This window comes from Eucalyptus grandis, chromosome 1 (genome assembly GCF_016545825.1).
Source record: "Eucalyptus grandis isolate ANBG69807.140 chromosome 1, ASM1654582v1, whole genome shotgun sequence".
Lineage (NCBI taxonomy): Eukaryota > Viridiplantae > Streptophyta > Magnoliopsida > Myrtales > Myrtaceae > Eucalyptus > Eucalyptus grandis.
The window spans coordinates 4485581-4606707 of record NC_052612.1 but is presented as its reverse complement, the minus strand read 5'-3'; the positions used below and the strand labels follow the sequence as shown (position 1 = coordinate 4606707).

The 121127-nt window shown below is 40.6% G+C and overlaps 8 protein-coding genes, 1 non-coding gene and 2 pseudogenes across 10 annotated transcripts; 5 read left to right on the top strand and 6 right to left on the bottom strand.

Moving 5' to 3' along the window:
* Positions 1-13985: 13985 nt before the first annotated feature.
* On the top strand, positions 13986-18693 carry LOC120291272 (UDP-glycosyltransferase 76F1-like). The gene is made up of 2 exons (XM_039308431.1): positions 13986-14797; positions 17739-18693. Exons 1-2 carry the CDS (start codon positions 14320-14322, stop codon positions 18245-18247), a joined length of 987 nt encoding a protein of 328 aa, XP_039164365.1. The 5' UTR covers positions 13986-14319; the 3' UTR covers positions 18248-18693.
* A 10144-nt stretch (positions 18694-28837) lies between these two features.
* Positions 28838-31616, top strand: LOC104452542 (annotated as a pseudogene).
* A 12233-nt stretch (positions 31617-43849) lies between these two features.
* LOC120294925 lies at positions 43850-45556 on the bottom strand. The gene has a single exon (XM_039315976.1). The coding sequence runs from the start codon at positions 45554-45556 to the stop codon at positions 43850-43852; it is 1707 nt and encodes a 568-aa protein (XP_039171910.1).
* Positions 45557-54459: 8903 nt separating this feature from the next.
* LOC104432076 lies at positions 54460-69372 on the top strand. Its single transcript, XM_039315972.1, has 2 exons — positions 54460-54860; positions 67953-69372. The coding sequence occupies exons 1-2, from the start codon at positions 54460-54462 to the stop codon at positions 69370-69372; spliced, it is 1821 nt and encodes a 606-aa protein (XP_039171906.1).
* Positions 69373-79032: 9660 nt separating this feature from the next.
* LOC104431034 lies at positions 79033-81032 on the bottom strand. The gene is made up of 2 exons (XM_039311354.1): positions 80981-81032; positions 79033-80792 (listed from the first exon to the last, which is right to left on the bottom strand). The coding sequence occupies exons 1-2, from the start codon at positions 81030-81032 to the stop codon at positions 79033-79035; spliced, it is 1812 nt and encodes a 603-aa protein (XP_039167288.1).
* A 6256-nt stretch (positions 81033-87288) lies between these two features.
* On the bottom strand, positions 87289-93092 carry LOC104455418 (outer envelope pore protein 37, chloroplastic). The gene is made up of 7 exons (XM_039311339.1): positions 93066-93092; positions 90322-90696; positions 89990-90079; positions 89277-89447; positions 89014-89108; positions 88212-88332; positions 87289-87757 (listed from the first exon to the last, which is right to left on the bottom strand). Exons 1-7 carry the CDS (start codon positions 93090-93092, stop codon positions 87626-87628), a joined length of 1011 nt encoding a protein of 336 aa, XP_039167273.1. The 3' UTR covers positions 87289-87625.
* TRNAI-AAU lies at positions 92130-92203 on the bottom strand. Its single transcript has one exon. It is a non-coding gene; the product is annotated as a tRNA-Ile (tRNA).
* Positions 93093-93568: 476 nt separating the features above from the next.
* On the bottom strand, positions 93569-101084 carry LOC104431085 (inositol 1,3,4-trisphosphate 5/6-kinase 4-like). Its single transcript, XM_039301453.1, is given in 13 exon segments — positions 93569-93937; positions 94679-94838; positions 94986-95131; positions 95645-95707; positions 96767-96816; positions 96819-96879; positions 97732-97885; positions 98289-98491; positions 98889-98957; positions 99075-99166; positions 99804-100002; positions 100499-100534; positions 100874-101084. Coding segments are annotated over 13 exon segments (1500 nt in total). The 5' UTR covers positions 101003-101084; the 3' UTR covers positions 93569-93799.
* A 2433-nt stretch (positions 101085-103517) lies between these two features.
* LOC120286010 (probable thiol methyltransferase 2) lies at positions 103518-109003 on the top strand. 2 transcript variants are annotated; one of them, XM_039301467.1, is made up of 8 exons: positions 103518-103667; positions 106000-106130; positions 106228-106314; positions 107205-107305; positions 107403-107502; positions 107956-108002; positions 108127-108205; positions 108689-109003. In XM_039301467.1, the coding sequence occupies exons 1-8, from the start codon at positions 103565-103567 to the stop codon at positions 108740-108742; spliced, it is 702 nt and encodes a 233-aa protein (XP_039157401.1). In that variant the 5' UTR covers positions 103518-103564; the 3' UTR covers positions 108743-109003. The 2 variants fall into 2 exon arrangements, with proteins under 2 accessions (XP_039157401.1, XP_039157399.1); XM_039301465.1 differs by lacking the exon at positions 103518-103667 and adding an exon at positions 104799-105081.
* A 238-nt stretch (positions 109004-109241) lies between these two features.
* LOC120292860 lies at positions 109242-117452 on the top strand (annotated as a pseudogene).
* A 326-nt stretch (positions 117453-117778) lies between these two features.
* On the bottom strand, positions 117779-119971 carry LOC104452584 (polygalacturonase). The gene is given in 13 exon segments (XM_039311332.1): positions 117779-117802; positions 118020-118174; positions 118177-118216; positions 118369-118452; positions 118454-118541; positions 118543-118596; positions 118920-118945; positions 118948-118979; positions 118982-119157; positions 119159-119211; positions 119513-119727; positions 119730-119835; positions 119837-119971. Coding segments are annotated over 13 exon segments (1188 nt in total).
* Positions 119972-121127: the final 1156 nt, after the last annotated feature.

The following is a 121127-nucleotide window of genomic DNA, read 5'->3' as shown; positions in this document are numbered from 1 at the left end:
TTTCTCCCATTCTTTAGATTAAATCAATATTATATTAGAGTTGCCATTAACCTATTTCAAACCAATTAGGAGTCTAGTAAGACAGTTGGTCGCCTTACTCTATAAAGTATATATTCAGGTTCATGGCTTGCCGATGCTAGATTAAACTAACCCTAGTCCTTACTCTTCAAATAAGGCAATATACCGTGCAATGTCTAAAATGAGGGAAAACTACCAAAAAAGTCCTAAATCTATTGCAATTGTGCCAATTCAGTCATAAACTTTTTTTTTTCAATTGAATCCTAAACCTTTTACAATTATTCCCGATTAGTCCATCCAGCCAAAATTGGCGGTCGACGCGATGTGGCAACCGGCCTGGCGCCAGCCGAGCTTTTTTATAATAATATTTTATTTTTTGAAATATTTTATTAATTATTTATATATTTCCTTTTCCCTTGTTTTCCCTTCTCCCTCCTCCCTCCTCCCTTCCTCCTTCTTTTGGCTTTGGTGAGACCGAGGTGATTTGGCGGGCTCGCCGCCGCCGACGAGCCGCCCAGCCGACGGCCGGGTGAGCCCTCGCCAGATCTAGCGAGGCGAGGGGGTGTGCCCAATCTCGCAAGGGGGCTCGCCGTGTCACGCCTCGATCCTCGGACGCGTGCACATCCTTCTACTTGGTCGATTTATGAATGCAATATCCCAGACTATGTATCACCGACCCTTTCTATTTATTAAGCACATGCGGAAGCAATTATAAATCCCCAACCAATAAAACAATGGGATAGGAAAAGTAGGCCATATTTTTCATATTGAAATTCACAACCACACTTTCATTAACAACACAACTCATAGTATATTTACAAAACTATTCACATCATACTTGTCTCACACCTATCTACGCTAAGACAGGGTTTACAAAAGGGATGGGATCTCAGTCCACATCCGGGTTATATTCAAGATCCCTCTTTGGATCATCATCTTCTTCAAAAGTCTTTCTCCCCTTCAGGTTCCTCTTCCTTAGTTTCTCCTCAGGTCCCGAAATGGTTATTCAATAACCAATGAGACCACGTCTCGGCCGAGTCCTACTCCCTAAGACTCGATTAGAAAGCCAATACACTATAGACGCCTAAACACGGCACGAGTTGGAGGACTTACCTTAGCCTCGCATTCCATCTCGCATATTAGTACAGCTTCAATAGGCATTCAAACAATCACATCACCGATCGAAGATCGATCAAATCGACTTAGTCGATTTCATGTCGCCGGACCCTTTCTAGGTCGTTCATCCTACTTCAAGCAATTCCTTAGATTTAGTGGCTTTACGGTCCCACCCGACCCTCTCAAGATCTAGTGGCTTTACGGTCCCACCCGACCCTTTCAAGAACTAGTGGCTTTACGGCCCCACCCGACCCTCTCGCATTCAATTTAGGAATAAATCTTAAATTCACTCCTAAATTACTTTAGCACCAAATAAAGCTCAAATAAATAAACGGACTCGGCACCACGACAATCAGCACGAAATTCCGGTCACCGGCCATCCCGGTTGAATTTCCGGAAAAATAAATAATTAAATAATTAATTTCGAAAATTAAATAAATAATTATAAAAATCCAATTTAGGCTCATAATGCCGAATTGATACCGAGACAAGCCCGGAAAATTACCGAGACTCGTTTCATAAATAACATGGCATGTCTACTTGCTAATGTCTATTTCTAACCACCTAACATGCATCATTAAGTCTCTAATTTAATTGATCTAAACTAATCTAACCACCTAATTGCATTTAATTAAATCTAACCAACCTTAAGTATAATTAGCAAACTAAGAAAGCTTTAGTGAGTAAAACTCACTTGACAAAAGCGGAGATCGAATCACCGCGACGGCGGCCGAAATTGGACTTTTGACAACACCGGCGGGCTTGGACCGGGCCTTAAGCTTGACCCAACAAATCTCAGCCCAAATGAGATTTGTCCTTGCACTGGAATGGGCTTGCTCTTGGATTTGGGTCTAGCTGCGATTGGGCTTAATGGAGTTGCTGGATTTTGGGCCTAAAAACTGGGCTTGCGAATTCACTTGGCTTCAATGGCCCAACTGCTGGGCTGTTGGACCGAAGACAGAAGCAGCTTCGGTGGCTGAGCTGGGGAAGACGCGGCCACGGATCTGCTTCGTGGAAGACCTCGCGGACGAAGGTAGCTGGCAGGCGTTCTTCTTCGCTGAACGCTGGCCAAGCTTGGAGACTTGGACCGAATGATGAAGAGAGCCCACGCAGAAGCAGCTTGATGCGTGGACGGTGAAGCAGCTGCGGCAGTTTTGTTGGTCTTCGATGGGTTGCGGTGTTGGCCGAAGAAGAGGCAGCTGTCGCACGTTGGCTGAGCAAGGGTCAACGTTGGTGCTTCAAGGGATTTCGGTGGCAACTCCGTGGGGAAAGAAACGCTGGCAGAGACGTGCGGTTTGGTGGGGGTGTGGAGCTGGCGTGAGTGGCCGACCAAGGTGGATGCAGCAAGGTGGTCTTCTTCGCTGAAGATTGACCGGAGATGAGGATGAACGAACGCGTGGCAGCCTGCCGGGATCTCGGTGGAGAAGAAGTTGACTGGAGGAGCAGCTTCGTGCGGACGTTGGCAGCTGCGGTTTCGGTGGAGAGAAGACGTGGCCTTTCCTTTGGTGCAAACTGACCGAAGATTGAAGAAGCTGGGTTCCTTTCTCTCTGCTGGTGCTGGTGTCGCACGAAGGAATCGGGAGAGAGGGGATGGAGGTGGACGGTGGGTGAGAGAATGCAAGGAGATAGAGATGAAAAAGGGATGGAGGGTCCCTTGGGCTTGATTTTTCCACAAATATCTCCAAGACTTGGTCTTGACTAGGGGTGAGCATGGTCCGGGTTAGTCCAGGCCACCCCCTAACCCTAGGACCAACCCATACGGTGTCTGGCCCTCAATTTTTGGGACCGAGGAACGATCCTATTGAGCCTGGGACCAAGGACCGGACCGACCCAATGGTTCGGTCCGGCCTGTGGTCAACCAGGGACCGATTGATAATTTTTTTCGTCTTATTTTTTATACTTCCAAAAAGCAAACCTACAAATTCAAATTACACATCCATCAACAATACCGTGCAACTAAACTATAAAATACCAATACATATTTAGCAAAATTTAAGATGACACAATAATAGAAATTTCGTATCCGCTAACTCATCGAGATATGGGACAAGATGGAAAGTTCTTGTAATCATCTATCTTTAATATTTATAACATTCCCGATCATGTAGAGTCCACTCAACCAAAAAATGAGTTTCGCACCAATTGACTAGCATTTGATCATGTAGAGTCTACTCAACCAAAAAATGAGCTTTACACCACTTGACTAGCAAATCACCGTAGCAAGCAAAGTACTACTCTACTCTTCAAAACTTCTACCATTTGACACAAATTAAAAAGCAAAGTGCAGCTGAAATTCATTAGTAAAATACAAATTAATCATAAAAAGTTCAAAATACTTAATATAAACCATGAATATATAACTTCACATCTTGTTAATTCACTTGAACTTCTAAACACTTGAAAACAAAACAAACGACACATAATTAATACTTAACAAAAGTTTTAAATTGAAATTACTATTAGTGCTATTGATAGAACATCTCAATATAATATAATATACAGGGTTGGTCCAGGGTTGGACCGACCCAAAACTCTTAGGACTGAGGACCAACCCGCACGGTGTTGGTCCCAAATTTGAGGACCAAGGACCGACCCAGTCCCTTGGGAACCGGACCAGGACCTAAGAAAGGTTGGGCCGGCCCAGATCGGTCCAGTGGTCGACCCTAAACCTGCTCACCCCTAGTCTTGACCATGTATAATCCCTTGGCCTCCAATGAGCCACACCAACACTTCTCACAACACCTCAAATGGTGCATTTTGGCTAGGCATGAGGGGGATTACGAAATTGGCATCATCTCCTCTCAATTGGACACTTGAAAAATCTCAATTCATCCTCATTTGGCTTCATAAAAAAAATCAATCAACGCCTCAATGTTTCACTCGTTATTTTTCTTCACCCATGCATCCAACATGCATCTCAATTTTGCAACTGAAAACCATTTCCGGCATTTTCGCACTAAAAACAACCCAAATGACGACTTTTTCCCAAAAGTGTCGGTTGTCGAAAAATCTTCCGAGACCGAGTCGATGCTCCTAAAATTTATTGTGACATGGCCAAAACTTCAATTTCTGAAATCGGACTCGGAATTGGCGGTTAATTTTCATTCGGCGCGTTTTTAGCGTGACCTAGACTATCGGGTAGTTTTCGGGAACTTTTTAAGGCAAATGACCCGTGGTCGATTTTCTTCGAGCCACTATGAACCCACTCGACTCAATGGCGACTCTTGATTGTCGTGAAAATCTCGATGATTCAATTACGGACACTGGGGTACCAAACAATAAGAAAATCGCCTAGTGTCGTCGACGAGAATTTTCTAATTAGTGGTGTCACCCACGATTAGCCACACATCTCGTCGATCCAGTCTATCTCTGATTTCAAATCGATTTTTAACTGTGCCGTAATGGCCTCTAAAGATGGACACGGTCGAGAAGCCGATTCTTGATCGAGTTTTCAAGTCTATTGCCTTAAAATTCCTTAATAATTTTCCCAGATAGTCTAGTTATCTCGAGAGTGATCGGCTCTGAGAATAACCCTATAGACGCGTCAATGAAATGCCCGATTTATTCGCAGAAGACAGGTTGAAAATTTGGGATGTCACAACTCTTCCCCTCTTATAAAAATTTCGTCCTCGAAATTTAAACCTTACAAGACTTGATTAAAAAGGTGGGGTACAATTCTCTCATTGACTCCTCGGTCTCCCATGTTGCTCCTTCGCACCGTGGTGTTGCTGGACCACTTTGACCAACGGGATGGTCTTTGTACGCAGAACTTGCTCTTTGCGATCGACAACTGGACCGGTCTTTCAACGTATGACACACAGTCATCCACGTCCAATTCCTCGAAATTGAGCACGTGGGTCGGGTCAGGCTCGTACTTCCTTAACATCGACACGTGAAAGATGTCATGCACTTGCGCCAATCTTGGCGGCAACACTAGATGATACGCTAAAGTCCCAATTCTCTCAAGAATCTCAAACGGACCTACGAACCTCGGACTCAATTTGCCTTTCTTACCAAAGCGCGAAGTTCCCCTCATTGGTGACACTTTCAGAAAAACGTGATCACCAACTTGGAATTCCAAAGACCTTCGACGCTTATCTGCATAACTTTTATGTCTGCTCTGCGTTGTCTTTAATCTGTCTCTGATCACTGCCACGGCATCTACTGACTGCTGAACCAACTCTGGGCCTGTTATCTTCCTTTCCTCGACATCATCCCAACATACTGGAGTTTTGCACGCTCTGCCATACAGTGCTTCAAAAGGAGCCATTTGAATACTCTGTTGATAACTGTTGTTGTAGGCGAATTCTATTAGATGAAGTTGATCTTCCCAACTTCCCTTGAAGTCTATTACACAAGCTCTCAGCATGTCCTCGAGAGTCTGTATTGTCCTCTCAGACTGGCCATCTGTTTGGGGATGATATGCTGTACTGTACTGAAGCTTTGTACCAAGGGTACTCTGCAAGCTCTTCCAAAAAGCAGCAGTAAATCTCGGGTCTCTATCAAATGTTATCGTAACCGGCACTCCATGCATTCGAACCACTTGGCGCACATATAGGTCTGCGTGCCTATCCAAACTGAGGTCCTTTCGAACTGCAATAAAGTGAGCCGACTTCGTCAGCCTGTCGACTACCACCCAAATTGAATCATTTCCTCTTTGACTCCTCGGTAGTCTAGTCACAAAGTCCATCGTGATATGTTCCCATTTCCACTGGGATTGCGAGAGGTTGCGAAGTCCTCCCGGCTTGCAATGCGAGCTTTTACCCGTTGACATGTCAAACACTTGGCCACATGTTTGGCGATATCCGCTTCATACTCGACCACCAATAGTGTTGACGCAGATTCTCGATACATCTTAGTGCTTCGGGATGAATGCTGAATCGCTACGATGTGCTTCGATAAAATTTCTTCTCTAAGCTCTACATCGTCAGGTACAACCAAACGTCCTTGGAACCTTAAAGTCCCGTCATCAGCAATCTGAAAATCAGCCTTCATTTTATTTGCATCTTCCTGAAGAATTCTCTGTACATCTGGATCTGTCGGTTGGAGTTGTTTGATTCTAACCTGGACATCCGGTTCAATTCTGAGGGTGGCCATAAAACTCAAGAGGTGGCCCACCTCAAATTTGAATATCGAATCCCGAGCTCTCTCGATTAAGTTCCATTCCTTAATCAGTATATGAGCCACTGAAGACTTTCGACTTAAAGCATCGGCGACCTTGTTCGCCTTTCTGGGGTGATATAAAATATCACGGTCGTAGTCTTTAAGCAATTCTATCCATCTGCGCTGTCTCATGTTCAACTCCTTTTGAGAGAATAAATACTTGAGACTTTGATGGTCCGTGAAGATCTGAAATTTTTCACCACACAAATAATGTCTCCAAATCTTCAAGGCAAAGATAATCGCCGCGAGCTCTAAGTCATGCGTCGGATAATTTTGCTCATGAGGTCTCAATTGACGGGAGGCGTATGCAACAACTCTGCCATGTTGCATCAGCACGCAACCTAACCCTCTAAAAGACGTATCACTATAGATCTCGAATCCTCCAGGACCGGATGTAATTGTCAGCACAGGTGCGGTAGTCAGCTTTTCCTTTAGCTCTTGAAAACTACGCTCGCACTTGTCTGTCCATATGAACTTCTCATCTTTCTTCGTGAGCTTAGTTAGAGGCGATGCTAATGCTGAGAAACCTTCTACAAACCGTCTGTAATAACCCGCCAATCCCAGAAAACTTCTAATTTCTGTCACTGATGTCAGTCTCTGCCAATTGATCACGACTTCTATCTTGCTCGGGTCGACGAAGATTCCTTCTCCGGAAATCACATGACCTAAAAATGCAACACAAGTCAACCAAAACTCGCATTTGCTAAACTTAGCATACAACTGATGCGTCCTTAAAGTCTGGAGCACTAATCTCAGATGATTCTCATGCTCTTCGTCACTTCTTGAATAGACCAAGATATCATCAATGAACACGATCACAAACTGATCTAGATATTCCTTGAATATGCGGTTCATCATATCCATGAAAGCACTGAGCATTCACAACCCGAATGGCATCATTGTAAACTCATAGTGACCATACCGAGTATGAAATGCTAACTTAGGAATATCCTCTTTCTTAATTCTCAGCTGATGATATCCCGTCCTCAAATCAATCTTCGAGAACATTGATGCTCCTTGTAACTGATTGAACATATCAACAATCCTTGGGAGTGGATACTTATTCTTAATGGTCACTTGGTTGAGTTGTCTATAATCGATGCACAAACACAATGAACCATCTTTCTTCTTTACAAACAAAACCGGCGCTTCCCAAGGTGATGCGCTAGGACGAATAAATCCTTTGTCTAATAATTCCTGCATCTGTACTTTCAATTCTTTCAATTCTGTCAATGCCATTATGTATGGTGCCTTTGAGATCGGCTCTGTCCCCGGTGCTAGTTCAATCACAAATTCAATCTCTCTTTCTGGCGGTAGACCTGGCAATTCCTTTGGAAAGACATCTGGAAATTCTTGAACTACTGGAATGTCTTCCACTTTCAGCTCCTCAACTGTCATATCCACGACAGTTGCCAGGTAACCTTGACAACCCTCGTTTAATAGACGAGTTGCCTCTGGTGACGAGATTAAGGAAATCGTGGGTCCTCCTCGATTCCCAACAAACTCGAAGCTCTCACCCTCTATTGGGTCAAACTGAATCGCTTTACGATAACAGTCCATTTTAGCTCTTTGCTTGGTGAGCTAGTCCATGCCAATTATTAAATCAAAGTCATACATGGCTAGGACTAAAAGATCTATTTTCCCCTCTTGCTCACCAATCACTAACTTGCACCCCAAACATCCCAAAGCAGTAATAACTTTATCTTTCAAGGGAGTAGATATGCACATGGTCGACTCCAATAATATAGGACCGACTCCTATCGCCTTAACATACGCTCGGCAATAAATGAATGGGTTGCTCCCGGATCATACAAAGCATAAAGCGGGTTGGTCGTTGAGTGAAACCATACTGTTATCACGTTAGGCGCGACTTCCGCACTCGACCTTGTGTGATTGCATAAATCGTGCCTTGAGTGGAGGTCTCTCTGTCCTCCTTGCGGCACATTCGAGGGGCATACCCTCCGATCCGTCCTCGTGGCGGTGGCGGTGGTAGCTGCGGTTATCTCCTTGGCCTATTGAGACAATGTCTAGCTATGTGGCCCTGTTGGCCACATTCATAACACACACCCATCCTAGCTGGACATGGTGCTGACCCATGTCGTCTCCCACAAAGGCGACACGGTCCCATTCTATCGGCCATTGGCCTACCAAATCCACCCTTCTTGCTAGGCGGACCTTGGAATCTGTTCCCTAACATCGACCTCTTCCCTTGCTTGATCGCTTCCCGGTTAACCCCAAATCTCGACCCCGACAAGGCAGCTTGTTCACTCAATCCTCGCTCTATCATCTGGGCTCGACGATAAACCTCTCTGTAATCTTTCAAGTCCCATGGTAGCAGAGGTTGTTTCAATTTAGTATGAAGACCACTTTTGAACTTCCGAGCTTTCTCTTCGGTCTTCTATCGCTTAGGAGCATACTTGTGACAGTTCGTGAACTTGACCCCATATTGGTCAACCTGTCATGCTCCCTGCGCAGACGGTAGAACTCCTCTATCTTTTGTTCCCGAGCAGTACTTGAAAAGTACTGATCATTAAAAGCTCTGAGGAAGGTGTCCCACACTTGGACCACACCTTCCGGGAATACTATATCTTTGGCGGATCTCTACCATATATTAGCGTTACCTTGAAGTTGGTACATAGCCAGTAACACCTTTTCTTCCACATTGCACATCAGAAGTGCAAATGCTTTGTCCAAATCCTGTACCCACAGAGATGCGGCCTCAGGGTCTCCGGTACCCATGAATTTTGGCGGATTCATCTTTAAGAACTGATCCACTAACTGGTGAACCGGCCTCCCGCCGGCCACAACTCCCGGTAGTCTTTGCAGCGGGGCGACGGCAGTGCAACTACGGGTGCAACAACTGCGGCAGCATTGGCGGCGGCAATGGCGGCGGCTTCAACGGCGATAAAGGTGGCGATCGATCTCGGCTGTTGCCCCATTATCTCCCGCATAGCATCTAGAGCCTGGTTGATTCCGACAGTTCCTTGCTCACCCGGGGTTGCTACCCCAGCACCAACAGGAGGTGGTGCTACTCTAGCATCTACAACCGGTGGAATCATTCCACTCGCGCTAGCCTGTGCTGGCTCTCAACCACGGCCTCCTCGGGTACCGACTCTAGTCGGCGCTCTACCTCGAGTCACGACCCTACTGGCCCTCTTTGCAGGAGTCATCGGCTCGTGATCGCTCATAGTGTCGCTTTAAAGAACTGACACCTGCTTCCAATTCAACACTGAATTAGAAACAGAGCGACTCAAACAACAAATTATTTTAGCACTCGCCTAACACGAGACATGCACCAAGCATGAATTTAAAGGCCTTTCCTACTAACTATCCCATGGTCAACGCTCCTTATCACTCCAATCTTGAACTTCGCTCTGATACCACAAAAAGGGGTTGTCACGCCTCGATCCTCGGACGCGTGCACATCCTTCTACTTGGTCGATTTATGAATGCGATATCCCAGAACTATGTATCGCCGACCATTTCTATTTATTAAGCACATGCGGAAGCAATTATAAATCCCCAACCAATAAAACAATGGGATAGGAAAGTAGGCCATATTTTTCATATTGAAATTCACAACCACACTTTCATTAACAGCACAACTCATAGTATATTTACAAAACTATTCACATCATACTTGTCTCACACCTATCTACGCTAAGACAGGGTTTACAAGAGGGATGGGATCTCAGTCCACATCCGGGTTATATTCAAGATCCCTCTTTGGATCATCTTCTTCTTCAAAAGTCTTTCTCCCCTTCAGGTTCCTCTTCCTTAGCTTCTCCTCAGGGTCCTGAAATGGTTATTCGATAACTAATGAGACCACGTCTCAGTGAGTCCTACTCCCTAAGACTCGATTAGAAAGCCAATACACTATAGGCTGCCTAAACACAACACGAGTTGGAGGACTTACCTTGGCCTCGCATTCCATCCGCATATTAGTACGGTTCAATAGGCATTCAAACAATCACATCACCGATCGAAGCATCGATCAAATCGACTTAGTCGATTTCATGTCAGTCGGACCCTTTCTAGGTCGTTCATCCTACTTCAAGCAATTCCTTAGATTTAGTGGCTTTACGGTCCCACCCGACCCTCTCAAGATCTAGTGGCTTTACGGTCCCACCCGACCCTCTCAAGAACTAGTGGCTTTACGGTCCCACCCGACCCTTTCAAGAACTAGTGGCTTTACAGTCCCACCCGACCCTCTCCAGATTCAATTTAGGAATAAATCTTAAATTCACTCCTAAATTACTTTAGCACCAAATAAAGCTCAAATAAATAAACGGACTGCACCACGACAATCAGCACGAAATTCCGGTCACCGGCCATCCCGGTTGAATTTCCGGAAAAATAAATAATTAAATAATTAATTTCGAAAATTAAATAAATAATTATAAAAATCCAATTTAGGCTCATAATGCCGAATTGGATACCGAGACAAGCCCGGAAAATTACCGAGACTCGTTCCATAAATAACATGGCATGTCTACTTGCTAATGTCTATTTCTAACCACCTAACATGCATCATTAAGTCTCTAATTTAATTGATCTAAACTAATCTAACCACCTAATTGCATTTAATTAAATCTAACCAACCTTAAGTATAATTAGCAAACTAAGAAAGCTTTAGTGAGTAAAACTCACTTGACAAAAGGAGATCGAATCACGCGACGGCGGCCGAAATGGACTTTTGACAACACCGGCGGGCTTGGACCGGGCCTTAAGCTTGACCCAACAAATCTCAGCCCAAATGAGATTTGTCCTTGCACTGGAATGGGCTTGCTCTTGGATTTGGGTCTAGCTGCGATTGGGCTTAATGGAGTTGCTGGATTTTTGGGCCTAAAAAACTGGGCTTGCGAATTCACTTGGCTTCAATGGCCCAACTGCTGGGCTGTTGGACCGAAGACAGAAGCAGCTTCGGTGGCTGAGCTGGGGAAGACGCGGCCACGGATCTGCTTCGTGGAAGACCTCGCGGACGAAGGTAGCTGGCAGGCGTTCTTCTTCGCTGAACGCTGGCCAAGCTTGGAGACTTGGACCGAATGATGAAGAGAGCCCACGCAGAAGCAGCTTGGATGCGTGGACGGTGAAGCAGCTGCGGCAGTTTTGTTGGTCTTCGATGGGTTGCGGTGTTGGCCGAAGAAGAGGCAGCTGTCGCACGTTGGCTGAGCAAGGGTCAACGTTGGTGCTTCAAGGGATTTCGGTGGCAACTCCGTGGGGAAAGAAACGCTGGCAGAGACGTGCGGTTTGGTGGGGGTGTGGAGCTGGCGTGAGTGGCCGACCAAGGTGGATGCAGCAAGGTGGTCTTCTTCGCTGAAGATTGACCGGAGATGAGGATGAACGAACGCGTGGCAGCCTGCCGGGATCTCGGTGGAGAAGAAGTTGACTGGAGGAGCAGCTTCGTGCGACGTTGGCAGCTGCGGTTTCGGTGGAGGGAAGACGTGGCCTTTCCTTTGGTGCAAACTGACCGAAGATTGAAGAAGCTGGGTTCCTTTCTCTCTGCTGGTGCTGGTGTCGCACGAAGGAATCGGGAGAGAGGGGATGGAGGTGGACGGTGGGTGAGAGAATGCAAGGAGATAGAGATGAAAAAAGGGATGGAGGGTCCCTTGGGCTTGATTTTTCCACAAATATCTCCAAGACAGTGGTCTTTGGCCATGTCTAATCCTTGAGCTCTCCAATGAGCCCACACCAACACCTCACAACACCTCAAATGGTGCATTTTGGTAGGCATGAGGGGGATTACGAAATTGGCATCATCTCCTCTCAATTGGACACTTGAAAAAATCTGAATTCATCCTCATTTGGCTTCATAAAAAAAATCAATCAACGCCTCAATGTTTCACTCGTTATTTTTCTTCACCCATGCATCCAACATGCATCTCAATTTGCAACCGAAAACCATTTCCGGCATTTTCTCGCACTAAAACAACCCGGCGACGACTTTTTTCCCAAAAAGTGTCGGTTGTCGAAAAATCTTCGAGACCGAGTCGATGCTCCTAAAATTTATTGTGACATGGCCAAAACTTCAATTTGAAATCGGACTCGAATTGGCGGTTAATTTTCATTCGACGCGTTTTTAGCGTGACCTAAACTATCGGGTAGTTTTCAGAACTTGTGATCGATTTTCTTCGAGCCACTATGAACCCACTCGACTCAATGGCGACTCTTGATTGTCGTGAAAATCTCGATGATTCAATTACGGACACAGGGTACCAAACAATAAGAAAATCGTCTAGTGTCGGCCGACGAGAATTTTCTAATTCGTGGTGTCACCCACGATTAGCCACACATCTCTCGTCGATCTAGTCTATCTCGATTTCAAATCGATTTTTAATCGTGCCGTAATGGCCTCTAAAGATGGACACGGTCAAGAAGCCGATTCTTGATCGAGTTCTCAAGTCTATTACCTTAAAATTCCTTAATAATTTTCCCTAGATAGTCTAGTTATCTCAAGAGTGATCGGCTCGAGAATAACCCTATAGACGCGTCAATGAAATGCCCGATTTATTCAGTAGAAGACAGGGTTGAAAATTTGGGATGTCACACGCCGTCGTGTCTGGCGAGGGCTCGCCTCGCCCAACGACCGTGAGGCGAGCCCTCACCAAATCCAGCGGGGGCTTGCTCTGCCGTTGCTGGGTGCGAGCTCGCCGACTAGCAAGGCGAGCTGCCGAATTGCCTCAATTCGGCGACCCGGCCAGCTGGCGAGTCGCGAGCCAAAGGAAGGGGGAGGGAGGAGGGAGAATGGAAAAAAAAAAAAAAGGAAAAAGGAAAAAAAATATTAAAATTAATAAAATATTTTTGAAAAATAAAATATTATTTAAAAAAGTTTGCTGATGCCGGTCGGCCAATTTTAACCGAATGGACTAATCGGGAATAATTGTAAAAGATTTAGGATTCAATTGGTCAAAAAAATAAGTTTATGACCAAATTGGCATAATTGCAATAGATTTATGACTTTTTTGGTAATTTTCCCCTATCTTACTTTACCCGATTATACATTATTGCTTTTGGGGTTGCACAGGATGAGTGGGTATCAATACTTTTGGGTAGGGTAGTGCGGGAATCTGAGTGAGTGGGCATGCAACAACGAAGTTGGTATAATCGCCATTCCCATCTATGCCCCTGATAGCTTTGTGATGGGGCGATGGGTTCGTTCAAAATAAGCTGTGATTATGATTCAAATCGAACATTCTATTCTAGGCGTAAAACTTCTACAGTAATGCTCAGAAAGAGTCCTCGACGTGGATAGCTCCTTCCCACATTTCAATGATAAGAAAACTAATATCATCATGTGCGACGAGGGAGAGAGATAAAAAGACAGAAATTCACAACAAAAAAAAGGGGTGTATAATGGAGAAAATAAAATGAGCGGAGACAAGCATGAGAAACACGATTACTTATGACCTTTTATGCAAGGAAAATTGGTTCCAAATGTTTACAAAGACGTTTTCGAACTTTGCATCTTGTAATGATACTTATCCATATTTTACCTAGATGATGTGAATCACTAGTTATTAGACAAACCACAAGATGAAAAGAGTGCATTTTCTTTTTTGAAGCAAAATATGTAAATAGAATATATATACGTATGCAGGTAAACACAAAAAAAAGGACACAAACTGCATTTTTGTGCAGGCCTACCGCCGGCAATACCAAAGCTTTTCCAGCGACATCATGAATCTTGGTCCAATCTATTTCAACAGTTGCATTTATTTCTGACCACACGCTTTGCTCGCCTCTGAACACCTAACATTCTTTCGCCCCTTTTTGGGCTAGAACTAAAACACCTAATAGTCAAACTCGCCATGCTTCCCTAAAACATCGAATGTTCATTTCACGAGTTTCCACGACCGAGCCATCTCTAATCCTATGTTATATCTCGCATGATCAGCAATACCAGTTTTATAAACCCAACTCGTGAAGAGCATATAAAGCAACAAAAAACCTAGGATTTCTGCATATCTCTCAAGAAAACCTCCCTCCATTAACGTGCGAGCGACCAGAGAAACGAAGTCCATAATGAACCCAAGAAACAACCACCGTCTGATCCTCTTTCCTCATCCATTCCAAGGCCACATGAATTCAATGCTCCAACTGGGTCGGATCCTTTACGCCCGAGGCTTCTCCATCACCATCGTCCACACCAACTTCAACGCCCCAGATCCGTCCTCCCACCCCAACTTTGCCTTCCAATCCATCACGGACGGCATCGACCAATCAGAGGCTTCCACGCTGGACACCCGGGGCCTCCTCGCACTCCTCGACGTCCGGTGCGCAGTCCCCTTCGAGGAATGCCTGCGGGAAATGGTGTCATCGCAGGGTGGCGATGCGGCGCCCATCGCTTGCTTGATATCAGATTCTATGTTCAGCTTTACGTGCAGTGTAGCCCAGAGGCTGAAGGTCCATGCATTGGTGCTGCGGACCGCCGGCGCAGCTTTTCTTTATATTGCTACCATATTTCCCGTTCTCAAGGAGAAAGGATACGTTCCGGTACTTGGTAAGCTTTTCTAGTGTTTCATGGTGTGAGTCTGTTCATCTCGTTTCTCGATTAAAAAATTCTGATTTTATGTGGGTTCTGTGATAATTTAACGGAAAAGTCTAGTTTTGCCTTCATTGCCCAAGTTTTACGAAGGGCTTCTGCCAATGCATATGGGTGATCAAATTCAATTTTGTTTAACCATATTATCATAAATCTTATTCTCCATTCGTTTCATAGAAAATATCTTATAGAAAAACTGTTTCCAAATTTCTCGGCATTCGTTTCACAGAAATTGAACTAGTTAAAAGAAAATATTTTCCGCCATCCGAAAAATGGGAAAATGTTTTCCACTTTTTATAACTTCTTCCACTTCACTTTCTTTTACCAAATACTTTTTTTTATGTTTTCTTTTTTAAAAATCGAATTTTTCTTTATTTCTTTTCCTTTTTCTTTCTTCTTCTTCTTCTTCCTTAGGCTTGGCCGGTCATTGGCTACGGTGACTGCCAACGACCAGCCACTAGTGAGCTCTAACCTCATCCTAGGCCGGCGACGTTGAGCCTTGTCTGATTTGGCAAAGTCAAGCTTGCTTAAGGCCGCCGAGCTCAGGCCTCGCCACATCGGGCGAGCTAGGCAGGCTCGAGCCTCGCCCAAGGTCACCAAAGGCCGACAAGGGTCTTTGGCAAACTCGAGCGAGGCTCGAGCCCCATCTAGCTTGCCGGATCTGGCGAGGCTCGAGCTTGCTGGCCTCGGCATTGCTAGATCAAGCAAGGTTTGACCTTGTCGAATCTTATGAGCTCAAGCCTCACCGGCCTAGGGGGAGTTTGGAGCTAGCAATGGCAGGTTGTTAGCCGCCCATTGCCATAGCCAATGATTAGCCAAGGCCAAAGAAGAAGAAGAAAAGAAAAGAAAAGAAGGCCCGGGAAGAAGGGAAGAAAGAAAGAAAAAATTTAAAAAAAATTGATTTTAAAAAATAAAATAATAAAAAAATTATTGAAAATGAGTGCATGTAGGAAAAGATTTTCCTTACTGAACGGAGGAAAATATTTTCTAGTTCATTTTCAAAATTTAGCCAAGCACCCTGAAAATATGGTTATTTTCCTGAAAAATGGCTTCTTGGAAAATGATTTCTAGAAACGTTAAAATTTTCACGAAATGAATGGAGCCTTAGAGTATTAAGATTGACTTAGGGAAAATTGTTCAAACTGTCCTAAATTTATTGCGCTTTTACCAATTTAGACTTAAAACTTTTAATTTTGCCAATTGAGTACTAAACTTTTTATTTTTGTCAACCGAGTCCATATGGTTAATTTTTCCCAAAAATTACTAACGTAGATTTGGCAATACCACATAGGATGGTGAGCGCCGATATGAACAATTTTCAATAATATTTTCATATAATATTTTGAGTTCTTTAAATTCTTTTTATGATTTTTTTCCTTTTCTTCTCCCTTTTGCTTGTGACTCGGATTGCCTTGCCTAGTCGGTCCTTGTTGATGGCTATGGAGGGTAGCCAACCCAGCCATGGCTAGCGGCCAACCACCGGCAAGAGGAAAAGGTAGAAGAAAGGAAAACAAAAAGAAAGAAAAAATAAAAAATAAAAATTAATAAAGAAATTTAAGAAATGCTAAAATATTATTAATAATTATCCATGTCAGTATTGGTAGTGCCACTTGGCACTACCGGTACTTAGCTTAGCTATTTCCAACCAAAATTGACAAAGGGACTCAATTGGCAAAGAGTGAAAAGATTTAAAATTTAATTGACAAAATTGAAAAATTTAAGACTTAATTGACATAAATATAATAGGTTTAGCATTTTTTGGACAATATTCCTGATCAACTTACATAACCCAATTTATCAAACCATGTAATAAAATTTACTGATTAACTAATTATCTTACTATTTGACAAAAAAAAAATAATTATCTTACTAAATCATTATCGCATTGTTGATTGCTTAACCATATGTTCTTTCAGCACAAGTTGGTGATCATGAATCATAAGAAAACTAGCAATGTTCCCCAGCGCGTTGCTATATCAAGTTTCAGAATAATTACTAAATTACTCATTAAGACTTCAGGGTCCTCATATTGCATTTGGTTGGGCTCTTAAGGAAGACCTTTGGGAAAATGCAAAGATGGCTGGTTAAATGGTATTCTTCGAAATACAAATTTTGTTTGGTCAAGTGTAATTTAAAAGTACACTACGAAATAATTTTGGTTCAAATGGTATTTGAGAAAAAAATCACACAAACAACATAAAATTGAACACGACATTTCATCGATCTTGGCAAAGAGTTTAGGCCATCGGCGAGCCAGGATTAGCACCAGCTGTTATTGCCTTTGGTGACCCTTGGCAAGGGTTCGTCAGCGGTTAGTTATGGCATCACCGGTAACATCAAGCAATGGAAAAGAGTGAGGACATCTTCGAATTTTGAAAGAAAATTTTGGCCAAAATTGGAAGAAAAAAGTGCATCAGCATTCCAAAATACCAAAGCTCAAAGCTCCTACAGATTTTCCTAGGGTTAAGGGACTCAGAGGGCTTTGGAGATGCAATTGCGTCTCCCCAAAGCTCTCTAAAAATATTGCCATATAGTACCTGCATTTGCCCAAGGGCCTTTAAACCCCAATGAAGACCTATGGCAACTGACCCCTATCATCCGGCGCTCCAGCAATGTACACGATTGGAAGGATCTGTCTGGTGCTTTATTTCTTATGCCGAATGTAACAATTTAATAAAGCTTTTCACAGGAAAATTTACTGGTTTTATTGGAAAATAATTATAGGTGTAGATCATACAAATCCGTGCGATGCATGTGTATGGCAGTAGTTTTCTGGATGAAATCATATAGGCATGTCTGGATGTCAAGATCCATGTATTGCTTGCTCCTTTAGATATTTTCCTTGCCAAGGGAATGCCTTTTTCTCATAAAGTAAAGTTTCTCGTACGGAGTGTATCAGGTTCCCGATCCGAAGAGGCAGTGAAGGAGTTTCCGCCCTTACTAGTTAAAGACATCCCGGCAGTCGATCCACAGAAACCGGAGGTAATGTTCCGAATTTTGGATAACCTGATCGCAGTAATCAAGGACTCTTCTGGCGTCATCATCAACACATTCGAAGAGCTTGAGCACTCTGATCTCGCGTCTCTCCGGGAAGTTTTGTCAGTTCCTTTTTTTCCGATCGGTCCATCTCACAGATTCTGCGTGATATCTCCTTCGAGCAGCTCACAAGCAGAGGACACGGACTGCATCTCCTGGCTAGACAAACAGCCGCCCAAGTCTGTGATCTACGTGAGCTTTGGGAGCCTCGCGGCCATGAGCGAGGCAGAAATGTTGGAGATTGCGTTAGGCCTAGCTGACTCAGAGAAGCCCTTTTTATGGGTGGTCCGGCCCAGGTCAGTCCACGATCCGGAGTGGCTAGAGAAGTCACCGAGCCACTTTCTCAAGGCATTGGAAGGAGAGGGAAGATAGTGAAATGGGCACCCCAGAAGGAAGTGTTGGCTCATCCTGCTGTCGGAGCATTTTGGACCCACAGCGGTTGGAACTCAACTTTGGAAAGCATAAGTGAAGGAGTGCCAATGTTGTGCATGCCTCGTTTTGCTGATCAAGGAGTGAATGCAAGGTATGTGAGCGATGTTTGGAGAATTGGAGTGCACTTGAATGGCGGGCTTGAGAGAGAACATTGCAAGGTCCATCAAGAGGCTGCTGGCGGAGAGAGAAGGAGCAGAAATAAGAGAGAGGGCATTGGTTTTGAAGGAGAAGGCCAGTATCTCCGTGCGACAAGGCGGCCCTTCATACCAAGCATTGGATGCTTTGATCAGTCACATATTGTCTTTTAAATGATCATGTTGTCGGAGCTCAATCGTGGTCGGTTTCAATGTACGGATGAATAATAAATGTGTATCTTTGCAGATCAACTCTTAAATTCATTTATGTCACTCTAATTAAATAAATTAACATGCTACTTTTCTCAACTATACATGTTTAACGAGACACATTTAAATAACCTCTAAACATTATACTAGATATTATTTCTTAAATGTGTTATATTTCGTTAATTTGGTTAGTAAAGGTGTTGTTTTGGGGCTTAAACAATATCATCTTTGATGTCATATTACATTATAAATGCAGCACCTTTTATTATGAAGTGCGGTGAATTGCTAAACCTTTTCTAGGGAGTAATCGAGAATTTTCTTTGTTAAAAAGTGTAATGAATTCCATCTAGTGATCAAATTTGCGATTTTTGATAAAATATTGAGAAACCCAATGTATACTAGACTCGATACGAACTGCTAGGATTGATACAAGTTGCATGAGAACCGTGTTAGATGCTCCAAATTAAATTCAATATATATATGCTCCGCTCATATAAAAATTTATCTAGATCTCTCATATGTGGCTACTTATGGGACCACCACATGGGTAGGTTCCGGTGGAAGAAGTTAATCGCAACTTTTTATAAATAATAATAATAATAATAATAATAATAATAATAATAATAATAATAATAATAATAATAATAATAATAATAATAAACAGAGAGAGAGAGAGAGAGAGAGAGAGAGAGAGAGAGAGCGCTTGAGACTTATTGCATCATCCAATATTTAAAACTTAATAGCATGTCATACACTAATTCACTATTATTAGGAAGTTCTTCACAAACTATTTAGTCTATTTTATCAATCCATACTTAGCATTACTTGTGTCCCTTTGCATTTACCATGATCCACATTCCACAATGAATTTTGGATACTGTTAAAAATACAAATATAAGTATAATGAGTAATTTGTTTAAATGCACAATTATAAAATTGATTATGTCACTTTGTTAATTGTAGGGATAATATCCCCTAAAGGTTATAATTCCTTTGTCTTAATGATTGTGACGGGTCAGCCAACGACATGAGATTTTTGATCTGATGTTGCAGAGTGTTAGTAATATGAAACTCTCTTAGATCTTTCTTCTATCTTCATGTTCAACATTTAAATTGTTCTCCCATTTGGTGCCTCGTTGATCTCAGCCTTTGATCCATGTAAAAAAGGGTGAGGGATGAATTCGGAACTTATTACGCAATACATCAAGATTAAGGATGACTGAGGCACCAAATGGAAGAACAAATTATAGGGTTGACGATCTACATTCGACTTACTATAAATTTTTCTATAATCTACTTAATTTGATTCAACTAGTAATTATTGTTTACTATAATCTGTAAATTTTTTATATTTTTTGTCAAAAGAAATTTCCATTCATTACAAAAATGATACATGATTGGAAATTTCAAAAGTCACAATAACAAAACAAACTCATAGAGCTCCAAAGCAAACAAAAACTAGCAATCAAGATGTATCAATAGAGCATGGTTGGTAGAGTTAATTAGGGCTCGTCCTTCAAGAATATATCAATGATTATATCTAAGCGAAAGAATCAACGGCCGATCATGGAATCACATAACATCATCAATGAAAAGCACATGCCGAAATCTCTATTTATAAGTATGGTTTTACCTTTTAGCAGTGAAGGGCTAGGTTCGGTGTCCCCAACACTATCACCATATAAAAACAATATAAACATGTTTAAGAAGCTCAAATCTAACGCCAATGAGATCGAGCATTGTAGCTTATGTCAAGCACCAAAGTTTTGAATTAAAACATGTTGAATGAACACATATTTGATACCGAAATTGTTATGAACATCATTAAAAGTAGAGGTAGAATACTTATTCATTAAACTCTAAAATCTAAAATTAGATTGGAGGAGAAAAACTCCTATATATAAAATCAGGATAGTATAAAAAGAAGCCACCAAGAGGGGAGGGAGAGATGTAGGTAAAATCTCTTCCCTCCAAAAGTGGAACAGACAAAGAAAAGTTGAGAGAGGGTGAGAGGAGAAAATATCGGGTGATCCGGGACTCCGAATCAACGTGGTTCCGACCCACTCAAAATGCAACATGTGGAGCCAACGTGGTTCCAAGTCAACCCTCGAATTTTTGCACCAAAAAAAAAAAAAAATCTTTCTTTGTCAGCTAGGCTGCATACACTAGCCCTCTCTCCACTCTCTCCCTCTCTCGTGCCACATGCCCTCTCCCCTGCTCGCTCTCCCCGACGCGCCCGCAGCGCCCTTATTGAATGCTTTGGATCTCAGGAGTGAATAAAAAAGGATGCCATCATTGGTGTGACATCCAAGACGGTTTTACCAAAATCGAGCCATCTTGGACCTTGAATAGAAAGTATAATCAAATTGCATTCTCCCAAGTCTCAACCTCGTCCCCAAGCTAGTACATGCTCCCGAAGAACTTCGAGAACCCGTAGCTCTTGTCGAGGGCGATCGCATGCCCCTCGGCCTCGGCCTCTGCCTCTGCCTCACTCCCTTTCAGGATCCCTGCCCCGTTCGGCTTTACCATCCCGCGTCACTGCACGAGGGGCAGTCTTAATGTGCTTCGTCGGTGATGACAGGGGACGGTCGCTTCACGAACGCCAAGTAACGCTGCTGCACGAGTGGCAAAATCTGGCAAAGATTCAAAATTCGGAAGTGGGTTTGCGTTTCTTCTTCCTTCTTCAAAGAAGGAGAGAATATAAGAGGAAGAAATAAATGTTTGCAGAGCAGAAGGAAGAGAGCACAGAGAGGGCGCAGGGCTAGCGTCAGGTTATTAAGATAAGGAAAATCATTTTTTTGTGCGAAAGTTCGTTCGCTGCACCTTCACATGTCGCTTTTTGAGTGGCTTGGAACCACACTGCCGTGCAGTCCTTGGACCACCCAATATTTTCTTGAAGATGAGAGGCAGGAAGAGACAACTCAAAATTGCATAATCCACAACAATGATGACCTTTTTTTAATTATATATATTTATATATACATTCTTTGAAATCCATTTATTTGATTTGTTTGATAATTAACTCCATCGATTGAGCTCAACCTTTCTATCATCCTTTGAGGGACCGAATCTAAATTAATTACGTATAAACTAAATAATGTTACTGCACCCATGCGGTCTTCTCCTTGGTGTGTGTAGAGATTCAGTTGGACTGCTTTTTGCTGTTCCTTGTGCTTTGTTGTTGCGTAGTCTAGCTTTGCTATTTGTATTGCCCTTCTTCTCCTTGGCTCTCTTCCACTCTTCCTGTATTTGCAGCTAGAGTGTAAGTTTTTGGCGCCGTTTTGTGTACATTTATCTGGAGCTCAATATAATTTCTTACCTTTACCAAAAAAAAAAAAAATGTTACTGCACCCATGCCTTCTCTATTAAATGTCAGAATGAATATGGTGATCGTATCGGATGTATTTAGTGTTTCATAAATTTCTGGTATGCAATGTGGTAGCAAGAGATAAAAAAAAAAAAAAGAGCATAAATATGAAAGGAAGCAAAATAAAACAAGCAAAAATGAAATAACCCGAGCCCTCTCGGACAACATTAAACACGGCTTTGGTATTATGTCCTGCGATAAGAACCTGTGAATGGTAACGGAAACTTCTAAAGAAATTCCAAATAAGTTTGGTATAATGCGCCAATGATCAAATTTAAATAACGCATACAAATATGAAATGACATGCAGAAAATACTACCAAATTGAGGTACTTTCCTGCAATGCGCATCTATGCAGAGAAATGAAACATAGCCTAGGATATTCAGGAAAATTACCCAATCAATCTTAAATATATCGTATAAATATCAATTCAGTTTTAAAGTTTATAATTTTATCAATCTAGTTTTAAATCTTTGCGCAAAATTTTAATGTAGTCATTCTAGTTAATTTTTGCCAAAAATTGCTTGTAGCAACTAGTCTATCGTTAGTCACCCTACTGATACATTGCCACATCAAAGTAACATAAGTCGATTTGGAAGTTGTGAGAATATGGTGCTTTAAAATCACCTCTTTTTCTCACTTTTCACTCACTTCCGCACCACCTCTCCGTGTTCTCTCTTTCCCTTTGTATGTCCCAAAAACAAAAACAAAAAAAAAAGGCAAACCCTAGATGTCTCCCTAATCAGCTTCTAGACTGTTCCTTTTGATAAAGAATTTACTAAAAGGGAGAACTGTTCAAGTACATCAAGAATATACAGGAAAAGAAAGGGAGAAACTACAAAGACGCGGCTAATTCACAAAAAATAAAAAATTGTAGCATAAGGCCGACAAACGCTTGAAGTCCGCAAGAACAGAGTCAGAAGAAGATTCCAATCCTTCTAATAAATTGTAACTTAGTGGCCAGGTGAATCCTTAGGAAGTGGGCATAAATCAAGACTCTTTTTAAAGAAGAGAGTGTGGTCGGGCCAAGATTGGGCCGGCCATGGCCTAGTCAGTGACCGGGTGGCACAAGTCCTCTGTAAGTGCCTTGGTCCGGGCTTGTCCAAGGGCATTGTCCATAGCCGCTTATATCCAGCATGCATCCACAAAACGTAGGGGTATTTTAGACTTTTTAGTTTACTTTTCTTACTTTTCACAATTTTTAGATGCTGCCATCCCATGCACCTGCTCATGCTACAAAAGTTAATGTCGGCGTTAATATCTGCGAAACTCTCTAGAGGGTTCAACCATTCAGAATCGCCGATCCCTATAGTCCCTTGATGTACATTGCTTGTACCGAAAATCAATGCAACCAAGTAAAATATTTTTTCATTACCCGTTTCCATTCTTGTTCTTTCACATACAACCCTGAGAATTGTGCACGTGTCTTAGCATTAGGGCATTAGACGCTTGAGAAGGTTGATCTACTACTCGCGATCGGGATAGTACACACCACCTGGACTTCAAGCTGAGTTAATAGATTCGATCATGACATTTGATATTAGAGCTCGAGTTATTGTGAAAGACTTAGAAGTCATGGTGGACAGTCAAATCACTGAAGCTTGGAAACGAGTTGAGAAGTCGGGGACTGAGGTGAATGATCTAGATAGCCTGGGGGCATCTTTCAGGGTACTCGAAGAGCGGATTGGTTTAATTGAGAGATCGAATCATGTTGGGAGAGATCCAATTTGTATTCTCAAGCATGACGTCCGAGGTATTATACACATACGGTGAGAGGAGATGGCGCAATTGACTACGTGAGTGGTCGTGGTAATGGATTACGCACACAATTTTGAGATAGGTCGCAAGAAGGTGTCAAAACCACAGGCTTATTTTGGAGAGCAGCATCCCGAGAACTTTCAAAGCAAATAGCTGGGTAAATCTTGCGTGAGCATGCCACATGTATCAATCTCGCACGAGCTTCACCCACTTTTTTATATACATGATTATATAGTATTTGGATGAATTAGATTAGTTAATGGATCATGTCGTATCTGACACATGTCCCATATGATCGAATTTTGGATACAATGCCCCTTGCCTTTCTCTTCAGCTGGTTGATTTAAATTGGTTCTAATTATACAACCGTCAATTACCAGGTGACAGCTCTTTCGAGAGATGTATTATGTGAACTTGCATTTTATAAGTTGATAAACTAGAATCGCGTAGCAACAGCCAATCAACAGGATAGTATGTATAGGTTTCTATAATAAAGGAAAGTTTAGGCTCCATTCATCTCGTAGAAAACATTTTTCTCATTTTCCGTGACTCGGTTCGCTTAGGAAAATGAGTCAATGGAAAATTTATACTTAAATTCAAGAAAATAATATTTTTCTTTTTAAAAAACTGAAACATTTTCCAAAATATGACTAAATATTAGCATTTAAATCGAAAACTTTACACTTGAGCACAAAAACCCTATCACTTGTTCTCGGGTCTTAGTGCTCAAGACCAAGCCTTTGGCGGCCAGGCCCAGGCCCTCGACACCCACGCTTGGGTGCATCGAGGTTGGGCTCGAATCCCTGGTGCCTGTACTCGATTCCTCGACACCCAAGCCAGGGTCCATAAAGGCCATGCTTAGGTCCTCAATACTCAAGCTTTCGGTCCACAAAGGCCATGTGTAAGTTTTCGATGCTCGAGCTTGAGTCTTTAATTAATGAAATGTTCGTTCTTATACAAATATTTAAAAATTTTGAATTTTTGAATTATTTTTATTTTTTATTCCTTTCCTTTTCTTTTTTTCTTCCTTGGGTAATTTTTTCCTATCAAATGGTGGAAAATATTTCTAGTTCATTTCGGGTTTTAGTTGAATACAAGAAAATATTGTTATATTCTTTTTCAAAAAGTCACATATTTCGACAAATGAATGAAGGCTAAGTCAAGAACAAAACTCAAAAGTTTAATATGGTGGAAGGGTTTACTAGAAAGTTCTCTATATAAATTGGCAAATTCAATTAATCAAGACCACCTTTGTCATAAGCTCACTTCAATCTCAGCAACAATCACCAGAAATCGAAGAATACTCCTCAGTACCATAAAAGTTCATGGCTATCATCAAAAGCTTTCCTCGTCGAAAAGGAAAGGAAGGTAGTTGCGCGGCGCGTATAGAGAGAACTTTCCTCCTAACAAAAATGCGTGCGACCTGGCATTCCTAGTAAGCCACAAGTGAGATAAACAAAGCATACCAAGATACGATTATATAGAAGTTTCAACAATCAAAAGATTCTCCTATCCCTTGCCTCTTCATATCCGAGCAAGAACGACCCATCACAAATAAGCCTCATGAGTATGAACTAGATAACCATGAAATGGTCATTATTAGGCTTAAGCTTCGAGTTTCATTTGACTTCTAGTTGCTCAAGCGATCAGATTTCAGCAGTTTATGTCATCAGGCAAGCTAGTATCATACAAAGAGTCGATTCAAGTATGTCTTCACATGCTTGTACAGATTCATGTGCATTTCCTTTCCAAGCAAAACATTATCATTCATTCTCCAGCACATTTGCTTTTGGATATGGTTTACTCATGGGCACAAGAACCAAAAAGGGACGAAAATGCGAGAAGTGTCGGAAAAAGTCCAATAGTTTCATGTACAAAATTATTGGGAGTGCGCAGCAGAAGCTCGATACCTATACCTAAGGAGATCACCAAGAGAAACTCCAAATCTAAACACATCAATACATCTAGTTGAACCCATGAATCAATGATTTATTGGCCAAATATGATATATATTAACTGCTCCACTGTCACGCCCCGAACCCCGAGACACGTGAACAACCCGCTATGGTCATGCAAATGCGACATTCCCAGGTAGTGTCGCCGACCCCAATTTACTTTTTAATGCGCAAGCGGAACGTACTAAGAAACCCCCTTACAAAAGCATACGGGATAGAACAGCAGGAACATCAACTCAAAATCAAACAACATACTTTCATATATCATCAACAATCCAGGGCTTACATACATCAACCGAATCCAGGGCCTATACACCAAAAATGGGTCAGAGTCTATGTGCATCAAAAGAGGGTTAGCCTACACAACAAGGATCAGCCCACCAAAAAGAAGAACGGTCCTCAGACTACTAATTGGACTCGTTCGACGATCCCACATCCTCCACGTCCGACGGCGCAGGTCCGGAGATGATGGGTTGTCCACCCTACCATCGGGAAGGTCAGCCACACCCTCTCCTAGAAGAGCATCCATCACAACCGGGGAATGTCAAAGCGTCAAGCGGACCAATCCTAAAACCATTGGCCCAAAAACGGAACCAAGCCCTATACCTATGGGGCACCCTAACATCTTCGGTCTCCGGATCCACACGGTAGACCCGATCAGCTCAGAGACCCAATGGCTCCCAGAATCAGGGGTGCTGCGCACCTGCTCGATGATTTGCACTGGGAGGCCATTCTTCTCTGGGGGTCCCGCCATCTACGGTCCTATAATATTTTTCCCCAAACCGGGATGAGACTTTGTCTCAACAAGTTCACCCCTCCTAAACCCCTATTAGAAAGTAAATACGCCCTCAAAGTAGCTTAGCCACAACATCCAGAAAACTTACCTCACCTTATCCTTCATCTACAGGTTAGTACAGTTTATATAATTCAACCACGTGCAATTTTAGTAACTCAACAACGAAGGCACAATCACATCATCACAACAACTCAACCACTTGGATCGTCTCAGCGATCAATCGGCTCGGCCGATTACATGTCACTCTAGCAATTCAATTATTACTACCCATCTCGACTTGGTAGGAAGATTTAATAACCAGTGGCAATCACGGCCCCACTCGGCACGACCTACAATCAGGTGGTAATTCACGGCCTCATCGGGCCCAACCTCTAATAGGTGGTATTTCGGGGCCAACCGCTCCTCAATTTCCATATTCAGGATTTTATAAAGAATCCTCATAAATCGAAATCACATTCAATTCGCCACAACCAATCATCAATTTCAAATTCTACAAGCACAGCAACGATCGGCACGAAATTCTGAGCAACTAGGTCAAAAATAAATTTTTCGAGTTTTTTTTTTTTTAAAGTATTTTAACGAATTTCGGAATAAGGTATATTATTAAATAATCCAACAATTTCGAAGCATTTATTTAAATCATAAATAAACTCCTTTAAGTCACATCAAGGCTTATTTTAAAATAAACTCTCTTAGCCCTTAATTAAACACACCTTAATTTAAACAAACCCTTTAATCTAATCCATAACTAATTAAACTAATATAACCTCCTAATCTCAATCAACTTAAGCTAAACCTACTTAAGGCATCATTAACTCGCTAATCGCGGATTAGTGAGGTAAACTCACCGGAATCGCTTTCCGACGAGTCTCCGGCGAAGAGCACGACGACGCCGACGACAAACCTACACGGATCAACACCAAATGAGGACTAATAGGGAGCCAAACCGAGCTTAAAAGGAGCTGGTTCTTGCTGGTTTTTCCAGCAACTAACCGAGCTTGAAAGGGTGGCGGAACGGCGGCTGAACGGGCGGAGAGACGGCGGGGAATGACCGGTGAGGGAAGCTAGGGCTCCGAACGGTAGCTCACGGCGGCGGACGGCGGCGACGGGGCTTCGGCGACGACGAACGGCACGCGGCTTGGAGCTGCGACGGTCGAGGCTTCACGGCGGAGACGGAGGCAAGGCGGCTCGGCGCACGGAACGGCGAACAGTTGCGCACGGACGAGTGGCGACGGCGGACTCCGGTGGCGAGCGACGAACGGCGACGAACGGGCGACAGGGGCGGACGGAGCTCGGCGGTTTCACTGGTCTTCTTCCTCCTCTCTCCCTCTCTCTCCTCCAAATTCAAAAGGAAGAAGATGATGGGGACAAGAGGGAAGTGACATCCCCACTTTTGGTGAGCCAATTGGCTTGTGACACTTGTCAAGCTCTCCTTGAATTTGCCTCCACCATGACATCACCCGCTGATGTCATTCTCCACTAACTCAAACCCTCCATAACATTTTCCAATAGGTTCACTTTCATTTCCGCCGGGGTCCAAGTTCTTGTACATCCAATTACTTCAATTTCCATCAATTCTCTTCTAATTGAGTCCAAATTAAAGTCCATAAATTAATCCAAGGTTCTAATAGGGTATGTGACATGACCGGCTTCCAACTTCTAAGTTCAATCCCATTTTTACGGTTGAATTCAATCCGGTGCGATTTCAGCTCGCCTAATCCATTGAGTAGCTTTTGGGGAAATTTTCTTGCATCCAACCCGAGGGGGTGATCGGTCCCCAAGTCTGACGCGGTAAAATTCCTTAATTACTTCACTCAATAAACTAGTTCCCTCGTGAGTGGCCAACTCTAAGAGACGAACTACATGCACGGATGAATTGCCCGACTCAATTGACTGAAAATAAAATTGAGAAAAATCGGGATGTCACATCCACACTGCCACATCAATTTTCTAATGTCGAACTTTTTAACACAATTCAAATGTGCATCTCGACAATCTTCCCCTTTCTCACAGACCAAACCATGAAGGCTAACAATGTGAGACTTCCTAACACAATTCATCCATGCATCTTAACAATCTTTCCTTTTCTCCCGTGACCAAACCATGAAGGCTACCATTGGGAGCACATTGGTCAACATATTTCTTACTGGAAGGTATTAAAGAGCCCAAGTTCAAATCCGTTAACATATTGAGGTGGATCCACATTTACTAAGTTTAAATGAGTTATGGACCAATTAAAATATATTAAGTATTTTACACTGCACCAATTTTTTAATGTGAAATTTTTCTAACATTTTAACAAAAACCGTGATGGAGGTATCTGAGATCCTCTACTGTCATATATGTCTTATTAGAATGTTCCAAACCTCCTCAAAATGTAGGTCGAGGAAAAAAAACAGAAAAAAGAAGAAACCTTCAACAATTTAAAATTCATTTTTGCTTAAGAAGATTAATAAAGTCCTGTTTTGTACGCGGATCGGGTAAAGTCCAGTTCATCGTGGGACCCACCTTCCCGGCAGGCATCGTTGGCAATTTAGAAGTTCATTTGTAAAGCAAGGGAACCCTGCAAGGCCGCAAGGCTGGTTCTCGGTTCTTCATTTTAATTACCGGGAATTCTTGGATCCTTTACTACATGTTTGTGATGTTCTTGGACCGCAATTTTCAAATCTCATACTTAAGCTCGGTGAATTTTGATGGCATTCTGACTGTGAGGTGATTCTCATACGCCCTCCTAAACAACTAAAATCCATTTGTTTATCTTAAAAGAAACATGATCAATTGTTCTATTCATCGTCGTTTCTTTTATAGAGAGGTACAAAGCTTCGAATTGTGAATTTTGTCCATGGCGCTAACAGACTTGGCAATCAAAACTTCCCACCACCAAAGGGAAAAAACAAATAGGACAGTAAGCAGCTACTTTTCTCATCGAGCAAGCAAACCTTCATCTCGGGGAAATTACTGTGGTTGCATTGGGCCAGCTCCTAGATATTGCACTGGTCAGAATCTTGATCTTTTGTCATGCTTGTTTCACTTGGTAGCATACACAAATCATGCTTGTTTAACAGGGCTTATTCATAAGTTGTCAAATGGATATGTAATCCAGGCTCTTCACCAAGATCCAACCTTTTCCAGAACGATTGGGAAGACCGTGCTTCTTGGTGGAGCTTTTTCTATTAATGGCAACGTGAATCCAGCAGCTGAAACCAATATGAGTTGTCAAATTTCTTCTTTTTCTTCCAAGACAATATTTAAAACCTGCAATGTAAAACTTGAACAGCTGCTATAAGTTCGCTTAAAGGCTCTCTTTCTCTAACTAACCGTGGCTTGGAATAAATGTAACCCATCAGGTTGTTTTGACAGGTAAAGTCAGCTAGTGTTAAAATTTGCTAATAGTGCGCGAGTTTCGATGGACTTAGATAGAGATTTAGCATAGAGCATGCAGAGATAATGCTAGTGATTTTCTAGTGATTCTTTTTCTTTTTTTTTTTGGTAAATTTTTCTAGTGATTCTTTAATCATTCTAGTTATAAGTAAAGCATCCTATCTGCTGCTTTTGGAGAAACATACGGTGTTAGTTTTTCTTCTGATGATTTAACTGAAGGGTAAATTTACTTAAGGGTCAGAACTGTTTCCAGCATAGTTTCACAAGTCCACTTTCGTTGCTTACTCTGTGGATCTTTCTGTTTTTTGGCCAAAGAATGCTTTTCATTGATTGAGTGCGACAAATTGCAAGTATTCGGCTTCTTACCGTTTGAAGTATTTTCTGCCTAAACAGTAGTGACACCAAAAGTCAGGCCAGTCAACAACCATAAACTTAATCCATTTAATAAAAGATTTGAATTGTATAACAATCCTGGTATTGTCAATTACATATTTAATTATGGATTGCCAGGCTTTTTAATCTGAACTGTTTTGAGACACTACAGATGCAGATAGAGATAAGTTGGTTCAATCAAACGGAAGATTTGCTCAATACCTCTCCAGAATCTTGGAAGTGTACTTTTCCTATCATCGTGAAGCATACTTCACCAGAGGTATGCTTACTGAAACATCATGATTCAGGACATGGTTTTTATTATCTTCCCATCATTTATTTTTAACACTTATATGTCATCTTGGTGCAGGAGTTTACCTCCACGATCCAACAACAATACTTGTAGCTATTAACCCTTCACTTGTAACTTTCACTGAAGGTGTGGTTAGAGTGCAAACGACCGGTATCACAAGAGGGCTCACTATACTATATAATGGACAGAAAAGGTAGGTAGAATGCCGCAGCTCAATTATCAGGGGCCCTTATTCAACATAACTTTTTCTGAGTGCCGATCACTGATGGTGGGCATCATGTCATGAAGCAAGGCTGTCTGATATTAGTTAAACCCAATAAAAAGTCCAGGATCTAATTAATATATTGTGAAGGGCACAGTGCTGGATTTGAAATCTGCTTAAAATCTGGAAAAATAAAGAGTTATTTCCTTGAAGTTTCGATTTTGAGAAGATGCAACAAACGGATTTGCACCTCAAGTGCCCTTAAAAGGGACAAAGAATTTTTCCCCCCTGTATTGTTGCCGAATAACAAAGAATAGAAGTATAGAGGAGAGGTAGCGTTTCTAATCCAAACTATAGGAGGTTGGATTACCCTTCTCATATGCTGTGCTTGTAAAGAAGTTCCTCCACTTGAGTATGCTCGTTGTAACCACTCAGCTATATCAACTTTGTTGAATAGGTTCAGTGAACACACGGAATGGTCTGACAAACCGACGGTGAAGGTGGCGGTGCCTGTTGACGCTCCCTCTGTCGTGAAATTGGTCCTGGATCGACTCATGGAGTCCTGACTTCAGAAGGCACCAGGTAATTGATTGAATGAATCGGGTGAAGCTCGTTGTAAACCAATAACAGCTTTGTTCGAAGGTCACAGTGCTAGATGATTTGCTCAGAAGAGCGGAATGAAAATGCCAGTTGCCAATGGCGGATTCAGAAATTCCTTAGGTCTGTGCTCCTTGCCACCGACTGGAACGTCTGATTTGGTTTTCTTGTATAATGTTGAAGTGACCGTTTGCTTCTTGCAATAATGTTGTCCCATTTCTGCGTCAGATTGACCATCATAATTTGGCATGTCGCCTGAAATGAATCCTTCTCCTTATCGTCTTCTTAAATGCTTGGCAAATTTCTCTTGGACCGTCTTGACTCTTGGGTATAGGCCTGTGTGGGAAGCTACCTGGAGCTTATCTAACTTGACGAAATAGCAAAGATGTAATTTGGAAGATCGAACCCTTTTCTCCTTAACTTTGCCAATCGGCCTCTTCACTAAAACGTGCGTGTGGCGACGGTGGGTTACTATTTTCTTTTTTGGCTTTTCCATATTTCTTCTCCTCTCTCTCTGTGATTTGAGTTCACCTAAGCCCTGTGATATCCTTGAGAGGCTGAGAACAATTCATATTTCTCGGGGAGAGAGGAGAATAATAAGCTACACTTGATACATATTTTACATTTTTCAATAATTGTTTTGTAATAACTCCAGTGAAATGAATTTATGTTAAGTGAAATTTTATTCATTCAATGTAGTAAGTTCTATGCAAATTATAATTAACCTACATATAAATTAGATTTGGTATTATTGTTTTTACTTTTGTATTCCTATAATTAAAATCAAATAGATGTCCCTGAGTTTATTATTCTGATTTTTTATGCAATATGAGATAACAGTTCGAGGATGACAAATAAGATAAAGCTTGTTGTTGCATTTGTACCATGAACAATGACATGTGTGAAGTCAAACGCAACAAAAATAGTCTCTCAATTTCGACTTTAACTACCTAAGTTTTGCGACTTTAAATACATGAAGTTTTGTTGAATTGATCCTTTCCGATGGTTTAGGCTTTACCATGGTGAATTGAGCGACTTTCTTTAGGTTCATAGGAATATAAAAAGCTGGTTGTCTTAATAGAAATCAATGAATTGAGTTTGTATCTGTTTTCCATCTTGTTCTGACCCGACGCCGCTTCTTTGCTTGTGCTTTAATATCTCGAAGCAATCTCCATCCAACGTTCAACGCCCACTGCATTCTCACAGGCCATCCATTATTTTATTCGCACAGGGATTACATGTCAACAAAAATCACAGATATAGAATCGCACGTAGTCCTAAATCTTGTATTAATTATTCCATAACAATCGAAATATAGCTTCCATCACAAAAAACAACAGAAATCTACGTTATTTTGCGCATTATCAGGCGAGAAACGGGGATTGATTGGATCGATGGCATTGCGACGAATCATAAAATTGCTATAGAAGGTTTGCCGTTCATATGATTATCCACTCCTTGGCATCTCATGATAACTTCAACAAAAATCGTATTCAAGTTATATGAATAACGTGGACAACATGATATCCTGCTCTCTATGATATATGCTCCAGTCAGGTTTGTAGTAACAACCGAAACGAACCATCAACAGCCAAACAACCAAAACGAACGATCACGGTATAATACTATCATCGTAATTAAGCTTGGTGATATACACTAAAAGATTGTCGCGATCGATCCCTTCCAATCCACTCTTAAGAAATAGATCACCTCTAGTCTCAAACATTTCCCTCACCTTTTTGTGATTATCAAATTCTCGGATTTACGATTTACCTCCTCAAAAATAAAGATCCATAGATCCTTAATTAAGGGATTTTGGGACACGTTCTTTGTATTTGCAATATTTGGTATCTTCCCATCAAGATCACAGTCCCTGCAAACCTCACCAACTAGATGAATTAAATCGGTGATCTTAGAAAAAGTGGTGATGCTCCAGCATCGATTGCACTTATAAATCTTTCTCGAACTCCTTGAAAGATACATGGATAAAAGGTTGCAATCAAAAATCAATTCTAACCATCTTCAAAATATTAATGGTGTATCTAACATTTCGTAAGCAACACTAGCATTAGGCTTTACTTTACATGGGTTGAATCAAGATTTCCTTAGGTGATCCGTGGCAGATGCTAACTTTCAAAATAAAACAAGTGAATAAAAAATATTAATCATCCAACAATGTATACCTAAAGGATTTTGTTGATATTGAATATATTTTCAGTTGATCTATTTTCCTAGCGATATAAGCAATAAAGTTAGGAAAATCTTTTTTCAAATTTTCAAATTTACATGAAATAAATGGAGCAAATGTGCGTAATTTTTTTTAAAGTTTAAGTGCGTCTTTAGGTGTTTAGTCTCACACAAAAAAACATATAATCTCTTTTTTTTTGGCATTTGATCCTCCGATCAATATAAAAATAAGGAAATAAATTCCATTCTCAAAAAAAAAAAAAAAATCTTCTTTCACAACTTGTTTAAAATCTATATTGATTGGACTAATTTGCTCTTATAACTCATCCACAGAGTCCACGAGGATTCTTGATATGTATTTTGTATAAACATAGTAATATCCTCTGCCAAATTGGGTAGATAATCAAAGAGTCTAGGTTACCTTTTTTGCTGCTACAACTTGAAAAGTTGTAGGACGCCCATGCTAGATTGAACTAACTCCCGTGCATTGATACCTCTTTTCTTTTAGGAAAACATTTTCAGGTGATCTCGGTTCATTTTATTCCCTAAAATTTAATTTAAATGTCCATGTAGGAATGGCCATCTGTGGAGAATCATCAAAAGTAAATAATGCAAATGAATCAACATATCGTGCAATGTCTAAAATTATCAAAAATTGCATAAATATAAAAGAAAGCAAAATAAAACGATGTATAAAAAGGAAATGACCCGAGCAATTCTGGACAACATTAATCACCGCTTTGGCATTATGTCCTGGGATAAGAACTGGTGAATGGTAACAGGAACTTCTAAAGAAATTCCAAATGAGTTTGGTATAATGCGCCGATGCTCAACGCATGTAAATATGATATGACATGCAAAAAATACCTACCTAAATGAGGTATTTCCCTTCAATGCGAATCTAGGCATAGAAATAAAACATAGCCTAGAATATTCAATACGCAATGCACTCAGTCTAAAGCAAGAATAGTAATTTTACACCTTATGCGATTTGCTTTCCTATATGTTAAACATGAAAGGAAATGATGTTTATCGTAAATGATATGAATACGCAAGCTTAATCTAAATGCATCTAAATGCAACCCAAGTAGTATTTTTACCATTTACCAAAATAAAAGTAGTATTTTTACCATTTTTTTTTTTTACCGGAAATGCACCCTAAAATCCCTAACATGCAAAAAATGATTTTTTTTTTTTCCATTTCCTTTTTGATGGTGTGCAAACGTGATTTGTACATATACACACGCACGCGTGATCTCAATGAGCCTAAATATGCGTTAAATATGCATTATAGCACATACTTCTAAAGAACCCTGACTAACCTATCGGGGGCAATTTTATTATGCAAATATGATGAAAATGCTATTTTAATAAATATTTTACCTTGCCGATGGTGAATATTTTCATCTATGCAAATATGGAAGATCTCTTAAAGTGTTATTTTCTAGATATGAAAAATCCTAGATATGCATAAACATTCGAGTGTAAATTTTTAAATATATGTAAAGATGCAAATTCCTAGATATGCGAAGATGAGAATACTCCAAGATATGCAATTGCTAAATATGCAAACTCGAATTTCTAAAGATGCAAAAATGAGATGCAAGCTCCTAATTCAATTAATATACGAACTTACATGCATTAGACATTTAAGAACTATTATTTGACATGCAAACTAACATGTTATCATGCAATTTAATCAAACATGCTTAACCAAGAACTTTACAACAAATAACGTATGATATATTACTAAATGTAGTAAAAGCGATCTAATTTTGAAAACTGTATGATTAGAGCCTAGTGTCGTGGGCCGATCGATAACCTCTTGGACATGCTTTCTTTCGGGCCGTGACACTAGCATGCTAAGATAATAATGGCCATCGAGAAACTGAGAAGCAAATATTCACAATAAAAAATACTAAGGCTCTGTTTATTTTGTGAATAATGAATGACCTGAAATTTTTTTTCCTAAAAATGATCTTCTATATTGCTTATAACAATAAATGAAAGAAAAATATTTTCATTATTCACCAAAATGCTTAGTAGATAATGATAAAGGCCTCTTCAGTTCATTATTTTAACTAATTGAAGCGATTATTTTCAAGAAAATATTTTCAAAATCATTTATCTTTTGTGAAACAAGTAGAGCTTAAAAACAAGAAAATCAAATAAGGTCCGACCAAATAAGATGAGCCAAGCCCATACCATCATCAACCGTGGGGACCAAGCACCAGCCATGCATCAAGCACCATGGATGGGCCAAAGTCAGGGCCACGGGCCACGGGCCACGGCTTGAACGGTGCAGAAGTCACCAATCCAAATCGACATTTTTGATGATGCATTCATGACAGAAAGGTAACAGGAACTTTGGGGAAATTGTATTGTCTGACTTGTATTCAATCGTGCCATTACATTGTACATAAATAGTGCCGGAAGGAAAAAGTAAAATAGGAAAAGGAATATACATGTATCAGAGTTTCCTATTTACTAATATTTACTAGAATCCATTATGTACAGAATCGATTCTAAGATCTTCCAACACTCCCCCTCAAGCTGGTGGCCTATATATGTCAAGGACACCTAGCTTGCTTAATAGAAACTTGTGCTGTCTTTGGCAGAGCGGCTTAGTGAAAATATCTGCTGGTTGATCTGCTGTTCCGATGCCTTTTGTAACGAGAACTCCCTCTTTGATCTTGTCGCGAGTGAAGTGACAGTCAACTTCTATGTGTTTTGTTCTTTTATGAAAAACTGGGTTTGCTGCTAATTTAAGTGCAGCATCATTATCGCAGAACAATTCACTTGGTCCGCTGACCTGTATTCCCAAATCAGAAAGAAGTCCTCGTATCCAGACTATTTCACAGGTAGTTTTTGCCATGGCTCGATATTCTGATTCGGCTGATGAAAGTGACACAGTGGATTGCTTCTTTGTTTTCCACGAAATCAACGTTTTTCCCAGTTTAATACAAAAACCGGTGATTGATCTCCTAGTCATTGGACAAGTAGCGTAATCAGTGTCACAAAATGCCGTCATCTCCATGTTGCATTCACGTGATAGAAATATACCGAGTCCTGGACACCCCTTCAAATATCTTACAACCTTCAAGGCTGCATTCATGTGTGACTCCTTTGGCATATGCATGAATTGACTAAGTATCTGAACCGCATAGCATATATCAGGTCTTGTCATGGTAAGATATATCAATTTACCAACAAGCCGTTGATACCCTGACGGATCCTTAAGCAACGGATCCCTGTCTGATGAAGAAGAATTGAGATCATACTCATGTGTTGTCAATTTGCCATTATGTTCAATGGGAATTACTGCTGGCTTGCAACCCGATAATCCGGCTTCGAAACAATTTGCAAAATAAATTTTCTCGAGGCGAGGAAATTCCTTTTCAGACCTTGCAATTTCAATGCCAAGGAAAAATTTGGGAGGTCCCAAATCCTTGATGTGGAAAGCGAGTGCAAATATTCCTTGAATCTTGCAACATGGGAATCATTATTTCCCATAATCAATATGTCATCAACATATATCAGCAAGTAAATCGACGATCTTCCCACATTTCGTGTAAATAAAGCATAATCATGCTTGGAATGTTGAAAACCAGCATTGGTTAACGCAGCAATAAATTTGGCATACCATTGTCTAGATGCCTGCTTTAAACCATACAAGGATTTGCGAAGACGACATACCCGATACTCCCCCCTGCGTAATCCTTGAGGAAGATCCATGTAAATTTCTTCATCCAAGTCTCCATGAAGAAAGGCGTTGTGGACATCCATCTGGTGTAAGGACCAATTTCGTAATGCTGCAACAGATAGAAAAGACCGTACAGTAACTTCCTTCGCGACTGGAGAGAAAGTCTCGTGGTAATCGAAACCTTCTCTTTGAGTAAAGCCTTTGGCTACCAACCTAGCTTTGTAACGTTCTATGGAGCCATCTGATTTGAATTTGATCTTGTAAACCCATTTACATCCGATAGGCTTTCGATGTGGTGGTAAGGGAACAACATCCCAAGTATTATTATCCATGAGGGCAGCAAGTTCAGATTCCATCGCATGTCGCCATTTGGGATTTTGTGCCGCCTCAGCAAAAGAGGATGGCTCACATTCTTCTGAAATTCTACTTATACAACACATATGTTCTCCCGATAACCGATTGAAAGAAACATAGGATGAAATCGGATATTGTGTACCTAAAGAGTTTGCAGTAGAACATATATAATCCTTAGTCCATGTGGGTGGACGTGTTTGTCTTCCAGAATGACGGGGTGGCTCATCTAATTGTTCAGAAGCCTCAGATGATTCAGCAGCCATCTTCGTTGCTTCCCCTGTTGAAGAAGATAATGGAGCTTCTTCACGTGAGATAGGTGATTCAATTTCTTGATTTGGGGATTCCACCGGTGCTTGTGTGGCGGATGATTGAGGTGCCACAAGAAAACCAGGTGCAAATGATATTTCTTCATCAGACATAAGGAACTGATTGTTTTGTGATGAAGTATCTTGAGATGGATGGAGCTTCTCTTTGAAAGGAAATATGTCTTCATGAAAAATAACATCTCTGCTGGTAAAGAAATGTCCTGTGGAAAATTCCATAACATGATATCCCTTTTGAAGAGAAGGGTACCCCATAAAAACACATCGTGTTGCACGGGGACTCATTTTATCCCGAGGACCCACACTGGTTGCATAACATAAACACCCAAACACTCTAAGATGATCATTATCGGGCTGTTTGTTGTAAAGCATCTCATATGGAGTTTTACCATGAAGGATTCGACTGGGCATGCGATTAATCAGATAGGCGGCTGTGACCACACGGTCTCCCAAAATTCTTCGTGGATTGAAGCTTGATATTTGAGGGCACGGGCTACTTCTAAGAGATGTCTATGTTTCCTTTCTACAACTCCATTTTGCTGTGGAGTGTAAGTACAGGAACTTTCATGGAGAATTCCATGAGTAGACAGTAATCTTATGCAATCAGAAGTAAAAAATTCTCGCCCATTATCTGTACGAATTCACTGTACAGATTTATCGAATTGATTTCTAATTAAAGAAAGAAAATTTGATAAATGGGTGAATGTTTGACTCTTCGTCTGCATAAGATATAACCATGTGGCACGACTATAGTCATCAACTATGGTAAGAAAGTAGCGAGATCCATCACGATGAGAAGTGTGATAGGGACCCTAGATGTCCATGTGAAGCAATGAAAAAGGATTTTGAGTTCGAGATGTACTAACTGGAAATGATGCTCGAGTTTGTTTAGCTAAAGGACATGTGGGACATTTTGGATGAGGAAATTTAGCACTATGACCCAATTGTTGATGCAAAAGGAGATTTTTATTATAGCTGATTGCATTACAATAAATGCTTTTATTCAATAATGCTAAATCTCCTGGAGAATTGACCCAAAAATAAAGTCCTTGTGCCTCATTACCCAAGCCCATCGGTCTGCCAGTCGAAAGGTCCTGAAAGACACAATTTTCGGAATTGAATATGGCTTTACAAGAATTGTCCATACATACTTTGGCAACTGAAAGAAGATTGAACTCAAAATCTGGAATGTATAGGACATTTTTAAGAATAAAGTTCTGACCAAGATGTACGGTACCGATTTTGGTAACGTATGTAATGTTCCCATTTGGAAGACGTACTGTAATAGGATATTTTGTGTTTTGATGGACATGGGAAAATAAGCACTCATTACAAACTATGTGGTCACTAGCGCCTGAATCAATAATCCATGCATCGTTAGATAATGAATTCCTTTCATGTAAAAGTACCTGAAAATCCTGCATTAGTGTCCCGGTCTTAATTTGGCCCAATGCTTGGATGATATTTTCATACTGTTGTTGAGTGATAGTCTGCTGAGATGCTCCACCACCCTTCTGTACAGTAACCTGATAGACTGAAGACTCCTTTTCCTTTATATTATTGGGTTTCCCATGTAGTTTCCAACATGTATCAACAGTATGGTGCGGTCGTTTGCAATATTCACAATATTTATTTTTAATTTTTGAATTTTGCCCACTGACCTTGCCTGTTGATGTGGCAAAACGAGTGCCATTGGATGCTTTGTAGACCGGTGTTGACGTGGCGAAATATTGGCCGTCCGATCCAGCCGGATAGCTCATCAATTTGTAGCCGTCAGATTGTGCGCGTCGATCCCAGCCGTTCGCCGCAAAGAAATGATCTGGACCGTTCGATCCAGCTCTCCTATCCAGGCCGTCCATCCGCAAAGACCTAGGGTAGTCTTCGTTCTTTCTCGACGCCGCAGCCGCGAAAGCCCTCTCTCTCGGTTGTGTTGCGGCTCCGAGGCTCCCTCCTGTTCCGGCGACGGTCTCCGTCACAACAAAGCCCGAGGGGAACGTTGAAAAGCCCATTCCATCACCAATCCGAGCATGTTCGTTCGCGGCGGCCCCGGTTTTCCTCTGCACGCCAACTGGAAGATTCGGCCGAGCGGTGGTTGAGGATCCATCGCAAGAATCTGCGATTGAAAGCCGGTGTAAGTGTCGTTCAAGGTGAGTAGGAACCGAGTAGCTTTCTCCTTTTCCTTGATCGCATGGTATTGACAAAGGGTGGCTTCTGGCCCTTCCAATTTCTCCTCGGCCGCTTCAATCTCGTTCCACGGCGATAACCGGTTGAAACGAAGCGGTAACCGAAAGGTTCCCCTGTTTTAGCTCGGTTAGGGTTTGTGTCAATGAGAAAACCCTAGCCCTATCTCGATTTTCCGTACATTTCTTGTAGATTATCCCAGTATTTTCGAATCTTCGGTTGGAGGAAGACCGGTGGCAACATCGGGTGCCAAGCAATTCCCCGATCCAGAGCGCACAAGTTGATTGCAGCGATTCCAGTGCCTCTGCAGTCGTTCGTCCGTCGGGTAAGGTATTGTTCCATCAATAAAACCATCCTTGGTTTTGGTAACAAGGGCACGTCGAAGATCACGGGCCCAGGCGTGATAATTTGTCGTTCCAGTAAGTTGTTGGGTAACCAGCCGCAGCTCTGGCCCATCCGCCGGCGAAGTGTAAAGCGGATCTCCGAGCTCCGGCCGTCCTCCGTTGAACGGAAACAGGTAGGAAGGGGTAGGCTCGATCCTCGTCCGGTGTAAACCGGGCCCAGTGACCGAAGTTGCTTATCCCGACTCACCGGTCGGGTTGGCCCCATATGGATATTGGGGCCATGGTGTGGCGTACCACGGGGGTGGAGGCCAGTAAGTTGGCCCTGGAATCTGCACTGAAGCAGGAGCAGGTGCAGAGGCAACATTGGTTACCTGCTCTTCTCCAGTCGATCCATCTGAATGGGAAGTCATTGTCTGATCCTGGACTGATGAAGATTCTACTAAGGGATTCATAACCTCTTTATCTTTTGTCATGGCACCAAGGATGAATTCCTAATTGCTTTGCTAACTGCTGCAGGAAGGGATCCTCGATTCTGATCGAAGGAAGCAATGGCAATTCAAGAAAGGTCGCGGAAGCTAGGGCAGGAAACGATGCTCTGATACCATGACAGAAAGGTAACAGGAACTTTGGGGAAATTGTATTGTCTGACTTGTATTCAATCGTGCCATTACATTGTACATAAATAGTGCCAGAAGGAAAAAATAAAATAGGAAAAGTAATATACATGTATCGGAGTTTCCTATTTACTAATATTTACTAGAATCAATTATGTACAGAATCGATTCTAAGATCTTCCAACAATTCACGTATGGTCGGAGTTGACTCCTTGGAACGGGCCACGGGTAGAAGAACATGGTTGAAGTTAATGATGCATTCACGACAGTTCTGCTCACTGCTATCGTGGACTTCGATGTCAACCTATGAGCTGAGTCCAAGATTTTTATTTTGTTTCGGTTTTCTGTAGCAGGTTTACTTCACTCAGATCGTGCCTCTTATGTTGATTCGCAGAGGCGTTGCCGTTGAGAATAGTTTGCTCACATGCTGCCGTCTTTCATTGGAGTCACGCCACCCTCCAATCCTGTAGGTCTTTATCACCAACTCATCGCTGGGGTAAGGATAAACTGAAGCTGGGGAATATATTGACTTTCTGATTTTGAGTCATATACTATAGGAGCACGTGTCCTTTTCCTTCTTGTTGTTTTGCAGTCTGAACATTGACGGAGGTCGACTAAATATAATTGTTAACCATGTAATCGGCACTTAAAAAATTGTCCAAAAAATCATAAACATATTATACTTTTGCTAATTCAGTCTTAAACTTTTAAATTTTGCCAATTAAATCTTAAACATTTTTACCTATTACCAATTGAGTTCATCCGGCCAATTGACAAAAGTGCAGCATGTTTAGGATTTGCTAGACAATTTTCTCCCTTATGGAAAAAATGTCACATTGACTGTGTGATATGTTTTATTGAAATGAATGCATGCTAGACTTTGCCATTGAGATGTGACATGGGATTATTTTGGCCTTCCTCGAATCCTATTTTAGCTCATCCATGATTAGGGTCTATGTAGCACGGACACTCTCCAAAAGCCTTCGTGTCGTCTCTGACACTCCGACATGTGTCCGACACGCTCTAACACGACCCGACATGTGGTCAATGAGTGTTGAAAAATATGACACGTGATTAACTCTTTCTAACACGCTCCGACACACGAGTCCAGAATTCCGACACGTGATTCCACACGCGATTCCGACATGCACGGGGTCAATTTTTTTTTCTCAGTTTTGTTTTTTTAGAATTGTTTTATTTTTTAAAAAGTCTTTTACTATGAAAGAAGTAATAAAAAAAATGCTATATATGATAAATAAATAAATTTAAAAATATCATTTTAGCATTTTTCTTTAAACTATGTTTTTTTCCTCTAAGTTTTGTGTATTATTGTAACAAATTAAAATAATAAATGATATTATTTAATATTTTTCGTGTAAATTAATTCTAGGCTATTTTTATTATTATTTATTTATGTATTTATATATAAAAATACATTTAATATATAACGTGTCGAACATGTCGAAATTCTCTATTTTTAAGAAATGACGTGTCGGCGTGTCGTGTCGTTTCGTGTTGTGTCTCGTGTCACGTGTCCATGTCGGTGCTGCATAGATTAGGGTTTATGTCTATGAGTTCCTAGACACTTTAATATGTTTGGATAACATTCTCATGCACGAAAAATGAATTGTATTTGATGTAATGTTGCTGATCGATATTCGTTGAGAGGGAAGTTGGCGGATTTCGACGTCATTTGGTGCTTTGGTTGCTCATGATGTTTGCATATCGCATGTTTGTCCATATTAGGTTCATGTGCACTTTGTACAGTTAAATTTAGGTCACGTATGTCTTGAGTAACAAATGACAAAATGAAAAATAGAAAAAAAAGGTGAAAAAGAGCATTTAGAATGGCATTTAGCTTAAGGTTGTATGTAAGGATAGGTTCGGTCATTGCTTGTAAGTCATTCCATTCGGTTTCTCTCACCGGATCCTGTCCTGAGGCTTAATAATGAGACCCTATATATTTTTTACCTGACTTGTATCAGGTTTTTACTTACTGTGCACTTTAATCTTATATTGATTTTCGGATGTTCACTTTGTTCGTTTGGCAAATGATATATATTATGTTTATGTTGTGCTCAATGGACATGAACACCTATTGAAAGGTAACTAGGAATTCATAACTTGATAAGACTACATGACATAAATAAACAAAGCAACTTCAGGTAATAAAAGAGCATTAATTAGACAATTTACGTAATCAAGTCCCGAGACCCAAATCTCCGGTTCGTGGAAGTAAAGAGACCTCTCCAGTTTTACTTGTTTCCTAAACGACCTCCAAAAGGTTATTGCGAATCTTGAAGTAAAAACAATTCCATTATTACTCGAGGAAACCAAATTGCAATAGGTAGGGTTTGGGAAAGTCCATGCCCAGCAAGCGCCGCCTCACGTTTGCGCCAGCTTGGCCATCCGTCAAACCTCCTTGGGATCCGCTTCAAGAGGGTCACGACACCTATCTATTACACTTCGATTGAAGAGCTCATGCCAGTCTTCATAATATATGCCCCATTCAGGAGCGTAGAAGCAACCGAAATGAGCCATCAACAACCAAACAAAGGCTAGAAGCTCTCCACCTTTGCTCAACACCTGTGCATGTGCAGCTCCCTTAATATGAATGGCTGCATATGACAGTATCTCAACCCACACTCCACTCATCACCTTCCATTTCGAATCCCCGAGGCTTTCCATCATTTTGGCCAAATTGATCCCCTCGCTGAGTGGTGTCGAAACAGAGATTTCGGGAGGAGCCTCTTACAATGCGTTGCATAGCCCCTCCACATCCTTGGTTGCAAGACTGGGGCACTTTCTTAGCACGCGCAACGTCTCTGCCAATATCATTTGGGCATTGCCCGCCACAGTGGACACCACATTAGGCTGATTAAGTACAAGATACAACATGTAGTTGGAGAGGATCTTACTATATTCCCTTTCATCATTTCTGGTTGTGGATTTCTCTCTATTGTACCAGATTTCAGTAGCAAGATGCCACAGTATAATACTGGCATCGTAATTGATCTTGGTGACATACACTGAAAGATTGCCACAATTATTCTCCCACAAGCTACTATTAAGAAATAGATCACCTTTAGCTTCAAATATCTTCATCACTTCTATCTGATCATCCGCATTTTTGGACTTACGTCTCACCTCCTTAAAAATAAAGATCCATAATTTCTTAACAAAGGGATTCTTTGACACATACTTTGTATTTGCAATCATTGGTATGTATCCATACATATGAAACCCCGAACCACAACCTCCGATGATTGTCTCACTAGCTTGATGAAAAGAAGAAATGATCTTCTTAGCCATACGGAATGGAAAATTGTAGATATTAGAAAAAGCAATGATGACCCAGTGCCGATTGCACTTGTACATCTTTCTTGGACTCTCCTCCAATTTCTCTGATAAAATGTTGCAAGCAAATATGGATTCTGACCACCTTCGAAATATTAATGGTGTATCTAAGGCCATGTAAGTAACATCGACATTAGACTTTGATTCTAATGGAATGAATTGGGGCTTCCTCAAGTCATATAAGGCAGATACCCAATCATGGAGAAATGAATTTGGTTTAAATGATCCCGTGTCATACCACTTGATTCTAGCAATAGTCCAATCAGAGAAAACGAGCATAAACAGAGCAACCACATCAAGAAAAATCCCTCCGAAAAGAAGGGAATAAGTAATTTTCAAATCAAGTTCTGGGAGCCGATGCTTCTTCAAGCGATTAAACAAAACAAAAGCCACCACAACGTCAATGATGGCTATGAAACGAAAAATGTAGTTCCACTTGTAACGTATTGCCAATGCTTTTGTGTGGAGCACCTCATACATGAAATGGAGTTCCACTGATATCACCCTCAACGCGTCCATTGCAGAAACTTTGTTGAAATATTCACGGCTGAATTTGCGTTCTCTATGAGTGAATATGAGATCTCTGAGGAAGACCTTAAAAATTTGAAAGAAGAAATAAGCATGCTTCACCACAATACTCTCGGCAAGCCTTGGTTCTTCTTCATCAGAATATCCATCCCCTAGAACATCGAGTTCTTCAGCCAACTTATTCTGGTCAACATTAGGAAACTCCTGCACCCATTCCCTAAGCCTTGGTAGGCTTGAGAGATTGAGTGCTAATATCCTCTCCAAATTTTTTATGATCCCGGAAGAAAACACTAGCATCGTTGGGATCATTAGTGACTTGTCGTTAGGAAATATATGCGCAAAGACATAGATGGCGGCACTGATTTGGAAGATGAGACTAAGCAGATGCCGTCGCCAAAGTGAACTATCCTCCAAAGAGAAGGCAGTGATGGTGTCCGGACCACCAAGATGTAACAAAAGAAATGAGGCCCAAAATACCTGAAGTGCTTTATCTACTTCAACTACACGAGTGAATGAATTGCCTTGGTTGTGAGAGATGAGCTCGATTGCGAATGCAGCTACCCAGTCAGCCATCAAATAGGCCAACCACAAGAGGAAAATGATGTGGTTCTCAGTTATTTTCTTTCTAAGGGATGAAAATAGAATGAGAAAGACCTGAATTAAGAGACTCAGAATAACGAAACATCGGATGTTCCATTTATTCCACAGATCTGAAATCAAGCCAAATGCCATGTTTTTGCTCAAGTTGAATTTTATCGTGGCTCTCTAATATAATTGCCAAACCCATCCATTATAATGAACTTCACAAGACAATGTGCTTCCACTCGATTATGATATTGCTTCAACCAATGAGCAAATTCCACCAAAAAGTTTGCTTTAGCCAAAAAGTTTACTTGTCCATTTACGTGGACGGGTATAAACCAAAAAGCCAATATAAGTGGGACGCTTAATAAAGGCATGTCTGTCCCACCAACGCAAGTGGCCGCGGATTTTCTTTAAACTAGGAATCTCTTTTATCTTTTATCTTTTTTAATTTCTGGATTATTGATTTCTGCGACCTGAAGTTGCTCCTTTATGACAAGATTGAATTCTATAAGATTAAAATTTATAGGAAAAATATAAAATTGGTAAGATTGCGTGAACTTAATAAGTTTTATCCGTGTAAAGGGCAAAATATTGTTTTTCTTCTTTTTTGTCACCTTTTTTTTTCCGGATGAAGACCCTGAAGAATTGAAATAAGTAGTAGGCATGATTTACCACAATATCCTCCGCAAGCTTTGCTCTTTCTTAATCAGAATATCTATCTTTTAGAACATTGAGTTCATCGGCCAACTTCGTATGTTAGCTTCATCCACTCGAGCAACATCTTCGTCATCCAAATTGTGCCTTGGGAGGCTAGAGAGCATCCCTTGCTGGAGCCTCTAGAGGCTTGAGAGATTAAGTGCTAGTAACCTCTCCACATTTTTTATAACCCCGACAAGACACAGCAACATCGTTGGGAAAACTATAACTTATTGCTGGAATTTATTTGCACAAAAAAATAGATGGCGGCACCGACTTGGAAAATGAGAGTGAGCAAGTGCCATCACGAAAGGGAACTGTCCTCTAGAGAGAAGACAGTGATCATATCCGAACCATCAGCATATAACAAGATAAATGAGGCCCAAAATTGCTGAAGTGCTGAGTTTATTTCAGCTTCACCAGGGGGTGGCTTGTGTTGGTTATGAGAGATAAGCCTAATACAGTCAGCCATCAAATAAGCCAACCACAAGGAGAAAATGATGTGACCATTCGTAGTTTTCTTTACAAGGAGTGCAATTTAATAAGAAAGACCTTAAGTGAGAGGCTTAGTATGATTACACTTCAGATGTATCATTTGTTCCATAGGCTCGCAATGAAGCTAAATTTCTCTTCTTCTTCTTCTTCCCTTTTTTTTTCGCTTAGTTTAAATTTTATCGCTTCTCTATATAATTTCGGTTAGTAAAGGGCCAAATGTCCACGAAAGTGGAAGATGCCTTTAGATTATAATTTGTTTAACAGTACGTACTTCACAAGATAATGACAACTTTCACTCAATTGTGATCTGGATACAACAAACGACGAAATTTCACCAAGCCAAGGAGTCTACTTTCCCTTTAACGTGGGTGATATAAGCCAAAGCCAAATTGGAGTTAATGTAAGCGAGACGCTCCAGAAAGGCATGTCTGTCTCCCACCAATGCAAGTGGCGACCGGTTTTCTAGAAACCAAGAATCTCTCCTTTCTTTCTTTTCTATGTTAAGATTGCATAAAATATATTCTTATCCTTTCCTTTCCTCGCCTTTTTTTTCTTTTGTTCATGTAAGGCAAGTTATTCTTATTCTTCCTTTCTCTCACCTCATTCGCTCTTTATATATAGACATGAATGGACAATACTTATTGCTATGTGTAGGGTTGAAGTTTTATCGTCAAATTGGTCTAATCTCAACATTACTTGCACTTCCATCTGTAATTGCTTGAGTTTCGAACTATCAAACTTCAGTATTCATGACTAGATTAGTGAAATATTTGGTGATGCTACCTAACAAGACACTTGATATTATTGATGAATAAGATGTTATTTAAAAAGTCATACGAGTGTACTTCTAAAGGATAAGCAGGTTATCCTCCACAACAAGAGAATAAAATCCTCTTAAACCAACTTAAAGATTAGGAACCTGACAAGCCAAATTTATAATTACAACATGTGTTACGTTCAAAGGAAGTAATGAAACTAGTTCTGCAACTCCTCAGGCTTTCGAGTATCAAAAACTTGACGAATAAGAGGTTCTGAATTTATAATTATATACAGATTATTCTCTTGGATATATTCAGTAATTTTACATAAATCCAAGATAAATCAACCCAGTTGAAGAACTCAATAGTGCCGCAAAAATATCAAATAAAAATTCAAATCGAAAATTAAAAAAAATCGTGTAAGACCCAACAAATTGGCTGATTAGTTACACGTTTGGTTAAGATAAGACAAAGTCATATTCAGATTTCAGTGTTTCTCAGTCTTAGGATTTGTGCTCACCATTTTAGGGTTGTCCCATACGATGCTATATGATAAATATAAATGCACAGGGCAGTTTGCATGCATTCATAATTGTATAATGAGCTGAAAAATCAGAAATCCATATTATATGACAAAACCATATATATATGCTGAAATATGGATCAGCATTATTTAATCACATTAATCATAAGAGGATTAATTTATCGTTTAGAGAACCATTAAAATATCCAAACTGATTTGAATCAAAGAGCACAGGGATCGATTTGAACAAAATTAATTTATTAAAGCTATAGATATAAAACTAGCATATGAAACCGAGGTGTAAACAATGTGGCAAATATTCATGGAATATTTAAACACAACTCACTTGTTCAAGTAGCTACTCAAAGTTTATTGCATCATTTCTTCTATAAATCAGAGTATCATTTGTTTTTTCACTTTGAAAAGCGGTGCTTATATTGATTTTGGAGTGGGTCCTTTTCTTCCGGAGGAAATATCAAAAACATGTCTCACTATTGACCAATAACTACTTTCAACCTTTATTTATATAAATACCATTCACATACTTCTAAACAAAACCTTCATTGAAAAGAACAAATTGTGCCTCCTTGCAAACTAATTTTAGTATGTTGCTTGGGATTTGGATGGTATGGTTTTTGAATGATTTTGAGTGATTTGTGTGGGTGTGAGAATCTAGGATTTATGGATGGACTTGTTTTTTTTTTTTGTTTTTTTGAAGAAAATGACATTTGTAAATAGGACACCCAAATCGTTGGTGTGAAAATGTAAAGAGGCCTCTAAAGTTAAAACTCTGGTATGTATGTGATATTTTCAAAAATAGAAGTTATATATATACTCGGGCAGATTTTTTTTTACTCCCTTTTTATTAAGAGAAAAATATGCCATTATTATATTAAGTGGATATGTACTTTCTATCAAATTGAAACTATTACACAATCGATACGCCCTATGTTTTTAAGCTGAGCTCTTTGGACAAAAGTGAATACTTTCTCCGATTCTACCTTTTCCTAAATTTTGGCTTTTGCAATTGTAAAATCACATTTCATTTTTTCAAATTTTCAATATGTGGTCATATTAAGAGAAAAATATGCCGTTATTATATTAAGTGGATACGTATTTTCTATCAGATTAAAACTATTGCATTATCGATAAGGCCAGTGTCTTTAAGCTGAGCTCTCTAGACCAAAATGAATACTTTCTCTTATTCTAACTTTTCCTAAATTTTGGCTTTTGTGACTGAAAAATCACATTAAAATTTTCAATTCTTCAATATGTGGTCACTGACTTAAGGTATGTTTTTGGCAATTTTTTTTCTTTTTCTTGAATTGGACGAGAGGTAAGGTAAGTAATGTTCTTCTTCTGTCGTTTTTTTTAGGAAGCCTCCACGTAATGTTCCTTACTTGAACATGACTCGTGAATCACGTGCTTTCTCTTCTTTTGAATCTTTTTGCCGGAGCTTGTGAGTCACGCTGGAGCGATGCTCACAAAAATCAGCCTTTAAATCACGGGAGTTGTATGTGGGGTCTACATTATTCAATAATTGACAATTTGATTTTCCCCGTTGGCGATTTCGTTCTTGGTGCTGATTGGACTTCGTGTTCAAATCTTCCCACCACCAATAGGAAAACCAATAGAAACAGTCTGCAACCACTTTTGCATCGGCCCCGCTATAGTCTCGGTCCGAGAACCTTTAAAGAATTTGCTTAAATCCAACGCGTGAGTTCTACATGGGGTTTACATAATTCAATGATTGAGATTTTTGTTTCTTATTGGAGATTTTGTCCACGGCACTGATTGGACTTCACGGTCAAACCTTCCCACCACCAATAGGAAAACCAATTGAAAGTCAGCAGCCACTTTTGCATCGGGCCCCGCTCATTGTCTCCTTCACTTCTCAATTTTTAGGCTTGTTTCATAGGCATGTGAATTTCTTCTGCATTAGCATTCACTTCAATCGCTTCTACGCATTCGACATTTCCCTGCATAACCCTCATGTCTCTACTTTTCCATATGCACTTGTCTACATCATTCATCCATATTCAACTCGTTTTATCAATCAACTTGCATTTTTGAAAATCAAACCAGACAATTTTGCTAAACAACTGTGTTTAAAAGTATAAAATCATGCCAAGTAAATGTAACCAGATCTCGATAACATGACTAGCCATTTTTAAACGTGTCATAAACAGATTGAGATGGTCAAATAACAAATATATAAAAAGATTGATCTGTTTAAACTCAATTTGAATAGGCTTAAAATCATGCTTCCTTTCCATATCATGTTTTGTTTTCCTTGTTTTCATTAGACCCATTTATCTTCTATCTTTTTCGACTTTTTCTTCATGGTCTCCACACAATGTTCTTAAATTGCATGAAATTATGTAATTTGTGCGTCACGTTTTCTCCATCCAACATTAATCTAACATTAAACTTACTTGTAAGGTTTTCTCCATCCAACATTAATTTTATGATAATGGTGTCCATATCAATAGATTTTAGTGGATGGTTCCTTGCTTGTTTGTCAGAAAATAGAATCTATTCAAAAAGTCAATAAAGTAAAAAAATTGTGAACCAACCATTTCGCAAGTGAAATGGAGCTCAAGATAAATCTAACTTGAGTTAGATTAACTACTAGTGGATTAATGTTTACAAAGGGTCGTGTATCCCACTAAAAAGGAAGATGCCATCTGGTTAATAGTTGCTAACTCGTTCATTATTTCGTGCTTCACAAGATAATGACAAGGTCCTTTCACTCAATTATGATTTTGATTCAATGAATGACAAAATCTCACCAGCTAGTTTGCTTTCTCCCAAATAAAAGGAAAAGTTAGCTTAGTCAAAAGTTTACTTTCCCTTACTTTCTTTATAATATAAGCCAAAGCCAAGTTGGAGTTAATAAAGTGGGATGCTCAAAGAGGCATGTTTGTCTCCCAACATAGCAAGTGATTTTGTACAGATCAGGAATCTCTCTCTATCTTTTATTTATTTATTTATTTATTTATTTATTTATTTATTTATTAAGTAAAGATTGCATGAGCTTAATTACGGTATCTCATGTATTAGATGACAGAAGTAAAGTATGGTTTACATTGAAGAGAGTATCAAAAACCTGACAAGTTAGATGCTTCAAATTTATTGCTTTATATAGGTTACTCTCTTCAACATATCCAGTAATTTTACATCCTTCCAAGATAGATTAACCTAGTTAAAGAACTCAATAATTCTGCAAAATACCATATAAACATTAAAATAGAGAATACACATGTTGCGATAGTTTATTAAAAGTGGTAAAAGAATCAATTCATTCAGCAAACAAACATAAGCAATGAATCTCATGCATTAAAATTTAGAAGAAAATTATCTCATTTATAAATGATGCCTATTGCTTTGTGCCAGCTTGATGCCTTATCATTGAATCAATGCTTTATTAATTCTGCTACACATACGTCCGATCGACGAATAAATGCAAGCAAGGTATCTGATGCTTTAAATGGAAGACTCATGCATGGATGATGCTTATTGCTTTGCGTCTGATGTTTATTCATCAAATTGGTCCTTTCTCAGTTAGTTGCGCATCCATCCATTCTACGAATGAATGTAAGCAAGGCATCTCATGCATTAAATGGCTAAAGAAAAGTATCTCAAGCATGAATGAAACTTCAATATCCATGATAGATGATACTACATCTAATGCAACACTTGATATTATTGATCTTCTATATCAAGAAAATAAAATCCTCTCAAACCAACTTAGTTGAGAACTTGACAAGCCAAATTTATAATTATGTATGGTTTATATTCAAGGGAGGTAATCATGGTAGTCCTCTCCTCATCCTTTTGAGTATCAAAAACTTGACAAATAAAATATTTCCAATTTATTGCTATTTATATGTTACTCTCTTCGACATGTCTAGTAACTTCACATCATCCAAGATAGATTAATCCAGTTAAAGAACTCAATAATTTTGAAAATACCATATAAACATTAAAATCGAGAATACACATGTAGCGATAGTTCCTTGCTTGTTTGTCCAAAGACGATATTAATTAAAAAATCCAAAGTGGTAAAAAAAGTGTCACGCCCCGATCCTCGGACGCGCGCACATCCTTCTACTTGGTCGATTATTAAAATGCGATATCCCAGGACTATGTATCGCCGACCCTTTCTTTTTATTCAGCACATGCGGAAGCAGTTATAAATCCCCAGACAATAAAACAATGGGATAGGAAAGTAGGCCATATTTTTCATATTGAAATTCATAACCACACTTTCATTAGCAGCACCACTCATAGAATATTTACAATACTATTTACAAGATAAAAGTCTCACACCTATCTACACTAAGACAGGGTGCACAAAAAGGGATGGGATCTCAATCCACATCCAGGTTGTACTCAAGATCCCTCTCTCGGATCATCTTCTACTTCAAAATGCTTTCTCCCCTTCAGTTCTTCCTCCTCGGCTTTTCCTCGGGGTCTGAAATGGTTATTCAATAACCAATGAGACCACGTCTCAGCGAATCCTACCCCTAAGACTCGATTAGTAAACTAATACACCATACGGTTGCCTAAGCACAACACGAGTCAGAGGACTTACCTTAGCCTTAGTTCCAACCTGCAATTCAAGGTTAAACATAGATATTCAAACAATTCACGACATCCGATCAAGCACTGGTCAATCGACTAAGTCGATTACATGTCAGCCAGACCCTTTCTAGGTCATTCCCACTCATACCATGATTTCCCAGTGGTGTACTCATTCACCAAATCACATGTGTTTCTCGGGCGTCATTTTCGCCAATGACATACCGATCACCGACACCGTGCGTTCTTTAAGGCACCGTTTTCACCAATGATAACCTTGATCACCGAACCACGTGTCCTTTCAAGGGCGCCCGTTTCGCCAAGGTGACATCGGCTATAGACAACATCGTGCGTTTTTAAGCGCCCGTTTTCACCAAAGTGATATTCCCATAACCACCGAACCACCACGTTTGTCATAAGTCATTTACGTGCGTTCTTTAAAGCGCCGTTTTCGCCGGTGATACTTCCAATCACCGAACCACGTATGTCCAATAACATCGTACCCGATTGGTCTCAGCCAATAACATTCTCAGTTAGCTCTCACCGTTCTCCCTACTATATAGCCCATCAACGTACTGGCGCTATATACTCATGCTCGGCCATCCATCAATCAAATACTCAATAACAAACAATTTAGGACAATTCCTAAAATTCCGCAATAAATTCAATTCCACACAACGTAGAGCTCAAATAAATAAATGGGTTGCACCACGACAATCAGCACGAAATTCCGGTCACCGGCCATCCCGGTTGAATTTCCGGAAAAATAATTAATTAAATAAATAAATTTCGAAAATAAATAAATAAACATTGAAAATCAATTTAGGCCCATATTGCCTTATTGGAGCCGAAACGGGTCGGGAAAAATCCCGAGATACATTCAATAAATAACCAAACATTTCTACTTGCTAATAGCTAGGTCTAACCACCTAACATGCATCCTCAAGTCACTAATTTAATTGTTCTAACCTAATCTAACCACCTAAGTGCATGTAATTAAATCTAACCAACCCTAAGGCATAATTAGCAAACTAATAAAGCATTAGTGAGTAAAACTCACTTGATCAAAAGCGGGAATCGAATCACCGCAACGGCGACGCGACGGCGGCCGAATTCCAAACTTTCGGCGGCGTTGGCGGACACTCAGGCCGAGCTCAAAAGCCTCACAAGCCTGCAGAAATTTCTGGGCTTAGGCCTGCTGGAATCCTTGGACTGAGCCTGAACTTGGGCTTGAAACAAAGCTGAATTGGGCCTGCCTTTCAAACAACTTGGGCTGAAGCTTGGGTCAAAATTTGCTGGGCTTCAATTCTAATTGATGATGGGCTGAGCTGGCTGCTGATTTGTAAGGGCTGCATGAGCAAGATGCTGGCCCGAATTCCAGCAACTGCTGGGCTGAACAAGACAGATTCGTGGCTGTGGTTGCTGAAGCCCACGACTTCAATTGGGCTGATTCGTGAAGAGCAACGGCGAAGCTAGAGGTGGCCACGCAACTGGAGCTGATTCGTGCATGAGGAGGTGGGACGCTGGTGGCCAACAAACCCAGCAGAGAAATCACCGTGTGGACTGGGTGCGTGGAGATGGAGCTTCGGTAGATCGTGGCCTCGCTTCGGTGGGGTTTTCACTGGACGCACGAAGAACTGCTTGGGGATTTCCGTGAGTGGAGGCCTCACGGTCAACACCAGCTTCGTTGGTCGAGTGAACTGAACGTAATAGTTCAGTGGGTGGAACTGCCGCGTGGAGACAAGCTGTTTCGTTCGGTGGGGTTTGATCTTCACGGACGTGTGGTGACTGGGCGATCAGCAATTGGGTTGCTCGGTCTTCATGGACTCCACGAGATGCACGGGCTGAAGACGTTGGACTCGTGGCGGCATGAAAGAAGCTCGGTGGAGTCTTCGGTCAGCAAGGCTTCACGAAAATTGAAGCCGCGTGGAGCTCGGGTCTTTGTGGGCAGAAGGCGCAAGAAGATAGTGGAGAAACAGGCGGTCTTGACTTCGTGCGGTGAGGATCTTCAGTCAACGACGGGGCTTCTTCTGGTTTCGTTGTTGACCGAGCGTGAGCTGGCTGAAGACACGAAGCGGTGGAGAATTCGGCGTATGCTGAGCTTCTCGGGCAGTTTGGTGGACGCTCGGCAGAAGACACGGATGGAGGCAGTTCGCTGGCAGCAGGGAGTCAACCAAGGAGCTTCGGTGGACGCTGGGTTGCAATCGTTTACGGGGCAGAGAAGTGGAGTAGCTGGGTTCTTTTTTTTTTCTTTTTCTCTGCTGGTGCTGGTGTCGCACGAAGGAATCGGGAGAGAGAGGATTGTGGGGTTAAGTCTTCGGTGGAATTGCAGGGAAGTTGGACGTTCAATGAACTTGGAGCTTCGCTGGTTCTGCCTCCCTTTTGCTGGTCACGCACGGTCTTGAGGATAAGAGAGAGTGGACCAAGCGAGCGATATTTTCCGTCTTGCTCTCTAAGATTTATCCTAGCCAAAGATAACCCATGGCCTCCAATGAAGTCACCAAGACATTCTCCATGACCGATTCCACCATTCAAATTAGGCATGGGGGGTTACATGAATTTCTCGAGTGTCTGCTTCAAGTCTTCTTATTCTCTCTTGATTCATTTTAAATTGGCCACCATAATTTCAATCGACGTATCAATGCTTCATTTGCTATTTTTCCTCATCCAATAACCCATCTTGCATCTCAATTTTGCGTCGAAAACCATCTCCGGCATTTTCGCACTAAAACAACCTGCTGACGACTTTTTCCCAAAAAGTGTCGGGTGTCGAAAATCTTCGAGGCGAGTCGATACTCCTAGAATTTATTGTGACATGGCCAAAACTTCAATTTCGAAATCGGACTCGAATTGGCGGTTAATTTTTCATTCGGCGCGTTTTAGCGTGACCTAGACTATCGGGTAGTTTTGAACTTTTTAAGGCAAATGACCCGTGGTCGATTTTCTTCGAGCCACTATAAACCCACTCGACTCAATGGCGACTCTTGATTGTCGTGAAAATCTCGAGGATTGATTACGGACACGAGTGGTATGCAAAATAATAAGAAATCGGTCTAGTGCCGGTCAACGAGAATTTTCTAATTTAGTGGTGTCACCCACGATTAGCCACACATCTCGGTCGAACCGACCTATCTACGATCTCTAATCGATTTTATCTTGCGCCGCAATGGCCTCTAAAGATAGACACGGTCAAGAAGCCGATTGCGATCGAGTTCTCAAGTCTATTGCCTTAAAATTCCTTAATAATTTAAAAGCTAGTCTAGTTATCTCGAGAGTGATCAGCTCGAGAATAACCCTATAGACGCGTCAATGAAATGCCCGATTAATTCGGTAGAAGACGGGGTTGAAAATTTGGGATGTCACAAAAAGTCAATTCCTTTAGTGAATAAACACAAACAAATTATCTTATATATTAGATATCAAAAGAAAAGCATCTCATTTATGGACAATGTTTATTGCTTTGCACTAGGTTAATGCTTTATTGTCAAATAAGTCCTTTATCAATTCTACTACACATCCATCTGTTCCATGAATAAAAGCAAGCAAGATATCTCATGCATTAAATGGCAAACTCATGCATGGATGATGCTTATTACTTTGTGTGAGATTGATGTTTTATCATCAAATCGATTCATTCTAAGTTACTTGCACATTTATCCATTCTGCGAATGAATGTAAGTAAGGTATCTCGTGCATTAAATAGCGGAAGAAAAGTATCTCATGCATGAATGAAACTTTAATATCTATAATAGGTGATACCACATCTAACACAACACTTGATACTATTGATGAATAAGAATATATCTAACAAGTCTTGTGAGTGTGCTTGTATATGATAAGTAGGTTATCTTCCTTATTAAGAAAATAAAATTCTCTCAAACCAACTTAAAGTTGAGAACCGACGGGTCAAACTTATAATAGTTGTCTCTTCTCATCCTTGTGAGTATCAAAAACTTGACGAATAAGATACTTCAAATTTATTGCTATTTATAGGTTACTCTCTTCGACATATCCAATAACTTTGCATCAATCCAAGATAGATAAACCTAGTTAAAGAACTCAATAATTCTCTAAAATACCATATAAACTTTAAAATCAAGAATACACATTTTGTGATAGTTCCTTGCTTGTTTGTCCGAAGAAGATATCAATTAAAAGATCCAAAGTGGTATAAAAAAAATTGATTCATTTAGTGAATAAACACAAGCAAAGTATCTTATACATTAAATGTCAAAAGGAAAGTATCTCATTTATGGATGATGCTTATTGCTTTACACTAGGTTAAGGCTTTTTCGTTGAATAAGTCCTTAAACAATTCTACTACACATCATCCATTCAATGAATAAATGCAAGCACGGTATCTCATACATTAAATGGCAGACTCATGCATGGATGATGCTTATTGCTTTGTGTGGAATACATAAAATAGAAGTTGTTATTTTTTATTTTAAATTTCCTTTTTCAATTAGAATTCAAATATTATCTTTATTTTATTAATTTAAGACGTTCTTTATTTTAGAAAAATAATTTTTATATTATAGATATTAGAAATCATGTCTACTTTCATCCCATATCTCATGGGATATTTTTATACGGACTATATCCCTTTTATATCTGACTTCATCTTGTCTCAGGTAGAAACTAAACACAGGATAGGATAAATTGATCATTTTCCTAAATTTTATCTTGACTACCAAACATAGCCTAAATGGTTAGAGAAATCAGCTCATAATTGCTTCTTGACTTTTCAAAAGTAGGACCTAACTTCCTCGATGCACCACCTCAACTACAAAAAGCATCAGGTGATAAGTATAATGTGTCCCTCATCGCGGACATGGCATGCATTTCTCAACTCGATTATGCCATCGAGTGAGGGGTGTGTAACTGAATCGGTTCTACCCAAGAACTAGACTGCCCCAAAAAATAGGTCCTATAATCGATTCGAAATAGGCTCCAAATTTTTCGAACCAGTTTAAACTAGTACAAGTATAGCTCTTGAGTCAATACCCACCTAGTATCTGGGACAAACTACCTTGTTATGGAACTTGTTTTATAAGTGAAAAAGTCAACACTCATTCGTTGTTTGTCCTTCCTCAAAACTCCTCACGTGTCTTTCCTTTTCACCTAGATTTTTTTGGATGAATGGGGAATGGAGTTTTATAATTTATATTTTATGTTATGTGCTTGATTTTTTTATTATTTATAATTGTAGGTGACTTCACCTGTTCATCTTATGGGTTTGTTGTTTTTGGCGAATAGGCATTTCTATCGTTCATCTTTTACTCTAAATCATTTTGTTACTCATAAACTCATATGATTTTGCTATAAATAAATGAACAAAAACTAGGAACCAAAAATAATAATAATAATGATGATAATAATAAGGTTCTCATGTAGACCTTGGAACTTGATCGTAAAAATAGGATAGGTTTCAAAACTAGCTCTAGGTAAATAGGATAAGTTCCAAGTTCTAGAGCCAAATTCCAACTGTAGAATCTACTCACCCTAGAACCAAATGGAGAGTCGATGACGTCCTGTGTGATGCTCACCTGGATTGTCAACTGTCATTGCGTGAGGAATACTTCCAATATCATGTTGTCTGGAAACCATCTTAGTAATTGTTTCGCATGAATTGGGCTCAGTGACGAAATATGTTTCTGAAGGCTTTATTTGATTTGGGCTTAAGGCCCGTCCGCCCAAGTTGGGCCCAGAAAGCCCGGCCCACGGGAATAGGGCCCGTGGAAAGAAGGGGGTATAAAAGGGAGGAGAGAGAGAGAAAAGGGACCGTTTAATCAAAAAGAAACGACGTACGCTTCTCTCCCTCCCGCTCTCGTTGTTTTCCTCCAAAGGCAAACAGTGACTCCGAAAGGCGTTTTTGCTTCACCGGATCAACGGGACTAAGATTTCTCTTCCTCCATTGGCGTCGGTGTTTAATCGTGGCTAAAAGGTACGCTCGAATCCGTGGTGTGCTTTAGGATCGGTGATGCGTGTTCGTTTTCCCGGGCTTGTCTTCCGCTTGAGTTTAGGGGTTCGATTTAGTGTCGAATCCGGTTTTCGGGATCGGTCATTCCCAACATTGGTATCGAGCCCTAGTTCACGTTTTCCGATCAATTTAATGTTTTTTGTTTGAGTTTTCGCGAAGAAACTCTCGGCCGTACGGATCGGGACAAAAATCCCGACACCCGAGCGTTCTTCGGCCTTTTTACTGAGTTTTCGTATGTCGAAACTGTTTTGTGATTGCGTAGGAAGAAGCGCAACGTCGAGACAAGTCCGGCGATGTGTCGACCGCCGCGGGCGCCGCGCACGCGCCCACACGCGCGGCCGGAAGGCGCTGCGCGTGGGCGCGACGCGCCCGGCGCCGGCATTGGCCAGCGCGTACGCGCCGGCGGGCGGACCGGGCACGCGCCGGTCCGCGGACCCGACACGTGCGGCGTCACGTGATGGCGTCACCGTGGCGTCATCCAACGTCGGTAACCGTTCGGATGACGTCACCGATGACGTCATCGGCGTCTTTCGCCGACGGTCACCGGCGGCGACCCAACCCACCGGAGACCAAGGCACGTGGCACGTGCGGATGACGTCTGCGTGACGTCATCCCCGCACGCGCAAGGCACGTGCATCGGTCCGCGCGAGCGGTCCGACCGGCCCGACCGGTCCGATGACCGACGACCGTTGACCCTCTGACCGTTGACCACATTGACCGTTGACCGTTGACAAAAAAAAAAAAAGGAATGTGTTTCTTTTTTCAATTAAGTCTATATGGATTATAATGTGATCCCTTATTTGTTCTGCATTTGTTGCAGGAACAATGCCTCCCCTGAGGTTGCGCACACCTATTCGCGCAGTTACCGATGAACAAAAGGATAGGCTGTCTAAGTTGATAGCTAAGCTGACTAATCATCGATGGGAGAGAGGTGACTTAATTGATCATGTCTTTGAAGTCAACGGGAAAATTCAACAGGTCATATGGAATGGCCGTCCTATGTCACGATCGAGAGATGGTGCGATTTTTCATAAACACTCTTCCACCCGAATGGCAAGATGTGTTGAATCGCATATGGGATGTCAACGGAGCTGCTTCCTATAAGAAAATTGTGATGGATTTTGTAAATGAATATTATTGTATTGTTTCAAGGGAAAAGATCAAGAAATTGAACAAAGAGGATCTTTCGGTTCGTGTCTTGACTCGGTGTTAGTTGTATTGGCTGATATGTGTTAAGTGTGATTTGTGGACATATTATGTAATGATTACTACCTAATTGTGTTAATTGAAAGCATTATTGTTTTTATTGGATGTTCTATTATATATTGCTTTTGTTATTGCTGGTTGTCAGGTAATTAGTGTGGGTAGTTTTAGAAGTTTTTGTAGCTTCATAGAATTGATTTTGCATAAGACAATTATATTGATGATAGTTTAAAGTTAGGATTTTGGAGGATGATTGGAAACATAGTGACATTTTGATTCTGAAACCTTACTTGAAATTATTCATTAATATGATGGGTTTATGTAAATAGGGATGCATAAATGATAGACATTAATAATTCGTGCATATTTGTCTCGATTTGTTGGATCAATGGCTTCAGCCACAAAGAGCATAGTTGCCGAGCTGAACAAAGGCGAAAAGCTTAATGGAGACAACTATGAAATTTGGCAAATGAAAATCTAGTATGTGCTGGAAGAGCAAGAAGCACTTGAGGCTCTTGTCATGACCATGGTAGAACCTGAAGAAGGAACCACTGCACAAAGCACAAAAGAGACAAAGAAGCTTTTTCTGCGTGGAAAGAATGAACTCTCTAGCTCGCATCACGTTGCTGAGTAGCATGGAAAATGACGTCATGCGAGAGTTTCGGCGTTTTGACAATGCCAAGGAAATGTGGGAGGCATTGGCAGCTAGATTTGGTCATACTTCGGTGACTAGCGAGGCAGCTCACTATCGGGTTTGACTCTTATAAGAAACCTCATGGTCGAGACCATGAAGCAACATCTTAGAAAGATGTCAAACATGATAACCGAGCTGAGAGATGCTGGCCATGTCCTCACGAGATGAGCAGCGAGGTGCAAGCGGTGATTCGTTCCTTGCCTCGAGTTGGGAGCACATGAAGGTGCACGACTCACAATGAAAACATCAAAACCTTTGAGGATGCAATGCGTCATCTTGAGCTGGAAGAGGACCTTTGTTGGCGCTAAAGCCGGAAGCTGAACTTTATCATGCTAGTTCTAGCTCAAATGAAGCTTCGAGCTCCAAGCGCAAGCGCCCTAACTGGTTTGATAAGGGAAAAGGCAAGGAAGAAGCAGGTCCTTCAGGGAAGAAACCAAAGTTTAACCAACATGAAAGAGGGAAGCGTCCCCGCATGAAAAAGCTTGCAAGGGTGAAATGCTACAACCTGTGACAAGAAGGGTCACTATGCTCACGCTTTGTCGTGAGCCAAAGAAGGTATGCACCCTTGTACTTTTCAGAACTTCACTTTTGTGTCGAGTTCGTATTCTTAACCGAGTCTAATCCTTTGTGGACTATGGATTCGGGAGCGACGGACCATGTAGCGAAGGATAGAGGATCCTTCGTGGAATTCCGACGAGTACCAAGCGGAACTAAGTGGATCTATGTGGGAAACAACTCCAGAGCTGAAGTGAAAGGAATTGGCACATGCCAACTGAATATGCGTGGTGGACGCACTTTGTTCCTTCATGATGTGCTGTATGCTCCGGAGATTCGTCGGAATTTAGTGTCTGTATTAGTGTTGGTTAAATTAGGTTTTAATATGAACTTACGTAATAGAGGTGTGAATTTGTTTTTGGATACAAATTACTATGGTTGTGGTTATTTTCTGGATGGTTTTATTGTACTAGATATTGATTATGTTAATACTAATGTTTGTTATTCCCTTCTCACGTCTCCTAATAAATATGATAATGATGTGAATGTGTGGCATGCTAGACTTGGTCACATTGGCCAACGACGTATGAATAGACTAGCCAAAGAGGGCTTGTTGGGCAATATTGAAAAAGTCGATTTGCCCATATGTAAGCATTGCCTAGAAGGAAAACGACAAGGAAACCATTTGGAAAAGGAAAAAGAGCTTAATTTCCTCTGCATTTAATCCATACCGATATCTCGTGGTCCAATGAATGTGAAAGGAAGGCATGGGGCTGTTTATTTCATCACTTTTATAGATGATTACACTCGATTTGGATATGTCTATTTAATTTCTCATAAATCTGAAGCAATAAGTTGTTTCAAAAAGTTTATGAACCTGGTAGAGAATCAATTAGACAAGAAAATAAAAGCATTGAGATCCGATCGAGGTCGAGAATATTTGTCTGATGAGTTCAGAAAATTGTGTGATGAAAAAGGAATAGAAAGACAGTTGTCTATTCCATATACTCCTCAACAAAATGGTGTTGCAGAGAGAAGAAACGAGAACCCTACTCGGAAATGGTTAGGTCCATGATGGCGCATGCTAACTTACCCATTACCTTTTGAGTGATGCTTTGTTAACTGCTGCCTATATACTTAACCGTGTGCCTTCCAAATCAGTTACTTCCACTCCATATGAGTTATGGACAGGTAGAAAACCGGACTTAAGTTTTCTTAAGCCATGGGGTTGTGCTGCCTACACACATGAGTCCTCTCACAAGTTTGGGAAATTGGGTCCCAGAGGAAAGAAGAGTATTTTCATAAGATACTCAGAACACTCAAAAAGGTATGTGTTCATAGGTGAGCAGGAAAGTGGGAGTATAACTGAGTTTGAATCACGAGATGTCACATTCTTAGAGGATGAATTTCCTAAGAAGGGCGAAATAGGGGAAGATTGTTCCCTATTTGAAACCTTGGATCAAGATAATGACCTTAGTGAACTTCGTCCAAGTGGGAGTAATATGAGAAGTGATGAATTAAATTCAACTCATTCTCAATTGCAACCACGTGATGAGACGACATCATCATTACCTAATCCAAGTGGGAGCATGATGGGGGGTGATGTGCAAAGTGTACAATCTCCCATACGGCGAACAAGTCGTCAAAGTATTCCCCGTCGACGTTTTGACATTGAAGGGGAAACTTTTATAGTTGCTCCACAAGATGAGGATGAGCCAAGAAATATAAATGAGGCTCTGAATTGCCCTAGTAAGGAAAAATAGATTAATGCAATGGAAAAGGAAATGGAGTCAATGAAATCGAACCAAGTCTGGGAACTAGTTGATCGCAAAAGGACGCGAGCTATTGGGAACAAATGGGTTCTCAAAATAAAGCGAAAGGCTGATGGCTCGATTGAAAGGCATAAGGCTCGCCTTGTGGCGAAGGGGTATAATCAACGGGAAGGAATTGATTATGAAGATACGTTTTCTCCTGTAGTGAGATTTACCTCAATTCGCATTATTCGGCAATAGTGGCTATTCTGGATCTTGAATTACATCAAATGAATGTAAAGACTGCTTTCCTCAATGGAGAATTAGAGGAAGAAATATACATGGAACAACCTGTTGGTTTCATAGTGAAAGGCCAAGAAGAAAAAGTATGTCGACTTTTGAGGTCGATATATGGTCTTAAGCAGATCATCAAGACAATGGTATATACGTTTTCATAATGCCATAATGGCATATGATTTTACAATGATTGATGAGGATCATTGTGTATATATCAAAAGATCCAAGGATCAATTTGTGATCATATCATTATATGTTGATGATATACTAATTGCCGGAAGCAATATGGAGTTTGTTAAGACCGTCAAGAGTTGGTTGTCTTCCAACTTTGAGATGAATGATATGGGTGAGGCTGCATACATTCTTGGAGTTAAGATTTCAAGAGATCGTTCGAAGAGATCGTTGTCTCTTTCGCAAGAAACTTATATAAACAAAGTTCTAGAACGGTTTCGTAAGCAAGATTGTAAACCCATCGACACTCCTATTGCAAAAGGTGAAGGATTGAGCCATAGATTGTGTCCAAGGACTCCACAAGAGAAGGAACAAATGAAACATGTTCCTTATGCAAGTGCTGTTGGGAGCTTGATGTACGCTATGATGTGTACAAGAACCGACATATGTTTTGCAGTTGGAATGGTGAGTAGATACCAATCCAATCCAGGTCCAAAGCACATTGGAAAGCTGTCAAAAGAATACCGAGGTATCCGAAGGGAACTGGCGATTACAAGTTGAATTACCAAGGAAAGGATCTGCGACTTGAAGGCTATTCAGATGCGATTGGGGAGGAGATTTAGATGAAAGGAAATCTACCTCGGGATTTGCTTTCTTGCGAGCAATGGCGCCATATCATGGAGTAGTAAGAAGCAAACCTACATAGCCTTATCCACGATGGAAGCTGAGTTCGTGGCATTATCAGCAGCAGTACAAGAAGCAGTTTGGCTTAAGAGATTCTTGGATCATTTAGGTGTTATTGAGAAAGCTGCAAATCCATTGTTGGTTAACTGTGATAGCCAAGCAGTTATAGCGTACACCAAAGATCCAAAGTATCATGGCAAGACCAAACATATAGATACCAAGTATAACTTTGTAAAAGATATGGTTGCACGAAAGGATGTGAACTTACAGTACATATCTACGCATAGAATAGTAGCAGATCCTATGACAAAGCCAATACCTAGAGATGTGTTTTGTGGTTATGTAAAATCTCTAGGATTGCGTAGAGTCTGATGTACTGAATTGTAATTTCCCTGAGTTGTTCACATTTATGAAATTTTGTTTTTCATTGATTAATGCCTATGAATCTTTGTATGATCTTTATGCATCTTAATACTTAGTGTATTATTTTAAGTTGAGAAGTATGTCGGACAGATAAAAGATTAGCCCACTCACACGGGTAATCGCCTCATTTCTTGTGTGATAAATAGAGATGAGACTGATTTTAAGCTTATTATCTAGGTGATAATCGAGAGCTCAAGCTTAAAATACGTATGTCGCCTTAACTAAGTGTTAAGATGAGGGCATAATACTTACGATGTCCGAAAGTAAAATACCCAACATATTTTACTTTATCTGTCTAAGATGCCAGATGTGAGTCCTGATGAATTTTGTAAAAGAGTAGGTACATGAACTCAAGTTAAACATTGGGTATGTCTGAACTATCATCTGTACGGTATTGAAAGGTGTAGACATACGCTCCATGGGAAAGGAGTAAATGCCGTAATACGTATTTCATACTACGTATGCATGAGACGACCAATAAGAGTGGCAAAAAGTTTGATCTCAACTTTTATGATGTGTGAGACTCTTGAGGAAAAGAGTTCCTCAATTTTTAGTCCCCTACGGACTCTTACTTATTCTCAAGATTTTTATTTAGTGTTTGCTATCTTAGGATGTTGCCAATGGTCATGAGATGATTCGATCTAATGGGGCATTTCTAGAAAAGCAAGCTGGACTGAAATTGAGAGTTTGAAGGAAAGAGGAAGATCGATTTTGGAGAATCACATTGTAGTTTTTGTATTCACTGGTCGACCAATTATGATTGTTTTTGTGATAATTATAATTGTGAATACAATATATATCATTGTTTAAAAGAGATCAAGAGAGATATAAATGTGATCGATCGATCTAAGGTACTGCATACTAAATCTACTCAAAGTGTGACGCCCAATTATGAGCTGCTACATATTCCTAACAGATGTATAGCAACGAGCTCTCAAAGTATGCTGGTCGCACGGATTATTCACCGGTATGAAAGTTGAAGAGAGGTAAAGAGAATCCTGTTCGGCCCACCATGTGCGAGTGGGAGATGAAGGCTTTATTTGATTTGGGCTTAAGGCCCGTCCGCCCAAGTTGGGCCCAGAAAGCCCGGCCCACGGGAATAGGGCCCGTGGAAAGAAGGGGGTATAAAAGGGAGGAGAGAGAGAGAGAAAAGGGACCGTTTAATCAAAAAGAAACGACGTACGCTTCTCTCCCTCCCGCTCTCTGTTGTTTTCCTCCAAAGGCAAACAGTGACTCCCGAAGGCGTTTTTGCTTCACCGGATCAACAGGACTAAGCTTTCTCTTCCTCCATTGGCGTCGGTGTTTAATCTGTGGCTAAAAGGTACGCTCGAATCCGTGGTGTGCTTTAGGATCGGTGATGCGTGTTCGTTTTCCCCGGCTTGTCTTCCGCTTGAGTTTAGGGGTTCGATTTAGTGTCGAATCCGGTTTTTCGGGGATCAGTCATTCCCAACAGTTTCAATGAAAGTCATTCTTCAGTTTTATAGGTTCTGCGATGACTTCATATAGAAATGATATAGGTAGACAAGAAAATTGATATCTTTACTTTGAACAAAATTGTACATACACAAACCGTTTTGGATATAATCGACAACAAAGTTTGAAAAATACAGCCACTTCAATGGAACCGAATGTAAGTGAACTATGTCGGAATTCAATCAATGACAAAGCTCAAGAATGCAAATATGCAATGCCAAAATTTAATCGTCGATGCTATAACTAAGATAAAGAAACATGCCGAAATTTATAGACGACGTGGATTTGGAAACTATAACTAAGAATCATATTGGAATTCAATATACAACTCGAGTCTAGAAACTAGAAATTAAAGTGCAAGAAAGTTAAGATAACCGAAAGATATTAGATTTGGTTGTTTGTGCGTGAGGGCTCTCCAGTAGGCGAATGCTGGTGTTTAAAGTGATTGTGCTATAACTATCTCTGAGCAGTTCTCTTGCGATCATAGCCAAGTTCCCTCATCTCTGGAAATCTCGTGCTCATGTTTTCAAGATGTCATGATCTTGTCTTAAAGTAGTTACTCCCTTAAAATTGTGTTTTGGTTACTCCACGACTTCATTGATTCTGTTGCATTGCTCACTAGTGATTTAAAATTTGAAAACTTATAACTGCATCCTGACGTCTTCTTGCATCCAACTTTTCTTCCTAATCGATAATCAGTCGCCGCTTCTAATTGATATCCTTGTTGACTATCGCTAGCTATAGGTCGTCGTGTATCAACCACTGATCAATGGTCATTGAAGTACATCAATATCAGTAGTAATCCTTATGATCATCAACAATGGATCACGTGCTTAATAACCTGCACTCTAGTGGTCTATACATCTCGACGACCTGGTCAATTTCTGGTGCAGACAGAAATCAAGAGTAGGGCCGGATTTATCAGTTCCACTACCGACTATGTAGCTTGATAAGTAACTTATATAGGTTCACTGTCCAACGACAGACGAAGCGGGGGAAGATGAAAAACCAACGTATAAAGGGGAAGCTTTGATTTCATAATCTATTACAGGCTTAATAAAAGACCCCATCTCATCTTAAACCTACGAAACTTTTCTCCGATATTTGTTGTTATTTAATAGAAAATGACTCAAATGGGTTGAGCCTAGTTATTATCAGGTGAGTCATGTTTAAATATTCAATAATGATGCATCACATCATCTACAACTCGATTTGATAAACTAGTTTCACGTACATAGTTTTATGTTCAACCTGATAGTGCATGTGTTACTTTTCTCTATGAATTAATGCATCAGATACTTGTCTTCGCTCATGGAATGAATCAATTCTTTTAGCTTCTTGAATTTTTTTTAATAGTAATTGTCTTATAACAAACAAGCAAGGCACCATCTCAGTAAGTATAAATGCATTCCCTAGAGGAGTGATAAGATTCAAACTAAGCAAAACATGACTTTTATCTCCATTTCGGAGCTGTGGAACAAATGGAACATCCGATCTTTTGTCATACTAAGCTTCCTGCTTCAAGTCTTTCTCGTTCTATTTGCGGCCCTTAGAAAAAAAATAGTGAACGGCCGCATTGTTTTCCTTTTGTGGTTAGCCTATTTGATGGTTGACTGGGTAGCTGCATTTGGGATTGGGTTCATCTCTCACAATCAAGGAAGCTTGTCCACTTCTGCAATTGAAATAGATGGAGCACTTCAAGCATTTTGGGCCTCGTTTCTCTTGTTACACCTTGGTGGTCCAGATACCATCACTGCCTTCTCTCTAGAGGACAGTTCTCTTTGGCGACGACACCTGCTCAGTTTCATTTTCCAAGTTGGTGCCACTATCTATGTGTACGTGCATATATTTCCTAGCAACCACTTGTTGGCGATCCCAACAATGCTGGTGTTTCTTGCCGGGATCACAAAAAATGCAGAGAGGTTACGAGCACTTAATCTCTCTAGCTTCGAGGCTTAGGAAATCAATGCTCTTGAGCCTTCAGTAAAAAAAAAAAATTGCGTTCTTAACCGATGAGTCTCTTCATGACGATGAAGGTGACCAATTGATTAAAGAACTCAATGTTCAACGGGGAGCTAGATATTCCGATGAAGAAGTGAAGCTTCCTGAGAGCACTGTGGTGAAGCATGCTCACTACTTTTTTCAAATTTTTAGGGTCTTCATTGGAAATCTCATCTTCATATATGAGGATCGCGAAATGAGCCGTAAATATTTCGGCAATGTTTCTGCAATAGATGCATTGAGGGTGATCTCGGTTGAACTCAACTTCATTTATGAAGTGCTCTACACAAAAGCGTTGGCAATATATTCCTTGTGGGGCTACATTTTCCGCTTCATAGCCTTCACTAGCATTGTGTTGGCTTTTGTTGTGTTCAATCGCTTGAAGAAGCATGGGCTCTCCAAACTCGATGTGGAAATTACTTATTCCCTTCTTTTTGGAGGGATTGCTCTTGAAGTGATAGCTCTATTCATGCTTGTTTTCTCCGATTGGACTGTTGCTGGAATCAAGCGGTACAACACAGGATCATCTAAACTAGATTCATTTCTCCATAAGTTGGTATCTGCCACAGATGACCTAAGGAAGCCTCGCTTCATCATGGGTGGAGTAGAGCGTAACATCAATGCTGCTTACATGGTCTTAGACACACCATTTATATTTCGAAGGTGGTCGGAATCCATCTCTGCTTGCAACCTTTGCTCTGAGACCTTGAAGGAGAGTCCGAGAAAGATGTATAAGTATCATCGTTGCTCTAGCAATTTTCGACTCTGTGAAAAGATCATCTCTTGTCTCCATCAAGCTAGTAAGCAAATTGTTGGAGGCTATGGTCTGAGGAAAAATCTAATGATTACAAATACGAAGTACGTGTCCAACAATCCATTTATTAAGAAGTTATGGATCTATATTTTCAAGGAGGTGAAACGCAAATCCACTAATGCAAATAATCTGAGAGAGGTGAGGAAGATATTTGAGGCTCGAGGTGATTTGTTTCTCTATAGTAGCCCGGTGGGGATAGAGTGCCACCATCTTTTGCCATATGTCGCCCAGGCTAATTATGACACTTCTATAATAATGTGGCATCTTGCTACTGAAATGTTGTACAACAAAGATTCCATAGCTGAAAACGATGAAAGGGAATTCAGTAAGATCATCTCCGACTATATGATGTATCTTTTCTTTAATCAGCCTAAGGTGGTGTCCAATGTGGGGGGCATTGCCCAAATTACATCAGCGGAATTATTGAACCAGCTACGGCCCCATGCCAATGGCGCGACCAGGGATGTGGAGGGGCTATGTAGGAGATTGTCAAGAAACTTCGAAGCGGGAAATTTGGCCCAAGAGATGGAAAGGCTTGGGGATATGAAGTGGAAGGTGATAAGCGGAGTGTGGGTTGAGATGTTATCATATGCAGCAAGTCATATAAAGGGAGAGGCACATGCACAGATGCTAAGCAAAGGTGGGGAGCTTCTAACCTTTGTTTGGCTATTGATGGCTCATTTTGGCTGTCTATATATACCTGAATGGGGCATGCATTATGAACGCCTGGGGGAATGGACCAATTGGTCTCGCTTCTGAATCGCAAGCCTAAACAACTAACGGAATTGCTATTCAGTACGACACTATCGGTTCAATTATTTAATATTTCGCGTGTGTTTATGTATAATATGATGTAAATAATCATTGTACTCTGTGATGGAAGCTATAGTTCAATAGCTATAGAATAATTATTACAAGATTTAGTATTATGTTTAATTTCATATCTATGATTTATGCTTCCTGTAATCCCTATGCTAATATATTAATAAATGGCTGCGAGAATGCCATGAATATTGCTCAACGGGGGAAGATTGCATCGAGATATCGAAGCGAAGCAGAGAAGCGGTGTCGGGTCAGAATAGGATAGAATAAATGATCATAATAGATATGACAAAGGCAATTAAGAGGAAGATGATAGAATAGGGGAAACACAGCTCCTCTAATTTGATTTTAACTGGTGTAATTTCAATCATTACTAATATCTATCGGTTGTTACCAAAAACCCTAGCTTCACTCTCATTTCCTTTCTAAGTATCTGGTTTTTATCAACGACTAGATTCATTGATTTTTATTATACAACCAGTTAGTAATTCCTCTTAAGGGTGCAATGTTAAAGCTTCCTTTATCAGGGACTTACCCGATTATATTCTCATGACCCTCAACAAAGTCTCTCAATTCACCATGATAAAGCTAAGGTTACCAGAAAAAAAAACTAATTTACCACAGAGTTACATAATTGATGTTGAAAATATTACAAATTAAAGTCGAAATCGAGATAACATTCATGCTTGTCCTTGCCACGTTGCGCTTGTTTTCACACTTATGAGGATGAAAATTTGCAATTCACCTTGATTATATTCTTATAATCCGCAAGGTGGTGCAATTCATGTATCAGCTACTGCGATATAAACATTTCCTTACGTGAAAGAGGCTTGCTGTTATCCAGTCTCTAGCATCTTATATCAAATTAGCTATCCTTCGACAACAATCTGGCAATGCCAATAATGTAATCATTTGAAGGGTCCTCCACGGGCGAGATGGGTAAATCTTTGGCAGGTAGAGTTTCGAAGGGTTTCAACTAGAAATATGTAAACGGGGGTAGAATTTGCTTCTCTTGCCGTCGGCAAGATGGATAACGATACTAATGATCATTTTCTAATTGTTGTAAGGTAGTGCTGACATTTAGATTTTTATGATATAAAGGTCATATTATTTTAAGAAATAGGAATCTATTTTCTTTTAATATACTTTTTTAGAGGAGCTGAGTGATGGCCCACAAGGGGCCCACCCTTAAAATATAATGGCCCCATAGATCCCATTCCCAGAAGTGGGGATCGAACGCCCCACTTTCCCGATCCCGTAAGGAAACTGTGGCCACTAGGCTTAATTCTTTTTGGGAGGAAAACCCCATTAGACTTTAAATTTTATTACAAAACGGCACATAAGATGAATCACCAAATATTTATTTTTGTAGGCATTCAAGTGAACAATTTTTAAGTAAATTGATTGATCTAAAAAATATATATATGCCATTTAAATGATTATTGTACAAAAATTACAACACTTATGGTATCTTTTTCCAGCATATCTCTTCTTCTTTTTTTACAGTCATTCTATTTTTGGTAATTTCAGACATTACACAATTACTGTCTTATTTGCATGATTTACTTTTGGTGATTTTCAATAGATCACCAATTCTACATGGACTCTTAAATGATTTAGCATAGGTTTGTGACAAATTTAGCAAAATAATGATTTACTCCAAATAATGTGAGATATCAAGTTGCAATTTGTAGGATTTAGGAGAATCCATATAAAGAGTAAACATTATTTATTTTTTGGTTTGGTTTCTTTAAACAGAATTTTCATGCACGGAATCTAGGATCATGTTAAATAAAGAAAGGAAGGATGAGGTCAATTCTCCATACCTTTTTTTTTTTTTTTGGGGAGGGGGGATAATCCTTACCTGTTAAAAGCAGAGATCTTGATCGCTTTCTTTTTGTGATTTTTCCAGTTTCTATGGAAGTAATTCCAGAACCACTTCTAATAGTTAGGGTTACGTGGATGAAAATTCTATCCAAAGTAAGTACTATAATAAATGTACGAATGGTGTCTGCAATTTTTATTTTGCGATTCAAGTTAATAACTCCGTGCATGACACCTAATTATTAGATTTTCTCTATCCCGCATTAATTTTATGATATTGGTGTCCATATGTCATCAGATTTCTTCAATGCTAATTAATAGAACGATAACGAGCAAACCTTGGAGTGATTTAACAGGATTGCAAGGTAGACCCGGATAACATACTAAGTATAAGTTCTTCCCAACTCTATCCATCGCAATTTTTTTTTCACTTTTCTTAAAATTAAATCATCATTATGTTAAGGTCGCCACTAACCTATTCTAGACTAGTTTGGATCCTAATAAGATACGAGAGATCGCTATAACTAGATATTCGAATAGAGATGTGCCTACACCATTGATACCTCTTTTCAATCTAGAAAAATATTTCCAAACATGAAATTTACCATAAATTAACTAATAGCGCCTCTCAAACATTTTCAAACAGGAAATGCCCATGAACTAGGAAAATGACCAAAATAACCTTTAGATCGAGAAATTGATTAATATGCGTTCTCAGACTTAACGGAAACGCCCCTAAACTCAGCTTTATGAGTGAAGTGACAATATTACTTGTACGTCGGACGTGAAATGCAATTCATCATTTTTTGGAAGGCTACTTGTTTGGCAAAAACAATTTCAGTTTCCTTCATTTTTCCTTGCACGCTACCTGATAACATTTTTAAAAATGTTCAAAGCATTTACATAGTTCTAATAGAGACGCTTCGAGACGCTTTGAGCGGATGTGAAGGAATTAAGCCTGTATGGGAAAATTTTTTATGGCAAACAAGAACCGGTCCTCGAAGACACAAAGAGTGTGCCAGAGACTCCTATGCATTATGTTTCAGAGAATGAGAACCAGCAGCAGGGTCAGCACGTAAACAGTATAAGGGGACAGGAAAATGCAGAAAAGATAACCCAGAAGGCAACCAGTTCAACAACACAGCAGCTAGCAATACAACTAATGGGAGAAAACAGCCCAAAAAAGAGAGGAAGCTGCTGTATTGATGAAGCATCAGCAATGGTCCTATATGAAGAACAGCAAAAGGAGGAAGAAAGAACATTGTTTGAGGCTGAAACAGGGGAGAACAGGCTGATCAGGCATAAATCGAAAGGCACTAAGCACCAATCTGCAAAAAAGGGCAAGCGTTTCTGCCCTTACGGTGCGCAAAGTTCCCGAACACTAGAGATTGACAGCACTCAGCTGATAGAGACCCCGATTGAGGAAATGAAGAAGGCATGTCAGTGGGCTTTGGTGGCTAGCCCTAATAAGCCACCAACAAAGCCATGAAACTATTAAGTTGGAATTGTCAGGTGTTGGGCACACACGACAATTCGAGCACCGAGAGTCCTAGTGACTCAAGAACGGCCCAGTGTTTTATTTTTAGTGGAGACTAAGAATCGGGAGCAGAAGGTACAACAGTTAAGGAGGAGGTTGAGGTTTCAGCATTGTTTTATAGTGAATCCAGAAGGAATTGCAGGGGGTATGGCTGTGTTTTGGGATGACCAAGTAGAGATATCAGTTGATTCATTCTCCAACAACTATATAAGTGTTCTCTGTCAAGTAATAGAAAACAGACACCAAATGCAAATTACCTTCGTACATGCTCCTAATGCTTTCCGAGAAAGAATACTACTATGGGAGGATCTACATAGAGCAAGCACCCACTACCACTTACCATGGCTTTCTTGGGAGACTTCAATGAAGTCTGTATCCTTTGGGAAAAAGTGGGCGGCAAACAAGCGGAAAACTATCGGATGACAGCCTTCAGGGAGTTTCTTGGGAAATGTTCATTAATGGATTTGGAATCCAAAGGCTGCGCTTTCACCTGGACTAACAACCGAACAGGAGATCAATTTGTTAAGGAAAGACTAGATAGAGGATTATGCACTCTCGAGTGGAGATTATCCTACCCAGATGCAGAAAGCACCGCACTACCAGCTATAGGGTCTGATCACAGCCCTATTCTAATATCTTTACAGACGAGGAGAGCAAAGAAAAGGAGAATATTTCGCTATGAAGCATTCTGGGCAGAAGATGAAGAAAGCATCCAGATAGTTAGAAAGGGATGGGCTGAAGGGGAATCTCACGGGCTAAACATAGCTCAAAATCTGCAGAAGGTGGCAAAACAATTGGCACAAAGTGGAGTAAAAATAGATTTCAGAATGCCAAACGGAGAATAGATGAGCTGAAAAGTGAATTACAAAGCCTCACAAAAAAAGTTTATAAAGAATGTGAGGCAGCAAAGAGAATAAATCAGGAGATTGAACAGCTATGGCGGCGAGAGGAGATGTATTGGGGGATGCGGTCAATGATAAGCTGGTTAAAATGGGGAGATAGAAATACAAAATTTTTCCATGCAACAACCATTCAGAGAAAAAACAGAAACAGAATTACCTTACTCAAGGATGCCAATGATGAGTGGGTGCAGGAAGATCAACCATTAAAAGAAATGACAGAAACTTTCTTCAAGAACCTATATTTGTCAATGGGGGCTTGCGACTTTCAACCTGTCATACAACAAATTCCAATCTTAATAGACGAAAGAATGAATCAAAGATTGGTGAAATCTGTCACAATAGAGGAGATAACAGAGGCAATGCAACAATTAGGAGCTAATAAGGCTCCAGGACCGGATGGGCTGAATGGGTTGTTCTACAGAAATCATTGGCCAGATCTAAGTCAGGGGATTTTCAGTGAAGTTCATAATTTCTTTGATGCGGGACACTTAAACCCAAACCTAAACAGAACCCTAATCACCCTCATTCCCAAAGTTAAAAACCCAGAAAAGTTAGAACAATTCCGACCTATTAGCCTATGCAATTTCATTTACAAAATCATCTCCAAAGTAATGACCAACGGACTGAAACCCTTACTACCCAGCATTATTGCCGAAGAACAAAGTGCCTTGTGGGGGGAAGACAAATCCAAGATAATATCTTGATTGTACAGGAGGTGCTACATAAGCTACGAACTCGGGAGAGGAAGAGCAAATTTCAAGCTGTCCTTAAGCTAGATATGCAAAAAGCATACGACCGAATTGAATGAGACTTCCTACAAGCAAGCTTAAAGAAAATGGGGTTTTGTGACCACTGGGTTAAATGGGTGATGCAATGCGTATCTACAGTGTCGTTTAGCATAAACTTCAACGGGGAATCCCTCCCTTATTTCAAGCCAACAAGAGGACTACGACAAGGTGACCCGCTTTCCCCATATCTATTCATTCTAGTGGCCAATGTTCTGTCCCTCCTGATGAAACAAGCAATTTCAAATGGCACCCTACAAGGAATACAGCTAAACAGTTGCTGCCCAATACTCTCACACCTATTATTCGCGGATGATTCGATATTTTTCCTTCACGGTACAGTTGTGGAATGTCAAAATTTGGCAGCCATCCTACACCAATACTGTTTTGCCACAGGGCAGGCCATTAATCTCAACAAATCGTATCCACTTCAACAAAAGCTGTCCCACGAATTTGAGAAGGAACATGGCGGAGATGCTAAGAGTTAAAGAAATAGACAAAACGGGGAAGTATTTAGGGATCCCCTCATATTGGGGAGGTTCAAAAAAAGATGTATTTGCATGGATTCTAGCAAGAGTAAGCATGAAGTTAGAGAGTTGGAAAGAAAACTTGCTGTCACAACCAGGAAAGGAGATATTGATCAAGTCCGTAGTGCAGGCTATCCCACAATATGCTATGTCCATCTTTAAACTTCCAGTCTCAATTTGTAAAGCCATCAAGAAGAAAATAGGAAACTTTTGGTGGCGGAGTGGAAACAAAGCTGCTGGAATTCATTGGAAAAAATGGGAGCATCTAAAACTCAGAAAAGAAGAAGGTGGGCTCGGATTTAAAGATCTTTTATCCTTCAATAAGGCGATGTTGAGCAAGCAAGCTTGGAGGATATCCCAGCAACCTTCCTCACTCCTAAGTCAACTACTAAAGGACTATACTACCCACAAGGTGACTTTTGGAACGCTGGAAAAGGATCTAGACCGTCGTGGGGATGGCAAAGTATCGTCGTGGGAAGAGATTTGATAGCTCCTCAAGTGATGTGGGCCGTGGGCAATGGACAGACTATATCAATTCGAGGAGATAAATGGTTGAAAAGCGGAATTATTGGGGGGCCAGCAACAAGAAACGAACCAGAAAAGTGGCTTTAATCCCAAAGAACGGGAGGGGAAATGGGATGTGGAAAAACTACGGTCTTTGTTCGATGATAACGAGTTAAGGAAATCCTAGAAACCCCTATAGGATTACCGTCTACAGCGAACAAGATGATATGGACGAGCAACAAAATAGGGGACTATTCGGTGAAAAGCGGGTATATCTACTACAGAAATCAAATAGCAAACACAACAAATACAGCAGCATCCTCCTCTCATCAAACAAAGCCGGATCTCTAGAATCTCATTTGGAAATCAAAGTCTCTACCTAGAGTAAAACAATTTATATGGAATGCATGTCAGAATGCTATTCCAACTGTGGAAAACCTACACAGGACGCGAATTGTACCTGATCCTTCATGCCCAATTTGCAAAAAAGAAGTTGAAACAACTGAACATGCGCTACTGCTCTGCCCCTGGACCATTGAGTTATGGCGAATGAGCCCCCTGCATCTCCAAATTTCCAGAATTGGGCATCTCCAAATTTCCAGAATTGGGTTAACACAAATAGATGAATGGCTATATTCAAATAGAGAAAACCCAAGTAAAGGCCAAGATTTCAACCTAATTGCCACGGTGTTGTGGTGCATTTGGAAGGATAGAAACCGATTTGTGTTTGAACATCATCCCCTGTCTCCGTATCAGACCCTGTCCAAAGCGATAGCTCTACATGAGAACTACAAGAGCTGCAACAGCAAACCAACAACAGAAAAAGAAAACAATACCCATAAGCACAGATGGATTCCACCGCCACCAAACACACTAAGAATCAATATAGATGCGTCTTTTGTCGGAGAAGGAGTCGATAAATCAGATCTGGAGAGGAGTCATGAGATCGGGTACAGAGCAAGTCAAGCTGTGGTGGAGAACAGAGAAGACATCCGTGGAGATGGAACAGCCGACACACCATCGGAGAGTCACAGAGAAACGGAACAGCAAAGAAGCACACTAGCTTCAGAGGAGTGGTGCGCAGGGCCTTCAAATGGAAGATCCGGAAGAAGAGCAGGGCTGGAGAAAACACGAGAAGTGGTCACACAACCTCCCGGCGAACGATCCCCAGGGACCATGAACAGCCTTGAATTAGAAGCTTACCACAGCGAGGAAGACATAATACCATCAGATCTGGCGGCTTCTAGACAAGTAGAAACCATAATGAGATGGAAAAAACCAGCGCTTGGGGCAAACAGAGGAGAGACCACGTACAAGGCAGGAGGGGAAGGGGCCGAGAACATAGTCTCCGATCAAGCTATTGAACCGGAGGAGAGAAGGGACATGGGAAAAAATCGGCTCATCCAAGCCCACGAGGAAGATTCAGGCGGGATCGTGAACCGAGATGAATTCAGCACCTCCCCTGTCGGCCGCGTAGTCTCTGGTCAAGCTGTTGAACCGGAGGAGAGAAGGGACACGGGCAAGAATCGGCTCATCCAAGTCTACGAGGGAGATCCAGGCGGGACCGTGAACCAAAAAGATTTCAGCACCTCCTCTGTCGGCCATGAGCGACAACCACCGATTCTGGAGTTGCAGAGACAAAACATACCAGTTCTTCGGGCAAACAGGGGACAGATCGGGTATAGGAGTGCCATCACCTGCATATGCCGCGACTCACGGGGAAGCCTCGTCGATGGATTTTCGAAAGAAATCGCAGCCTCTTCAGCAGAACAAGTCGAAGCTGAAGCTCTCATGGAAACCCTAGAATACCTCTCAAGCAGATCGACCGAAGCTATGCAAGTACATTCTGACTCCCTGCTGCTCGTGCAAGCGGTTCAGCAAAAGACAAAACCAAGTTGGGAAGTGGCAGGGCTGGTGGATCGGATCCGTGATCAAATGGAAAAATTTTCGGGCCTCACTTTGGCCCACTGTAGCAGAGAAGCAAACAGGCCTGCAGACTGGGTTGTAAGAGCCCATCGGCAACAATTCCTCCCCCGTAACTGGGTAACAAACCTCCCGATAGCCTTACTAGATTTACTTACTGCTGATGTTTCTAATGTATTAGCGTCGAACTTGTCCAAGTAAATGAAAGTAGATGCATTTCCGATCAAAAAAAAAAAAAACTGTAGCTGCCTAAGATTTATCAGTCATCGCCTGTGGAAAACGTTTTAATTGATTAAATTGCTGCAACCACAAGATTTTTGTCAACGAACGGCTAATTTGATATAAGATACAAGTGACTGGATGACAGTAAACCTCTTTGATGAACGAAATATTGACATGACAGCAGGTGATACATAAATTGCACTACCTTACGGAACACACATGGTGGCGGTACATTCCGACGTTACGACACCCTCTCGCGCAAGACAGTTGATCATATATCCCAACTCTTCTTTATTAAAATATTTAAATAATAAATCACGTCTCCATCTAATAACTTAAGCTTTTAAAATAATTGACGGTAGCCCACAAAATCTCATATGGTATCGAAGCGAGAGGTCTTAAGTTCAAAACTTTCTAGGCCCCATTTATCTCTTCAATTAAATTTTCATATTTAGTATTAGACAAAAAAAACAAATTAAACATGAGGGGGAGTGTTATAATATTTAAATAATAAATCATACATCTATCTATAATTATGCTTTTAAAATAGTAGGTAGTAATACCACAAAATCTCTCATTCTTAACACGGAACATCAACACTAATGAGTTAATGTCATCTCGTGGCACTTGGAGCATGAACTGAACTTTCATCTTCACAAGTGGGAAGTCAAGTTGTGGCGAGAATGAGCAAGAATGTTACCTCAATTTCGACTTTTAATTACGTAACCTTGTGGAAAATTGATCCTTTATGGTTTCTAGCTTTGCCATGGTGAACTGAAAAAATTTATTTAGGGTCTAAGATTTTAATCATGTAAAGGAAGCTTTAACATTGCACCTTAGGAGAAATCAATTAACTGGTTGTATAATAAAAATTGAATGATCTAGTTGTTGATAAAAACCAGATACTTAGAATGGAAATGAGAGTGAAGCTGAGCTCTTTGGTAACAACCGAAAGATATTAGTAATGATTGAAATTGCACCAGTTAAAATCAAATTAGAAGAGTTGTGTTTCCCCTATTCTATCATCTTCCTCTTAATTGCCTTTGTCATATCTATTATGATCATTTATTCTATCTTATTCTGATCCGACAACGCTTCTCTGCTTCGCTTCGATATCTTGATGCAATCTTCCTCCGTTGAGCAATATCCATGGCATTCGCGCAGGCCATTTATTAATTAATTAGCATGGCAATTACATGGAAGCATAAATCATGAAATTAAACATAATACTATATCTTGCAATAATTTTTCTATAGCTATCATACTATAGCTTCCATCACAATGTACTACAAATATTAGCATCATTATATACGTAAACATACACGAAATATTAGTTATTGAATCAACAGTGACATACTGAATTGCAAATTCGTTTAGAAGTTAGACAAATTGGTCCATTCCCCCAAGGGTTCATAGTGCATGCCCCATTCAGGTATATATAGACAGCCGAAATGAGCCATTAATAGCCAGACAAAGGTTAGAAGCTCTCCACCTTTGCTTAGCACCTTCACATGTGCCTCTCCCCTTATATGACTTGCTGCATATGACAGCATCTCAACCCACACTCCGCTCATCACCCTCCACTTCAAATCCTGGAGGCTACCCAACTTTAGGGCCAAAATCCCCGGTCCACGGAGCGGGGATGTCGGTTCGAAAATACCTGACAATATCTTGCACAGCCCCTTCACATCCTTGGTCGCACCGTCAGCATGGCCCCATAGCTCGCGCACCGTCTCCGCTGATGTCATTTGGGCAATCCCCTCCACAGCAAACGTCACATTGGGCTGATTAAGGCAAAGATACATCATGTAGTCGGAGAGGATCTTACTGAATTCCCTTTCATCGTTTTCGCCTGTGGATTTTTCATTGTTGTACCACATTTCGGTAGCAAGATGCCACATTATTATACTAGCGTCGTAATTAACCTCGGTGACATACAATAAAAGATGGCCACATTCAATCCCCACCGGCTCACTTTCGAGAAATAGGTTACCTCGGGCCTCAAATATTTCCCTCACCTCTGCCAGATCATTTGCATTCTCGGATTTGCGTTTGAGCTCATTAAAGATATAAATCCATAGTTTCTTAATAAAGGGATTCTTTGACACGTACTTCGTATTCGCAATCATTAGTCTTTCCCTTGGACCACGGCCTCTTATAATCTCACCAGCTTCTTGGAGACAAGAGATGATCTTTTTAGCCACACAAAATGGAAAATTGCAGATATTAGAAAAAGTGGTGATGCCCCAAGGACGATCATGCTTATACATCATTGTCGGACTCTCCTTCAAAGTCTCGGAAAAAAGGTTGCAAGCAGAGATAGATTCCGACCACCTTCGAAATATTAATGGTGTATCTAAGACCGTGTAAATAACATTGCTATTATTCTCCGCTTCACCTACAACGAAGCGGGGCTCCCTCAGCTCATCCGTGGTAGATACCAACTTGTGGAGAAATGAATCTAGTTTAGATGATCCTGTGGTATACCACTTGATTCCAGCAACAGTCCAATCAGAGAAAATAAGCATGAACAGAGCTATCACATCAAGAGCAATTCCTCCAAAAAGAAGGGAATAAGTAATTTCTACATCAAGTTCAAAGAGCCCATCCTTCTGCAAGCGATTGAATAAAACAAAAGCCAACACAATGCTAGTGAAGTTTATGAAGCGGAAAATGTAGCTCCACCTGGAATGTATTGCCAAAGCTTTTGTATAAAGCACCTCGTACATGAAATTGAGTTCAATTGATATCACCCTTAATGCATCTATTGCGGAAACTTTGCAAAAATACTCTCGGCTCATTTTGCGTTCCTCACGTTTGAATATAAGGTTCCCAATGAAGACATTAAAGATTTGAAAAAAATAGTAAGCATGCTTCACCATGGTACTCTCAAGAAGCTTTGCTTCTTCTCCATCAGAGTATCCATCCCTTGGAGCATTGACTTCTTCAATTAATTTGTCGTTTGCACCTTGTGAGATTATCGTTTTTCCAAGCCGGAGGCCTGAGAGCATTGATTCCCTAAGCCTTGGGAGGCTCGAGAGATTAAGTGCTCGTAACCTCTCCGCATTTTTGTGACCCCAGCAAGAAACACCAACATCGTGGGGATCACCTGTGACTTGTTGATGGGAAATATCTGCACAAACACATAGATAGCAGCACCAACTTGGAATATGAGACTGAGCATATGTCGTTGCCAAAGTGAGCTGTCCTCTAGAGAGAAGGCAGTGATGGTGTCTGGACCACCAAGATGTAGCAAGAGAAATGAGGCCCAAAATGCTTGAAGTGCTCCATCGACGTCAGTTGCACTAGCAGACGAATTACCTTGGTTGTGAGAGATGAGCCCGATCCCAAATGCAGCTACCCAGTCAGCCATCAAATAGGCCAACCACAAGAGGAAAACAATGCGGTCGTTCGCTATTTTTTTTCTAATGGGTGCAAATAAAATGAGAAATACTTGAAGCGAGAGGCTTAGTATGACAAAACCTCGGATATTCCACTTTTTCCAAAGATCTAAAATGGAGCCAAATGCCATGTTTTTTCTTAGTTTGGATTTTATCTCTCCTCTCTAATATAATTTTGGGTACAACAAATCTATAGGAGGGATAATGGGGAATATATATATACATGTTGAGATAGTTCCTTACTTGTTTGTCAATAGATGGAATCTATTCTTTTCTTCTTCTTTTTTTGGACGAAAGATGGAATCTATTCAAGAACCCAAGAAAGTAAGGGATCTCGTACATTAAATGGCAAGAAAAGAAAAAAGTATCCCATCTATGGATGATGCTTATTGCTTTATGTTGAATTGACATTTTATTGTCAAATTAGTCTCGTCTCAATTCTACTTGCACTTTGATATGTGACTACCTGAATTTTGAACTACAAAACTTCATTATCCATGATTAACTTTGGGAAATGTTTGACGATACCACATCTAACCAGACACGTTATATTTTTTATGAATAAGATTCTATTTAAGGAGTCGAATGAGTGTGAAGATAGGATAAGTAGGTTATCCTCCATATCAGGAAAACCAAAAGAACAGTTAGCAGCCACTTTTCTCGTTAAGCAAGCAAACCTTTTTCCCCAGGAAGTTCATGGGTTTGCATTGGGCCTGCTAAATATCTTCTCCATCAAGTCTGGTTTTCAAATTTATATCATCCGCTTGTGCATTTCTTTTGCATGACCATTTGCTTCGAACTCTTCTACACATTCGACATCATTTCACTGCGTAACTCTTAGAAATATACTTTTTATACTCGCTAGTCTGCATCATTCATACATATTCGACTCGTTTATTGATCGTGTTATGTCTTTAAAAGCCAAACGCGACACTTTTGTGAATTGATTTGTGCAACACAATACTTTTAAGAGATAAACCCTAATAAAAGGATGTTTAAATGTGCAGTAGTGTGTCTAAATGTATCTAATCAGATCACGTCAACCCATAATATTTATCGTTTCTAAACATGTCATAATTAGACTAAAGAGGTCAATTAGTAAAGGATGAGTAATAATTTATGTATAAAAATATTAACCGTCAAAACTCAATCACAATCATGCTTCCTTTTCACGTCATGTTACCGAGTTGTGTAAAAAATTAGCCACCCCACCGGGGAGATGCTTCGATCCCTGACCTGACTCTTTTTCTTTAATTTGGACCCAGTTACTTTTTGTCTTTTTCCGTCTTTTTTTTTTTTTTTAACTTAGTCCCATTTATGTTCTTTCTTTTCCCCTTTTTCTTTCACGGTCCCCAGGCAGTATCCTTAACTTGCACGAAATTACGTGATTCGTGAGTCACGTTAAATATTTTTGAAAATTATGCGATTGGGGTCCTATAATTGACGCGCAGCCCTTGTCTCTTTGTTCGAAGTTCACCGATCATAGAAAATAAAATTATAGAACATTTAAATTAATAGCTTATTCAACTGTACTTCACAGCATTTACCATTTCCGTTCCAAAGTCTGAAATCGAGTAGGCGTTTCAAGCTTCGAAAGATGATGGAAAATTGGCGACGTTCTAGTATGTTTTTGTAGATATCAGATGTTTAATATTAAAAATTCTTAAGTTGCAAGAGTCGCAAGAGAATGAACATGCAAAAATACGAAGATTGATACCACAAAAAATCTCAAATTATACTAACTGTGACACAAATATCCCGAAATTCTTTTTGCATCGATAAAAATTCTAAACTTGTCCATTGTAACAGATACTCCAAACTTTGGTTTTGTCATAAAAAACTTCGAACTTATATAAGTGTGATAAATATACACTGGATGAAATTAAAATAGAGGATATATATATATATATATGTTACACATGTATAAGTTATAGTTTTTTTTTTTGTGATAAAAACAAAGTTGGCCATATTTACGTCACAATAAACAAGTTTAGGATTTTTGTGATACAAAAAAAAATGAGATATTTATATCACCATTGATATAATTTGAATTTTTTTATGATATTAAGAAAAGTCATTTTCTTCCCCGTACCTTAACTTGAGATCATTTTAGACAAACGAAACAAAGGATGAAGTAAATTCTCCATACCTGTTGTGACATCCCGATTTTCCAATTTTGGTTTCAATTAAATAAGTCGGGCATTTCATCTTCGCGTCTATAGCTTTCTTCCTGAGGTTGGCGCTCACGAGATAACTAGTCATCGGGTGAAGCAGTTAAGGAATCTAAACGCTTGATAGACTTGGAATTCGACAGAAGGCGAGCTGGCTCGACCGTCTAATGTCTGCAAGGATCATTACGGCCTGGACCCGATTAGAGACCGGAGATAGGTCGATTCAACGAGAACCATGTAATTTAGTGTGGGTGATTCCACCTAATTGCACAATTCTTGTTGATCGGCACTAGGCCGATTTCTCTGTCGTTTTGGTACCACTGTCCGTATTTGAAACCTTGAGATTTCTACGACAACCAAGAGTCGTCGTGTGTCGAAGATGCACTTTGTGGCTTGAAAAAAAAATCAACCACGAGTCAATTGCACAAAAAATTCTTAAAAGCTACCCTAGGTAGATTAGGATGCGCTAAAGTCGCTAGATTGAATTTAGTGAAATTGAATCCGATTACGAAATTGGAAGTTCTGTCAAGTCACAATTCATTTTAGGAATGTTGACTCATCTCAAGAAGATTTTTCTACAAACCGAGATTTTGGCAGAAAAAGAAAGTAAAGGCTGTTTTTGTTCGGGATTGTTAGAGGCCATTTTTAATCGAATCTTCGGGATGCAAGTTGGATCATTTGATGGGGAAATGTCGAGAAGGCCAAGGACACATGGGTTAATTTAATTGAGTTTGATTGAATGGAATTGATTGAGAATTGATTAAATTAAGTGTACAAGAATTGGACCCCGGCGGAAAATGAAAAATGCAACCATTGGAAGAGGTTGTGGAGAATTGGGTGAGTGGATTGTGAGGTCATCTTAGGTCATGGTGGGCCATGTGTGAGGATTAAAGAAAAAGAAAAGAAAATGAAAGAAAGTGGTCCCATCTTCCTTCTCTCTCCTCTCCCTCTCTCTTCCGTTGCCTCTCTCCTCCCTCTCCCTACCGTGCGACTGGTTTTGCTTCTCTCCATCTTCTTCATTTTGAAAGCCCAGCAACCGAAGAACACCGGAGCAGCAGCTCCGCCTGTCGCCGTTCGTCCCAGCCGGAGGCCGTCGCTCGTCCAGCCCGCACGCCTCCGTTTCCTTCTCCCTCTCCCGTCGCTGCCTCTCTCCATCTCTGTTCTTGCTGCTCGTGTTCTTGCTGTACGAAGAACCCAGCAAGTCGAAGAAGACCTCGGCAGCTCCCTCTCCGTCGTAGACAGCAGCCAGCAGCGCCGCTCGTCTCCGCGTGCCACCGCGACGCCGTCACCCTACCCGCGTGCATCTCCGTCCGTTTCTGTCTCCATCTCGCCGGTTCCTCTGTTCCAGCAACCATTCCAGATCTGGGGAAGCTCAGCCGGAGCCGTTCAGCTCACCTCCGGCCACCGTGAAGCCCCGCCTAAGTCCGGTTCAGCTCCTCCGCCCATTCCCGACCCCAACCAGCCCCGGATCTGCTCATTTTCGGCCTCAACCAGCAGCGGACAGAAGCTGGAAAAATGGGTATCGCAGCGAAGGTTTGGCCCGTTTTGGCCGGCTTCCCGACCCCGGAAGCTAGGCCCGCCTTGGAGACTATCGATCCTCGCATCGTCCTTGTCGTTTTAAGCCGTTCGGCTCGTTAATCCGGTGAGTTTATCCTCTAATTCTTGCTTAATGAGTTAATGACGCTTAAGGGTGCTTAGATTAGTCTAATTAGGTTTATGTGGTTAGATTAGATTATTTTAATGTAAATTAGATTAGTTGTATGATTAGCTTAATGGATGTTTAATTAGGGCTAATTGTATTATTAAATTAGTGCAATCTTGTTTAAGCCCTAATTAATTATTTTTAATTAATTAATTATTTCGAATTTATAAATATTATTTTATTAAATTATATTATTATAAAATAATATTTAATTATTTAATTTTCGGAATTAAATTTAATTATTTAATAATTTTGAAAATTATGCCGGGATGGCCGGTCGTTAGAATTTCGCGCTGATCGCAGCAGTGCAGTCGGTTTGTGTTAATTGTATGTTTAAATTGAGAAATTGAGTGATTGATGATTATGGTTAATAATTCCAAAAGTGTGGAATTGAGTGATATTGATGAAGTTGTGGTATTTAACTTGAAAATACCCGTGTTGGCTTTTAGCACCGTAATTGGTCTGTATGACCAGTTTGAATTGATTGGATTGATTGAATGATTGAATTGAGGTATGAGTTGGTTTATTATTGAATGATCAGCCTTGGCGAGCATTGGTTTATATATATGTATCCGCTTAGGCGAGCAATTATAATATACATATATATATATGGCAGCTTCTGGTGAGCTATAGTATACTATATGGAATATTGCGGCAGCTTCTGGTGAGCTATAGTATACTATATTGAATACATGGCAGCTTCTGGTGAGCTAAGATCGTTTTATCAGCTTGTGAGAGCAACGATCCATATATCAGCTTGTGCGAGCTATCATCTATGTATATATCAGCTTGTGCGAGCTACCATCTATATCAGCTTGTGAGAGCATTGCATCCATTTCAGCTTGTGTGAGCCGTGAATGTATTGATGGATGAATAGATGGTATGGTTTAATAGATGGTATGAATTGATAGATATGTGGATCGTATGATATCAATTGGATTGATTGAATTGATAGACCGATGGGTATGTCGGTAGTTTCAGCTTGTGCGAGCATTACTTGAATATGAAATGTACTGACGTGCAGGAAATGGACTGAGGAGAGGTAAGTCCTCTATCCTATTTGTGTGGCTAGAGTGCCCTGAAGCGTATTTTCTTCCTAATTGAGTTTTAGATGGTAGGACTCGTTGAGACGTAGTCTCATCCCGGTTGTGGGATAATATTTCGAGTCCCTAGATGACGGTCGTGGAGGACCAGGAAGTCTTGGAGTTCGGAAGGTGGAGGCTGAAGAATCGGCGAACGTGTCGACAAGTTGGTCATAGGACGGTTCCCTAATTGTTGAGCCTGTCTATTTTGTAAACAATCCAGTGTTGTATATAAACCTATGTGTTTATAAGAAAGCTTGTTTGGTTGTGATTGATTGCTTGCTTTTCTATCCCAAGTTAAATGTTGTCGGGGATTTGTTTCGCTTCCGCATGCATAATAAAATTGAATGGGTCGGCGACGTGTCCTGGGAAGTCGCATTTGTATCGACCAGAGTGGGATGTACACGCGCTCGGAGGATCGGGGCGTGACACCTGTGAAGAGCAGAGATTTCAATGTCGCTTTCCTTCTTTGTTCCTCGTCACTTTTTGGAGTTTTTATGGAAGTAATTCTAAAACCACCCTTAGCAGCTGGGTTACGTGGATGAAAATTCTGCTTAAAGTCACACTGAACGGGGAAGATAAAAAGGGATAGAAAGAAATGGTATGCGTGCAATTTTCTATGCAATTCAATCCGACTTTAATATTATGAGATTTATGCCCATATCAACAGATTTCATTATTGAAAATCCTAGCCTAGGCTGAATAATGTTTAAGCTTCGTACAGACTCGCAAATCCTATCAATCAATTTTCATAAAAGAACTGCCCATAAACTTAAGAAAATGACCAAAACAGCCCTTGAATCGATAAATTAACTCATTTGCCCTCTCGCACTTTAACCAAAATGCCCCTGAACGATGTTACTTATATGTCAGAAACACGAAATGCCAGTCATCATTAAAATGTTTTTTTGTTTTTTTTCTAGAAAATTCGATTTCTTTATTAAAAAAAATGCAGAGACGGCCTGTGTATCAAAAAACTGTCAACGACATAACACAATAGACAAAAGTTGAAAAACCATTAGTGTTAGTATTCCTCTTACTGACGGAAAGAGATGCATATCCTACCTATTATAAGAGCTGGGACCATCTTTCAGAAGGCTGGTTGCTTGGCAAATACAAAGTCAATTCCCTCCATTTCTCCTTGCAGGCTAGGCTAGCTGATGAGATTTTCACCTAGTCATTTTCTTGCAAGCTATAGCATTTGTGTAGCTTAGCAAGCCAGATGCAGAAATAGTCATGCAAGTCCAAATAGAGTTATCAAGAGAGAGTCGCGAAACTCCAATCTGGCCTTTTTTCACCTTTAATTTTTCAAAATGTTCAAAGCATTTACTTATTTCATATAGAAACACTTCAAAACTCTAGCTGCCAAAGATTTATCCGTCACTGCCTGTGGAGGACGCTTTAAATGATTAAATTGCTGCAACCCCCAGATTTTTGTCAACAGACGGCTAATTCGATATAAGATACAAGTGACTGGATAACAGTAAACCTCTTTCATGTAGGAAATATTGGCATGACAGCAGGTGATACATAAATTGCACTACCTTACGGAACACGCATGGTAGTGGCGCATTGTCACGCTACGACACCCTCTCGTCCAACACAATTGATCATATATCCCACCTCTTTTTAACGCGGAACATCAAGAGTGATGAGTTAATGTCGTCCTGTGGCACTTGGAGCATGAACTGAACTTTCATCTTCATTGGCGCTGTCTTCGCTTTGCCAACTTCATCTCCAACCTACATCAAGAAGCTCTTTAAAGTGAAAGTTCATCGCTAACCCTAGGGAACTTATAAAAGTGATTTTCATGCGATAAGCACTTTAAATCAAGGGAAAAACAGTGTCACGGCAAACAAAAAATCCCTAACCTTATCTTACCAGGCACTAGGAATTAGGAAATAGTTTTCCTTTCATGCAGGAAATATTTAGGTACTTAATTGTGTGAATGCCAAGGCTATTCACATTCGACTAATCTAATATAACTACAGAAAGTAGATAGAGATGTGCCATTGAGCCCAGCAACTCTTAGGACCACAAGAGAAACTTCTTCACATTTTGGGTACTAGATTTGTTATTTCCCTAAGAGCTGACCCCACTAAGTGGGATAAGGCTTTACGTTGTTATAGTACTTTTACTCAAATCAATATAGCCTTGAGGCATCAATGTGGAAATGCGCTCATGTATAGCACTTACCCAAAGAGATGCCCAACCTACGCGGACCTCCGAATCGTACCCGGCCTTAAACTTGAAATCCTTGCCATAAGTATGCTTGTAGACTGCACTCCAGTAATCGCTATCGAAATTGTACAGGTAGCTAAACATTGAACAGATAATATTAATCACAACATGTCCCTCCATTGGAAAAATTAAGCTGATATGAAGTATTGAAATAAATTAAAAAAGAGCACAGATAAGAGTACGGAGTTTACTGACATAGTAAAATTAGGTCACAAAACAAAATGAATGAACATAGCTTAAGTAATGGAGAACCTGTTATGATCTCCAGCAAAAGACCAGCAAGTAAAAGTGAATTGATGTTTAATACCACCTCACTGCCTCTGTTTAGAGAACTTCATACTCTAAATGAATATTCATCATCAAGAAGTGTATGCCAGTTTGGGTAATCGATGACAAAAGCATTGCTTCAAAGGCAGATTTTAATACCTATCATGACACCTAACATGTCCAAAGACTAATCATGGCTAACGAAATTGACCATGAGTCTGTGACAGTGTTTTTTCTTGTCATTGAAGAATTTGTACATGAGCCAAACAGAGAAGTCAAGTGAGGAACTCTGGATCAAAAATGAAAATCTACCTAATCATTTTTAGGTCATGGTCACAACACCAGTTGCTCCATCAGCAAAAAGTAAATAATATATCTGATGGGCCATAAGCAACATCTACTGCCAAACACATCATTGAAGTGCTAGATCTTATAATCAGACTAAGTCACTAATTGGTGTGATCAAAAAGGCATGATGAAGTATTCTAACCTCAACTTGCTAGAAGGACTAAATCTACGCTTGAGCGCAACTGAGAGAGCATTCGAAGGCAGAGAAATGGTTGGGATAAACGACAGCTCCTCATCCTGCAGTTAACATAATGCTCTCCATGTTAGGGCATGGAATATGTTCACACAGAATGAAATGAAACCATATTGAGCAGTAAATCCCTAGACTAGGAGAAAAGAAGTGCCCAATAAAAGAAAAAAGGAAGCCCCACAAGTTCAAAATACACAAAAGCCAACAGGAACCACCTTAAAAGCATATCTTAGTTTCAGTTCTTCCTCAGCATATTGGGCACTGCACACTCCATTCCAGATTTGACTTTTAAGAATCCCATTTATTGACAACGTTCTCTTCACTTCCTCCTCTTCTCTTTCTTCCAGTGAGACTTCACCAAGAGGGAACTTTAGCGTCGCCCTTGGCTATAAATAAGGATAGCAAGTCAACACAAGAATGGTTAGACAGTGATAAAATACATGATCACAAATAGTTCAGCATAAGGATTTGAAAATGTCATGGAGAAAAATCTTTAACAATAATGCCTACCCAGCATGAAACTTTTAATCTTCTCACAACTTGGATGTTATTTTATAAATTGAAAAGATTGTGGCTCGGGACATACGCATTTCCGAAGTGCATGAGAAGTGGAAAGAAAATCCAAGAAGAAAATTGCAGATGCTTGGTAGAACAGTGCATAAACTAGATCTCATGAGCATCCTTTCAAACTGAATTGACGCTTTTTCGCCCATTGTTTGGCACCTGTACCCTTCTGTTCTTTCTAGTGTTCAAGTCAAGTCGACATATTAACCGACATAGTAGCCTCAGAAGCATATGGACAATGGTTAAATATTTCATTTACAGCAAATAGGCGGCACCAGGAGGACACAACTCGTTGTTATAAACCAGAGGTTACATAAGCACAGATAAAAGATACTTCAACAACTTTGCAAAGGGATCTACTAACCAATCCCACAGTAGGTACGGGAGACGACAGCTCGAGCGCATAACCGGGCTCGGCAAGGTCCGCAACCAGCGACATAACTCCTTGTTGTGCCTGATGAAGCAGAATACTCAGCACAAGGTAATCAATGGCCACAAACCGCAAGCTCAGCAAAGAAGGCAGCAATTCAAGACCAACACGCATTTACCGAAACACAAGCTCACATAAGCAACACATTACCATATACCCTCCATCCGATGAACAGCAATCGATCTCAAAGTTCGCATTTTTTCAAAAAAAAAAAAGTCCAGAATTTCCCAATCAATCGAATCGGAGTGGAATCGAGGGGGGGGGACCTTGACATCGTGCTCGGCCTTGAGGTGCAGCCTCGGGCCGACGTCGAAGGCCGACTGGAGGAGCGCGCTCTGCTCCTCGACGTCGTAGTGGAGGGAGAGGTGCTTGGAGACGAAGGACAGCCGGGGCTCCGCGACCTCGCCCTTCCGGTCGTTGCGGAAGGAGAGCTTGAGCTTGGCGAGGCCGTCGAGGAGCTTGCACGAGACCTTGTGGAGGAAGACGGAGCTGTCGCTGTCGTACTCGGAGGTGACCCGCAGGGCCGGCCGCTTCGGGAACGAGAAGAGGATCCGCGGCTGCGGCGGCGGCGGCGGCGGCGGCTGCTGCACCGGGCCGGGGGCGGCGGCGGAGGCGGCGGCGAGTACGGCGGGAGGAGGAGGCTAGGGATCGGAGGAGGGGGCGGCGAGGAGGACGGGTCGGCCATCGGTGTCTAGAGAGAGAGAGAGAGAGTGAGTTCGGCTGACTCGAGTTCGGTGTGTGTACAGCCTTTTTTTTTAACTTTTTTTTTTTTTTTTAATTTTGAGCGGAAAATGGATTTGATTTTGGATGGTTGTGCGGGAGGGGGGCTTCAAATTTTGGGGATCGATTTATGTCTCTGCTGGAAAAGGGCTGTTTCTTCTAAGATTTTTTTTTTTTTTTTTTAGATGTAATTCTTTTATTTATTTTCCAAAATTTCTTGCCTCTTATTTAAAGGAAAGCACAACCTTTTGAAACAATTCAAATCTACAATAAGAAAAGGAAAGAAAAAGATTTTAGTTTGTTGGTTCTGATTATATGGATTTCATGATTGTCCGACATTTTATGCACTTTCTATTTACTTTTGAAATCTTGCCCTTGAACACGAAGGCCTTGGGCGAGGCCGTCGGGGCCTTGCTGACTTTGGGTGACCACTAGCAAGGGTCCTCATGGCCTTGCCCGCTGTCGGCAAGGCATCGACGCCGTCACCTAAGACCTTCACAACAAGAGCAAGGCGGCAAGGGCCCTCACCAATTACCAGCGAGGCCCTAATAGCCTCGCCTAAGGCCTTTATGACTAAGGGCAAGGCGACTCTCGCCTACATTAGGCGAGGATTTTGTAGCAGACGAGGGTTGTGGCAACTCTCACCGAGCCTAAAGAAAAAAAGCAAAAAAAAAAAAAATTTGTAAAAATAATAAAAATATTAGATAATATTTTCCAACGACCACATTAGCTTTTCGAATGGGATAAATCGAAAGTGGCACTCAAGTGAGCAAAAAGAAAGTTCAAATGAACGTCATAGGAAAAATATTAACACTTGTATTGTTTTTACCCCATATTTACTCTAAACTATTCATATGCCATATGTACCATCTGTCAAGATTTTGTCAATGAGAACCATTAAAAATTTGCACACATGAACACTAGAAAGTAAATGTTATTGACATAAGTGAAGTAAAAACGACTTTGTTTTGACTAAAGAAAATCTAATAGAACTTTGATAGAGGGAAAATACGTCACATGAGTACACATTTGAAGTTTTTTATATCATAAAAAAATTTCAGATAAATATGCCATCATGGATAAAATTAGAAATTTTTGGTGCCTTTTTTCCTTTTTTTAATAACCCAAACAAGCTTCTAATTTTAACGCTCCTCACGAGCCCAAAAAGATTTGAGAGCAAAAGTAACATCTATTTTTCTTTCTAATACAAATCCAGAAAAGCTTCTTTTTGACCCGAACAAGCTTCTAATTTTGACGTTATTCATGCGCCAAAAAAGATTTCAGAACAAAAATATAGAAAGTAGATGGGATTAAAATAGAAGAGAATTAAAAAGGAAAATAGAGAGTAAAACATTGGCCCATGCAGGTCTCGAACCTGCGACCTTCGCGTTATTAGCACGACGCTCTAACCAGCTGAGCTAATAGGCCGCTATGACATTCTGTTCGGGAATACGATATAGATTATTAATGAAAGTTAAATTCCAACATTTTAGCAATGGCTGTACATGTCATGTTACGACCATAGCGGACTTGGTAATAATGCGTGGATCATATCATTTAATGAGTGAGCTTAATTTGAGATAATTCACTTGCCGAAGCAGTAATTACTCATAGAAACCACAAAATTACCTTAATTAGTTGCATAACAAATGTATAACAAGAAAATCCAATTATAATGCATTGAAAATTTTAATTTAGCTGTTCTATTTCAAATCATATTCATAATCATAGCTATATTGCCGCTTAGGTAAAAGGTATAAATATTCGAAATATAGAACACCCTTTGCATTTCATCTCTCTTCTGTAATGGGTACATGCTTCTGTTTCTCCCCCTTCGCCCGCTTGCGAAGTTGGTTTGTTCTCAAGAAGTCCCGCGTATCGCTTATGCTTATATATATAAAACTACACCTTCAAAATGACATTGTGTTTTGGGTCCTTTCGTTTCTATTCTAACGAAATTTCAAGACTTCGTGACAGATTCAATTATGTATTTCCCCTTTTGTTCTTTCGTGTTGTCTCGTGCCAGAAAGAGAGAACATCATGCCATGGATTAAAAGGATTTCCTGGACATCCATCCACAATTCAGCAGTCTTCTTCCCGAGCATGTGCTTATCGTTGGCTAATTTACAATGAATGGAATTCAAAAGGAGGAGTCAAAGCTCAGCAGATCGACCCTCCTTTGTCAGCATCCCGCCCCTATGTCTAAGATCGATTGTAAATGCATAACGCAACGATTTGGTGAAATTAGCTCATGATCGCTTCCGACTTTTCAAAAGCAGAAGTTACTTACTCGATACACTGCCTCAATTAATGCCATCCGTGTATGTGATGGAGCTAAGACAAAGAAACTTTTGAGAGAAGCAACATCGAGTGGCTATATTGCGTGGCATCAATGGCAAATCAGTAAGCAGCCGTCCTATGTGATGCTCACCTTGACATCTTATTGTCGACCGGCATCGCGTGCGGAATACTTCCAAGAATCATGCTCACTAGTTAGTAACCATCTCAGAGATCTTGCCCACGGCCAAATCCATCAGTTCCACTGGTGACTACATAACTTGAGAAATAACTTATCCACTTTAAGGTTGAAGAATCCTCTCAAGACACTTAAGGTTGGCAGTCATACTCCACCTGCTGAACAAGTTGAAAGCACTGTGCAACTAAGCATATGTTCAATCAAATCTCTAGATTATCCAACCAAACATTGAGATTAAAAATGTGCAATCTTTCTCAGTCATGCTCAAACTGTAAAATTGCAGTTAGACCCATGAAATGTCAATGATTGCTTAGCCCTCGTTATAGAAGTCACAATTCTATCATTGCACATTTTATATAAATTTCTGAGAAGCCAGTTGGGAGAACAGGCAGAGTGATATTTTTCATGGACAGACCATGCACAGAAACGAAAAAGCATGCCATATGAAATGCCTCATCTCCAAAATTATCCTCTTTAGGCCTTTCGATAAAGTTAGTCGAGATCAAAAAAATTGCAGGTGGAAATCGACATGGCAAACCGCCTTCTTATCAGTTCGTCCTCCTCAGTTCGTAGCTCCTTCTAATAGCACGCCAAAATGCAGGTATTGCGATGTCATCAGACACCTCCTTGAACGACGGGAGATAGTTCACATCTACGATTACATGATCCCGAGTTTCATCCTGAACCTGAAATTCAACAGCCCAGCAACAGATGATGAATATGAAAAGTCGGAAAACTCTCAAAGTTCAGTTTATCAAAATGCCGACTACGTTAAACACGTGAAAGGGTTAACCGGCAAGGTATTCTGCCAGTTCCTCAGTACTCTTCATTTACCTTCACTACCTCAGTACTCTTCATTTACCTTCACTATAACATTCAGTCCACCAGAATAAAAGCTAAAAGAGTTTGTCCCACACTCTTTTACTTTTGTTGATATATAGTTCTTTTACTAAGTATATAATTCATAACAAAGTTGCCCTCATTATCTGAAGAACCAACTCTTAACCACTTGAATAAGCATGATTATTTTATTCAAAACACTAATGTAATGTATCTGTGAAAAGTAAAATAAGTACGTGGCCTCAACGGGAGCTGACTAAGCAGGTTGTTGTACTATCCGCGATTCCACTATCGGGCTTCTTTAAGTTCGATATAAAAATGCAATTCTGGTTATCCTAAGACATGGCAAATCTTCATTAGAGGCTGGAGAAGAACAGATGTCAAGTTTTATTCATGATAAGATGTTGGTCTTAGTGAGGATCCACCAACCTTAGTATCATTTTAAAGTCACATAAAATCGTAGCAGCTTAACAGTTCATTTCTCTCCTCTAGAAGTATAATAATGCATACTCTCATCTCCATCAAATTAGGGACTTTTGAATTCATAATATTTGAGATTTCACAAAATGATACAAAAAGTTACTTACGACAACATCAAAACCAAAGACGGTCAGGCCAAGCCTTTTGGAAAGCCAGTTTGCAGCATCATTGACCAGATCAATATTGAGAGATGCAGCAGAAGTCTTGGCAATAGAGCCATCATCTCCACCAGACTGAGAGTTCGTGGCAGTGGGCAGAGATTTCAAACTGCAAAAGAAAATCTTCTGTCAAAAGCTAATATCAATTATTTCTAAAGATGCCTCTGTATACGTGAACGATTGTACATGCCCTGTATGTATATATATATATATTAGTCAAAGATTAATTCCAACAAAAGAAAGATGCAAGAATGACCTGTCAAAGAGTAGAGGTTGTTGTCCGTTTCTTCCAGGTAATTTCATCAGCGTATCACCATTTGGGATAGATGTTTTAACAGCATGGAAAAATTTATCTCCCAGGACATAAAATTTATACAAGGTAGAAGAATGATCAACGTACTCCTGTTATATGAGGGATCATCAAAACCAATTACCAATAACAAAGATCAAGATATCTTAACAAATTCAATGCAACCCCCACACTAAAAGTTTTGACTGTGAAGCAGCATCAAAGGACAAAAGACGCTAACCATGAGCTGGAACTGGCAGAGCTCAGCAAACAATCCTCTGGTTGTCTTGCTCTCAATATTCTAATTTTCTCGAAACTTAGAGATAAAATTGTATGCAAATACAAAGGACGAATTATCCTGAGCCCATCGTACTTTAAACTCTTTCCTGAATAAGACTGATATACAAACATATTCCAGAAAACTACTAATCCCACACCAACAGATGTTCATATTGCAGTTTTCCCAAATTATATTTTTAGCAATAAAAAGAGAGTCCAAGATTGGATCTCAAGATCATCCAATTTGTAAGTAATATTACTACAACATGCACAACTAAACTAACTAGGGCTACAGAAACAGGTTAAAGCAACAACAGATTTGCCACACAAATTGTTCATGAAGTTACCTGAATGATTGCTGGAACTGGAACTTTCAGATCTTTGAAATCCTCCACCTTGAAAACAATTGCCTGGTACATGGTTCAGGAAGAATCATCATACATTCACAAGCTAGAAATTCACCGCTATAAAGTGATGATAATCTTGCACATAACGCATGATGCACCATTTTACGCTAAAGGAAGGTACATAAAACTAGTTTACTGTAGTAGCAAAAAGACAAGTTGAATTCATCAGCCACTTCCTACACTAATGGGTCAGCTAGTTATGCTGACAGTGGGACCATCTTTGTGAACAGCAGATTTAAGAGAGGTGTTACTACACAAGGATGTGGAGACACTAGTAAGGAGGGCCACCAAAATACATACAAGGATGTGCGAGAAGACATTAAGGACATATATGGAGTATGTAGAACTTAATAGGATCTATTGAAGATCGATTGCAATGACATAATAGGATTCATCTTGCTAACCCCACTTAGTAGGATAAGGCTTTTTTCATTGCTGCCGTTCATATAGTAAGATATAGAGTTATCCGATACCTTGCTGCTGGGAGAAACTTCAAGGAGAAATTATCTCTCATGGTCCAAAATATTTTCTCCCATCTTCCCTCTCACAAGTCCTTTTCTTTGTTCTCCTTTCATTCTCCACTGAGCCCCCTCTTTTACTTTCTTAGCTGGTGTTGGAGGTGGGTGATGGACTAACCTACTTTGCATTCTAGTATTTGTCTATCCTTCAAATTGGAAGAATGAATTCACCAAAAAGAAACAACAAAAACCTCAGTTTAATGGACCACTCTGCCAATAAACAGCCAAAGCAGAGAGTGCTTGTGGAGCATATTCGCATTGCAATGTCCCGTCAAAAGAAGGTAAAGATTGAAAAAAAGAAAAAAAGAGAAGCATCTTACAAACATGGATTTCCAGAATATAAAGTCATCTTATTTTGTTTAATAAAGTTTACTTAAAACTGTTCAAAGAAACATCAAGCAATAAGTAGCGCAAATAGAATAGAGTAGGAACAACAGAAATAGGATAGCTACTCTAGCACTACAATAGCACTACAACTTCACTTGAAACGAAGGTGAAGTTGAAGTTGCATAATTAAGGACAAATAAGAAATGAATATCAGTACCATACTATGCGCATCAGCTACTCCACAGGCAACTTGTGGCTTTACTATGAAGGAGGAGATAGCTTTGCTTCTGAAAGTCTTGTTATTAATTCAGGCTCATTGAAAGTATCAACCTGCACACATATAAACTTCAGATCAATCTGGAGCTGATCTCTACAAAGAAGGGCCTGTTTGTTAAAAATTATTTCTGCTCCCCGGAACAACTATTTCTGTTCTTTTGTTCCAAGGAACGGAAAAAGAATAAAAACGTGTTTGGTAAAAAATTTTGTTCCTGGGAAAATAGATTTGGAACAGAAACAAGAAATAGAAAGAAGTAACTTCTCGTTCCTGGAAACAAATTTTTCTTTTCTCTTCTTTTTTTCTTCTATTTTCTTCTCCCCTCTTCTTCTCTTTCCTTTCCTTCTTCTTCCTTTTGGCCGGTCACTCACCTTGGCCATGGCTAGCGACTAGCCGACGAGAGCCGGCAACCTCGCCTGAGCGTTGTTGGCCCCTAGCGACGCCGAGCCATGGCGAGGCTCAGCCTCGCCAGGCCAGGGCAAGGTCAAGCCTTGCCGATGGCCTAGTGAGGCTTCGGCGAGCTTGCCGGACCTCGCCTAGCCGATCGCCGGCCACCGCGACCGGCCACAAAGGAGGAAGAAGGAAAGAAGAGAAAAAAAGAAAGAAGAAAAAAAGGAAACATATAAAAACATTAAAAAATTAAAAGAAACAACAAAATTATACAATTCTACCAAATGTATTTATTTCCGGGAATAAAATTTCTGTAGAGTTACCAAGTGCATTCTTATACTCAGAATTTGTTCCCGGGAACAAAATCGTTAACAAATGCGCTCTTAAAGTACCTAAAATTGAAATTTTAATCTACAATACTCATGGACGCAATTTAAGGAAGAATTGTCCGAAAAAGAGATCACCAGGTCGTGTCAACAATATAGTCTTGCCAAAAACAGGCACCACCAACAAATAACCTTGAGATGATGGGGACCCCTGATTTTACAACTGTCCTTCATGCTCAGATCCCGTAGTCCACATAGTAAGTTTTGAATCTCCAGTCGATCCAATACAGGGTAAACTTTATCAAATGGATCAATGACACAACACTGTGGATTATGCTCCAAGTACCTACCAAGGAAAAAGCTTGATTAACAACACGGAATAACCTTTCATTTCTCTAACACCACAGAGTTCCGCTGGTCATTTTGTCTCGAGTTGTCTAGTTCGCTAACAATTAGAACAGAAAAGCTAAGATGTGCAAGAACAGCATTCCTTGTATGAGATTTTAGTGCTCGGTAAACCATATGCCAGCAAAGCACCTACTGACGAAGCTCATTTGCATTATGAGTTAATTAACAGTATCTTCCACTTGATAAGCTAAGCATATTTAAATAAATGTAGATCATTCTAATTGAAAGTCAGCACGATCAAGTGAGGAAAAAAATTAAACAACTGATAAATATTAATGGCAGCAGTTTATACAATGAGAAAAAACATATATATGCAAATTGCCAATGGCAGTAGAAATTACCTTTTCAGTTCTTGCATGCCTTCACTAAATGTAACTCTTTCAGTTAGTTCTGAGGAGCTGTTAAAGTTGAAGGATACTATTTCGTCAGTAGCTTTATGAAGAACCAAGTCGATTCCTTTTAATTGAGAAGCTAGTGGGAGTTTGAAGATGAGAGGCACAAAACACAGGCCATTTTGAGTAGGACGCATTGGGAATGCCCCTCTCTGCAACAGTTACAAAACCATCTTTGTAAAAGTTACCCCAAAGTAAGGAGATTTCAGCATAAGGATGAGCAGCAGAATAGAATCAATAGACATATGACAGCACCATTAGAAGCACTTTCAGCCGTTTCGGATTATAATAAGAATTGGAGTTTCTTTTTCTATTTCTTTCATGAGTTTCAAAAAGCAAATGAAGATGCTTGAGAACCAAGGCTCTTCAAGGCCAAGTAACATATGGAGAATCAAACATTCCGTGAGGTATTACACCCTAGAAATAGTATCCTACTCCATGATTTACTCTTTTGATAAACATAATGTCATGGCTGGTGTAAGATTTCTATGCAGCACCTAGAATTTCTTTTATTAATGATTCTAACTTACCTCCACCATTGGTGCTCACCTTAGCAAAGTTTTCTTCACGTGATGGCTTCATGATGTAACCAACTTTCAGGACATCATTCCCACCTTCCTTCAATGTGCATTAAGAACAAGAAATACCATCACATTAATTAGGAATGCACTTAAAGTGACAAGAAGATATGAAGAGCTATCATATTATGAAATGGGCAGAGTAGCAATAAACTACCTTTTTAACTAAGTTGCATATAGTCAAAGGGAGTTCTCCAAGCATGTCAATGTGCAAGCCCCAATCCTCACACTTACTGCCGCTATTGAGTTCTGTATTGGAAAACTATTAGCAGTTTAGACAAAAAGAACAATAACAATATTAGCTAGCTAACAACCTGACCAAACTGAATCAGCATATTTGCCAGTATTGAATATGTGTGTGTAGGTAAAAAGGATGGATAGTCTTATAAGATCGAATATCTTTTTTAGTTTTAATTGATTAATAGCAACTCATGCAACACAAACATGCATGCCAGAAAGAAAACCAGCACCCATGTTCTGATACATGTATGTAAAAATGTGTGTCTATACATTTAGAAACAAATTAGCAAGCAGTTGCTAAAGTCATTTATTTACGAAAAGGATGCTTCCAGTATTCACTAGTACTCTCATATATTCATTCTACATGCCTTAGTTTTATGGCCACCACCAAAGAACTACTAAGTTAGGTAACAAGCATTTCAAACTTTAGAAGGTTGCCAAGAAGGAAAATGAGATCGAGATCTAGATGGCGTTACTTTGATAAGAGAGATCTACAAAATACTGTGAAGCATGCCATCCACTTCTTACATCATGCATGACATGATTTTTGTGCTGTCAACCAAAGTTTTATGTCCTTTGCCTAACTCCACTTGTCTCCCATGACATACAGAAAAGCTAGCAAGAAAGCAAATATCATGCCACTTACTGACAACAGTGGTCAACCAACTGCAGCTTCTCAATCTAACGCAGGCTTCCTTCTTAGTCTCAGAGACTACGTACAGAATATGCCCTTCAGTTTCCCCCCAAGCTTCACGAATATCATGTGTGGCTTCATCTATGGAGAAAGGATTGAAGCTAAAGTAATTGAAGGAGTATGTTGTTGCCAGCTTTTTCAAAAGACCCACCTACACTACATCGAGCAGACAAAACTGTTAATAGTATAACCAAACTAGAGTTGATGCACAAACATTAAAGATGTAAACAGTGCAGGCAGAGCATCAACTTTCAACCTTACACAATGGGTATGCAAAGACAAGCGCAGACAAAGAGAAAATAGCTCCATAATCGAGACAAGGAACACACAAGAAGTAAAGCTAAAGGTAGCAGAAGTTAACATTTCAGCCCTAAATTGCTTGGTGGAATTAATTTCCATGCACTTCCAACATGCACATTCCCAGATGCAACGCAATGATCAAAATCAGATTACTCTGTAAGCTACATGAAATTCCATTTGAAAACCGAGATTCACACCAGGTGCATTCAGAACTTTAGCATGCAAAGGCATTTCTTTCTATGAAAAACGAAAATATCAAGGCCAAAAGAAAAAGATTAGCTTTCCAACTTTAATTTTCCCAATTAGTTTCTTGGATCTTGAAATCAAACGGGCACAACAAAAACTACCTTCTCAGCCGACGCATCGTCCTCGTTCAAGATTCCCTGCGAAGATCAAACGAAAAGCTCAATACCAGCAAAACCCACGATCAGAATTCAAAGACAAGGGAAGACGAGGAGGAGGTCCCTCCGCAGTCTTCCATCTAAAAAGCAGAGAACAACGCATGGCAGCTCGATAACCAGACACGGCAAAGACAAGCGAGCCAAAGCAGTCAAATTTTCAAAAAACACTTCGCAATTCTCCAATTCAAGCACGACCCAAGTCAGAAACGGGGACGACGATGAGGCCGAAACGGGGAGAACTGCATGGGCATGCGAGATGCCGAATCCAAGACCAATGCACACGCAAATGGCGGGACAAGAAGAGGGGAGAGAGAAACGAACCGTGGGGATCCGAGAGTGGCGAAGCCTGCGGAGAAGAGGGTCGGCGTCCGGTTGCAGCGAGCAGCCATCTCCGATCGCGGCCGACAGCACCGACTCGTCGAGGATCACTCCTCTCACTGCCTTCGCCATTCTCTCCCTCTCTCTCTCTCTCTCTCTGTGGGCAGAATACGTTTTGCTTTGTGCGCACTGAGGGTGACGGAGGTTGAAGAAGGAAAGGGGAAGCTGAAGTGCGATGTCGGGAATCAGACTCTATTATATAGATTAAAAATTTGTAACTTTATTGTGAACATTTAATATTAATATCGACTTTATTATAAAAAACCAATATATGTACTCTGTTATAAGTTAAAATACGTGCTTCGTTATAAATTACACGTTAACTTGTACTCCGTTTCACGTAAATATTTCTTCTTCTTTTTTTAACGATATCACATATATAAATGAAATTTTATATTGACAGTAATTATACGAAATTGGTTATTTTTAGGGAATTAATTGTCAAAGGTGGTTTGGAAGTGGCCTTTAGAAAACACTTTGGACACCCAAAATCTCTTAGACCAAAGAGAGGGTGTTTGATCAATTTTTATTTTTAATCTCATTTGGAAAATGTGAGCCTTCATAAAGTCCAGGAGAGCCTGAGGGCTGCCTTGCACAAGTGAAATTACATCACCAGTTCATTGCAAAGCTCAATTTTTTGGAGGCACAAGCAGCCAGTAGCCACGACACGTTCTTGATCAGACCTATGTCTTCATAGCCTTCACCAACGCTTCCCAAATTTGATGTCATCGTGCGTACACATCGTGCGTACACATCTTAAGAGTGACAAAATGGGTTAATAATACCACCCATCGTTGCAGCATGGATGGTAGGGCTGCTGGACTCCACGCAGGAGGTCCCCTTGCGGTTTCGGCGCCAGGAGGTGAAGCGTTGCGTGATGTCTTTGCCGAGGTGCGTGGGTGGTGGTTTTTTGCGTGCCTCAGGGTTTCTTTCACGCGCCCGTGCGGTGAGTTCCTGGGTCACCAAAAAAAAAAAAAAAGGGTTAATAATCCATATTTTAACCCATATTTAATAGATTGGGCAGAAAATGAGTTAGCTAAAATTTTTAATGTGGGCTTACTATTTATAGAGCCCAATCGAAAAATGGGTCATAAATGAGTTTATCCCAAATCCATTTACAACTGATTAATAAGTCAACTTAGACCCGCTAATTTTGGTTTTTTTTTTCTTTCGAGAAAAAGAAATATAAGGAAAAAATAAAAATAATTAAAAATCAATTTTAAAAACTATTGGAAGGGTGCATAAGTAAAAAGAATTTCCCTACCAAAAAGCAGAAAATTATCTTCTAGTTTATTCTTAAGTTTCAATCGAACATCGAAAATATATGATTATTTTCCTGAACAATAGTTTTCGTATAATATTAATGTGTTTTGATAATAGGGGTTGAGTCGGATATGGGTTTTGAATTTACATTGCATGACTAACCAAAAAATAAAAAAAAAGAATTCACATTGCATAAAAATGAATTAAAATTGATTAAATAAGTCAATGTGGGTTTGATCATTTTCAACCCGACTCAAATTCAACATGACTCACTCATTTAATGCCCTGCATCTCATGGACAAAGTCGTAAAAAAAAAAAAAAAAAAATTCAGACTTTACTGATTTTGCTGTTCTCCCCGGTTTCAGATTGTACATGCCGGCCCGATTTCCTTGTCGTGCTTCAATGCCCGCTTCCATCTCCAATTCATTTGCGATAGTTGGAGTGCGTTCGATGATCAACTTAATCACCTGTGACTCCACAATGGCATGCAGTGGCGGACCAGTCCTCTAGCTTCAAATGAGCAACACAAACGCCCCGAGCGACGCACGTTTCATGGATCAAAAGCGATTTCAGGTCTCGACTTGTCAGTCTTATGCGACATAACGCATCCGTTGGAGAGATATCCTCGTCGTTATTACCAAATTATCACTCTTGAGATAACATGGCTAGCCCCTCCAATAATGCAAGAGCCGATAACTGTATTGGAACTTCAGACAAGACGGGAGCATACTAATTCTAACAGCCATAACATTCTTAGGAACAAGAATTCAGCTGCTGGAACAGCCGATCTCGGTGCCCATGCGCCCGAATCATACATCTCGGCAACCTTTAGTGTCGGCTGTGCGCTAAGCATGCTCCAGTTTCGCGACAACAATTAGCAAAATCTGCAGATAGGACTCTTAATCCCACCTGAACATTCCTTCTAGACTCGACTCGATCTCGAATCAATTTTCACACGGTCGATGAAATCCCAGTGGAAATTTCTTCTTAACATCTCGCCGGCTTTTCAGGGCCGAAAAGGACCGGTCGGACTTCTGGGACCATTTCTCTTGGCAACACTCACGAGACAGGACCATTTCTGCATCAGATAGCTACAGCACACAAAAACAACAACACAGGCTAACAAAGAAGATGATTCCAATCAAGATTTTCGGTCCGAGAGCTGTGTTTGCGGCGAGGCTTCGAGAGGCGCTCTGAATATCGCACGTCGCGGTTGTTCCCAAAGTTTTCCATGATCGAAAATTGGTGAACTCTGAGCTCCATGGAATTCAAGCGGTCCCCTCTCGCTCGAGTCTGTTCATATATACGTCGGCTCTGCAGCATTCACATTCACCAGCATCTTCTTCTTCGTTCACGGCGTGCTCCGAAAGATGGCGACCGAACAAATGCAAGGAGAGACGGTGGAGACCCCGGCGACATTGTTATTGCCGAATCTACTAGCTTTCCAAGAGCTGATCCACAGCTTTCCTGAAGGTACGTTGAGTTATTACTATGGAGCGACGATTGTAGTGTCATAAACGGTGAAGGGTTGGCTTGTTCACTTATGCATCAAAGCTAATTCCTTGCAACGAGGCAAATCTAATTCCAAATTGAACTCGAATTCCCCCGCCAATCCTTACCGCATACAAATTTAGCCTTTTTCAAGTCCTTCTTAAGCTGCAATAATTTTAACAATACAAACTTAGAACCCCATCTGGTGTGCGGATAAGATAACCCTTTTGGCGAATGAATCTTTAAAATTAGAATTTTCATAAAAGCCTGCCGATAGCTATTTGTATGAGTTCTTTGGACCTAGCAAACACTTCCCGCCCTTGTTAGACCGGATTATTACAGGCCTACCAACTTTGACACATCTACTAGAGGAGGTCCTTCTTTAACATCATATTGCAATATTCCTAAATTATTTCACTCAAAAGCATCATCTGCTTTATTTGTCACAAACTTCTTTAAGAGGTTACTCTTCTACTAGTGCTCTCACTTGAACATAGCTAACATGAGAGTTTCAAGATTAAGTGTTGTCCTTATGTCCTTCAAAATAATTTATTTTTCACGAAATAAACAAATTGTAAAATTCAAGAAGGCATTCTAGTATCCATGCACAACATTAGTGTGAACAAAATCAAATATATTTCATTTTGTGTGAGCAAAAGGACTATAAAATGAAAATATATGTTGTCAACATATCATATAGTGTTTCAACCAAAAAAAAAAAAAAAAACCTATCATACAATGAAAACAATACTTTAGATTTCTTTTTTAAAATGCAGAGGTTCTTTCTAGTAAGAGTCTCAAATTTCAATCGAGGTTTGGTCATTTTACTAAAAAAGATGGATTATTCTTAAATCCACTGCAATCGTAAAATCATGACAAGTTGAATAATGTAATATGTGTGTTTGGAATTAGTTTCACAACCAAATCTTTCCACGTGTCGACCATATTGAACGTGTAAACAATCTCTTACACCAACAAGAGATCTAACCATGAACAGGCTCGGGCAAAGACTTTCGGGTTTCTGGCGCCCCGACCCGGCCCGGCCCGGCCCATTTTCTCTTGTCGTCTACCGTCGTGTCGCTCCGCTCTCGGATTTTAAACGAGAATCGGCGATAAACGGTGGGGGCCGATGATAACGTCGCCTCCCGCTAAATGCGAACTCTCTCTTTCGCTCCTTCTTTGACCGCCGTCGTTACGTCATCCGTCCGAGCTGCGCGGCCGGCCATCCCGTTCCCGCCCTCTCCGCGCCGCAATCTCAGCCGCGACCGCGGCGGCGAGGCGCGCGCCGGCGCCCCGATGCCCGCGGACGGCGGAGAAGACGACGGCGCCGCCGCCAAGTCCAAGCTCGCCACCCACGTCGATCGGATCAAGCGGGTCGTCCGTGGAGAGTCCACCGGTACTCCTCGGAGCTCCCTCGATTCCGCGCGCGCTTCGTTTTCCCTCTGGCCGATTCTGCTTATGTCAATTTGAGGGAATTCGAGGCTAGTGATTCGATTTGATAGCTGGGATTTCAGCTGATTCGGTCTGTTGTTCTCGTGTGGAACCGTTTTAGATGCGGATAAAGAGAGAAAATCCTTGTAGAGTTGGGTAGATTTTGCGAACGTGCTTTGGGGGAAGATTTAATCCCAGTTTTATCGCATGAGACGTGTGGAGTGGCGTTTTCTGTTGTCGCTGGAAGTTCAAAAGACGTCCTTTTGGACGGGCTGACTGTCGAAATCCTAGCAGAACTTCCACTGAAGCCGTAGAGAAAGCCAACTGAGGATGAAATTATGATTGTGTTTGGTCAAATCGAAGGTTGACGACGTGAGTTTAGTCCATATCACTGATGGGTTCATTTCCTTTTGTTCTTTCCCTGGAAATTCAAGGGAGGAGAATTTATGGAGATGAAATATCTTTAGTAGTGAGGTGACACCTTGGTTGATGCGTTTATAATAGTAAAAAGCGTAAAGTTTTGGCAGATGGAAGTATCAACAAGCTTTGTGTCCTGTTGACACTGTTCTGAGGACATATGAGCAATTTTGGATCCACAAATAGTCTTTGATACAATTTGATTAGGCAAAATAGTTTTCCAGAGGTGGACCAGGTTCTTTGAGTCATTGGTTGATATAGTTTCACTGGTTCAAAGGCCTCCGTTCAAAGAGCCTACAAGTAAATTTTCTTTTGTTAGAAAATGGTTTCAAAGGGGAAGAATTCTCAGTGCCTTATTTAGTTTATATTGTTATTATTTTCCCCCGTTTTTTTTTTTTGGGGGGGTGGGGGTTAGGCTGTTGAACTTAATACGGTAATGTAATAACTCGAGTCCCTAACTTATTAGATGGTTGGGAGAAGTGCTGGGAGCAAGGATTGACCCCTTGGGATTTAGGAAAACCGACCCCAATACTTCAGCAGCTTCACCAGATGGGTGCTCTTCCAAAAGGCAGGGCTCTTGTTCCTGGATGTGGCACGGTAAGTGGTACCATCACTTTGATTATTTGAGCAACCTATGAGATCCAAAGCAAAAAACTGCTGTTTTGGGCCTTACAAAGCTCCTTGGATATGGCAGGGCTATGATGTGGTATCTATAGCCTGTCCTGAACGCTATGTTGTGGGAATAGACATATCAGAAATCGCCCTAAATAGAGCAGTACAGGTAAGAACACTTCTTGGGCTCAAATTTATGCATCATGGTGGTGACTGGGCATCACATTGCATCCTTGCTTGCTTTTGGGTGTGGAGTATCTCTTCTTTTTGTATATAGCACATGGGCTCCACAGCGACGGACAACCTACCAATCTGAAATAATTTGAATTTGTTAAAGTTATTCAAGCAAGATTTCTTTGATCATGAGTATATATTGCGTTTTACTTTGCTTTCCTGTATGTAGCAACTTATTTCATTATCCTGTGAAGGTGATGATCTGACACTTTCCTTTTCTTTTTGCTCCAAGTTGCCTTTGTTAGAATATAAATTTCTATGGCTACTATCAGCAGAAAGTGCTTGGGACCAGAAATCATGCATTTCCTTCTTTAGTAGTGCCAGTTCAAGGGGCATATCTGCTGCATAATATTGTCATGTAATTATTACTTATAATACCATGACATGCTAAGAACCAAGAGATTGTTGCTTCGCTGCTTGCTATTAATGTCAGTTCACCAGTAGATAGACATTAACATAGAATCATTTGAGTGGAGCTATGTTTTCTCATAAAATTTGGTACCATAGTACCATTTAGTTTATCATATTATCCATATATTTTAGTGAATTAGCTCTTTTATGCTCGGTTGATTTATTTAGTAGGCAATCATATAGCATGCCAACATCTAATTATATTCTTGAGACTACTGCAGGATGCCATTAAATAGTAAAGTGAAGCTCTCGTGCCATAATATGCTTTGTGTGTTGTTTCTCTTCAATTAGCGTGTTTCACGAGCTTGAAAAAGCTGATGTGGTCTGGAACTTAAATTTGTGTTCCATAGTGAGATGTTTGCTTAGCTGATTCTCTTACCCAAAGTCTCATTCAATGTCTTATATATGAGGCAGCTGTTCTCTTCATCACCAAATGCAAATCATTTCATCTTCCTGAAGGAGGATTTCTTCACTTGGCATCCGACAGAGCTCTTTGATCTTATTTTTGATTATACGTAAGGCAAATTAAGCCATTTGTGTTCTTTCCATCTTCTTCGATTTGTGTGAGGAAATTAATGGAGATCAGATATTTCTTTTTCCTGCAATGAGCAGGTTCTTTTGTGCAATTGAGCCGGAAATGAGAGTAGCATGGGCAGAGCAAATGAGTGGATTATTGAGACCAGATGGCGAGCTCATCACCCTGATGTTTCCAGTTCTAATTTTTACTCTCTAATATGCTTTTCTTATTCCTTTCTATTGATGCTTCTTTTCGCAATCGAACAGAATTACTTTGACTGTGTAAATTGGTCTCTGAGTGGACTTGGGAAATTTGCAAATGCTAATAAGGTTCACATTACTGTTGTGATGGCTGAAGATGTGAAAAATAATAGCACATTTCACTTTGCTGTTTTATATATATTATTATTTTTTTTATTTTTTATTTTATCCCTCCTTTTTCCTCTCTTTTTTTCTTTTTCCTTCTTTCATAGAAAGAAGTTTTCAGCCTTTTCTAAAGCTGACCAGGTTTCTGAGATTAATCTCTAGTTCTTTGCTGATTGTAGGATGCTTCATGATAGTTCTTCGAAAATCCAATGATTATAATTGATTGTTGAAGAATATTTCAGACTAGATCAATACATCTTATGTTTCTTGGGTGGTTGTGCAGATCAGCGATCACATTGGTGGACCTCCTTATAAAGTGTCGATATCAGAGTAAGCACTCATTATTTAATTTGGTTTAGATACCAGTGTAGTTTATACATGTGTCATGAGCAGAACGCTGCATAATATAAGCTATAGTTATGGCTGCAAAATAGGCTAATTTGTATTTGTACAGTTATGAGGAGGTATTGTGTCCCATGGGCTTCGAGGCTATCTCCATTATGGATAATGAACTGGCTGTTGGACCCCGCAAGGTATGTCTATGTGGTTGCCTCTATTCTTGATGTGAAGTTATTCTATGAGATGCACCATTGGTATTTGTTGTGTTCCTGCCTTTGTAATGTTGTGAGACATTCTAAGTCGATTCTTGACGGATACTTGATAGAATTGGAAAAGTTCACATTGAACGAATAGGGACAAACAGGACTGAAACCTTACACCCACTATTTGAGAACTCTTTACTTCAAATAGGCTAGGTCAATCTTGTTAAGCTGTCTAAGGTGGGTCAAACAGTGTAGTAGTGTTGCTGGTGGTGATATCCTTTCTCACTGGTTTATTGCCTAGACTTTCATTAACTGGTGAAGCGTTACCAAAACTGTCAAATGCTTGTTGGCAGTGCATGCAACACTTCTCTTCCTGTTGCACACAGAAGAGGGAAAAGGTTGCTGTCTTATCATGTTTGTCAGGATGTGGGCTCATATATCAAAGAGCTCTAACATGACTTCTCTGTTTCCCAGGGAAAGGAAAAGATTGGAAGGTGGAGGAAGATAAGAGTCAACTCTTTGCTTTGATATCTTACAGCATTTTCAATCCTCCAATCTTGTCATACATCAATCAGAAACTACAAGTAAAAAGTAAAAGTTGGGAGGCAAATTTACTTTCCCTCTTTCCCCTCATTTCTCCTTCAGTCTTTTTCAAATGGTGGCACTTCTATATGTATAGATACTCTGGACTAAATCACCGAGCATGCTGACTGATTCAGCTCGAAAAATAAGCTGGATGCTCGGGTGCATGCTTGTTGTTGAGTAAGATTAGCACTTCCCAAAGTTGATTACAAGAAGGAGCAAGACCTGACTGTATCCTCTTAACTTCAAAACTTTTACAGTTCTACCTTGAAGTTTGATGTCAATTTGACTTATTTCCAACCACCAAAAATTCCATCAATGCAATTGTTCGCATAGGATTAAGCATTTACCGATTCGCAACAATAGCATCAAGCAAGGTTTTATTGTTGAAGCCATTGTTCCATATTATTCATTCAAATGTATAGTCTATGAGCTGCCAAGTGCGCGTCCTAACTAGTCTAATGTCGTAAATCATTCCACATCGAGAGAGAAAGATAGGCCTGTCCCAGTTGAAAAGAGATGGACGATCGACTTTCTACTGTTACAATCGTCGTATGGTCAGACCTTTTAGAGATTGCGGGTGATCCCATAAGGTGATGATCTGATGACATCGCCGATTAGTAATCTTCAGGATAGGAGGCTGGACTAGTCTGGGATTTGAACCTCAGAGAGCTGACTATTTTTTATATCTGTCCCTCTAGTTTGACAATAGAATTGACTTTGTGAAATTTTCCCCTTATTTTTCTCATTTTGGTGAACCACCTTTGCGAAAAATTTCCAGCACGATGTGCGCGGAGTCTTGTCCTGGGGAAAGTAAAGGGAGATTGAACTGGCATTTTCATTGACAAATTTTCGCGGGAAAAGCCGCACGAACGACGTCACACGTGTGTGGCCACGATAACTACCAACGAACTGAAACTGTCTCTGTCTCTATCTCTATCTCTCTCTCTCTGTCTCGCTCCCCTGCTTCGTCTTCATTCTTGTCCCTTCGCTTCCATCATCCTCGCCTCTCTTCTCGCTCTTCACTCCCATTCCCATCCTTCACTTCTCTCTCTATCTCTCTATCTCTCTCTCTCTCTTCTATTAGCGCAACCGAATTACTCTGTGAAAATAATCAGATGAAATGGAGGGCGAGAGAATGGAAGACGATGACAGGGACGCGATCGCTTCCCTGAGCACCGTCCCTCCGCCGCGCAAGATCCACTCCTACAGCCATCAGCTCCGCACCCCCTCGTCCCAGAAGAAGTGCCGCCAGATCCGCAAGCACAGCCTCGACGACGACCTCATCCCCTCCAGTATTGACAAGTTCTACACCAATCACTCCTCCGATGATGACGACGACGCGGATGACTTCTTCCCTTACTCCTCCACCGCCTCCCCAGGTGGTGAAGACTCTGATTATGTTTCTCACATGGTGGCTGCCGGCAATGCCTCTGCCAGGGAGGATCTCTATCCCATGCCGGAGTTCGTCGCGAGTGGCGGCGGAGCAGGGATCTTCCGTGTGCCGCCGCGCTCAGCTGTGCATCCGAGCCGGCCTCCGTGTCTGGAGCTGAGGCCGCATCCCCTGAAGGAGACTCAGGTGGGTAAGTTCCTCAGGAACATTGCTTGTACGGATACGCAGCTTTGGGCTGGCCAGGAGAGCGGAGTGCGGGTTTGGGATCTCGAGAAGGTGTTTGAGGTTGGGTCAGGGCTCGGGGGTAGGACCCGGAGAGGTGATGAGGATGCCGTGCCGTTTCATGAGTCGGTGACGACGTCACCCACCATGTGTATGATGGTTGACTCTGGGAATAGGCTGGTGTGGACTGGTCATAAGGATGGGAAGATCAGATCCTGGAAGATGGACCAGCCCTTGGAGCCGGATGCTCCTTTCAAGGAAGGCTTGTCGTGGCAGGCGCATCGCGGTCCAGTGCTTTCCATGGTCAGGACTTCTTATGGTAAGAGACCGTGATTGAATGATTCTGGCCAGCGTACCTGTTCTTTGTGTGGCACTGCTTGTTGTCTTAGTTTTGCATGCTTTTGCTTTGGCCTAGAGCAAACTTGCCAATTAATAATGTGAGCTTTGGTTCTGAGTCCGTGCTTGATATTCACATTTCACTTGATAATATAGGACATTAGAAGCTCACTTGGATATCCGCCCAACCCCCTTTCCAATCAAGACAACGAGACCGTAATGGTCACCCTTTAATTATTTTTGTCTTCTTGATTTTCAAGTTCAGTTTTGAATGTGCTTGATTAATTTCCGGGCCAAAGCGGTCGCTCATAAAGGTTGACAATGTAGTTATGCAGCATCTGGATGACCGGTGAATATTCATTTTTAGGTTATTAACCATATTATGCGCGTGGCACATCTCTGGCAGTTCAAGTTGGTTGTTTCACGAAAATATCCCACGTTACTTGTTTATGGGGTGTTATATTCATGTGGTCCCCTCTTCCAGTTTATCCTTTACATGATATAATTACCGGATTCCGTAGATTCATTCCTTGTGAGGCTCCTTGTTTGTCATTTCCAAGTCTCCTTCTTAGTCTAGTTTCCTCTAGGAAGAAAGCCTTATAATAATATCTTGCATTGCTTGTCCGTTGGGTTTCAATATGCCTTATATTCATGTAGGCTCGCTCCACGCATCAGCTTAAGTCTTTAATTAGGACATTCAAACAGTTTCCGGACTTGATTTTGTGAACACGTATGAATTTCTAGGGAACTATTTTCAGTGAAATAGAGCAGGCATGATTGACGGAACTTGCTCGTGACATGGGGATGAAGTAGGCCAATGTGAGGGTCATGTTCAACTGCCAAGTTGAAGGCTTGTTTTATGAATTGTATTCATCTATGATTCCAGTCCTCAAGTGACTGCAGCATGTGCTTGCTCCAAAGTTTTTGTAATGTTTAAACTAAAAATGGTTGAATGCTCTACTGCTTTTACCGTCCTGTTGTTATTTCAGAGTACTCTTGCTCTTGAAGGACTATCTACATGACCAGGAATGGACGTTTTGCTGTTGTAATGATTTCTGCCTGTATCTGCATTTGTACTGTTACTATGCATTAGAATTTGAAACTTGGGTACTGACCTAGTAATGTTGATTCCTACAGGTGATCTTTGGACTGGATTCGAAGGTGGCGTTATTAAAATATGGCCATGGGAAACCATTGAAAAATCTCTCTCTATCACCAGAGGAAAACACATGGCCGCTCTACTGGTGGAGAGATCATTCATTGACCTGAAGAGCCAAGTCACCGTCAATGGTGTTTGTAGCATTTCTTCTTCGGATGTGAAGTGCTTAGCAGCAGATAATGTTAGGGGAAAAGTTTGGGCTGTGGGATCACTCGTTTTCAAAATGGTATTGTCTTGAGACATCTCTTCTTTGGGACTGGCCTAGTATCTATCTTATGAAAATCTCTTTTATAACTTGTTGACAAGTAAAATTTACATGAAATTGCTCAAAGAGAAAAGGTAGCAGTCAATTGTCAAACTTAGTTCCTGATTCTAGTTGAGCATGCTGTCCGATTAAAATCTATTGGTTCATTCTAGAGATCAATCTTCTTATTCAACATTTTTAGGCTTTCTAGAAGTAATTTTCTGCGGATGATGTTGATATCTTTCCAATTGTCTGTTGTTTAACTGCAAGATGAATTGGTGGGAAATCTGATTTCTAGCTCAGCTTTTATTTGGATCTTGTACTGGAAAAAGTGTTTTGCTTTATTCTCTTAAATATGCATATATTTTATTTGGTAGCTATTGATTTAAAAAGTTGAATTTAATGCTAGCTGGTATCCAATTCCCAATATGTATTTTTGGGGCTTCCGGATGTATGCAGCCAGAAGTTTCACATGTAGCAATTTAAGAATGATTGGGACACTCAAACGGGATATGTAACTTGAGCATTTCAGCATATGAAGGCTAGTATCATATTTGAAAGATAACATAGAGATGATTCGGTACAAAAATCATTTCAAGGACAGTCTTCTTGTTTATGAAGATACTTGGTCTCAACATGGTAATTGTTTGCAGGAATGCTAATGACAATCTTCTTCCTTTGAAGATACTTAGTTTCAACATGGTTGTTTGCAGGAATGCTCGCACAAAAGAGCTTTTGAAATGTTTTAACATAGAGGGTCAGATCGAGAACCGGATTGATGTTGCTTCAGCGGCAGATCAAGCGGTGGAAGATGAAATGAAAGTTAAATTTGTCTCTACATCGAAAAAGGAGAAATCTCAGGGCTCTAGTTTTTTGCAGCGATCTCGTAATGCCATAATGGGAGCTGCTGATGCAGTTCGTCGAGTGGCTACAAAGGGTGCTGGGGCGTTTACGGAAGAAAATACCAAGAAAACAGAAGCAATTGTTCAGACTGCCGATGGAATGATTTGGACTGGATGCTCAAACGGGCTACTGGTGCAGTGGGATGGACGTGGAAACCGTTTGCAAGATTTTAATCACCATGCTTGTGCAGTTCTATGCTTCTGTACTCTTGGAACACGAATTTATATAGGCTATATCAGTGGATTAATCCAGGTCTTGGACCTCGAGGGAAATGTAATTGCTGGGTGGATTGCTCACAGCAGCCCGGTGATAAAATTGGCAGTTGGCAAAAATTATATATATAGCTTAGCCACTCATGGTGGCATACGGGGTGGAATATAACATCTCCAGGACCTATTGACAACATTATACGGTCAGAATTGTCCACAAAAGAAGAAATATACACAAGACAACACAATGTCAAAATATTAGTTGGCACGTGGAATGTTGGCCAAGGAAGAGCTTCTCAAGAGTCACTTTCATTGTGGATAGGTTCTGCTGCCTCAGATGTTGGAATTGTTGTTATTGGGTGCCAAGAAGTGGAGATGGGTGCCGGGTTTCTAGCGATGTCAGCTGCAAAAGAAACTGTATGATTATTTTGACTTCTATTGATGATTGACGATGGGTCAATCGTGCTATGCTTCAAGGTTCTTTTGTTTCTTGATAGCAAATGTGGAAAATAGACAGGGCCTCATTCTCTAGGACTTATAGGGGAGCCAAGACCTATTGAAATATCCTTTTGATTTTCTGAAATTAGGTTACCCAATAATTCACTCCATCATTTGACACCATCGGCCAATTCACGAATTTGATCAGATCCCTTAACGGAGATATCTTTTATTTTCTTTCTTTTCTGCATATATTTCTTAGCAAAATAGTTAATTGCAGTTTTTCTGTTTATATCATCCTCCAGCATTTGATGAAACTCCTAAGTTAATTTCTAAAATGGCCCCTCTCAATCATATATGCATCTCTAGTTAATTTTGAAGATATGTTTTTCTTTGCTCCATCTTTTCCTTCCTCATCCTCTTGCTGCTTGGCACTTGAGTTCATGCATGTTCAAGCATGTGTTTGATGTATACTTGCCGTTGATTTTTTTTTTTTTTAAGATGAGTTCTCACACAGTCTGGCCATTTTAGGTAGGGCTTGAAGGGAGTTCAATTGGACATTGGTGGCTGGATACTATCAGGGAAGACTTTGGATGAAGGAAATACTTTTGAGCGTATGGGGTCTAGGCAGTTGGCTGGGTTGCTCATAGCTATCTGGTGAGTCCTTGCAGGATAACTGTGATTGCGATGTTTATGGGTCAATGATTAGAGCATTTTTCCGATTTGAAATACCCATAATCTGTTTGCAAATCCACAGGACTATAAATTTGACTTCTTCATTGATGTCCCTTAGTTTATAGCCCTCATGCCGTATCTCTGGTTTTATTATGTTGATATTTTGTGTATGCAGTTTAAACTGGTCTTACTTTTTAACTTCCAGAGGGCCAACATCCAATATCCTAACCCCAGATATATTCCCATTACATCCTAGGTCTCTTACATCCTTTTTAGCTGTACTTGGTACAGGGGTTAGAAAAAAAGAATCTCAGAACGCGTTGGAGATGTTGATGTTGCAGCAGTTGCGTGTGGCTTTGGCCTGTGCAATTGTGGTAATAAGGTTTGTCCCATTCCTCCATAAACCTCCTAGTTTATTTTGAAGTTAGATTTATCATGTTTGCAGAAGCAGACTTGGATAATTGTAAACTTGGAGTTTGTGTAGTCTTTAAAGCCCTCCTACCTGACATCACTGATATGACTGTGGCTGGTTGACCAGGGGTGTAGGCTGAGGATCCGTGTCTATGATCGGATTATATGCTTTGTGAACTGTCACGGCAGCACATTTGAAGCTGTCAATCGGCGGAATGCTGATTTTGATCACATCTACCGAATCCATGGCATTCAGCCGATCATATAATGTACTAATGCTGCAGCTGGTATGGTCCCATACCTGATTTTGTCTTGCTATCTTGCCTGTGCATATATTCATTTACTTCCTATTCTTCTGGCTTGCCATTTGTACTTTCTGTTGCAGCTGGCGTCTCCTCTTCAGCACAGATGCCTCAGTATGAGTGTGAGTAGTTCTTCAATCAATTACTCTTGCTAGCATTTCTTGCCCTTGTGCTCCTCCTGCCACTCAAATATATACATTTAGATTTATTATGTTGAAGTAACAAGGACTGGTGTTTCACAGAACACGAGTCACAACTCTGAGGAGGGCAGACCTGATCTGTCACAGGCAGATATGGTGGTGTTTCTTGGTGATTTCAACTATAGACTATTTGGTATATCTTATGATGAAGCAAGGGACTTTGTTTCCCCAGAGAAGCTTTGATTGGCTTAGAAAAGGATCAACTGAGGAGCAGAAATGAAGGCAGGAAAGTATTCCAAGGAATGCGTGAGGCACTCATCAGATTTCCTCCAATACAAGTTTGAACGTCACCAAGCAGGTTTAGGAGGTAAAGAATTAATAATCTAGGATCTTAGCTTCTTGCAAGTATTGCAAAGTCCATGGAACCAAAATAGCTTACTGAAGATTCCCCAAAATTTTGTGCCTGCTTTTAATTGGTTCTTGTTTTGTTACCGGTATTGAAGGCAGTTGCTTTTCTGTATCAGGATATGATTCTGGGGGAGAAGAAGCGCATTCCTGCTTGGTGTGACAGAATCATCTATCGTGACAACCGGTCCTCTTCAGTGTCAGAATGCAGCTTGGAGTGTCCCATTGTCACATCTATATTACAGTACGTGCCACTTCATCTGTGCCCACTTAAATTTGGGGAATTCAGCATAAAATTAATGCTGTTTTTTTTGAAGGTATGAGGCTTGTATGGATGTGACTGACAGTGATCACAAACCTGTACGCTGTAAGTTCAGTGCTGAAATTATCATGCTGATCGATCAGTTAGGAGACAAGAGTTTGGGAATATAGTGAAATCAAATGAAAACATCAGGACCATGCTAGCAGAAATGCGTCGTGTTCCGAAACTATTTGAGCACTGACAGCATACTTCTGAAGAACCAGGACACTTTCATTTTAAAAATCACCAACAGATGTCGATGACAAAGCCGTGTTTTAGATTTATTTGTGAAGGTCGGTCTGCTTTGAAGGACGATGCTCATCCATCAGATCAACGTCCAAGAGGTTCCTTCGGGACTTCCCACGATGGCTTGAGGTATCGTTTCTCATAGTAGGCCGGATGAAAAGAATGACAGTTAAATATCAGTATCAAGAAGCCTTTTTCTAATCAATCATACTGTAGTTACCAATTAAGCCAATGATTAGCTATCTAATAAAATGAACTACCTTTGGCAGCAGCCTGACCCCATTTGGTCCCAGGACAACTTAGCAGTAGGAGGTGTTCCATTTTCATCAGATTATGCCATCTAGCAGCATTCATCTGATAGTTGATTCCAACACTTCCCATGTTCTCCCATCATCTCTGGAAATTGGGTTGTATCATTGCCATAACATCACGTGGTCCCTTCAAATTGTGCGCTTAGTTTAGGGGATGTTTTAACTGTATCAACTAAAGTTTTCCAAGACATTATTATAGCCAGGTATATCTACAGTAAAATCTTTGTGCATCAATCTAAAAAAAAACAATGCAAGCATGCTTCTATATATTAGCAAACTCAATTTATGGGTCTTTTCTTAAGGGATCCATTTGATTTCTGATGGAAAGGACACTATAAGTGATTCAGGTTATCAGGAGAATATTTGTTTGTATTCCTAGCAAATTTTCGCTACTATTCATAAATATCATTCCTGCATATTTCGTAGATACATATCTACCAACTGAAGTGGGGCAATCTTTTGTGTCATATTGCAATATAGGTGACACCAGCTGGTGGCATAATAAAACCTGAACAATTTGTGGAGGTTTCAGTCCACCATGAAGAATTGCATACACTAGAGGACTTGGTTGAGGGTATACCACAGAACTGGTGTCTGAAGATGCCCAGGATAAGGAAGTGATTTTAAAGTTGATGATCTGAAGGGAAGTCGCTCCACGAAAACATGGAGCCACAAGATCCGGGTGCGTCACTGCTATTCATCCAAGATGCTTCATGGACTCAAAGTTGGACGTGTTTCCGAAAAAGCCAAGGTGGTTCAGTTTACCTGCCTGAACATCGGCAGCACAGCAATTCTACTGACATTGACAACTTCCGGAGGTGCACAACCCTTGAATGCTCAAGAGGGAATGAGATATTTTTGGGACCTTATGCGTCCCCTTACCAGCTGCACATTCTATTCTGATGCTGAAGGTTTCCTCAGATTCATGCAGAGGAAGCAATATCCGGATGTAAATACTTAGCTTGCTTCTGCTGGACAGGTTCAAATTCTTTTACCATGCTTTCAGATGTTTCTTCAACTAGATTGGTCATCTTCTATTCTTTAACTAATGACATGTTAGTCAAGGCTGTACAATTTTGTTGGCAAAATAGCTCTTTTCTTTTACCATAGAGGTGGAAATTTGGAAATGTCGGAGAAGATTTTGGGTGCATGGTGATATTGTTTGTGTATAATTCCTGGTGGAGATGCAAAAATCTTTCCTCAAATATAAAATGACTTATTGAGGTTCCATGATGTATCTTGTTCTGTACAGAGCATATTCTATCAGTAAATTGTGCATTTTCAGCTTTAGCCAGAAGAAGTTCTGGTTACCTGAAAAGATTAAGTCAGGAGTGACAAAATGCTTAAAGTCCAGTGGAAGTTGAAGTTTTTGTTTTGCAGTGGTTGTTTTCCGATTGAACAATGGGCATTATGAAAGAAAAAAAATGAAACGTGCTTATTTACATATAAACTAGCATGAAATTTAAAAAAAAACTTCAACTCTTGACCGAAAGAAATTTATCAAATTCAGAAACAACTTCTCAGCTACAACTATTCCTCTGCTGCTGCCTCCAGCATTCTTACAGTAAGAAGTGGCTTGTACAGTAAGGTACTTGAGTTCTATGTTCTGTAATGCAATGCCTGAGCACGGATTTGTTGGGCTACAGACGAAGTTCATAGCAACTGGTGTGGCCGAGGTTCCTTGATGTTCTTGTATGTAACTCGGCTAATCTTCACACCTGAATTCTGCAGAGAGAACCAAACGAGCAAAACGAAAGGAAATATAAGTCACGTGAGGTTGATGATGGTTTTGTTCAGAATCGCTGTCAACCAAATTTCATCCAATACAAAATGAAGATTTTCTTTGATGAAGATCTGCTGAAGGGTTAAGCAAGTACCTGATTAGGGCAATTTGTGTTGCTTGGACAGTAATTTTGGTCTATGATGATGGGGGTTAAACACATTTTCATGATGATGTTCCTGGAAAGAAATGGTTCTAGCAAATCCAGTGCTTGGCTTTCCCCATGATTTGATCCTCACTCCATTCTGAGTTCCTGTGAAAACTGCCTGTTACTGTCACATTCTCAACTCCTTCTTCATTCGCATTCTCTGCCAGACTTCCAACACTGCATTTTGTTTCGAATTCCGCACGTTATTTTAGTATAGTTAATATAAACAACAGGACAGTTAAAGAGAAATTTAGTGGATCAGTTGGGCTACTGATTTTGGGATTGGATAGTATGCAGTTACCCGAAGTCGCGAACACGAATATCGAACCACATTGTATAGAATACAGTAAATTAGAGATATCCTCAGTCCGTATGGAGGTCAACTATTATACGGAGAAATCAAATCTATGATAACACAAATAAAACCACTCCATACTGAAAACTGACAGGAATCAAAAGTATATCAATCTCTTCAATTGTAAATGATTTTATTTGTGTACCTGATGCCGTGCCCGGGGCCACACGCGCAACACGCTGGATCCAGACATTCTTGGAGCCTGACCAATGGAGATGCAGTCGTCACCGGTCATGAAGGAGGAGGAGGCAATGGTTACTCCAGTGGAAGAACTGATGTGGATGCCGTCAGTATTGGGGCTTTGCGATGGTGCTCTTATCTTCACGTTCTGGATAAGCACATTCACGCAGTTGTCAATCGCGATGTGAATATTCTGGCTGTTCGGATGTTATGCCACTGATCACGACATTGCTCGACCCTTCCAACGATATTGACTGCCCAAAAAAGACATGAAAACGAGCAATATGATTATCCTGTGTCATTTGGGCAGCTGATTGACTATAACTGCAATATGTCAAAATCACCAAGCAGTTCAGGAGGTGGCTACCTTCACTTTAGCCATATGATGATTGTCATTCGTCAAACAATGAGGCCGATATGTCAATCACGCTATGTACTAGCAAGCGCAACAGCCGAATAAAGAAAAGAAACTCAATCGAAACGAAAATCGGTCACTATATAATATACACACGATGCATGCGCAAGTTAATCCTCACAAAGTTAGTAGAACTCACCCTAGCTCCCCACGGGGCAACTCTTGCCAGAACTCTTGCAAGCCCAGTAACCAGAACCTCGTGCATTAAGAGTCCCTCCATGAACCGTAACCCTCGTTACCTTATTGAACAATATCCAATACCCCGAATTCCCAAACTCCAGTAATTTGACGGAGCTATTAGAGTCCCCGCGATTAGAAAACAAGATCCTATTCTTGCACGGTCCAGTGAACACCACCAGTTCAGCACGAAGTTTCCTGCGGGGACATAGACCGGCGGCACGGCCGAGCCACAGGCCGACGACCACGCTCTTTGGAATGCCATGGTCGAGTCAGTCCTCCTGGGTCCGCCTTCGCCCGTAGCTCAGCACATTATACGAGGCTGCTTCCGATTGTTTTAGAGATGTGGCCACAATGAGAAAGAATGATACTAAGAGAAGCCATGAATTTATGGAGCTATTAATCACGAGGAACGACTTTGCCATTTTCTTGGAGTTCTGATGGGAAGTGTCAACGACGGGTTGGAAGAAAGGAGGCTATATAAACCCTACGCGTGGCATATTATAAGATGCGTCTTCACATGTTAACATGATAATTTCGCATTATTTTTATAAATTTCTATATTTCCGTTTTCTGTTGCATGTATATGATGAGTAGAATGCAAGTGAATTAGATGCTACGCTCACGTTATCACGTACTCGACGTAATTGCATGCGACGTACGGTGGTTCTGTGCTGTCTTTTCTTGCATATATTATGCTTTGAGGAAGTCCATGTGGTGAGCTGTACCAAATAACATGGCTAGGACCAAGTTTGTGGCCCGAGCATCCACGGTCGAAGAGAGCAAGAACGTACGCGAACTTGGAGAAGCACTTCATGGAGGAGACGTCCTATTAAGTTGCATATTGTTCAGAATTACCATCACAAGGCGTCACAGATTATAAGTCAATAGACATGATGATGTCGAATACATTTTGTATCTTCAAGCTTCCATGCCTAGCACTTGATAAGAGGACAAAACTCCGGTATGCACCCGATACATGTTCGATGTGGGGATTTGCAGAAATCAAAGATATAGAAAGAAGTGAATCCCCATATACAGATAGAAGGGTTGAGAAATGGACATCGGCATGCTTGTCCTAGCACCGTACGAGAGTCAAGTGCGCCGTGGTTTGTTCTGGAAGTTTTAAGTCATCGGAGAACGATGGAGGACACGTGGTATTTCTGGTCCTGGAGACAAGGAAGACAACTGTGTTTGTGGTTGCTTAGCATCGGAGGTTGCTTAGCGTCTGAGTTTCTAATGCATGACATCGCCAGTGAATTTAATGCACATGTTCTGGTGTTCCTTTGACGATGAGTCACACAGAGATGAGCTCACTATGTGTAGTTAGACGTTCATGTCCATATAGAGGAAGGCCATGTGAGACCTGAAGAGACTCCGGAGAAGATTAAGGAGCGCGAATCTTGCAACCGTACGGGCCACTACTTAAAATACAGCCTTTATTACATCAATATTTGCCTAACAAAACTTAAAACCAGATTGATCTCCTATTGATAGGAAATAAAAAATTTATTTGTGGCTTATTTAATGCCAGAGCAACGTTCACATTGAAGGATTGAATGATTCCGATTGCTAATCAAT

Excerpts from the sequence above, each read along its gene's own strand:
- LOC120291272 (XM_039308431.1), top strand. The coding sequence starts at position 14,320 with ATGAACCCAAGAAACAACCACCGTCTGATCCTCTTTCCTCATCCATTC. Across the intron at positions 14,798-17,738 it reads AGGATACGTTCCGGTACTTG|GTTCCCGATCCGAAGAGGCA; the intron begins GTAAGCTTTTCT and ends GGAGTGTATCAG.
- LOC120294925 (XM_039315976.1), bottom strand. The coding sequence starts at position 45,556 with ATGGCTGACTGGGTAGCTGCATTCGCAATCGAGCTCATCTCTCACAAC.
- LOC104432076 (XM_039315972.1), top strand. The coding sequence starts at position 54,460 with ATGCACGGGCTGAAGACGTTGGACTCGTGGCGGCATGAAAGAAGCTCG. Across the intron at positions 54,861-67,952 it reads CAGAGAAGTGGAGTAGCTGG|GGTCTTCATTGGAAATCTCA; the intron begins GTTCTTTTTTTT and ends TCAAATTTTTAG.
- LOC104431034 (XM_039311354.1), bottom strand. The coding sequence starts at position 81,032 with ATGGCTGACTGGGTAGCTGCATTTGGGATCGGGCTCATCTCTCACAAC. Across the intron at positions 80,793-80,980 it reads GCTCATCTCTCACAACCAAG|ATATTTCCCATCAACAAGTC; the intron begins GTAATTCGTCTG and ends GTGTTTGTGCAG.
- LOC104455418 (XM_039311339.1), bottom strand. The coding sequence starts at position 93,092 with ATGGCATTAATTGAGGCAGTGTATCGA. Across the intron at positions 90,697-93,065 it reads TAATTGAGGCAGTGTATCGA|CCTCCTCCTCCCGCCGTACT; the intron begins GTAAGTAACTTC and ends TCCGATCCCTAG. Across the intron at positions 87,758-88,211 it reads TAGGTTGGGCATCTCTTTGG|GTTGGAGATGAAGTTGGCAA; the intron begins GTAAGTGCTATA and ends TTCTTGATGTAG.
- LOC120286010 (XM_039301465.1), top strand. The coding sequence starts at position 104,838 with ATGCGAACTCTCTCTTTCGCTCCTTCTTTGACCGCCGTCGTTACGTCA. Across the intron at positions 105,082-105,999 it reads CGTCCGTGGAGAGTCCACCG|ATGGTTGGGAGAAGTGCTGG; the intron begins GTACTCCTCGGA and ends CTAACTTATTAG. Across the intron at positions 106,315-107,204 it reads CCCTAAATAGAGCAGTACAG|CTGTTCTCTTCATCACCAAA; the intron begins GTAAGAACACTT and ends TATATGAGGCAG.